This window comes from Protopterus annectens, chromosome 5.part0, assembly GCF_019279795.1.
Source record: "Protopterus annectens isolate FY-2018-M chromosome 5.part0, PAN1.0, whole genome shotgun sequence".
NCBI classification, from domain to species: Eukaryota; Metazoa; Chordata; order Ceratodontiformes; family Protopteridae; genus Protopterus; species Protopterus annectens.
Window position 1 is genome coordinate 25,983,896 of NC_056735.1, and position 144,179 is coordinate 26,128,074.

The window sequence follows — 144,179 nt, forward strand, 5'->3', positions numbered from 1 at the left end:
CAAGGTAACATCAGGTACGGGAGAGGGAGGTGTCACAGGACTTCTACATGAAGTCATGAGAGTCCTCTGATGACAGAAAGATATACAGACATATGCTGTGGGAAAGGTAATATCATTTGCAGGGATGTTACAGGACTCACAGACAAAGTCTCACAAGCGCTCCAATGACAGAAGCATATATGGATGTTCACAGAGCAAAATGTAATGTCGGTGACAGGGGTTTCACAAAACTTGTACACAACATCTTGCAAGCCTTCTCATGACAGATAAATCTGTGGATGTATACAGAAAAAAAGGTAAAGTCAAGGATGGGTGGGTTACAGGACTTATACATAAAGTCTTGATAGCCCTTGAATGACAGAAATATACTTGGACATACACAGAGGGGAAAGGAAATGTGAGGGAATGGAAGATTACAGGATTTGAAGATAAAGTCCTGTCAGCACTTTTATAACAAAGAGGTATATAGACATACACCGAGGGAAAGGTAATGTGAGGGAATGAGAGACTGCATGATTTGCAAATGAAGTCCTGTGAGCCCTATTACAACAGAGATGTATACAGACATACACAGAGGCAAAGGTAATGTGAGGGAGTGAGAGACCACAGGATTTCCAGTTGAAGTCCTGTGTGAGCCCTCATATAACAGAGAGGTATACAGACATACACAGAGGGGTAAGTAACATCAGGAATGGATAGGGTCACAGTACTTACAGATAAAGTCCTATTAGCCCCATGATAACAGAGAGATATATGGAATGTGCTGAGGGAAAGGTGATCTTTGGGATGGGGGAGTCACAGGATCTCTTGATATAGTCCTGTGATATCTCTAATGACAACCATTTATATGAACATCTATAGATATATATGTAACATTAGTGGTTGACAAGGCTTGTGGACAAAGTCCTGTGAGCCATCCAGCGACAGACAGACAGAAAAAAGAACATACAGAGAACAAAAAGTTAGCATTGGGGATATGTATGTATGCATTACTCTGTAGCAAAGCATTCAATTGTTACTTATTTCTGCTGAATACCCAGATTTAAGAATCACTGTTTTGGTCTGTTCACTGCAAGATTCATGGTTGTCTGACAAATAATTTATATTGAAGTCAAAAATAATGAGTGTCAAAATGTATGTTAACACACATCCTGTGCAACTGTCCATGTGTGTAACAGCAATATTTGAAATATGTTCCTAGTTATGGGTCATTGTACACCCATTAATTTTTGATATGTCAAGATGTCCTGCTCTAAAAGGCGGAGAAGTATGGTTTGTAACCCAAAGCAACAGTCAAACATTCTTAGATATCAGTGAACATGAGTCTATAAATTGTAAAAGGAAACAGTGCTTACATTATGTTGCATTCCAAAGAAAAACTACAGTAATACAGTAGTAGTTGTGGGTTCTAATACCACACTTCCCAAATTTAAAGCTCAGTTGATTACAATACTGTTTTAGCTTGTCATCAATAAACAATAAAGTACTATTATGTAATCATCATTATAGCATTTGAAATGCAGACCTCTAGACCTGTGACTTGAATGGCCTGCTGTCAAGTGTAATCACTGTACATGTATTCCAAGTAATAAAGAAAATTCTTAACAGTTGGTATTTTTAACAGTGGAATGTAACAGAATGGATACCATTAATTATAGAAAGCACTGTATATTATCTGTGAAGTTACTAATGTTCCTCTTTTTTTCTCCTACTCCACCCCTTCTTTTCTTTTATTTATTAATGGATTTCTTCTTCTTATTATTATTATATTTATATAATCAAATTACTTATTATTATATTATTTGGTATTATGTCTTATGCTTTGCATATTATGTATAATTTTATATTTCTTTGTCATTAAATACTTTTTCATTTTAATGATTTATCATTTTGTTCATAATTATAGTATTTGAAACTTTGTCTTCTTCTTCTTTTGGCTTTTCCCGGTTAGGGGTCACCACAGTGGAACTCCAGTCCGCTAATGATTGGCAGTAGATTTTTACAGTGCCGAGGTGCCAGCCCACCTCCCAACCTTCAATGAAGGCACGCCCATTCATGCATGTCTTTCGAACACCACTCGACCACGGGGAGGACATGCAGACTCTACAAAGAAGGTGTTCCAGCCGAGAATCGAATGGGAGAACCTCTTGCTGTGAGGTGACAACACTACCACTGCACCACTGCGGCATATAAGTATTTGAAACTTTGTATATAATTTTTGTATATAAAACTTTTTTATAATTTTGCATTTCATTTGTTTTATATTTTATAATCAAATAGTAAATAAAATAGAAAACAAATGAAATGAAAATTATAAAAAAAATTAAGAAACAATAATAATGCAGTATACAAAGTATTTGAAACTTTCCATACTGCATTATTATTGTTTCTTAATTTTTTATAATTTTCATTTCATTTGTTTTATATTTTATTTACTATTTGGTTTGAATATTATTTATGTTTTTACTACAGCACAGCAGGGTAGGCCATTTCCTCATGATCTGCCTACACTCGCTCCACTGGCTGAAGCACCATGGCCCAGCACTTCTGGGCTGCAGCCTGGCAGCAGCTCCCCTGGTGCTCCTGCCATACCTGGACCCTCAAGTAGTTCTACCCCAGTGGCCAGGCTTGTGGTCTCCTCTGAGAGAAGAGGCAGAGGGGGTGCATACATCACCCGAGTGGAGTTGCCACCTCTGGTGCATAGGATTGTGCTTTTTCAACTTTTCTATTTCTTCTAAAAGTTTTTTTTCAATAGGTTCAAATAAATTGTTCATAAGCCTCATGTAATCTGCACTTAACTTCAAGTTGAGCTGCTACCATTGCACAAGGAGCTCTGCATAAGTGTTCACATACGAGGGCATTTTCAATATTCTTAGCCCTCATGGTACTACACTCAACTCCAAATAAGCCTGAAAGCTTAACCGCTGCCATTGGAGTTGTTTGTACATTTGCACTTTTTTCTCTAAGATATCCATCATTTTCTTAAATTCCTCTGTCGTCTGGTCAGCGGTTGCCAACAAAGGTGGTGCATTAAACGCCAATTGTAACAACAGTTTATTTTGCATTTGTAGTAGTCTCTTTATGGAACCATTTGGTTCTCTCACTACAGTACTCAGAATATTAGATGAACTCATGACACTGGCTGTTTTTTTATGTACTGATGAAGGGTGGTTAATCTGAAAGCTTTGCATTAAATTTTGCCGTGTTTGTTTGTAGCTGGATTTATTTTGGACTTATTTTGCGCAGTACAGCCTGTGATTTTAATTGCTGGAGTTGGTTAGTACTGTGTACGTCAAGGTTAAGGGGAGAGTTTCAGCCAGTGTCATGAGTTCATCTAATATTCCGAGTACCTATTGAAAAGAAACTTTTAGAAGAAATAGAAAAGTTGGAAAATGGCATTCTAAATATGCCTTGCTATATAAGTTTTAGTGGATTGCATAGGATTGCACACCAGACTGTAGGCACATGCCTACACCAGATGGAGAGCCTACATTCCTGGTATGGCAGACTGGCTGTAGGTGCAGATGTCAGCCACTGCAGCTAGTGGCACAGTGATGGGACAGTGCTGACAGTTCAATGGGTGAGGACTTGAGTCACACTATTACATTGTTGATGCCCATGGGACCTCAAACCCCACACCACCACCCCAATGAAAGTGTTCATCCCCCTTTTGTGTCCTTCACTAACTCTGTCTCGTCTTGTATGTCTTGTCTGCCTGCAAATGCTTCCTCACCTTCCCAACATGCCTGCCCCAGACTTGCCTATGTCTGTTCCCCAACATTCTACTCTCTCCTTAAAAAAGGCACCTGTCCACCCAAAAAAATCTTCTCATACATAGCTCTCCATTTCACACACATGTCTACATGGCACATTTAATTTGGTCCAATTGCCTTCACAACATAATTAGGTTGTTGTCACCCTTCTCGCTGGAGGTGACAGTCCAAATTCAGCTAACAACCTGTACATGTGCTCAGTTATTACTAATGAAGAAATGGGTAGCTATGGTTCTTCCCTACACACACACACACACACACACACACATATATATATATATATATATATATATATATATATATATATAGATATATAGATATATATATATATATATATATATATATATATATATATATATATATGTGTACACATATATATGTTATATTTTACATTGCAATATTTAGGTCAACTTAAACATAACCGAAATCTCAGAACCTTTCCCTGAATAACAGCCATGTCTAATGCAGATGAAAATAAATGTATAATAACTGTTTACACACTATTGGATATTGCAACATTTGAAAATGGTGGTCGCTACTTAGTATCACTCAAACACATTGCCCATGTTTGTGCAATGGGAAACAATAAAGTGAAGTTTATTAATACAAATATTATCATATCTTTACATAACTGACAATTTTAGTGTATCAGCTCTCAGGAAAATACTTAGGATATAAAAAATGCTAGGTCAACTGTTATAATTCAGGGTGACTATAATGTGAACTGGGTCACCACTGAAACGAGACAGATGTCTGCTGTATTAGAACCCTGGACCTTATCCATGGTAGTCCTACACTCACAGCTGTTGCCTGTAGAAGGATTAAGGAATACATGTGTATGTTTGATTACATTGCTATGTAATGCAAGGACACATTAGTAAAATACAAGTTGCAATGCTTGTATTAGTACCCAGGACCATGTGAACTTCAGGCCAACACTTAACATATGCAGTTACAGGGGAGGTTACATATAAAGCTACTACATTAATATTGATCCTGACATTCACACTGTTACATGCAGTGCAGCAGCGCTTTGTGCGTTTGTGCTATGCAGACTGCATTAAGAGAATACATCTAAGGTCTATTGTTAAATGTCTGGGTCCTGTCTGCTACTTGGGTGGTCCACTTCTACAGTTTGTGCACTGCCACTGTGCATGAAAACTAGCTGTGCATAGCTGACACCATTTATGCTACATGCAGGAATGTGCAGCAGTGCACAAACAGTGGCTCTAAATATTAAGATACAAAATAGTGATAATAGACAGCATATGAAATCAATGCATCACACACACTACTAGATTATGTAACTACCCAGGAAATATCCTTACATAGTTCTGCAGTACAATTCACCATCCGATGCACATGCCAAACACAGGATGGGCGCCTTAACCCTGTGTTTCAAACATACACCATTGCAGCAATCAGCAACAGGCATCCAGCACCATACCTCTCAACCTCTTAATGTAAGGAATCTGGACAAAGGCACAATTAATGGGAGAACAAAGGCTTATAAATAAGAACACTCTTTAAATATTGCTCTGATATACTTAGGAAATAGATAGAGTAACGGGTTATACATTAGAATGCCCTTTCTGAAGGATATAAAGTCTGAAACTCAAATGTGTGCCATTACATCCTGACTTCAATCCTCAGTGATTTTCCATGAGAAACAGACCAAATACATGAGTCCAACATCCGGACATTTTGTGAAAATCTGTACAGCTGGGAAGGATGTTCAGCATACAGTCAAATCAAAAATAATGTACAGTCATAACAAAATATTACATGCTACCTGTACATCTGGTGAAATGTTTTACTTTTACAATACTGTACTTACTGATTACACACCCTGTTATGATGTTTGCTTGCAAATATAAAGTACTATTTTACATGTCTGTGTTTCTTGGTCATTCATCAGTTATCTGTCCAGTAGTCTGGGACGTACAGTGTATACACCATTCAATATCATTGCTTTTGCAATGTCAAAGGATATTAACTGGGAATAATATAATATGCAGCTGCCAACTAAACAAAGACAGGTTGGATGTCACAAGCGAGCACTGAATGTTCTCTTGGGGGAGGGAAGCAAAGATGCATGTCTCCTATGGCACTAACAAGACTGTGTTTGTCTGGTTGCCCTACATGTCTGGAATCCTGCCTGTTGTATGATTTAGTTATGGTCAATAACTGTTATTCTTAATGCATCCCTAATGGAGATGTATGGTGATCTGGAGGATGGTTTTAGCCTCCTAGGTGTTGAGTCAGTGTGCTTTGAATTATCTCATAGCCGATGCAAGGACTTACTGAGCATGGCTATGTCTGCCTACAATCACACTGCTGCTGGTTCCTCCTATGAGTCATCATTGGCCTGTGGCTGTGGTGACCTTGGCATTGTCGGTAGGATGTGATCCATGTCCCCTTAATGATCCTGCTACAGCTGTTTCCACTATGATAACTTGGATAGCATAGCACATACTATGAGCATTGAGGGACATGTCAGTGGATTGTAATGGTGCCCTTAGCCAGAGGTATGTAGGTGCTGGCACTGTGAGTGCAGTAGCTAAAACACATGCTCTATGGCCTTACTGGTGGGACTGAATGTCTCATTATGGTGTTCCTGCGTGTGTGTGTGTGTGTGTGTGTGTGTGTGTGTGTGTGTGTGTGTGTGTGTGTGTGTGTGTGCGTGCATCTACGATGGGTTTCCTCAGCCATGACTCCAGTGCACAGCATACATCCACACCTAAGTGAACCTTGGAGATATCCCCCATAGCACAATCTTGTGCAGTTGGGGAATGTGGCAGATATGCAAGTCGTGATAACTAGAAGGATTGCAGGCACACACATTTCACATAATTCCCATGACATTATACATGACTTGGCAGTTGTTTGAGTGGTAGACGTTACGATTAATGTAGACCCTCCCCTGTTCCCCAGATTTTGCTCTCTTGTGTACATGACTGAGATGTATGGCACTCATTACTGGAGAGTAGTGCAATATATGTTGCAATTGTAGCATACTTGTGATCCTGTCCTCAGAACTTGTGCTAAAATATATGTGCTTTCTGCCATGTTGCAGCATATTATGCTTGGAAGATACAGGATGTTGATACCTATGAAAACCAAGCATGTCCCCTGGTAGTCTGTTAATGGTACCTGTGACTAACAGACTAACTTCAACACATACCTTATATTCCATTGGGATGGGTTCCCTGTGTTCTGTTGTGTATGTGACTCAAGGCTGCCAGAGGTCCCAAAGTTCCTCTACTGTGTTGTTGGCCTCCAAAGTGTTCACCCTTTCTATCTATGGTTATTGGCAGCAGCAGCAGCATTACCTTCAGTCTGTAGCACACACAAATGTATGTAAATTGTAGCTGCTAAACTTTATTTTGGCTTTTCCCGGTTAGGGGCCACCACAGCGGAACTCCAGTCCGCTAATGATTGGCAGTGAATTTTTAAGGTGCCGAGTTGCCAGCTCAACGCTCAACCTTCAATGAAGGCACACCCATTCATGCACACACCTACCTGCATGCCTTTAGATGTCATTTGACCACAGGGTGGACATGCAGACTCCGCACAGAAGGTGCTCCAGCAGAGAATCGAATGGTAGAACCTCTTGCTAACAACTGCACTACCGTGGCACTATGTAAATTGCAGCTGCTACTACTAACAATCTGTCAGTGCTTAGAAAGGCTTGGAGTCCACATTGATGCCTTATATCTTGTTGAGTAGCTCCATGGAATTGACTGATTAGCATACAATGCAGCAGTGCATACTGCATTTAGCATCCCTGAGGCACAGACTAGGTCAGATGTAATCAATTAGTAATGTACACCAGTATAAAAAGGCAAATGTGTAGCTAGGCAAACCAATGTGGATGAGAGTTGTAGAGAATTCAAACTCAGTTAGACATTTAAATTGGAACAGTACATTTTGATAGAGGAGTATTGTACTCCATCAGGTACGTATCTATTTTATCTAAGTAATGCTTATGTTGGAATGTACTTAGGAATGATGTGAAGTAAATCAGTATGCATTTCTTAGAGCTGTACTCATGACAAAGCCTTTTATACCAGCCATTTGAGAGGTATAGTGGCTGTAGAGTAGGCTGATGGTCTAATGCTGTGTGATAACTAGGCACACATGTTTCATGGATCGGTCCTTTGAGAGCACTTTTGAATTTACTCAGTTGTTTGGTTAGCAGCTTTATCCCTTAGCCTGTTATCATTTTTATTTGGGGGGGGGGGTGAACTCTTCATATGACATAAACTAGAATGGACTGTTTTGTTGGGTTTGTGAGCATAAGTGACTATCTGTTACGGCACAAACAAGGATATGTTCATCATGCTACTCCTGTTACGGCACAAATAAGGATATGTTCATCATGCTACTCCTGTTACGGCACATACAAGGATATGTTCATCATGCTACTCCTGTTATGGCACAAACAAGGATATGTTTGTCATGCTACTCTTGTTACAGCACAAACAAGGATATGTTTGTCATGCTACTCCTGTTACGGCACAATCAAGGATATGTTTGTTATGCTACTCCTGTTACGGCACAAACAAGGATATGTTTGCCATACTACTCCAGTTATGGCACAAACAAGGATATGTTCATCATGCTACTCCTGTTACGGCACAAACAAGAATATCTTCATCATGCTACTCCTGTTATGGCACAATCAAGGATATGTTTGTCATGCTACTCCTGTTACGGCACAAACAAGGATATGTTCATCATGCTACTCCTGTTATGGCACAAACAAGGATATGTTCATCATGCTACTTCTGTTACGGCACAATCAAGGATATGTTTGTCATGCTACTCCAGTTACGGCACAATCAAGGATATGTTTGTCATGCTACTCCAGTTACAGCACAAACAAGGATATGTTCATCATGCTACTCCTGTTACAGCACAAACAAGGATATCTTTGTCATGCTACTCCTGTTATGGCACAATCAAGGATATGTTTGTCATGCTACTCCTGTTATGGCACAAACAAGGATATGTTCGTCATGCTACTTCTGTTACGGCACAATCAAGGATATGCTCATCATGCTACTCCTGTTACGGCACAAACAAGGATATGTTTGTCATGCTACTCCTGTTATGGCACAAACAAGGATATGTTCATCATGCTACTCCTGTTACGGCACAAACAAGGATATGTTCATCATGCTACTCCTGTTATGGCACAATCAAGGATATGTTTGTCATGCTACTCCAGTTACGGCACAATCAAGGATATGTTTGTCATGCTACTCCAGTTACGGCACAATCAAGGATATGTTCGTCATGCTACTCCTGTTACAGCACAAACAAGGATATCTTTGTCATGCTACTCCTGTTATGGCACAATCAAGGATATGTTTGTCATGCTACTCCTGTTACAGCACAAACAAGGATATGTTCATCATGCTACTCCTGTTACGGCACAGACAAGGATATGTTCATCATGCTACTCCTGTTACGGCACAGACAAGGATATGTTTGTCATGCTACTCCTGTTATGGCACAATCAAGGATATGTTTGTCATGCTACTCCTGTTACAGTACAAACAAGGATATGTTCGTCATGCTACTCCTGTTATGGCACAATCAAGGATATGTTCGTCATGCTACTCCTGTTATGGCACAAACAAGGATATGTTCATCCTGCTACTCCTGTTACAGCACAAACAAGGATATGTTCATCATGCTACTCCTGTTATGGCACAAACAAGGATATGTTCATCATGCTACTCCTGTTACGGCACAATCAAGGATATGTTCATCATGCTACTCCTGTTACAGCACAAACAAGGATATATTCATCATGCTACTCCTGTTACGACACAAACAAGGATATGTTTGTCATGCTATTCCTGTTACAGCACAAACAAGGATATGTTCATCATGCTACTCCTGTTATGGCACAAACAAGGATATGTTCGTCATGCTATTCCTGTTACGGCACAAACAAGGATATGTTCGTCATGCTACTCCTGTTACGGCACAAACAAGGATATGTTCGTCATTCTACTCTCCTTGTTTTGTAGTCTAGTGTTATTTGTTGACCACTGTGGAATCTCTAAATTGTAATCACATGATGAATACTGAGAGCCTTCCTGTACTGCCTTATATGTGCACATTTATTTGTAATTATGTGATCCTTATATGTGTTATCATTATATTGTCTTTCAGTAAGTGATATGAAACAAACACTCTCCGTGGTGTCCCTTGAAGTCTCACAAAACCAGTATGTCAATATACTGGGTCCAACAACAAATAATGAGGAAACTTCTCTGTGTGGAAGATCTAAGAGTCCCTAGGTTTCCTCAGAGTGCAGGCCCGTAATAAAAAACATACTGTGAATAAACCCACCTAAGCTGCGGTGGTGCAGCGGTAGCAGTGTTGCCTCACAGCAAGAGGTTCTCCTTTTCAATTCTCAGCTGGAGTGCCTTCTGTGTGGAGTCTGCATGTCCTCCCTGCAGTCGAGTGGCATTCGAAAGGCATGTGTAAAATGGGCGTTCCTTCATTGGAGGTTGGGAGTTGGGCTGGCAACTTGGCACCATAAAAATCTACTGCCAATAATTAGCAGACTGGAGTTGTGTTGTGGTGACCCTAACCGGGAAAAGCCAAAAAGACAAACTGTGAATATTCCACCTAATAACAGGTGGTAGAAATACATTCCTTAAAAACTTTCCAAAATAAAAGTAGGGGAAGCACAAGCTAGTTCAAGTTGAATCTTCTTTATTAAAAAGACACAAACAAGCGATCCATATAGCATTTGAAAAAACAGAATAAAGTGTGGAAGTTCACTATTCCATTTATATACCTGTTTTAAACCTGTTTAAAAGCATGGGAGTGGTTTACTAGGGTAGCTCTGTTGTAAAAGACAATTAGCATGTTTACTAGCTAAATACCCCTTCCCCCCACACCCCAGTGTGATATTCGACACAGTGCTGCCCTACTTCATGCTGTGTGATTTCAGGATATGTTAAACTAAACTAAAAGATAAAATAAAAATTACACATTAATAATTGCTAAAACGTCCTCAAAGCATTTCATTGTAATATCAAAAAAGAAGAAGTTAACACAAGTCTCCAAAATTCCTTAGAAATCTTTTTTACCAACATTCAGAAACATTTTTAACATAGATCGCTTTCATCTATTAGAACTTCTTCGGGTTTGTGTATCAAGTGGGAAAAGCAACTAAAAATTAAATATTAAATAACAATATATAACACAAAATTTTGTTGGGCTGAAAACAATACATATTATTTAAGAAAATGTAATACAAAAAAAAATCCTAAATAAAAACTTAAACACAACTCTCTCTCTCTCTCTCTCTCTCTCTCTCTCTCTCTCTCTATATATATATATATATATATATGGTTCCACTTGAAATCATCGAATTACCATTTCATCGAATTGCAAATCATCGAGACCAAATCGTCGGAAACTCATTTAATCGAAAACTCATGTCATCGAATCTCAAATCATCGAAAACTATAAAGCAACTACAAATAACATTCCACAAAGTTTTTACTACGTTTATGCAGGGGTCAAGCCCCCCACACCCACCCCCGTAAATAAATATACCAACTCCAAGGTTGCACTACAGTGGGGGAAAGAGGTTATTTTATTACGGGGGGTGAGGGGCTTGCCCCCCTGCATAAACATAGTAAACAGTGTCTGGGATGTTATTTGTAGTTGCTTTATAGTTTTCGATGATTTGAGATTCGATGATATGAGTTTTCGATGAAATGAGTTTTCGACGATTTGGTCTTGATGATTTGCAATTCGATGAAATGGTAATTCGATGATTTCAAGTGGAACCATATATATATATATATATATATATATATATATATATATATATATATATATGTACATAAATCTATTCATCTCAAATGATAAATCTATTAAAGCATTTTAAAGTAAAATACATTCAGAAATCTATAAAAAATATATATGAAAAATCTAGTGGAAAAAAAAAACTGTCACTCATGCTCACAAAAGTAATATTTGCTCAGGTCTGCAAACCCTAGAGAAAATTTATAAACAGGACCCCATTTCAAATTTAGGAATGTTATAGTATTGGAGCCAATATAAACATCTATTATATCTACCAATAATACTCAATATGTGTCTAGTTAAGCTTGAACACTGTGCATAAAAAATTACAACCTAAAAAGCTTAAACTGTTGTGAAAATCATGCATGTGCTATGAGTCTAGCTCTGCTGTTTGTTAAAAAAATAACATTAGTCTACAGTTTAAAATATTCAAAAGTTAATCTATCTGAGCTAGCTAAAATAAGTAGCATCCAACCCCTCACTAATAAGAGTGTAGTTATTAAAGCTGTCCATGTTTGCACTAAAAAGTTATAAACAAGAATTAATAAAATGTCATGACATCTGCAGAGTATGCACATACTGCTCTGATACGGTTCTACTGTAATCAAAGTCCTAGTTATTAAAAATGTGAAAACGTGTCTTATGAATGTGCCCTGATTCTAATAATAGTAGAAAATGAAGTTGTAATCAGAATAAACATTTAAATATTTAAAAATGGTTATTATAAACAGATAAATATTTGTATACAAATGTATCCACTAAACCGGAATAAATAATTAATAAGCCCCTACCATAATATTAAAGTTAAAAATTATATTTACAAAGTTAATAGTTAATACAATTTTTGTTAATTGAACATAACAAATAAGTAAATAAAGTTCACACTTTTAGTCTTGTAAATAATGTGGCAACTTTCTTAGCTCTAGTACACTTTTCAGTGAGCAACAGTAGTTTAATCCAGGCTTTTTAAAAGAGTTCAGCCTTACTTGCCACATAAGTTCTTGTTTTTCTAAAGTATTTGTGATGTCTCAGTAAATAATATGCCTTCTTAGCATCAGACCCTGTTTTCTAAGGCAGAGAATGTCCTCATGAAATATTAAGGCAACATTATATGGTCCTGATGTCCATGGGGTGGGCCAATATGTCACAACGTGTGGCCCTTTGGGACAAATTGTCCAAAATATTAATGCAACTGTGTGACAAAATTGCAGCTATGAGAAGCATTGGGGGCTGGTGACTTCAAATTAAAGGGGGGCTGCAGGAGACAGTTGAATGGGTGGGGCCAATGGGAAGAGATGTGGTCAACTAGAAAGGGGTGGAGCTATGCTCAAAAACACAACTGGAACTTTAATTAAATACTCTGCCCTGGGTACCAAACTATCATTACGAGAGTCCAATCAAGACAAAATGAAGTGCAGAAGAAAAAATGTTTTGATGCATTGGCTACATGACAGCTTACTTAATATCTAGATGGAAACAAAAAGGTTGTGAGGCATGAAAAAAAAAACTTTTTAAATACATTACTGGAATACTAGTCAAAATCAAGTATAAAAAAACAAGCTTCTCCTTGCACTGCAGTTCTAATTATAACTTATATTCATCTTTATAAAAGTACCAAGTAACATGCTGAAAGTAGAAATCTCTGTGATACCCCCACTTGTAAAAATATTTCCTATCCAAAAAAGACCTGCTGCCTGACAACAACTATCTACTTGTTTCATTGGGAAAACATGATCAAAGTAAAAAATGAACAGCAAACAAGAAATAAGCTCAAGATAAATTGCTTAAAGGATTACTGCATAGGTTATGGACCACACATGATAGATTGGCATTTTGTTTAGTTTACGGGTAAAGCCTGCAAAGATGACTTCATATCTCCAACAAATGTAATGAGCTTCTGAAAATACTGTAATCCTGTCCTTTATTACAAATACTGTCATATGTATTTCAATACCTAAGGCTTGTACATTATCTAGTTATGTAAATATTCTCTGCATGGCAACAACAAAAAGGCTTTCAGTGTTGGTAATTCTTTAACAGTATGCTTATTAAAGGTTACTTGCATCTTACAATCTCAGACAAGCTTACCTGATGATCATTAAAGCATTGCTACTTAAACACAAAGCAACAGGGCACTGCGACAGCATGCATTTTCTGAATAATAAGAAGCATAAATCAACAGAATAAAAATATGACAGAAAACCAGAACATTCTGCAAAATCAAGGACAGATGAAAATCCACTGTTGTGCTTGTGTCTACCTTGGATGGGGGAATACTCTGCACACTTACACTGCATAACTGCTCCTTGCCTTGCTTGGACACATCCAGAGTCAATACATGGGGGAATGGGGTGCAACAAGTAGGTCACAGTTTGAAATGTCTCTGGCTGATGGTGATGGCTCTGACACTCATACTCTCAACCTCAGAGCAAGAAATCTGGACAAAGCCATACATAGAAGTGGGACACAGGCCCAAAAATAAGAACCATTTTAAATATTTCTCTTATAAACTTAAAAAAGTAATAGAATAGTAGTAGGTCTTGCATTAGTATGATATTTCTGAAGGGTATGAAATCTGAAACTCATGTGTCTGCCATTATTTTCTAATTTGGGATAAAACCACAATTTTATGAAAAACAGACCAAACATGTGATGCAAAAAATTAAAATTGCCACACAATACAGCTGGGAACCTTTTAAAGAAGGGACACCTTTTTAATATTAGTACTGTTAACTTGAGCAGCTGACAAAATAAGAGCATCTACATGCATTTCTGAAATAAACATAATCTATAACTCTGATCATTACAGTTATTTATAATTGTAAACCCATCACGTTTTCTTCCAAAATTGCCATTTTGCAAAGGGGTTATTAGGGGGAGAGCAATATTTTGAGCCAAAACTGGGGATAGTTAAGAGGTTTGGATATTCCTAATTCTATAAAGCAATTTATTTGCAAGTACCTCTCAAGCTCTTAATGCAGGAAATCTGGACAAGGCCAAATAAATATATTGGGGGAACATACAAACAGCACTAAAAATTGTTCCTGTATAAACTTAAGACGTTGATAGAATAACAGGTCTTGCTTTAGCATGCATGTTTCTGAAGGTTGCAACATTTGAAACGCAATGTCTGTCATTATTTAGTGACTTCATTCCTAAATAATTTGCCAGAAAACCACAAATTTTATGAGGAACAAACCAAAAATAAGAAGCAAAAATCTATTCATTCTGCAAAAATCTGGACAGTTGAGAGGTATAGTTCAGCCGGGGCTGTCTGAGTTTGCTGCCCTTCCTCCCTCACAAAATCATGGTCGAATGGAGCCTCCCCCTGCAGCCATTTCAGTGTCCCATTCCTTGGTTATTTTGCGCCATTTACCATAAACAATGTAATGTGCATACTGCTTCACTTCTATGATGATTTGGATTTCATTTGAAAGTTTTATTTTGCATTTTACAGCACAAACCCTAATAGATATCTGCTAAACAAAGCAATGCAATCTCACAATGAAAATAGATTTAGCATTAAAACATCTCTGCCCTTGAAACTCACATTCATTGAAACAGCATTGAAACCCACATTAAAAAAATGCATTTTGCCAGTGGCAGATAAAGATTAACTTTGGGCTGTTTTCAAATCATAGGCCCCTTGAACATGAAACATACACATGGTCTTTGATAGACCTTCCTGATAGTATAATACAGTACAGTTGTTAGAGGGCATTTTAAATTTGTTTTGAACATTTTTCCAGTAAACAGTGAAACAAAATGCATGCACCAATAATGACAAAACTGCCCAATTCAGAACATTTCCATCATGTAAGTCTACTCAAACTTACATTTCCATCATAAAAGTCTACTCAAACTTCTACAGTCCACCAGTATCAGTAAATATGCACAATCTCTGAAGAAGTAAAAGTCATCTAAATTCCACATTAAAGAAATCAATTCCACATTAAAGAAATATGTAACGAATGAAGAGGTTGCTGCTAGCAAACAACTTTATATGTTATTGTTTCATCTACAAATAAAGTGCTTGTTGTCCTTGAATAAATTGCCCATGTTGCATTAAAAAAATGATAAGCTAGTAATATCACAGTAGGGAATGGATGTCAAACTGATAGGTTCATAGTTACTAGGTATCTTTGCCAAAAAGGACTGCAGCATCCACTCCATTTACAACACAGTACAGTATCAGCAATGCATCTATCTACTGTGGGAGTAGAACCCACAGCCTTCTGCAGCAAAAGCAAGTACACTACCTGTTGTGCTATTAACAATGCAAGTTGACTCATCATAAGCAGTACTAAACTTTTGTATTCTTGCAGCTCTCAGTTCCTTGTAAAATCTAAAAGCAATAAATCCTCGCACAGGAGAAGTAGCCAAATAAGGGCACAAGACTCAGTTGTAGTCCTCCTAATTTATTCACGGATACAAAAACAAAGCATAAACGCTGCAGATACACAAAGCATTTTCGTATGAACACTTCATCAGATGCTATCCCCAAAGACAGAGAGACTATCAATATAAAAAACACAAACTGTCAATCAATTAAGAGCACCAATCAAATAATTCTAAATACATTTGAATACATTTAAATTAAGTAATTACAATTAAAATTAAAGAGGCTGTAAGAACTGTGGTCTGGATAAAAAAAAAAATATGTGTGTAGCAATGTGTATAAATAGGAACAATGTGTAAAAAACTCAATATATAAAACCAATATTAAAAACATACCGTAGAAAAATAGATGATAGATAAATAGATGCAGAAAAACATAAATAGATGCATAAAAACTACCCTCTTGTGGCCACTTAACTGTATTTCAATGTGTATGCTCTAAAGTTTTGCTGCTCTAAGTTTTAAAACTGGCTTTATAGAAATAGCCTCGTTCAGACCAGGATTTTTTGTGGCTTCCAAAATTAATTGCCAGAATAACTCCCTGTATTCCAGCTTTTCCTCCCAAAGGCCACCTCTCACTTCCTTAGGAACAACTTCCAGAACAAAGAATCGAAAAGAGGCTGTGTTACAATCTAAGCTATGTTTATAAAGAGCATTTTTAATGTTAGCATTTCTAATTTCATAAATATGCTCATAAATCCTGTTTTTCAGCTTTCTTTCAGTTTTACCTACATAGAAAGACGTGCAAGTTTGACATGAAGCTAAATAAACCAAACCACTAGTGTTACAGTTAGCAAATGTATTACTATTAATATTTTTCCATCTAGCTTCAATGTAAAAAAAGTCTCCACAGTAAATATAAGGGCATTGCTGGCAACAGCCACATTTATAAGTTCCGGTCTTTTTGTTGTGATTATGGGCATCATGTGTCCCTCCATCACTTTCCAAAATGTCCTTAATATTACGATCCTTTCTATACATAACTCTAAAGGGTTTGTTAAACATTCCAACTCTGAGATTTCACTAAATCGATTCCATTCTGTCTCAACAACTTTCCTAATCCTAGTTGCATCACCAATAAAATCTGTAATAAAAGCATCTTCGAAACTGACAGTAGGACTGTGGATAGTGTTCTTATTGTTCACATCATGTCTTGAAGGGGGGGTTTCCATACAAAATGGGTGTAAACCTCACCTTTCTTCTATTCTTAACTTCATCAATAACTTCCTTAATAACATTTTCAGGGTAACCTCTCTCTGTAAACATTTTACTAATAAAATTCACTTCTTTATCAAAATCAGAATCATCAAGAGTCATGCAAATCGCCCTAACTAATTTAATTTTGACTAAATTCGTCTTTTGGTAAAAAGGATGCCCACTAGTATAGTGAAGATAGGAATTAGAAAAAGTGGGCTTCCTAAAAATCTTAGATAGGAATTTACCTGATTCTTTCCTAATATTAATGTCCATATAGTTCAGTTCATTGTAGTCAAGGTTATAAGTGAAGTCACGAAATGTGGTGGAACTTTTCAAGTACCGTAGAAAATCATAAAATCTGTCCTCCCCATCCTTCCAAAAAATTACTATATCGTCCAAGTAGCGCTTGTAAAAACACCAACATTCTGAGAATTCACAGTTTAAAACAAATTTCTTTTCCCACCAAGAGAGTATAATGTTGGCGTACGTTGGGGCACATCTCACCCCCATTGCTACACCTTTTAATTACTTAAAAAACTCCCCATCATAATATATGAAATTGTTGTGAAGAACAACTTCCATCAATGTTACACAAGTTCTAAAAACATTGTTGTTCAACCGACCAAAATCTACTAAGGCATTCTCAAACCATTGTAAACCATCTTGGTGGGGAAAGGAACCAAACAAATCCACTATGTCAATAGTAATAAATAAAATATCATGGTCAAAATCTATATTTCTCACTTGCTTCAATAAATTCCATGAATCCTTCAAAGTTGTGTGTCCCTAAAAAGAAATCTTTTTAAGGTTTTCATCAAGATATTTAGCCATGGGTGCCATGACCGAACCTTCGGAAGCAACAATTAGTTGTAATGGGGGATCTAAGGCATCCTTGTGGACCATAGGAATCCCCAATACTGAGGAGAATCATGGTTTGTTAATTAATAAAAAATTGTAGGTATCCAAATTAATAAGTCCTTCCAACAAAAGGTCATTAAGTAGCAGTCTAATTTTTTGATAGGCTATGTTAATCTCATTCAAGGATAACCTTATGTACTTGTTTTCATCATTTAGCAAGGCATTCATCTTAGATTCGTATTTAATAGCATCCATTAAGACAGTACCCCCTCCTTTGTCTGGTTTCATGATCCTAATGGATTTGTCCCTTCTTAACTGAGACAACAAATCCCTTTCTTCGTAAGTGAGGTTTGAATACACTCTATTAGGTTCTAACTCTTTCCTCACCTCTCTTTCCAAAATCTTCTCCAAATTTTTTTAGTTGTGGATGAAAGGGGGGGGGTTAAAAGTACTCTTTCGACGTAATGTGTCTTGCTCAAAATACCTGTTCTGACCATTAAAAAATAATTCAAGGTTTTTCTTTCTAATAAATAATTTGATATCTATTATGGTTTTGCTAATGTCAGCCTTCCTTTTTGGTATAAATTTAAAACCTTTTAAAAAAAAATTAAAATGTGTCTCAATAATATCAACTATACTGTAGTTAAAAATGTTGTAGTTGTCCAAAGAATAAGTGTTCCCAAGCACTTTAATTCAATTTTACATTCCTATTACTTGCTCCACCTGTTGTTTGTGTGATACCATTTCCTTTAATCCTGTTGGTAGTATACCCTTTCTTTGTTGTTGATCCTCTCTGACCTTCTGAGTGGGGGGGTACTCTAAAGGGTAATTTTGTTCTGTGTTATGTCCAACTTCATTAAACCCTTCATTAGTGGGAATATCTCTATAGTCAATTCCCTCATCAGGTCTAACTTCCCACCCCTGACCATTGTAGGCCACCCTAGGTTTAGGTAAGCACATCCTGCTTTGTAATCTTTAATGTCCCTGCCCATCTTAAATTTTTTCCTGTTACAGTTCCTCACAGAGTTTTCATCAACTTTGTGAAAAATATCATTGTATATTGCTTTATAACTATCCACTGAAGATAACAAGTCTTTAATAATTTAATTGTTAGTTAATTCCAACTGTTTTAACAAATAAGTCTTCTCTCTCTCATTATCTTTCATAAGTGTTTATCTTGTTGGCTTTTCCTGGTTAGGGGTCACCACAGCGGAAGTCCTGTCCGCTAATGATTGGCGGTAGATTTTTTATGGTGCCGAGTTGCTAGCCCGACGCCCAACCTTCAGTGAAGGCATGCCTATTCACGCATGCCTTTTGAACACCACTAGACTGTGGGAAGGACATGCAGACTCTACACAGAAGGCACTCCAGCCGAGAATTGAACAGGAGAACCTCTTGCTGTGAGGCAACAATGCTACCACTGCACCATCGCGTCTCTCTCTCATTATCTTTTATTTCCAGACCCCACTGGTTAAATACCTCTGTTAAATCATTAAAAAATTCCATGCCTTCCTGTTCCTTATTAGGGTACCTGTGTAAACGTAAACCTTTCGGTACAATTTTGTTTGTTAAACAGTCCTTAAAATATTCATTATCCACTTCCAAAGCATTGTATTTATCAAGTAAAAAATGAATACCAAAATCCAGAGCAAAGGAGAAAAGCGAACCAGTTCAGCTGTAGCTCACTTCCAAATTTATTCAAAATAAAAGATGAAAAACATATGAGATCAAGCGCTTTCACCTGGATCAGTACCAGGCTTTTTCAAGATGAGTTTGCACTCACAAAAACACTAATTTATATACTACAAGTAATAATATCACATGATCAAATGTGTTAACAGCTTAGTTGATAGGCAAATAAATTAATAGGCAAATACATTGTTAATTGGAAACCTATTGCAAACAGAACCACTGAGCCATGCTTTTAAAAAAATTGTAAGCCATGCAATGATAAAAACATTTCTGTAGAACAATAAAATGTTAAAAAACATTAAGAAACATTGATAAACATAAAAAAACATTGAAAAACATTAATACATCATTAATCAATCCTAAAAATCTTTTTTTAAAAATCTATGTTAACGTGGGTAAATGTATAAATAGAACTTATAAAATCCCAGTGTGTGTGTTCAATACACTTTGTGCAAAAAATGCCTACAAAAAGTGATGACATTTATTAGTTAATAAATAAATAAAACTATCTGTTGTATAAAATAGACTCAGCCATAAAAACTGTAGTTTTATAAATTGTAATTTTATAATTTATAATTTAGCCCTTCTTAATTTAAGGACACTAGCAATGCTGACACTGTCATTCAGGCCTGGGGGTTTTGTGGCATTCAGTTTGAGTTGCCACAACAGCTCCTTATACTCAAGCCGGGCCTCCCAGTCCTCTCCTCTACTGTCCTGCAGAACTTGCTCTAAAACCATAAATCTCAACTGCATGTTAGGACATGTGCCAAGATGTCTGTAGAAAGCATTAGTGTCCTTCTTTTTAGAAATTTCATATAAATGCTCGTAAATCTTTCTTCTAAGTGTTCTCTCGGTTTTACCCACATAGAAACTACAGCATTGTATACAAAAACCCAAATACACAACACCCTTCACCCCACAGTTATAGTAATGTTCAGCCCTAAATTTAAATCTTCTTGATGGGATGAATAATACACTATCGTTTACCACATAGGTGCACTGCTTGCATGCTCCACAACTGTAGGTCCCAGGTTTGGGGCAAATTCGCTTACCACCTACTCTAGGTTTCCATTCAAATAACCCTTTGAGATTCCTGTCCTTCCTTCTAACAAAAGAGGGGCGCTCATTGATTATTTGCATGAGCTCTTCATGCTGTTTCAGAATAGGCCAAAATCTTAAAATTGACTGTTCTACCTGGGAAGAATCCTCCGAAAAAGTGTACACAAAGCTATTGTGAGAATCAAACTTCACCAAAGATTTTGAACCAGTATTCTGTGTTGTCCCTTTCCCCAACAAAGGGGAATATACATCGTCCCTACCCACAATGACCTCCTTGGCTAACTCATCAACCAAAAGTGCTGGGTATCCTCTTTCTCCAAATAGCTGCTTTAATAGATCCACCTCTTCTAGAAAAAATTCACCCGTACTACACATTCTTGAGGCACGTATAAACTGTCCTTTGACTATTCCTTTTTTCTGATAAAAAGGATGACCACTGTCAAAGTGAAAATAGGAGTTCGAAAAGGACTCTTTTCTATAAACTTTGGACTGGAAAATACCATTGTAAATGTCCTTGGAAAGAGTAATGTCCAAATAGTTCAGGGAATCATGACTTACATTGTAGGTGAATTTCAAGAAAAAGGTGGTGGAGTTAATATAATCCATAAAATCGAGAAATTGGTCCAAAGTACCATTCCAGAGCAAACATATGTCATCCAGGTATCTTTTGTAATGACTAATGAACCTGACCCAATGTGTGGAGAAAATAAATTCACTCTCCCAATGGTGCAAAACAATATTGGCATAGCTGGAGGCACAAGCAGTCCCCATTGCTACACCCTTTTTCTGCTTAAAAAAATCGCCACTAGGAGGAGTGAAAGACTTGCCCAAAAGAACAATCAAGATGGTCCTTCAGATTTTTATTATCCCCCGGGCAGGGCAGGGGGGAGACGGACTATGTACCAACCACAGGTCTGGAACAGAACACGGAGATAAGGGGTATGAATTGTACAATAGTACAATTATTTGTACCCCTTCTAACCATTTATCTGAAACTGTTCACAGTCACCTTTATCCTTATTGTGGTTCGTGTTCTTTGGGCATGCTCCCAATGCATCCACGCTATTTTGTTCAGTTTCCTCATTGTTTACAAATGAAATATTAGGAAATCCAGAACAGTCATCACTGTCACGCCTGCAGGTATTCACTTAGAGCAGCAAAACTTTATAGAGCATACACATTGTAATACAGTTGAGTGGCCACAAGAGGGGAGTTTTTATGCATCTATTTATCTATTTTTGTATGGTATGTTTTTAATATTGGTTTTATATATTGAGTTTTTTACACATTGCTCCTATTTATACACATTGCTATACACAAATATTTTTTATCCAGACCACAGTTCTTACAGCCTCTATAATTTTAATTGTAATTACTTCATTTAAATGTATTCAAATGTATTTAGAATGATTAGATTGGTGCTCTTAATTGATTAACAGTTTGTGTTTTAATTAGATAGAGTATATATTGATAGTCTCTCTGTCTTTGGGGATAGCATCTGATGAAGTGTTCATACGAAAACACGTTGTGCATCTGCAGAGTTTATGCTTTGTTTTTGTATCCGTGAATAAATTAGGAGGACTACAACTGAGTCTCGTGCCCTTATTTGGCTACTTCTCCTGTGCGAGGATTTATTGCTTTTGGTTTGGTTTATTCACACGCATCTTCCGTTTTTGTATCCTTGTAAAATCTACTCAACACTCCGCTGTATCTTTGAACTTTGCAGCACAAGAAATTTGAAAAAAGCCAAAATTTATTGGAGGGGGACAAAAGCCCAAAAACCAGGGACACATTTTAAACATTGCTTGTATAATGTTGGAAAGTTGCTATAACAAAATGCTGTGTTACCACCATACATTTCACTGCCACGTCTTGAACCCAGGGGGGCCCCTGTGCAAAACAGTCAGAGCAACATACCACTATGCCAAATCAGCTGCTTTGTGAAAGAGAGGAAGACTGAAACTTAAATGACTACCATTTAGTGAATTCAGTTCTTACCATAGCTGTCAACCTCTTAGCACAAAGCATCTGAATAAAGCCAATAATGGGGTAATACAGCCCTCAAACATATTTGGTGAATTCAGTTTTCACCATACCTTTCAACCTCTTAGCAAAAAAACACATGGACAAAGCCAGTAATGGGGGAATACAGCCCCCAAACATATTCAATGAATTCATTTCTCACCATAGCTCTCAACCGTAGCCCAAAAAACCTGGACAAAGCCAATAATAGGTTCATAGGTTCATACTAGGCTATCTGCCCAAGGGCATTTATAAGCCTAGCCCATAGTTATGTGGCTTTCGCCACCCCTTTAGTTTGAATAAAACTATGCCTATTATTTTGCTGTGCCTCTGTCAAGCAGTGACACTGAAGTAATCCCTGGGGTATATCTGCGATCTCCCATCCATTGGTCAAGATTCCTCTTGAACAAGGCCAGCGAGGTGCTCTGCCTCACATGTACCGGGATTTTGTTCCACAGCATAGGGAGTCTCTGGGTGATGAATCTGTCCCTCCAGCACATTCTATTAATAACCGTGTCAAGGTTTAAGTCTCCTGCCCTTGTGGTTCTGAGGGATCTAGATTTTTTGAGGTGAAGCATATTCATCAAGTCTGGGTTTGACATGGCCTTATATGTCAGGCACAGGTCACCTCTGAGAAAATGGTATGAGACTGAATAGAGCTGGAGTTCTTTCAGTCGGGCAGCATAAGACATATTTTTGAGACCCTTTATCCTTTTGGTGAGGAACTTTTGGGGCCTTTCAAGCTGCAGCAGGTGTCGGGTCAGATACATTCCGAACGGGGCATTGTACTCAATCATAGGTCTAATGAGTGATGAGTACAGGGGGACGATGACCTCCCTTGATCTAGATGTGAATCCCTTCATGATCAGGTGGGCAATATAGAAGGTTTTCCTAACTACTTTAGCAACATGAGTGTCAAACGAAAGGCTACTGTCAACCTGGGTCCCCAGATCCCTGATGACTTCTTCTGTGCTCAGTGGATTGCCACCTATATGGTAGCCTTGTTTTTCCCGAAGGGTATGACTATGCATTTCTTGGCGTTTAACTTTAGGCCATGGCTCTGGCACCAGTTATCCATTTCTGTGAGGCCCTTCTGAAGGATATCTGTGTCAGATGTGTTTTCGACTATGGCGCCCAGTTTGCAGTCATCTGCAAACTTTGTCAGCCATAACCCTCCTGTGTTTGCTTGTACTTCAGAAAAGTAGATGCCGAACAAGAGTGGACCCAGGACTGAGCCCTGTGGGACACCACTTGTGACAGGCTTTGAGTCTGACATGGCTCCAGCAACTCTGACCCTGTGGGTTCTGTCACTTAGCCAGTTTGCAACCCATCTTGTGATGTATGGGTTTACATTCAAGCTGATGAGTTTTCGATGATACCTGAGTGGGATATTGTGTGAAGGCCTTTGCCAGGTCGAGGTAGGCTGTATGGACTGCCTTTCCCTCATCAATGGCCTTGGTGACTGTCTCGAAAAAGTCAACCAAGTTTAAGAGGCATGATCTGCCTTTGACAAAGCCAAACTGGGTTGGATCCAAAGTCTGCAAGTTCCCTATGTCTTTATTTATGAGTTCCATTATGATCCTCTCCATGGCTTTGCAGATAAGGCTTGTCAAGCTAATGGGGCGGTAGTTTCCAGGGTCAGTGGAGGCACCGCCCTTGTGAAGTGGGACCACAGTCGCTGTGCGCCACTCCTTGGGTACGTATCCTGAGGTGAGGCTAAGATTAAACAGCTGTCCTAACTGTGGGTTTAATTCCTCATTGAGTTCGTGGAGCACACAGCCGGGGACACCATCCGGTCCCATGGATGCTGTGTTTTTTGCCTTTGTGAGAGCAGTTCTCACCTGGGCGTTGGAGATGTTTGGGGGGGGTACAATCCTCTGGTATAGATATCTCTCCTTTTGTGGGGGGGGAGAAGTTTGCACTGAACCTGTTAGCCAGTATGTTGGCAATGTGTGTAGGTTCAGTAATCTTCACATCATTTTGAACTAATTCTGAGCATATCTGGGAGTTTCCTCTTAGGCTTCTAACATAGCTAAAGAAGGCCTTATGATTGTCTTTTGAGTCCTTGGCGATTTTTCTCTCAAAATTTGCCTTGGATGATTTTATGAGAGCTCTTAGTTTTTTACTTATAATGATCAAAGGTGTCTTACCTTTCAAGGATTTTGCTCTGTCTTGTAGTAGCTTCCTCCTTTTGTTGTAGAGCTTGTTTATGGCTGGGGTCCACCAGACTGGACGCTTGCCTTTGGTACAGAGAGTCTTAGTTTTGTTTGGGATTGCCTGATCCATGCAGTCCTGTAGGTGCTGGTAGAAGGCATTTGTAAGTGATTCAGCGGTTTGAGCAATGTTTACCACTGGCTCAGGGGCCTTAAAGGAGACCACACTATTTTTTAGAAGTGTGAAGTCGGCTTTTGAGAAGTTTTTCACCGTGGTCTTTTTTATTTCAGGTGGGGGCAGGATGAGGACCTCCAGCGAGATTAGTTTATGATCTGATCTCACCAGTGAGTGGTATACTTCTGGTGTTGAACATTTTGATCCCATGTTCGTGATGATGAGATCAAGTATGTTTTCTCCTCTTGTGGGGATGGTGACTAGTTGTTCCATGGCATTTGAGTTTATGAACTCCAGGAATCTTTGGGTTAGAGTGTTTGGGCTTGAGTAGTGTTCCCAGTCTATATTAGGGTAGTTGAAGTCACCTAGTATGATGGTGTTTGGAGATACATTTATCCCCTCCAATGTTTTCAGGAAGGCCATGTGAGGTTCCTGAGTTTGAGAGGGTGGCCTGTAACATGCTACAAATTGCAGAGCAGTCTTGCCTATGGTTAATTGCACCTGGATGGTCTCCGATGCATCGTGCGTTGCCACCAACCTTGAGGTGTGGGTGTCCTTTAAGAATATGGACACCCCCCCTCCCTTCTTGGTGTTGTCCGGATTTTGGGGCCGGAACGCATGATATGAGGTGAAACCTGATAGTGCTGGGGTGCTCTCAGGGGCCTTGAACCAGGTTTCTGTCACAGCACAGACATCGATGTTCTCCATATTGAGAAGGGCCTCGAGTGCGTGCATCTTAAGATTGAGACTTCTGGCATTGAGCAGCATTACCCTTAGTTTTTTTCCTTTTTTGTGTTCTAGGGTGGTAGGTTTAGAATTTGAGCCTTGCCTAAAAAAGGCACTATGGGGTGGCAAGAGCCTTTGCCAATATCCGGAAGCCCAGGGTGACAGGTGCAAGCCGTCCCTTGCGAAGCAAGCGTGGCTTGTCCAGCATGTCATCCCAGGCAGACAGACATTGGATCCCCTTTGAATGACACCAGAATTTAAGCCAATTATTAAAGCTGATCATCTTATCACTGTATTGTGGCATCATTCTAGGTGAAGGTAGGATACTGCTTAAGGTCAGGGTCATACCTGCCTGGGCTACATAATCAGAGAGCTCCTCAATGTCCCTTTTCATGTAGTCCAAGGAGGTATGTCTCAGGTCGTTGACACCAGCGTGGACAATGACTGAGTCGTAGTTGTACCTGCTGTTGAGAGACCTGAGTGCTTGCGTTATGTGGTGGATTCTAGCACCCGACAGGCAGCTTACTATGACCTTCTCCTTACTCAGTCTGGTGAGCGGGACGTCAGTGTGTCTGACTATGGAGTCACCAATGACGAGTGTGTCTGGCATTGTGTTTGGCCTTAAGGGCTGTGACTGTTTGACACTCTGACTGTGTGGTCTATGTGTTGCATGTGTTGGGTCGTGAGGTGGTAGTTGTTTGGGTGTCTGCTTTGGTGGCCTCTGCTGTTTTGGTAGATTTTTGATCAGAGCCTCCGAGTATGTCTTTGTGTGATTATGTGTATGATTTGAGTTTGTGATGGTACTATGTGTGACTGGGTATGTATTGTGTGTGGTTACCTTCTCCTCCTGTCTGGTCTTGCCAGTCCTATGTTGAGAGAGCTCAGCCTCCAGTTTGGCCGTATAGTTGCATCACTCGCATGTATTTGTGTTTTGTGGGAGAAGGAGAGGATTGTCTGTGTACATGAGGCAATTGTAACATTGCCTCAATATTCCCAGGTTCACCAGTTGAGCAGGAGAGGACACTAGCAACTGATCCCTCGACATACTAGAAGTAATAGATAAAAAGACTTTCAAAGGACTCCAAGGGATGTGGGTTTTAGGCTGGTGGGGTACTATCTATAATAACAGTGCTTTATCAAGGTGCAAGTACTGTAGGAGTAAGTGCTAGGCTTTACAGATAGAGAATAGTCTACTTGGGAATCAAGTAGAGATGAACTTTTCAGTTATAGGATACGCTGGTTAGATCAGCAGTACAGCTCAAGGAAGGTAGATTTAAGGGAAAATTTGAAGAGTGGAATTTAGGTGGCCCGAATAGTTTAACCTTGTTTAACCGCCGCTGCTCTTGTGTGCAACAGTGGCAACTCCGCGCTAAATCGCGGTAACGCACGTTTAGAGTGTTTTATATCAGGGGGCTGAAAAAAGCTAGGAACTGGCCCAAAACAACCAATAGACTACAATAATGGGTGAATACAGTCCCAAAAATAAGGACAAATTTCAAATATCCATGTTATAAACTTAGAAAATTGCTAGAATAAAAGGTCATGTACTTTCTAAAGAATATGAAGTCTGAAATTCCAATGCCTGTTATTTTTATTTAACATTTGTTAATCAGGAAAGTCTGACTTGGAACAAAAGCCAAATTTCAGCAGAGCAGGAAAAAACACTCCAGACACATGTCTTTGTAAGATGGGAAGACATGCAGACTCCACACAGTAAGCACCCCAGCCAAGAATCAAACCAGAAAACATGTAGCTGTCAGGCAACAATGCTACCAGTGCACCACTGCATTACTGACTTTACTAGGAACAACAAACATACAGAAACCACAGATTTTATGAGGAACAGAACAAATATGATGCATAAATCTGCAAATTTTTTACAAGTGGTGGTGGGTATGGAATTCAGGCCCTTACTACCTGCACCCAAGGTACAGGGCTCAAGCCTGAGTATTCTCTACCCACCACCATGTGTTCTCTCTAGCCACCAGTACGTAGCACTTGGGGCATTACACACACACAAACACACACACACACACACACACACACACACACACACACACACACACACACACACACACACACACACACACACACACACACACTCTCCATTCATCCATAGCACCCTACCTCCATAGCAGCAGATCAAAATCCGTTCCCGTAGCAGCCCATGCAAGCTGTTCTTGTTTCTCTGCAGCAGCCCACTCTAGACAGATCAACTTCCATAGAAGCCCACGCAAGCTGTTTCCCAGCGAGACATCATGAGAGTAGGCTGGAGACTCCAGCCTGCAGGCGATGCAGTCTGGTGTCCTTCCGGTCTGTGTGGTCATCACCGCACAGACTTCTGGGCTGGCAGGTCAGAGATCCCTTTCTTTCCTATCCAGACTGCCTAACACAGCAGTCTGGAGTTCTGAGTACCAAGCACACATGCATGCTTAGAGTTCTGAGTACCAGGACCTCCAAGCACGCATGCGTTGAATTCCAGGACTTGCAATTTTTTTTTTCTTTTTTTCTTTCTACAGGTGGGGGGACTCTTTTTAATTTTTATTCTTTTCTTTTTTCTTTGTACAGGTGGGGAGGCTGAAGTCCTGCAGTCTTATAGCACAAGCCACCCCTGATGAGAAGGTGTGACACAGAGCCACAGACATGATTCATACTGCAAGAAGGAATGCTGCTGAAATGGCACATGATCATCAGGTTACCAGTGGTGGGCCTGCAGAAGAACAACCCCTCACTGCCACCAAGGAATTCCTGGCAAACATTGCCACACAGGAAAGCTCCCAGCAGTCTATCAGACAATATGTTCTGGATGTGGGTGCCACTCTTGCGTCTCAGGAGGAGTTTCCAGGTAGGCTTTGTTAGATCATCAGTAGAATAGTGTTGCTTTCATTCTTCAATAGTGTATATAGTTTTAATGTGTGTTAAGTTGCTTTTTTGGTGGGGGTATTTAAGATAACTGCAGTTTTAAGGTCATTTAGAGGTTATCAGCCACATTCTTGTTAACATTGCAGTTACTGTGGATATAGATTATTAAAAGTATTACCTCCTGTTATACTGTTAAATGCGGTACTGATGCCATTACCTCTTCCTTTACTTTTTCAAGACTGTCAGGAATCCAGAAATCTTGGGATCCTGCAGTTGGCAAGCAGAATACATTTATGTCAGTAATGTAGAAATATTCCAACATATCTGCTAAAGTGTCATTTCAGGCCTGCTGTATGGATTGTTGTACTGTTTGCATACTTGTAAACTGTACAGATATTTCCAGAATGTCCAGATGCGTGGCTCATACCTCTGGCCAGTATTTAAGATCATAGTGATTGAGTTGCAAACTATTGACAGATCATTAAAGATTGCAGACATAAAATAATGACAGCTCTCACATTAAAAATGCACACCACTCATTAATGTCATGGTGAAGTAATACCTGCTATTCTATCACCTTTCTAGGTTTGTAAGGGCAATATGTCACAATGATACCTATTCTTGGGCCTTTGTCCACCCATTATTCATGACTCTGTCCACATTCCTTGCTGTTAAGAGGTTAATAGATATGAATGTCTGTAATAGTGACAGTTGTGTAAATTGCTTAAGATATATTGCAGCACAGTAGTGCATGTGTTAATGCATTCGTGTTTTCCTTCCTTTTATCACAGGTGAACATGGAAGTGGTTCTGTGTCCCTTACGTCACATGATGTCAGTGTCTCATCAGACTCTGATGGTGATGGTGGCCAAAGTGAGGCACAGCTGGGAGTTGCAGAGGCTGATTCTGACACAGAGGTTGACATGCAGTGACCCCCCCCCCCATTATCACTAGACACATCCAGTATGCTTATGCATACCCAGTCCACTGAGACCATAGATACTGGACAGTTGGAGGGTGAGGGCATTGGCTAGGGAAGTGTGGCTACTACTGCAGCTTCAGTGACTGTTGACACTAGCCATAGCCAAACTGTTGGCAACATGCCACACAGGCGGGTTGATAGGGGTGCTCATAGGAGGCCTATTGTCCCTCCCCAACTTGTAGCAGGTGTTTCATCATGTGTCACTCGATGTATGTTTAGGGCCATCATGAAGTCACATTCAGGAAGGAACTCCAGGAGAATGCTCAAGGTTATAGATGCAGCTAAGTCTGACATCCATGACTGCCTCCACCATGTTGTTGATTCCCTGGATTGGTTGAATGACACATAGGAATGGGAGTGCAGTGTGTCTGTCATGGGACGCACATTGTCTGTGATGGTATGTCTGCTGGAAGGGGAGAGTTGGCCTTGTCAACATAGGTAAACATCTACATCTGGTGAGACCCAACATGGCCATGCCCGATCATGCTACCAGAGTAGCAGTGCATCCACTGCTTCAGTAGGGAGTGTGCTTTTTACACCCAGATGTAGCATGCAATACTGTTCATGGTCTTAGGTGTTCTTGTGAAGGGAGCATGTCCAGCAGACATCAGTCACCTTCAAGTAGTAGCACAGCATTTGACCATGGGCATGGAAGTGCCAGTGCAACTCCTGGCAGAGCCAATTCTCATGTTCAGGGGCAGAGATGATGAACTGTCAGCTCTATCATGCAAGCCTCACAGCTGTGTGATGTACAGACATGTAGGGCTAGCACTGAGCTTGGCTGTCTTCATGCAGACACTCACACACCGATGTCACATTGAGAGCACCTACAGACACACAAGCAACATTTACATGATCCATCTTACCTGCTTCCCTTGCTTAGTGACACACACACACTTGCCATCCTTTTGTGTCAGCCTAGGCCTCCTACACCCCAACACAACACATTGTGCAATAGATGATAACTGTGTCACATCCCTATCTACTATCTTTTGGATTCAGGAATACTAAAGCTATGTGTCTGATGCACAGGGTGACTATCTGTATTAGTATCACATTATTACATCTATTTGTGCTGTTGAAATGATAATTGTACCTGTCATTTTGATTGTATGTAGCCATTTAGACAATTGCTATCATAATACTTTACCTACTTTATAGTGGATACTTTTGTAAGGGTTGTGAATTCAGACAATTAAATATCTCTCATTAATGCATCTAACTCTCTCTTTAAGGATTGTTTAGTACAAATGTATGGGTTCACATCCAAAGTCAGCCCATCAGATTCAGAGCTCAGGACTGTATGTCAGTACTGAAGACAAATCCCATCAGAATGGTAATACAGCGTAATGTTCCTGTTTGCATATACATCACCATAGGTTCCGAGGTTCATAGGATGTGACTAGGGTATTGACCTGATGGTGTTTAGAAGCATAGCCATTACATCATAATATAATATTCAATGGCAGATACACTGCATGGCCAAGTTTTGTCTAGCAAGGACCACCCATGTCCAGGAGTGAAGCAGCAGTGATCCATGGCAGATAACGTTTTCACAGCAAGCCATCTAGCCTGTCCTTCAACAGGGTAATGGAGGTGCTCTGCTTGACATGGATTTGAAGCCTACTGCAGGGCAGAGATGACGTTTTGAGAGATGTATCTGTCTCTTCAGTATGTCCTATGTATGTCATAGTGTACATTGAGGTCCCTGGAACAGGAAACTCAAATCCTGCATTACTTATGCATGTGCAGCATTCTCATCCCATTTTGGCCACAGATAGCCCTGTAAGGTGTACATAATCTGCCTCAAAGCTATCTATATGATACTGCATACAATGACAGATACGTCAGTCTGTCCACAGAAAACACACGGTGGGGACCCTTTGATGTTTTATTACTCAGACATGTCTGAGGTCTGTCAGGTTGGTGGAGGTGACTGATAATATACATTTCCAAGGGTGAATTATATTTATTAATATGGCAAATTAGGGATGAGTCTAGGGGATTGCAATCATATATTGCTTTGGATTTAATACTGTTGCTAATCAGATGTAAGATATAGAATGTCTACCTCCTCACAGTAGACCCAGGTTGCAGTTCATATGTGTTCCAGAGTTTATCAATACAGATGGGGGACTAGTGTACTCCTGGTTATTTTATAATAAACAGGAACATTTATTATTATCACAGGGTATGCTGATGCATTTCTGTGCAGTTCATGTAACACCCATTGCTTTGTCAGCAGTCATAAGTGCCACAGACTCTCTGTTTTGTTGAGGACTTCTGAGACATATATGTTAAACATGAGGTGCCACAGCACTGACACTTCTGTTACCACACAGGTGACTGCTGCTCGAGTTGAAGTCTCACACTGTGATTGAATGTTGTTGGTCTGTGATCCCATTTACAAACCAACTGACAACATAGGATTTGATGTTCACCTTGGTTAGTTTCCCACTGACAATAAATGTTTGATTGTGTTGAAGGCTTTGGCAAAGTTACGATAAGATGTATGCACATCTTTGACTTTGTGTATGTTTCTGGTCACAGTCTTGAATCACACCAGGTTTTTCAGACACAAGCTACCCTTCAGAACACCTAACTGGAACAGAGCTCGTGTTTGGAGGTCACCTATATACTTGTGTCTGTGATGCATGCAAACTATATCCATTGCCTTAAAGCAGAGGTTGCATAAAGTTATGGTTCTATAATTATACCTGTATTTTTCCATTCATCTCTTGCGTGGTTGGAAAATGGTGACTGAATTCCATTCAATGTGAACAACAGCAGTATTCAGACTGTAGTTGAATATGGTGCCTAGGGCAGTAGCTCATTGCTGAAGCACATGAAGAACACAGGCCGGAATGCCATCTGTTCCCATGGAGACTGTACTCCTAGTGTTGGAAAGGAAGGTGATAACTTTCTCATTGTAGATACCACAGCTTGGAGGTGATGTTGTACACGTGGTTTGTAGTCGGTTTGGTGGTGGCAGAGGGCACACTTTTCAGACAAACATGTCTGCTTTCAGGTTTGGAAGTTACACTGGGTCAGTGTATGTGTCACCATACACAATTGAATCCAAATACATCTGAGTTAGATATATCAGTTTGCAGATGTACATGAAGAAAGCCTTATGGTTATCCCTGGATATGTTGTTGTGTAAATTATCATCATAGTTGCTCTGTGAGGGTTTTTCAAGGTGTCTTATTTACATGTTTACATTGAGGAGAGTGGCCTTTCCATCTTGGATTCTCAAAGTTGTATTTGTAAAAACAGCTTCATTTAGTTACTGTATAATATAGTGATGACAGACATCTACCAGCATGGTTTGTATTTTCTGGAGGATCTTTGTTTGAGCCTATCAGGCATGGCTGTCTGTAGGCATTTGTCTAGATGTGTAGACATGGCATCTGGGAGTAAATTACTATAGCTGTCAATGTCCTCTGTAGTAACTGTGTCTTTGAAGTCATTTAGACCATACCTTAGGAGGGTATAGTTACCTTGGATGATGTTTGTGAACCTGACTGCCCCTCTGGGGAGTTCAGTAGCTATATCTACTTTGAAACATACCTCCTTATGGATTAACAGTGCAGGCACTACACATGTGCCATTACATTGTTCACTCATATTGTTGAGGTGCAGATCTGGAATATGAGATAACCTTGTGGGGTGTTGCACTATTTATTCCATGTCATTTCAGTTCACACAGTTTAAACTGTGAGCTTTGGCCGGTTAAGACCTGCATGATATCAATTGAACGCATAAGTGTAGCTAAGTAACTTTTATCTGCACTTTTTAAAGTAATTTGTTTGTGTTGCATTGAGCAATATCTAGCTAGAAGTTGACTGTTTTTTCAGTAGTGCATGTGGTATTTTCAGTTAAGGCTTGTTGAAAACCTGCATAGCCAGTGATAGGTAGGGGTAGTAGTTTCCTTCATTGTTATTCAGTTTCTGTCTTATACAAGTGGTACAGTGAATTATCTTCTGTTTAAACTGTGAGCTTTGGCAGGTTAAGACCTGCATGATATCAATTGAATGCATAAGTGTAGCTAAGTAACTTTTATCTGCACTTTTTAAAGTAATTTGTTTGTGTTGCATTGAGCAATATCTAGCTAGAAGTTGACTGTTTTTTCAGTAGTGCATGTGGTATTTTCAGTTAAGGCTTGTTAAAAACCTGCATAGCCAGTGATAGGTGGGGTAGTAGTTTCCTTCATTGTTATTCAGTTTCTGTCTTATACAAGTGGTACAGTGAATTATCTTCTGTTTAAACTGTGAGCTTTGGCCGGTTAAGACCTGCATGATATCAATTGAATGCATAAGTGTAGCTAAGTAACTTTTATCTGCACTTTTTAAAGTAATTTGTTTGTGTTGCATTGAGCAATATCTAGCTAGAAGTTGACTGTTTATTCAGTAGTGCATGTGATATTTTCATTTAAGGCTTGTTAAAAACCTGCATAGCCAGTGATCGGTGGGGAGGTAGTAGTTTCCTTCATTGTTATTCAGTTTCTGTCTTATACAAGTTTTACAGTGAATTATCTTCTGTTTAAACTGTGAGCTTTGGCCGGTTAAAATCTGCATGATATCAACTTCAACGCATAAGTGTAGCTAAGTAACTTTTATCTGCACTTTTTAAAGTAATTTGTTTGTGTTGCATTGAGCAATATCTAGCTGGAAGTTGACTGTTTTTTCAGTAGGTCCCCACCCATCCTCCCTGTTTTTGTCTTGGTGTTAATCTTGGTGGCTTTGAAACTGCCCGCCCCTCTTGTAAATTTGCACTTGGATAATCCTCCTGGGCCCATCTCATTTGCTCACTGAAAAAAAAAAATGTTATCTGCTTTTACTGTATTTGTGTTTTTCCTGCTTTATTTTGCTTTTGTGTCATCTTAAAAGTACTCAATTGTATTTATTACTGCTTGGTGTAACTCACTCTAAGCCTTTTAGTTTAAGTACTTGGGCTTCAGACCAGTTGTTTTACATTAAGAAGGTGTGTGCTCTGCACTGTAGTGGCAGTATAGGTAGCTTACATCCTTCTAAGTTGGGAACTGCTGATTGAGGGCTCAGTGTTTGTTTTTCTAAAAGTGTATTAATTCTGGTTTAAGAACTTGCGCTTCAGGCCAGTTATTTTACATTAAGAGGGTTCTTGGTCTGCACTTTTGTGGGAGGAGAGGCTGGACTCTGCCATTCTGAGCTGGGAATTTCTGGTTAAAGGGTTATAGTGCCTGCATATTTGTACTGCTTCTTACTAAATTGGTACACCTTGTTTGCTGTAGCATATACTAGATCCAGGCCTGCTGAATCTAGCTTTGTTTGTATAACTTGAACACTAATCCAGGCATTCTTTAAAGTATTCAATTGTATTTATTACTGCTTGGTAGTAACTTGATTAAAGTGTAGCTATCATTCAAAGTCTTTTGGATTAAGCACTTGGGCACAGACCAGTTGTTTTACATTAGGAAGGTTTGTGGCCTGCACTGTGGTGGCAGGGCAGGTAGCTTACATCCTTCTAAGTTGGGAACTGCTGATTGAGGGCTCAGTGTCTGTTATTCTAAAAATGTATTAGTTCTGGTTTAAGCACTTGGGCTTCAGGCCAGTTATTTTGCATTAAGAAGGTTCGTGGTCTGCACTCTTGTGGGAGGAGAGGCTGGACTCTGCCCTTCTGAGCTGGGAATTTCTGGTTAAAGGCTTATAGTGCCTGCATATTTGAACTGTTTCTTACTGGAATTGGTACACCTTGTTTGCTGTAGCATAGACTAGATCCAGGCCTGCTGAATCTAGCTTTGTTTGTATGCTTGTTTGCTTGTTATTTCCCTGAAATGCTAATTCCACCTAAAACGCGGCTTTTCAGTGCTTCTGTGGATCCCTAGTGACATCTGCATTGCTTATTGTACATATTTCCTTGTTTCACTTGAAAGAAAGTTACTGTTTGTCATTTTTGCATTTAAGTTACCTGTAACACATTGCATTTAAGTTACCTGGCACTTGCTCACTAAAGTAATTATATAAGTCAGCACTAAAAAATTAAAAGCACTAAACCCTCACAGACTCCCCTTGAGTACCCTGTTTCCCATTGGCCTTTTTTTTTCAGTTATAAAGGAATTCCCAATACTATTCTAGCATGTCCAAATGTCAGTTGTCAATCTCCTCTCTGGTCCGGCTGGTGAATCTGGGAATCTTGAGGCAATGTTACAACTGTCTCATGTACACAGACAACCCTCTCTTCCTCCCAACAAATTCCAACACACGTGAGAGATGCAACCATATAGCCAAACTGGAGGCTAAGCTCTCTCAACTCAGTACTGGCAAAACTTGTCAGGAGGAGAAGGAAACCACACTCACTACAATTCCAGTCTCACATAGACCTACCACGACAGCAAACCAAACACATAAACACACAAAAACATACTCGGACGCTCTAAATAAAAATCTGCCTAAGCAGCAGAGACCTCCAAAGCAGACACCCAAGCAACCGCTACCCCAAAACAAAACACGTGCAACACATAGCTCACAAAGCCAGTGTGCTGAACAGTCACAGCCCTTAAGGCTAAATAACACACCTGATACACTTGTAATAGGTGACTCTATCGTCAGGCACACTGACGTCCCGCTCACCAGGCTGAACAAGGATAAGGTCACGGTGAGCTGCCTGTCAGGCGCTAGAATCCGCCACATAACACAAGCACTCAGGTCACTCCAAGGCAAGTACAAATATGTCTCCGTCTTTGTCCATGCTGGTGTGAATGACCCGAGACGTACCTCCCTGGACTACATGAAAAGAGACATAGAGGAGCTCTCTGAGCATGTGGCCCAGGCCGGTATGACCCTGACCTTGAGTAGCATCTTACCCTCACCAAGAATTATGCCACAATATGAAGACAAGATGATCAATTTCAACAATTGGCTTAAGTATTGGTGTCATTCAAAGGGGATCCAATGCCTGTCAGCCTGGGATGACATGCTCGACAGGCCACGATGCTTCGCTATGGACGGCTTGCACCTGTCACCCCTGGGCTTTCGGATATTGGCAAAGGCTCTTGCTACCCCCATAGTGCCTTTTTTAGGCAAGGCTCAAAAGATAAACCCATCTCCATAGGTATCACAAGGGATAAGAAACTAAGAGTAATGCTACTCAACGCCAGAAGTCTAAACCTCAAGATGCATGCACTCGAAACTCTCCTTAGCATGGAGAACATCGATATCTGTGCAGTAACAGAAACCTGGTTCAAGGCTCCCGAGAGCACCCCAGCACTACCAGGTTATACCTCATACAATGCTTTTCAGCCCCAAAACTTGGACCGAACCAGAAAAGGAGGTGGAGTATCAATATTCGTCAAAGATACCCACACCTCCAGGTTGGTGGCACAGCATGAAGCATCAAAGACTATCCATGTGCAACTAACAGTGGGTAAAACTGCCTTCCAGTTTATAGCCTGCTACAGACCACCCTTCCAAACCCAGGAACCCCACTCGGCCTTCCTGAGAACACTGGAAAATATGAAGGTCTCTCCAAACACCATTATATTGGGCGACTTCAACTACCCAAACATAGACTGGGAGCATTACTCTAGCTCCAACACCCTAGCTCAAAGGTTCCTAGAATTTATAAACTCAAATGCTATGGAACAACTTGTTACCACTCCCACAAGAGGGGAAAACATACTGGACCTGATCATCACCAACATGGGGACTCTATGCAACAGACCAGAAGTGTATCCCTCACTGGTAAGATCAGACCATAAACTAATCTTACTGGATATTCACATCCCGACCCCACCCCCTGCCCAGAAAACCATAGTGAAAAACTTCTCTAAAGCAAATTTCACACTCCTCAAAACCGAGGTGGAATCCTTCAAAGCCCCCGGGCCTGTGGAAAATAAGGCCCAGACCGCAGAATCCTTTATAAACGCATTCTATGAACACCTTCAAGAATGCATGGATCATGCAATTCCAAATAAAACCAAGACCCAATCCTCCAAAGGCAGAGGTCCTGTCTGGTGGACCCCAGCCATAAACAAACTATACAATAGAAAGAGGAAGCTACTACATGATAGAGCAAAATCCCAAAAAGGGAAGGCATCTCTGATCAGTGTTAGCAAAAAACTACGGGCACTTATAAAATCGTCTAAGGCCAGCTTCGAGAGAAAAATTGCACAGGACACTAAGGATAATCACAAGGCTTTCTTTAGTTATGTTAGGAACCTGGGTGGGAATTCCCAGATATGCTCAGAATTAGTCCAAAATGACAAAAAATACACTGAACCCACAGACATTGCCAACATCCTAGCTGACAGGTTCAGCGCAACCCCCCCCCCTTCCCCACCAAAAGGGCAAATATCTATCCCAGCAGAGTGCTGCCTCCCTGACATCTCAGATGCTCAGGTAAGAGCCACCCTCTCCAAAGCAAAAAACACAGCATCAATGGGACCAGACGGTGTCCCGGGCTGCGTCCTACATGAACTCCAAGAAGAGCTAAACCCAAACATAAAACTACTGTTCAATCTCAGCCTTACCACAGGATATGTACCCAAAGAGTGGCGTACAGCAACAGTGGTCCCTCTCCATAAAGGTGGTGCCTCAATGGATCCTGGAAACTATCGCCCCATAAGCCTGACTAGCTTGGTCTGCAAAGCTGTGGAAAGGATCATCATGGACCTCATAAAAAAGATATTGGGGACCTACAGACACTGGATCCTACCCAGTTCGGCTTTGTTAAGGGCAGATCCAGCCTCTTAAACCTGGTCAATTTCTTTGAAACAGTCACCAAGGCCATTGATGAGGGGAAGGTGGTCCACACAGCCTACCTGGACCTTGCAAAAGCCTTCAATACAATACCCCACTCGGGCATTATAAATAAGCTCACCAGCTTAAATATAAACCCCTATGTCACTAGATGGGTTGCAAACTGGCTCAAGGACAGAACCCACATGGTTAGAATTGCTGGAGCCATGTCAGACTACAAACCAGTTACAAGTGGCGTCCCACAAGGCTCAGTCCTGGGACCGATCCTGTTTGATATATATTTCTCGGAGGTACAGGCCAACACGGAAGGATTGTGGCTGACCAAGTTCACAGATGACTGCAAACTGGGTGCTATAATTGACTTTCCAGCTGACACAAGCATCCTCCAAAAGGGCCTCATAGAAACAGACAACTGGTGCCGGAGCTCTGGCCTCAAGCTAAACACCAAAAAGTGTATAGTCATCCCCTTTGGCAAAAACAAAGTGCCCACAAATTACCACATAGGTGGTAATCCATTAAGTACAAAAGAAGTAATTAGGGACCTGGGGACCCAAGTTGATAACAATCTCTCATTTGACAACCACGTGGCCAAAGTGGTTAGAAAGACATTTTATATAGCCCACCTAATCATGAAGGGATTTACATCTAGATCAGGGGAGGTCATCGTGCCTCTTTACTCATCCCTCATCAGGCCCATAATTGAGTACAATGCCCCTTTTGGGATGTACCTTACCAGACACCTGCAGCAACTGGAAAGACTCCAAAAGTACCTCACCAAGAGGATCAAAGGGCTCAAACAGATGCCATATGCTGCCCAGTTAAAGAAACTCCAGCTCTACTCAGTGGCATACCGCCTGCTCAGAGGCGATCTGTGCCTGGCGTATAAAGCCATGTCCAACCCGGAATTAATGGACATACTGCACCTCAGAAAATCCAAATCCCATCAAGCTACGCTCGAGACTTGAACCTCAGCACTAAAAAATAGGACATGCTGGAGGGACAGATTCATAACCCAGAGGCTCCCTTCACTCTGGAATAAAATCCCAGTCCAGGTTAGGCAGAGTCCCTCATTGACTCTCTTCAAGAGGAATCTTGATGAGTGGATGGGGGATCGTAGGTTTACCCCGGGTATCACTTCTGTGTCACTGTTAGACAGAGGCACAGTATACTAACCTCGAAAAAGGGCATAACAAAATTAATTTAAAATGGGTGGTGAAAGCCAAACACACTCTGGCTAGGCTTATAAATGCCCTAGGGCAGATAGCCTAGTATGAACCTATGAACCTATGAACCTATGAGCAAACTCCAGGTAATATTGTGCAAGTGAGTTTGTTGTCCTATAATTATCCTGATCAATGGATGAATACTGCATAGTCACATTGCTTTGTAGTGTCATCTGAGGCTAGTAGCCTGGCAGATGAACACTGTTTAGTAGCCTAGTTGTGTAACAACAATACCCTTATTGAGCCTATTTTCTGTTTGAATTTGGAAGAGCAAACCTGTTAGCACCACTGATTGCCTCTGTCTATAAGGGAGAACACAGCATCATATATTGCAACTTGTACAGTGGTTGATATATGTGTGGAAAACTCAAGGTGACCCAGGGTTGTTGTGCTTGTTGGTGTTGTTGCTGGTGAGGAAACAAAAGGATGGTTTGTCAATATATGTACATATACTTATATTGTACCCCGAATTTGCAATGTTTCCATATGAAGTCTTAGGGAAGACATAGTGTCTGAGAATGATGGGGCACCATACCTCTCAACTGTCCAGATTTTCGCATAATGTCCAGATGTTTGACTCATATTTTTAGTCTATTTCTCACAATATTGTGATTGAGAAATGACATTAGAAAATAATGGCAGACGTCTGAATTTCACACATCATTCAGAAAATGCATCCTAATGCAATGCTTGTTAATCTATCACCTTTCTATGTTTGTAAGTACAATATTTAAAAAGTGTCCATATTTTTGGGGCTTTGCCTCCTCATTGTTTGGCTTTGTCCTGATTTCCTACTGTGTAGAATAGTGTGTGTGTGTGTGTGTTGTACCTTTAAGAAACATTTCCAAGGACAAAACGTACATATAAATAGCAAGCATGTGCAAGCTTCAAGCTTCAGTGCCATTTTGAGAGTGCAGCCATGAATGAACATGCATAAATGTGATAGCCTGTTTGTTTATTTATAAGTTTATCTAAGTTAAAAGTTACTAAGCCTCAATCCTGATGTGTTTGCACATAATAAATCTGCTTGAAAAGAACCCACGAAATGTTCATCTGTTTTTATCCTGACCAGACGAGCGACACTGCTCTAAGAGCTTGAGAGGTATGTAGGGCACTATGGATATATCATTGTGATCTGTAGTGAGAGTAGGGAACAGGTGGAGGAGACCCTGGAGAGATGGAGATATGCTCTAGAGAGAAGAGGAATGAAGGTCAGCAGGACTAAGACAGAATATATGTGTGTGAATGAGAGGGAGGATAGAGGAATGGTGAGGATGCAAGGAGTAAAGGTGGCAAAGGTGGATGAGTTTAAATACTTAGGATCAATAGTTCAGAGTAATGATGAGTGTGGAAGAGAGGTGAAGAAGAGAGTACAGGCAGGATGGAGTGGGTGGAGAAGAGTGTCAGGAATGATTTGTGAAAGACGAGTACCAGTAAGAGTGAAAGGGAAGGTCTACAAGAGGGTAATGAGACCAGCTATGTTATATTGTTTGGAAACAGTGGCATTGACAAAAAGGCAGGAGTAAGAGCTGGATGTGGCAGAGTTAAAGATGTTAAGAGTTGCACTTGGTGTGATGAGGGTGGACAGAATTAGGAATAAGTATATTAGAGGGTCAGCCCAGGTTGGAAGGTTTGGAGACAAAGCCAGAGAGGCACGATTACGTTGGTTTGGACAAGTGCTGAGGAGGGATGCTGAGTATATTGGGAAAAAGATGCTAAGGATGAAGCTACCAGCTAACAGGAAAAGAGTAAGGCCTAAGATAAGGTTTATGGATGTGGAGAGAGAGGACATGCAGGTGGTTGATGTGACAGAGCAAGATGCAGAGGGCAGGAAGAAATGAAAACAGATGATCCACTGTGGCAACCCCTAACGGGAACAGCCGAAAGAAGATGATGATATATACACACACACACACACACATATATATATATATATATATATATATATATATATGTGTGTGTGTGTGTGTGTGTGTGTGTGTGTGTGTGTATGGGTGTCATTTCATTCAACAAAATTATGTTTAAACGAACTGTAATTTCATGACACCTGTTTCCTGAAAGGGCATTTATTTGAAAATGCACTTTCATGAAAAAATGTATAACTGAAAAGGAATGGAGGCTGTTCAAATTGCGACACACTGGGGATAAGGGAATATTCCCTTTTCCCCCTGTAGTGCGATCTCTGAGTGAGAATATATAAGTAGCGGGGGTATGGGGGCTACATGGGGCATACATGTGGTCAATGATGTCATGATTTTTTTTTTGTGTTTTTGCACTTTTTGGTTATGTGGGTTTTCGTGAAAGTGCATTTTCAAATGAATGCACTTTCTGGAAAAAGGGTGACAAATTTATGGTTCGTTGAAATGTAATTTCATTGTACGAAATAAGACATATATATATATATATATATATATATATATATATATATATATATATATATATATATATATATATTTGTATATACGCACACACACACACATGCACACCCACACAGAGTGAGAGTTATAGAACGAGAAGCATTGGATTGCGCTATGGTTAACTAAGTGTACATGCATGTCCCCTTTGCCGTTTTTTACTGTTTGCACCTAGGTAAGCAAGGTGCAAACGCAAGATGTATTGCTCACATCTGAGTCTTACTATTATGTAATATATACCTGTTACTACAGCCTACTCCTATCTTCACTCCAGGCTGTGATTTTTCAATTACTAACGTCAATAATTGAATGTATCCGGTGTCTGTGGTTAATGGTCAAACATAACTCCTCTTTCACATCATGCAAATGTAGAATTAAAACAAGACAAAGTTGATAATAGTATGGGACACAGAGTGACACTCTGTAAAACACAACCTATTGCTAGTACATATCCAAAACCTCTACTTATATCAGGATTCAAACCTTCAATACCATAACATTACACCTTCATTAGACAAGATGGTTGCCTTAGTCCTTTTGGCCACAGAAGCAGCTTGCCTGAACAGGGGTCATTCATCATACAATGACCTGAATAACAATGTACACTGCTATACATGAGTTACCTAACAAATACAATGTATAATCAAATCTATTGTATTCCCTTGGAAATGTGGGGGGTAATAACTGTGACAAACACCCATATACCATGGGTTTGGGGGTACCATAGATAAGTTACTTTTATGGCAGTTACAAGGGAACACCCCTGTTTTGAAGGTGGGGGAACAAACCACATCTACTGTTAGGATACAGACAAGTCTGAAGTCAGACACTGCAATGTGTAGCCTCAGTTTCTGACTTCTGTCTTGAATGATGTACCAGTAATATGCTGCAGTAGGACTGTATGAGCCTTTCATGCATGAGGCCTACTAATTACTAATGGCACATACTAGTAAAATAATGTCAGTAGTCACATGTTACTTTAATTTCAGTACAAACACACCCCTATTTACTTGCATATTGTACCAAGTTCATAAATATAAAGGATATAACATAATACTCTACAAGACTACAGTGTAGTTTAAGGATCTACCTTGCAAATGCAGTGGTTGACACAACTGTAGTCCAGGGCTAACTCTGTCTAATGCAAGCAGTACACAGCCAATACATGCATAGGTACAGGTTGTGTGAGTTGCCTGGCATCATTTTTAATATATGTATGTGAGTAGGAGAAAGGTATTAGTCCCTAGGTCCCTAAATGGTCAGTAAATGTGCTATGTGTTGTCTATTAGCCAAAGCAAGGGCATACTGAGTATGCCCATTTCTGCCTACAGGGGCAGTGGCTGGAGGTTCCTTCTCAGAGTCCTCCTGTGAGTGTGGTGACCTAGGCATGGTGGGGGGGAATGTGTGTCCCTTCCCCTTGCTGATCCTGCTGTAGCTGTTTCTGCAGAATGAGACTGTGGAGCATAGAACATACTATGAATATTTATGTACATGTGCATAGAGTATACATCAAGCCTCCAATGGATATAGCTAAGCACTGAAACTGTGACTTCAGAAGCCCAAACACATGCTCTATGAAGTTCCTAGTTTGTGCATGTGCCTCATTGTGGCATTCTTCTGTGGGTGTGTGTGCATTTCTGATGGATGTAATCATCCACAGTTGAGTATATAGCCAGCATCCCCCAGTAAATTTGCCCTGTGAGATGTCCCCCATAGCAAACACCTGGTTCACCTGATGTGTGCCAGATATAGGAGCCATGAAAACTGCCAAGTTTGCCAGTGCACACATTCAGGATAATCCCCTGGGAATTACACATGACTTGGCAGTTGATGCAGTGGTATCTTTTGCGGTTAATGTAGATTCTACCCTGCTCTCCAGGTGGTGCCTTGATGTGTACATGATGCTACATGGTAGAACCATTGCATATTGCTGGCTCTCTCCTTAGGGGAAAGGAGAAATATGTGCTCTCTGGCATGTAAGAGTATAACATCCAGGAAATGGTGGAGTATCCTGGATGCTGATGGCTGTGACACTCCGATCATGTCCCCAGTTGGTCTTTGAAGAGTACCTGTAGCTAATATCCTAAGGGCTACACATACCTTAGTTTCCACTGGGATGGGTTCCCCTTGGTTGGCTCTGGCTCTGAGTAGAGAAGGAAGGCACCCCAGCCGGGGATCGAAACACAAAAAAAATAAAATTGAAACAAAGTTAAGAAAAGCTTCTAATTGGAAAACCCCAGGCCCAGATGCAGGACCTAACTTCTGTCTAAAAGTATTAACATCTTTACATGAAGATTTGGCCATGACTAAGAACTATTTGTATGTGCACCCTGAACAGACAACAATCTGGCTAACAACAGGAAAAACAATGCTCCTACTTAAGAGCAAACCTACAAGCTATCCTAAAAACTGTAGACCAATAACTTGTCATCCAATGATGTATAAACTATACATTGTGATTGATTTCTGACATAGTTTATAGTCTCTTTGAAGAAAACTCAGTCATGACAATAGAACTAAAGGGTAACACAAGAAAGTCACATGGAACAAAGGATCATTTGTTGGTAAATAAAGTTATAATGGAAAACTGTAAAAAGGTGAAGACTCTCAGTATGGCATGGATAGACTATAAAAAAGCATTTGACAGTATTCCCCATGTATAAATAAAAGAGTACTTAAGAATGTTTAAGATACGCCCTACACTGACTGATTACATTAGAGTGACCACAAAACAGTGGCAAACCACTTTGCAGTTAAGCCATGATAAAGAACAAATTATTATTCCAGGGATAAAAAATTAAAGGGGGATATTTCAGGGTGGTTCTTTGTCACCGCTGGTCTTTTGTCTTGGGTGTAACTGATTAAGCTGTCTACTTAACAGATTAGGTCATAGATACATTTGGCTCCCAGAAAACAAAGAAGTATAAAAACTTATCTTCTTTTTGTAGATGATTTAAAAATGGTATAGTTCATGAAATGAAGAACTGAAAGCACAACTGCAAGTGGTCAGAAGTTTTTCAGATGATATAAGAATGTAATTTGGTCTTGATAAATGTGCAAAAGCAACCTTTAAAGTAGGAAACCTGCAGCACCAAGAAAACATCAGTTTGAGACAGGAATGTGATATAAAAGAACTTGAGCAAGAGGGAGTGTATTAATATTTGGGCATTGATGAAGGATCGACAATAAAACATAAACAAATGAGAATTAAACTTAATAAGGAATATTTTAGAACACTAAAATTAATACTGAAAACAGTGTTGACATCTAGGAACAAAGTCCAAGCTATACATTAATTTGCTCTTCCTGTCCTAACTTACAGTTTTGGAGTGACTGACTGGCCCTAAAAGGTATTGAATTAGTTGGACATGATAACAAGAAGGATGCTTCATGCTCATCAAATGATTTATAAAAATCACTGTATACCAAAATTATATATTTCCCATTCTAAAGTAGGTATGGGCCTCCTCGAAATTGATTACATGTATAGATCTGCAGTCGTAGGACTGCATACATATCTGGTGACCTCACAAGACCCAAATGTAGTGAAAGTTTTAAAACTTGAGGAGAATGTCTAAAATGACTTCCATGCTTATTTTAACAGAAGCATACCGGTCTCAAGTAGGAATGAAAATCAAACCAGAAATAGGTAAAAATTAGGCAGCAATTGAATGTGCCAAATATAAAATAGTTGCAAGTACAGAAAACTGTTGGAACAACTTCATGTTGATCAGGATCGAATACAGGAATGGTTAAGGAGAGGTGAATTTAAACCAAAAGATGAAAGATTAATATTGGTGGCCCAAGATAGTGGGCTAGGTACAAAGTCCATTGAACACGTGGGAGGAACAGACAGATGCAGGTTTTGTAAAACAGAATTGGAAACAGTTGCACATCTTGTTGCTGGTTGTGATATACTAAGCATCACAGAAAATGATGAAGTTTATATCAATGGGATCATCCATTACCAACAGTTCATAAAACAGATGCAAGAAAATCAGATACAGTAGGCCATGAAAAGAAGACAAAAGTAGTATCGGTCATTGAAATTGCTGCACACAGTGACTACAGTGGCTTACATACATAACGTCTTACATACATAAAGACACAAAGTCATAAAAGGCTAGGAACTGCAGGCAGAAACAAGGGCAATGTGGAAAAAGGATACCAAGGCAGTTCCAATAATAGTAGATGCAAAGGGTCTTATAAAAAAAGTATTTACAGTCGTACTTAGATAAGTTGCCGTTGCATGTAACTCCATACGAATTGCAGAAAGGATTATTACTAGGCACATTGCAGGTGCTATGAAGAGCACTTCTGGCTAACGTCAAAGATTGAAACAATACTAATTTCATGAACTTTAATCATACTTTGACTTAGGAATGAGGTCCATTCCCATCATGGTATTAGAAACCCAAAAGACTTCAAGAAATTAAAAAAAGGGAAAGGTAACATCAGAGACATGAGATCACAGAACTTGTGATTGAAGTCATACAAAGACTCCAGTTACTGAAATATATGTAAAGACATGAGGAAAGGTGACATCAGAGACACGAGATCACAGAACTTGTGATTGAAGTCATACAAAGACTCCAGTTACTGAAATATATGTAAAGGCATGAGGAAAGGTGACATCAGAGACACGAGATCACAGAACTTGTGATTGAAGTCATACAAAGACTCCAGTTACTGAAATATATGTAAAGGCATGAGGAAAGGTGACATCAGAGACACGAGATCACAGAACTTGTGATTGAAGTCATACAAAGACTCCAGTTACTGAAATATATATATGTAAAGGCATGAGGAAAGGTGACATCAGAGACACGAGATCACAGAACTTGTGATTGAAGTCATACAAAGACTCCAGTTACTGAAATATATGTAAAGGCATGAGGAAAGGTGACATCAGAGACACGAGATCACAGAACTTGTGATTGAAGTCATACAAAGACTCCAGTTACTGAAATATATGTAAAGGCATGAGGAAAGGTGACATCAGAGACACGAGATCACAGAACTTGTGATTGAAGTCATACAAAGACTCCAGTTACTGAAATATATGTAAAGGCATGAGGAAAGGTGACATCAGAGACACGAGATCACAGAACTTGTGATTGAAGTCATACAAAGACTCCAGTTACTGAAATATATGTAAAGGCATGAGGAAAGGTGACATCAGAGACACGAGATCACAGAACTTGTGATTGAAGTCATACAAAGACTCCAGTTACTGAAATATATGTAAAGGCATGAGGAAAGGTGACATCAGAGACACGAGATCACAGAACTTGTGATTGAAGTCATACAAAGACTCCAGTTACTGAAATATATGTAAAGGCATGAGGAAAGGTGACATCAGAGACACGAGATCACAGAACTTGTGATTGAAGTCATACAAAGACTCCAGTTACTGAAATATATGTAAAGACATGAGGAAAGGTGACATCAGAGACACGAGATCACAGAACTTGTGATTGAAGTCATACAAAGACTCCAGTTACTGAAATATATGTAAAGGCATGAGGAAAGGTGACATCAGAGACATGAGATCACAGAACTTGTGATTGAAGTCACACAAAGACTCCAGTTACTGAAATATATGTAAAGGCATGAGGAAAGGTGACATCAGAGACACGAGATCACAGAACTTGTGATTGAAGTCATACAAAGACTCCAGTTACTGAAATATATGTAAAGACATGAGGAAAGGTGACATCAGAGACACGAGATCAGTAAGATAATGATTAATGAGCTACATGATAAACTCTTAGTGAAATCTATAATTATATGCAAACATACAATATTTCTATATATACACAAAAACATATGCATAAATAAACACAGAGACAGACATAAGTACACACATTAAAATAGATGAGAGTACATGAATATTGTACAATATTAACATTTTCTTCAGAAGTTAACAAATAACTGGGCACAATATTTCTAAAATAGGGTAGCCATATTTCAGCATATAACTGGTTCCCTCTACTGTCTGAACGCTGTGTATAGCGGTATGATACAGCATATGCAGGATTAGAAAACACTCATCAGTACACAAGACTTTTCAGTTCATGTTTTATGGTGCTTGATTTATAAGCAGGTTGCATAAAAATGAATCTCATCACTTTAAATATGTAGGTAAACACACTTAGGAGACATAGATCCCTGTATCCAAATTGCAAAAACAACAACTTTAAAATGCTGTAGAATTTAATGCTTTATTTTTTAACTTTCAAAAAATTTTAATACAAACTGTGCAAAACAAATAATATTGTTAAAAAATTACTTTATGGGTTATCTTACACCATGAGACATGTAACTCATATACAGTACATATAAAATTGGTATGAGTTTTCCAAGAGGCATAATTCCCCCACCCACCTCTTTTATGGTCTTCCCAGTACAAGGATGTATAAATTTACATTTAAAATCCTCTGTAGTCAAATCATTTAGACATTTGGTCTTTATCCATTTATACCCATACACCTATATACATTTGACTAGTAAACTGCTTTACTTTGGCCTTCTTAACCTTTCCAAACCCTTTTCTGTCCTTTTTTACATAACCTTCTTCCTTCCAGTTATCTTTCCTCCTCATGGTCACTCAAAAATTTGCTGAAATACTTAATTTCACCTTTTCTGCTCACTGGTCTGAGTGAAAAATCGAACACTCTTTCCATGTATATCATTCGTAAGTGAATCATTCAATACTATAGCCACAACACTCCATGATTTGATATACATACATTAACGCCTCCAATTCAACAATAGTGAAGATCAGTGATAAGAGATATTTATTAATGCTGTTGATTACAAGAAAAATTAAATCTGTACCTTCCAGTTTGCTGTGTAGTTTCAAACAGCTGCCTTGATCCAAAGCTCACTTCCAACTAAGTAAACTCTCTAGAATGTTCAGCATTGATAATACAAACCCATCACCTTCTGTGACACCTTCACATGCTAATGACATAAACATATCACCTTCTGTGATGTCACATGCTGATGACACAAACAAATCACCTTCCATAATATCTTCACAGGGTGACATCAGCCCTGCAGAAATCCACACCCACAATTATGAATGGCATTCAACTCTGATCACCTGGTACATAAGCTAATGAGATCTATCTAAAACAAGAATCCCAAGTGTACACATTCAGTTAATCAGTTCCTCTTTTCTACATGATTTTGCTTCTTGTTTCAGGGAGAGACCTCTTTTGGCTTTTCCTGGTTAGGGGTTGCCACAACTGATCACTGGTCTGCTACTGATTGTCAGTGATTTTTATGGTTTTGAGTTGCCAGCCAAGCGCCCAACCTTCACAGAAGGCACACACACTCACGCCCCTACCTGCATGTCCTTAAAGTTCACTCAATTGCAGGGAGGACATTCAGACTCCACACAGAAGGTGCTCCAGCTGAGAAATGAATCAGAGAACCTTTTGCTGTGGGATTTCACGGAGAGAACAGCATTAAGAATTTTTACATATTCCAGAATGGAAAGAGACAGAAACAACAACATTCCTATTAGTATTAAATGTTACACAAATTAGTAGTTAGGAGTACATAATATAAATTCTAAAGAAAACATCTGTGCATTTAGTTGAATAAGTTATATTAAAAAAAGGAGCACTATGCATTTAAGTTTATTTACTGTATTGATTTATTTAAGTGGATGGGTGGGCAGGCCCCAGGATACTTTTATTAGAGAATGTGCAAATCGTACATCGACGCCCTGATTGGAAAACGAACATTGTCCAGCAGGGGGTAATGCCTGCTGAAAATGAAACCAGTGCTGCACGTTTGCTGTTAGTGAGTGTAAAATTAAAGTAAATAATGAATGTGAGAGTGGGATTTATTGAGACATTATTTTATACTTTCTAAGTAGTGTTTTTGCTGTTTAGCAAGTTTAAAATGAAAGCAATTGATTATTTAAAAAATAGAAAACTGTGTGTGAGTGTGTGTGTGTGTGTGTGTGTGTGTGTGTGTGTGTGTGTGTGTGTGTGTGTGTGTGTGTGTGTGTGTGTGGATATAGATATATAGATGTGTGTGTGTGTGTGTGTGTGTGTGTGTGTGTGTGTGTGTGTGTGTGGATATAGATATATAGATGTGTGTGTGTGTGTGTGTGTGTGTGTGTGTGTGTGTGTGTGTGTGTGTGTGTGTGTGTGTGTGTGTGTGTTTGTGTGTGTGTTTAGGTTTATCCAGGATGAGCCACAGTTATGTAAGGATTCCTGGAGTTTTTTGGAGAATATGAATCATATGGAGTACAATGAACAGTATATTTTCTTAATTATAGATGTTAAAGATTTATATACTGTCATTCCCCAATATTTAGGAATTGAATGGACCAGGAATTTTATGTTATATAAAAAAGCAGATAATCCAATAATTTTCTGGTATTTAAGGGACAGTTTTTTCTCCAAAAAATAGGAATAGCCATGGGGTCCCAGTGCGGAGGCAGTTTCGCTAATAGCGTAATGGCCTATTGGGAACGTAATTTATTATTTAACAATAATATGTATTGAGCACGTAGCATGGTAGACTAGGTACCAAGATGATATGTGTTTGATATGGAAAGGACACATTGATCAGATCCCTAGGTTTATAGCCAGCATCACTGCCATGACTGATTTTCTTGAATTTACATACACCATTGGAATAGAAGAAATTAATTATCTTGATGTCAGGATAAGTAAGGACAGAGGCAATAATAGATTTAAATCCACAATATATAGGAAACCTACACATTCTAACACATTTTTGCATTACACTAGCAGCCACCCGTATCATCAGAAAAAGGCGGTGGTAAAAGGGAGTTCGTAAGGACTGCAAGGATGATTTCCAACCACCAAGATTGTATGTATGAATGCGGTATAATAAAAACTATGTTCCATAATAGAGGATACCCTGAAACACTAATAACAGATACTATCAAAGAAGTTAGTATTAAAAGGGATTCAGGGTATTTTAAGCCCCTTCTAAGTGGCAGAATCATGAATAGGGTGGATGTAGGGTCTTCTGATTCCAACAGTAATTCTAATAATGGAATTAGTCTCTTAGTCTTAATTTTCTTTTCACATATAGTATTGATCACAAAATCATTAAAGAGATTATCATCAAGAATTGGGGTATAATATTAGAAGATCAAACTTTATGTAAGATGATAGGTCTTAAACCTAGGTTTACTTATAGGAGAGGCCTCAATCTTAAAAAATCTGGTAGAGAAGAGTGCAAAAAATGCTAAAGTGGTTGACATGAGCAAATGTTGAAGATGTCCACAATGTAGATACATTCTACCAAGAGACAGAGTTAAAATTAATGGAAAGGTATACTATTTAAAAGATAAACACAATTGTGAAACTAATGCTGTGGTTTATGCAGCAATATGCGAGAGGTGTCCCTCCTTCTATATAGGTAAAACTGAAAGAAAATTAAGAAAAATAATTTATGAGCATCACTACGCTATAGGTAGGGGGGACACCACTAACGCACTGGCCAAACACACTTTCGATTTTCCAGACCACACTTTTACTTTTGTTGTTCTTCAGCAGGTTCAAAATGACGTGACGGGAGGTCCATGGCAGTTATATTTAGAGAACAAGAAGTTATATGGAAAATTAAAACATCAGCCTATGTTCCTCCAGGTTTGAATGAATATGCTACTATAAAATACAGATTGAAACTGAAAGCCTTGCATAGATAATAATAGTTATATCAATAGTATGCACCTATAAAAAAGTTGTGATTTAATTCTGAAAATGTTAGATATAGTGTTTAATATGTATGTGCATATGGTTTTTGTTTAGATAGGCATTTTGGGTTTCAGAGCAATGCTCAAGGACTTGAATTTTAGTTTTTTATTCATGCCCTTGAATTTTGGAGATGGATACGCCTTTTTATTTTATATATATTGTTCATTTTAAAATGTCTGAAAACATGTATTTTGCTTATAATGTTGACATTCTATAAATATATATATATATATATATATATATATATATATATCTATAGATATATATATATATATATATATATATATATATTTGCTTGGTACATCATTAGATTTATGTTTATTTTATTGTAATGTTATATTTTATTGTAATTTATTATTAAGTTAGTTGAAAGTTAAATATATGTAGGTTAAACATTCCACAAATCCATATATATATATATTTTTTTTTTTCTACATACTGTATATTTTAACATATAGTTATTTTAATATATAGATATCCCGTTATTTTAGTAAATCGTAATATTCTGGTGATACAATTCAAGAATATGAGATTGGTTAGGAATTTTTGATTTTTATAATAATGTTGCAGGCATTATTATTTACTATGGTGTAGGACTGTTTTGTGCTTAGGTTTTACACAATGTCGATTGAGTGGCTGTATATATGTTTTTCTGTACCCATTGGTGCTTTAAATGATGTAGAATTAAATTAATTAATATTGATTGCCAATGAGGTAAATTGATCAAGATAATTTATATAAGAAAGAAGTTTTACTGTGTTATTTTGTCTGATGAAGGTTGGGTATTGGCTCAGCCGAAAGCGCTTACAATAAACTGCTTTTGTTTTATGAAGTGGTTCGTGCTTTGTTGCAAATAGCCGTTTTTCACTTTTGTTTGTTTTCCAGTCTTTATTTTTTGTTTTTTACACTGTGTTTAGGTTTATGTCTGAATGTATGTGTGATTGGCATGTATGAAAGCTGAAGTGTGGATATATGTCTGAGAGAGAGAGAGAGAGATAGAGAGAGAGAGAGAGACAGAGTGGTAGACCAATGGCAGCAGCAGTTATGAGGCATGCATACCTCTCAACATCCTAGTTCAAGATATCTGGATAAAGCCTAAAATAATGGGGGGGGGGGTAGGGGGCTCTAAAATAGGGACAGAGTTTAAATATATATTTAGAAAGCTGCTAGAATAATGAGATTTGCTTTAGCCTGTATTTTTTGAAGGAAATGAAATCTAAAACTCAGATGTAGGCCATTATGTAGTGACTTCAGCTCCTAATGATTTTCCAGCAAACCACAATTTTTAGGAGGAGCACACCCAAAATAAAAATTAGGTAAACATCTGGACATTCCTTGAAAATCTGGACAGTTGAGAGGTATGGAGGTAAGAAACGTTTAATGCCTGACATTATTAAGTTTAATCATGTCTTTTTAAAGCCACACCATTTCTAAATGTTTGTGTGTGTGTCTGTGAGAGAGAGAGAGAGAGTGTGCTTAGACATTAAATCACCAGACTTATATTTTGGATGTAAAATACTTCCTCCAACAACATTTACATATACACACACACATATATATATATACATATATATATATATATATATATATATATATACTATGTTTAAAGCATTAGACAGAGGAACTATTTTACATCAAAAATATTAATATATACAAAATTTACAAACAGCCCATTTCTAAACAAGCAATAACGCCCGACAAGGTGTGTGTTACTATGTAAATAACAGGGGTGTTTTGAGACCCAATGCCGCATGCAGGGTGTTAATGTACAACTAATGTTGGCTTAAAAATGAGTTTGATGCTTCACAGCAGCATATCATGCTGTCATGGAGCTCGGACTGTTAGGAAGCTAACGGACACCATTATTTTATGCTCACTAAGCAGTGCTTTTCCTGTTTAGTAGTGTAAAGTTAAAAAAAAAAAGAAAATTAAAAAAATAAGAAAGTGTCTGTGTTTGTGTCTGTGTGTGAGTGTATGCTTGCATAAAAGTCAAAGTGAGAGCAGTCAAGCCATTATTTTATGCTCAATAAGTAGAGCTTTTGCTGTTTAGGGAGTGAACAATTAAAATAAATGGATAATAAAAAAAAAAGTCTGTGTGAGTGTGTTTCTGTTTCTGTCTGCGTGTGTGAGCACATGGGTGCTTGAGTGCATAAGAGCAGAAGTATATGTATGTGTGTGTGTGACAGAGAGAGGGTGAGAGAGAAAAATTGAGCAGTGGATGCAACTCAGCATTAAGAGGTATGCATACCTCTCAACCTCTTAGCTCAAAAAATCCAGATAAAGCTTAAAATAATGGGGGGACAAAAATTCAAAAATAGGGACAGACTTTAAATATTACTTTTATAAAATGAGAAAGCTGCTGTAATAATGGAATTTACATTAACGTGAATTTTCTGAAGGATATTAAGCCCCTATCTCTCAGCTGTCAGATACACCTACGATTTTGACTCAAATTTTAGAAGTGCATGCCTCAATCCTAAAGCTGGTGACTTTTGGAGAAAAGGTGGTGAAATACTCTTAATTAACAATGATAATAAATAGAGTTTTAGACATTTTTAACTTCAGAATATGCGTATTAATCCACATTCTTTTATTCTGTCAGTATCCCACATTAATAACACTAATATTTTAAAAGTGTCCCTGATTACTTCTGGATTTATTCCTGATTATATTGAGAGCTATGATAAAGTCTGAAACTCAAATGTAATGCATTATTTAGTGATGTGAACCGCAATGATTTGCCAGCATATACTACAGCAAGTTTGAAACAGAATATATATATATATATATATATATATATATATATATATATATATACACACACACACACACACACACACACATATATATATATATATATATATACATACACACACACACACACACATATATATATATATATATATATAAATATATATATATATATATATATATATATATATATATACATACATACAGAGAGAGAGAGAGTAATTAAAAAAATAATAAACGATTTAACAGATAACCTATACTATAAGCACAATAATGCCCAACCAGAGTGTGTGTTATTGTGTAAATACTCTTCCAGGGGTGTAGTGGACCTCTGCCTGCAGCATCACGCCTCAAAACACCCCTGGGTAGGTATTATTTATACAGTAACACTCACCCTGTCTGGCATTATTGCTTGCATAACTGTAACTATTGTAAATGGACATAAGAATAGTAATTAGCAGATCTATAAAGGAGAAGTTGCAATAGGGACTAGGTAAGTAAAAAACAACCACAAAGAGATCCACAACTCTGCAGAAAATATGCTTTATTCCTCTGATGTCTCGGCTGTAGCCTTCAAGGAGTAAAGAACTTAAAAAACATTAACCTTATATATACTCTCAATGACTAATTGAGTAATTAATTTATTAACAACAATCAAAAGTAAAATCATAAAATTAAATTAGTACCCTCCAGTTCAAATCTTCATTTAAACCCTGAGGGTACAAAGTACCAAACTTTAAAATATAAGTGGCTTCTTTGGATAATAAATGTTGTTTAATATTGAGAGCATCAAAACAAGACACATTTATTTTTTCCAAAACTGTGCCTTGAAGCCCCTCATTTTTACCATCATGAAATTTTTTAAAATGCATGGCCACAGAACTTTCTTCTTTGTTGTTAATAATATCTCAGGCATGTTCCATTAATCTAACTTTAAATGCCCTTTTGGTTTCACCAATATAGAATTTATTACATGGCATTTGAGTGCATAAATAATGCCTTCAGAATTACAAGTAAAAAAATTACATGTATTAAAAACAACATTATTTATATAAGAAAAACTTCTAACTATAAAATTCCATGCCTTACATTTGCCACACTTAAAAGTTCCACTAAACAGTATGCTCTGTTCTAAACTCACAGAAGGCAAAAAGAATTTACTTTTCACAAGAAAAATTTGGATATTCTTAACTCTTTTATAAGAAAACCCTTACCTCACATCTAACCACAAAGACACATTACTAAGGGAAACAAAATATTTGCAATAATATTTAACGAATCTCACAATTTCAGCAATAAAACATCCATAAGTAGCAACAAAGTACAAAATGTCACATTGATTATTAATTTCAAAAGTGGACGCAATAGTGCATATTTTATGTCTATTATTTCTTATCTTCCTGCAGCTATTATAAAAACACTTTTTATAACTTCTTTCAACCAATTCATTACTATACCCCCCTCTGTTTAAACATCCCCACAGTTGTGTCCAGTTCTCTCTTAAAGGCACACTCATTATTGCATAATCTGGAAATCCTCAGTATTTCACCAAAGGGCAAAGCCCCTAGTGTATGAGGAGGATGGCAACTATTAACATATACATATTGTGTGCCTTCATTAAATTTTCTGTTAACTGATGTTTCCAAACTATTACCATCTTTAATATTCAATACAATATCCAAAAAGGAAATAGTTGTACCCATTCTAAAACCATAAAATTCTAGTGAAAATCTATTTCTATGTAATTCTGAAATAAAATTTTCAACTAATGCCTCACCATCCTGTATCAAAAAAATTAAATCATCTATAAACCTATAATATCTAATAACATGTTTAGGAAAAAAGTAATTTCTATACAAATACTCAGACTCAAAAAGGCCCATAGCCAAATTTGCATACATGGGGGCAAAAGCTGCCCCCATGGCTATCCCTTGTTTTTGTCTGTATAGACTGTTATTAAATTCAAAGAAATTATGTGTTAAGCAAAAATGAATATGTTCTGTAATATATTCAGTAACTGGGTAATCACCCAGAAAAAAATTTAACAGCCTCCATACCGAAGTTATGGCTGATGTTCGTATAGAGGCTCTTGACATCAAGAGTCACCCAGTACATACGATCATTCCACCTAACATTCTTAATTTTATCTACAAAGTCAAAAACATCACAGATATAGGAAGGCAAGGTTTTAACTGTAGGTAACAAAAAACTATGTATAAAAAGACCTATATCATGTAAAAAATAGTTACACCCTGAGACAATTGGTCTCCCAGGGGGTTTTGTTAAATTTTTATGCATCTTTGGAAGGCAGTAGAATAGAGCCATTCTACAACCTTCTATGCTAAATTACTTCTTAATGTCTGTTGCTGAGAAATAGCCTAGCCTTTCACCCTTCTTTAGTAATTCAGTACATTCACAAACTGAGTCATTGTACACAGTAAATTCTGTCTTTTCATAAACATTATGATCATTTAGATGGTCTTCACACATTTTGAGATACTGTGAATAGTGCATAACAACGAGTTATTTCCTTTATCTGATGGTTTAAATACAATTTCCCTCATTTTGCTTAATGACTGTAGAGCTTTCCGTTCTTCTGAGATAAATTATAACGGACATCAGATTTACACTTCATGAACTCAGTAAATGCATGTTCTGTAGAAAAATTCAACAAGTTTGACAAATGTACAACATCATTATTTAAAACTGGTGGCATGAAATGACTATTTTGTCTAACGCATTCAGTATCCAACTTGTAATATGCATTAAATATATTATCCGAATTACATGTATGAAAACTGTCTACAGATGAATCAAGGCTATCCATAGGTGAAACTACATTCATATTGTCATTCATATTACAAAAAAAAAACGTTTTAAATGGAGTTTCTTACAGAACCTGAAAACATCACATTTCATATCATGTAAACGTGAAATAACTGTCGGAATAAATTTAAGTCCACGATTGAGAACTGAAAGTTCAATATCAGTAAATGAATGTCCAGATAAATTGATAAAATAATTCTGCACAGAGGGTAAAGAAGAATAGTCACCATTTACCTCTTTTATAACCCCCTTGTGGATATTGTTCTTTCTGCACTGGTCCCTGAGCTTCTTGTTGACGTTTCCTCCCCTGTTGGCCTGCTCTGGAGTTAATGGTTTCACAACTAAAAGTCTGTTGAAGCCGGTTTGGATGTTGTGCTACTGGCAATGTAGGAAATTCAAGATTTAAGTCCCCCTCCTCTTCATAAGAGGTATTACCACCTTCTGATGCCGTGAAGGAAGAGTTATAATTACGCATATCCCTATTCTCTTTCTGAAAGCGAACGTGATTACGTGGCTTCTTTCTATTAGCTCTCGAAAAGAAAGCCTTACCATTCTCATAGTCATGTAAATCTCTGAGTAATTTACCCTTCTTTCTTTCCAACAATAAGTTTTTTAAGTTCTTTACTCATTGAAGGCTATGGCCGAGACATCAGAGGAATAAAGCGCATTTTCTGCAGACCTGTGGATATCTTTGTGGTTGTTTTTTACTTTTCCTCATTTGGTGCTTGTCGTTGCATTTGGTTCCATGGTCAGTGATCCACAACTCCATCTGCCGCGTGTTTTTTTGAGAAACTGTGGATGGTATTCAAATGTCTTTAGATAATTTCCTAGCCAACTCTTCGGAATGCACAGAATGTGGCTCCATACAGAGAAATGTGGTTGGGAACATGTTTCCAGCTTGGGAGAGATGGGAGGATGACAGAAATAAATGTCACCCTAATCCCTTTAATAATGTGGGTCAGAAGTTACCTGTGTCTCTTAACTCAGAAAGTAAGTCTATATTTGATGAATTAGAAAAATGTATGTGGAAAGAGACTGCTATGTTCTTCAATCTTTCTGGTCTACAGAAGTATGTTAATCTAGATATAACACCTTGGGGGTTGAGGGTATATAAGGATCCGACTACCCCGTTTGATTTAGAAAAAGACACTGACATTGCTTTCCGCAAATGTTTGGTAGCAGCTGCACACAAATGTGCGTCTGAATGGGTGCACATACTTATTGAATGGGACAGAGTTAAACAAAAAGGACTGGGTATTGAAATAAAGAAACTCTGGGAAAATTTATTAATGTGTACTTCTGCCCCTATAGTGGATGATTTCTTGAGCAATATCAATACCATATTAAGGGAGTATGAAACCTTATTGTTGGAAAGAAAGAAGGGTAAATTACTCAGAGATTTACGTGACTATGTGAACGGTAAGGCTTTCTTTTCAAGAGCCAATAGAAAGAAGCCACGTAATCACGTTCGCTTTCAGAAAGAGAATAGGGATATGCATAATTATAACTCTTCCTTCATGGCATCAGAAGGTGGTAATACCTCTTATGAAGAGGAGGGGGACTTAAATCTTGAATTTCCTGCATTGCCAGTAGCACAACATCCAAACCGGCTTCAAGAGACTTTTCGTTGTGAAACCATTAACTCCAGAGCAGGCCAACAGGGGAGAAAACGTCAGCGAGAAGCTCAGGGACCAGTGCAGAAAGAATAATATCCACAAGGGGGTTATAAAAGAGGTAAATGGTGACTATTCTCATTTACCCTCTGTGCAGAATGATGTTATCAATTTATCTCGATATTCATTTACTGATATTGAACTTTCAGTTCTCAATCGTGGACTTAAATTTATTCCGACAGTTATTTCACATTTACATGATATGAAATGTGATGTTTTCAGGTTCTGTAAGAAACTCCATTTAAAACGTTTTTTTTGTAATATGAATGACAATATGAATGTGGTTTCACCTATGGATAGCCTTGATTCATCTGTAGACAGTTTTCATACATGTAATTTGGATAATATATTTAATGCATATTACAAGTTGGATACTGAATGCGTTAGACAAAATAGTCATTTCATGCCACCAGTTTTAAATAATGATGTTGTACATTTGTCAAACTTGTTGAATTTTTCTACTGAACATGCATATACTGAGTTCATGAAGTGTAAATCTGATGTTCGTTATAATTTATCTCAGAAGAACGGAAAGCTCTACAGTCGTTAAGCAAAATGAGGGAAATTGTATTTAAACCATCAGATAAAGGAAATAAGCTCATTGTTATGCACTATTCACAGTATCTCAAAATGTGTGAAGACCATCTAAATGATCATAATGTTTATGAAAAGACAGAATTTACTGTGTACAATGACTCAGTTTGTGAATATACTGAATTACTAAAGAAGGGTGAAAGGCTAGGCTATTTCTCAGCAACGGACATTAAGAAGTAATTTAGCATAGAAGGTTGTAGAATGGCTCTATTCTACTGCCTTCCAAAGATACATAAAAAATTAACACAACCCCCTGGGAGACCAATTGTCTCAGGGTGTAACTATTTTTTACATGATATAGGTCTTTTTCTACATAGTTTTTTGTTACCTACAGTTAAAACCTTGCCTTCCTATATCTGTGATGTTTTTGACTTTGAAGATAAAATTAAGAATGTTAGGTGGAATGATCGTATGTACTGGGTGACTCTTGATGTCAAGAGCCTCTATACGAACATCAGCCATAAGTTCGGTATGGAGGCTGTTAAATTTTTCTGGGTGATTACCCAGTTACTGAATATGTTACAGAACATATTCATTTTTGCTTAACACATAATTTCTTTGAATTTAATAACAGTCTATACAGACAAAAACAAGGGACAGCCATGGGGGCAGCTTTTGCCCCCATGTATGCAAATTTGGCTATGGGCCTTTTTAAGTCTGAGTATTTGTGCAGAAATTACTTTTTTCGTAAACATGTAATTAGATATTATAGGTTTATAGATGATTTAAATTTTTTAATACAGGATGGTGAGGCATTAGTTGAGAATTTTATTTCAGAATTACATAGAAATAGATTTTCACTAGAATTTGATGGTTTTAGAATTTGTACAACTATTTCCTTTTTGGATATTGTATTGAATATTAAAGATGGTAATAGTTTGGAAACATCAGTTAACAGAAAATTTGATGAAGGCACACAATATGTATATGGTGATAGTTGCCATCCTCCTCATATACTAGAGGCTTTGCCCTTTGGTGAAATACTGAGGATTTCCAGATTATGCAATAATGAGTGTGCCTTTAAGAGAGAACTGGATACAACTGTGGGGATGTTTAAACAGAGGGGGTATAGTAATGAATTGGTTGAAAGAAATTATAAAAAGTTTTTTGGTAATAGCTGCAGGAAGATAAGAAATAATAGACATAAAATATGCACTATTGTGTCCATTTTTGAAATTAATTGGCAATGTGACATTTTGTACTTTGCCACTACTTATGGATGTTTTAGTACTGAAATTGTGAGATTGGTTAAATATTATTGCAAATATTTTGTTTCCCTTGGTAATGCGTATTTGTGGTTAGATGTGAGGTTAGGGTTTTCTTATAAAAGAGGTAAGAATATCCAAAATTGTCTGGTGAAAAGTAAATTCTTTTTGCCTTCTGTGAGTTTAGAACAGAGCATATTGTTTAGTGGAACTTTTAAGTGTGGCAAATGTAAGGCATGGAATTTTATAGTTAGAAGTTTTTCTTATATAAATAATGTTGTTTTTAATACATGTAATTTTTTTACTTGTAATTCTGAAGGCGTTATTTATGCACTCAAATGCCATGTAATAAATTCTATATTGGTGAAACCAAAAGGGCATTTAAAGTTAGATTAATGGAACATGCCAGAGATATTATTAACAACAAAGAAGAAAGTTCTGTGGCCATGCATTTTAAAAAAATTTCATGATGGTAAAAATGAGGGGCTTCAAGGCACAGTTTTGGATAAAATAAATGTGTCTTGTTTTGATGCTCTCAATATTAAACAACATTTATTATCCAAAGAAGCCACTTATATTTTAAAGTTTGGTACTTTGTACCCTCAGGGTTTAAATGAAGATTTGAACTGGAGGGTACTAATTTAATTTTATGATTTTACTTTTGATTGTTGTTAATTAATTAATTACTCAATTAGTCATTGAGAGTATATATAAGGTTAATGTTTTTTAAGTTCTTTACTCCTTGAAGGCTACGGCCGAGACGTCAGAGGAATAAAGATTATTTTCTGCAGAGTTGTGGAGCTCTTTGTGGTTGTTTTTTACTTTTCCTCGTTTGGTGCTTGTCGTTGCATTAGGGACTAGGTAAGTGTTTGTCTTTTATGTGCATTAATGTTCTCAAGAAAGTACATTGTGTGATTAATGTACCATAACATTAGATGCTCCAATGATAACTACTGCATAAGCAATATCGGTTATATCCTGCATAGGATATAACAGGCAGTCAACTTGCAATGTTACAAGGTAACTTCCATCTTCTCAAACCATTCGCTTGAGCTGAGCTAACTAAAAAGACAAGTTGCCAAGCCCTACAGAGACTTCATACCATTTAAGTGGAGGAGACCAAGCCCTGACAGGATATTGCTAGGAACAATAAAAAAATTGTCCACACCCTGGTATAAAAACACACCAAAAAACAACAGGGATAGAGGGAGTAGCTACTGCAGCAGTGACCATTCGAACATCAACTGTTATGGTAAGTTTACTTGCACAACTGTACTATGTACTTCATATTTATCACTAGTGCTGTCGCCTAAGCTATATGGGTACATTACCATAGCTGAAAATAGCTAAAAGGTGGAAGAAGAATCCAGGAGCCCATGGAGAATGGTTGTAGTAAAACCTACCTTGACCTGGAGAAAAAAATCTAGCTTGTAGTTCTTTGAAAATGTGGGTACAGAGGTCCAAGTTGCTGTTCTACTTCTAGACTACAACCCTTTCGAAAAAGCCGTAGGTGAAGCAAAGGGCCTGATAGAATGTGCTTTAACCTTGAATGGAATAGATTTGTTGTGGTGAGAATTACAAAAGATTACAGCCCAAGATGACCATTTGGAAACAGTCTGCTCTGACACAGACTGACTCTTGTTCTTATCTTCACAAGAAATGAACAACTAATTAGAAGTTCTGAAAAAAATTATTCTGTCAAGATAGTACCCGAGTTGTCTGTGGACATCCAAGGCATGAAACATCCTTTCTTCATCATTTTGGGGTTCAGGGGAGAACACAGGAAGCTGTATAGTTTGGAGTAAACTAAACTCTGATACCATTTTAGGCATAAAGGAAGGATTAGTTCTTAAGGAAACCCCATATCTTTGGAAAATCTTAGACAGCATAGGAGCTTGCAACTCTTCTTGCGGAGGTCATAACAACCAGAAAAACTGTTTTCCATGTAATGAGCCTCAAAATCAAACAGATGAGCAGGTTCAAATGGTGCATGTATTAGCTTCTCTAAAACAAAATTAAGATCCCAAGCAGGAATGGATGTCTCTTACACATTACCTCTTTCAAAAACATTTTGACATAAGAATGTCTTGAAAGAGGGGTATCTGTGGGCAGACTGCTGAAATCACTGATAAACCTTGATAGAGGAGTAAAACAGGCAATAGAAAAGTAGCTCACACAATTATTGTAAAGCCATAGAAGCACTAGCCCTGACTGGGTGCTGGTTATGTTGTTGGCACCAACTAGAAAACCTTTTTTTATTTGCTAATCTGCATGTCCTCAGTAAATGGTGCCTAAAATGTATTAAGATCCTATCATCCAGGCAGTCAGTTAAAGTTGTTTGGGATCAAAATGTATCAAACACCCCTGTTGTCATGTGGGTCTGAGGAAGCTTGTGGTAATTGTTCCTAGCCAATTCCAAAAGAAGAGAGAACCACTGTTGCCTGGGCCTGAACACAGTCACCGCAATGATTTTGGTGGATTCCTTCTGAATTTTCATATATACCTGGATTTCAGTGGAAAGGTTGGAAAACCATAGATAAACATTCCTTATCTAAAGAAAGAAAAGACATCTGTGTTCCAGACCATCTTGCATGGAGCAGAATTTCAATTGCTGATTGTTCAGAGAGGAGGCAAAAAGGTCGTCTTGAGGAACTCTCCACAGACAGATCAATTCTTGGAAGACCCCATGATCAAGCTTCCATTTGTGAGGGTCTGGCTTTGTCCTACTCTGCTACTTTGCCACACAGTTTTGCTGTGATGGAATATATGAAGCCTGTAGAGTGAGATCACGCTGTAGAGCTATATCCCATGATAACATGTTTAGTATGTATAAGGGATAAGACCTGGTTCACCCTTGCTTGTTTATGTACCACATCACTGTGGTATTGTCTGTAACAAATAGAAGTTGCATGGTGACCAAAGGTGATTTACAGAGTTGAGTGTCTTGATAAGGGCAAGTATCTCTTTTATATTTATGTGCTTGTGCCTGTTGTTGCACCAGATACCTTGCACTTTTATCCCCCTCGACAATGTTACCCAAGTAAAGTCTGAGGTGTTAGTGATGACTGACTGGTTTGGAGCAAGAGGGGAGAAGGGGAGACCTGTATTCATGGGTATTTGATGTCTCCGCCAAGTGGTTTCTCTTTTCACAAATTCCGGAACTGGAATTTGAAAAAAATAATGGGCATTAATGCCACTGTATCCTTGTCATTGGGAGTCTTGCAGAAGTATCATGAGAATCATAGATGTCATGAGCCTCAGAATCCTGACATATTCCTTTGCAGACACCGTAATATATGTGGAAAATCCCTGGAATAGATATAAATATAAATCTATTTTTTTTTCTGTGGAAGAAAATCTCTTTGTACTGAAGCAGTGGCAAGTCCAGGAATTTGCAAAAGTGGGGGTGCAGTCTGGTTAATTGAGTACCAGAGTGGGAGTGTGAAAGTGGGACAGTGGGTTTGGTGGTTGTGGAAAGAAGCACTGACATTATGTGTGGAAAAACAGCAATATACATTCAGTTGCACATGGCATCACTGTGGATGTAGTAGTAGAAACAGGTAATTCCTGTGCAGTACACAGCACATGTACAAATAGTACAAGCTTTTTCAACACATGCCTGGAGGAGATGACTTGTTGCCCATGCCAAGTCACAGTCTCCTTCCATGGCACAGTGGGAATATGCAGTTATAAATTTGGAAAGAGCCCCACTGAAGGTGAAAATAGCCACAATATATGTGAACCTAATATTTCATTGACCTACACACACACTCACACTCGTCACACAAACACCAAGTATGTGGCTATCCACACATTTTTTTTATGAGAAACAAAGCACTTATAAAGCATGTAAGATACAGTATAATCTTAAACTTTATCTAACTTGTAGCCATTATAATAGCTCTAGGTCTAATCCAAACGCAAAATTTAAATCTGTCTAAATGTAAGCTCTACATAATTCCTAAAACATATCCTTACTTGACCTTAACACTTCATCTATTTGCTTGTTTATTTTTTTTTATTTGTTTGTTTATTTATTGCTACTTGTTAACTAGGTTTCTGGACAGGTCAATCCACCCTTTTCAGCCATAGTCCAAGCAAATACAGTACAAAGTCACAAAGCATTTCAGTATAAATGTACAGTTTTTTACAGTACTTCAGTGTAGAGAGAAATGCTTGCATAGATATTAATGTTCACCATAAAGCTATCAATTCTTAAAAGCAGTAATGTTCAGAACAGTTTTTTACAAGTTTGAATGCCTGAGAAGCATCAAAGGGTTATTAGAAATATGTTTATACATAGAAATATGCATTGGTCCAACAAACAACACATATTTTTAGACAGCAGAAAAACCAAGCATAAAGCAGGACCTACACAAAAGCAGATGGTAATACTACGATGGTAGAGGCAGCTCACCCTATTCCCAAACCTGAGCATAAAACTAAACCTAAAGTTAAACCTAACCCTAACCTTCAATCCACTGCTGCTAGGTCACTTTAGACTTCTCTGGCAACACTATGGGTAGCTATCACCATCCATATAGTCTACAGGACAAGTAATGAAAGGAAGTGGATTGTTTTGTCTGTCTTCTGTATCACACATACATGTAACACTTGCACCCTCACCACATGCATACCTCTGTGCAATTTAGAGTCACCAGTCCACCTACAGGATGATGAAGGAGACTGAAATATAGAGAAATTCTGCATGAACAGAGGGAAGACATGCATACTCAACACAAAAGGCACCATGGCCAAAAAGCAAATCAGAGACTGTCTTGCTCTGTAGTGACAGCTTTAACCTAACCATAACTTCAGTACCTTTCCAGATATTACAACAGACAGATTTATCCAATTTCATTTCCTTTCACGTAAGCTGCATTTAATTGAGCAGTGGCACTCACACAAATCAAATTCAAGTCAAAAGGACTCATGTCACATGTAGACAAGTAGGCTGATCTCACTGCCATATACTATAGGCAAATAATTGACTGAATATGTTTTAACAATTTTGCTATCCCCTGTAAAACTGCTGGGCCTCTTACAGGCTGCAGTAAATGTCCAGTTCCTTTCACAATCCTCAGATACCCAACAGATCAGTTGTATCAGTGCGTCACTGAAACCAAAATAAGTGTTCTGTTAATGTATTGTTCTTACTGATGACATACAGGTAAAATTTGCCAAGTTTACATGAATGTTGCTACTGTTTACATGTCATAATTGTTTTCTTTGTAACAAAAATAATTTTTAGTTATAAAAAATGAACTTAAAATGCAACCATAATATCAATAAGCTTTATAATACAAGAAAAAAGAATTTTAACTACAAGTAAGAAGAGTAATTCCCAGAATGTTAGAGCCTTTGTCAAAGAAGTAAAATAACTCAGGATCTTAATAAAACCCATTAAAGCTAAGTTTGTGGCTAACGTAGCTACCCAAGCCAAAAACAATCATAAGGCCCTTTTTGGTTATGTTCGTAATCTGAAAAGCACAACTCAGCAATGCTCTGAGCTCATTGTGAACGATGTTGCCTATACTGCGGCTGGAGATATAATGAACCTGCTGATCAATAAATTTAGTTCAGACTTTACCCCTCATCTTCTGTCCCTCAAGATAAACTGAAACTGGCTTAGTTCCAGCTATCACACAAGGCCAAGTCCTAAAAGTGTATCAAAAGCTAAAAATACTGCATCAATGGGGCCTGAAAATATTCATGTATACATCTTAAATAGCATTTTAAAACAAAGAGTTTGAAGGTCACACTGAAAAAACAATCAGTAAAAACTAAATGAAAACTCCAGCCAAGCTAGAAATTCCAATGAGTGACCTCCCAAACCTCCTGTAACAGAGGCACATGGGATATATGCAAATGACCTTTATGGACATCAGGTGTTTCAGCTATATGGTGATTCTGATTGCCCATGACTTTTACATGTGAAGTCATTTTAATGAATAATTTCAGGCCAATAAAGTCAAACCCCACTAGCTATGGATATGCATATTTCGGCCTTGTTATGACCTCATCAGCATAGCATAAGCAGAATGTTTGAATAAGTATAAGAAACACAGGGTTGTTATACCCAGCTGATGTCCATTATCATTAGGGTGACTGCAAAATATCACAACTAACAAATTAAAACAAAGAGTTAGAAGGTCACAGTGAAAAAACATCCCAAATAACAAATTAAAACAAAGAGTTAGAAGGTCACAGGGAAAACACAATTGGTAAAAACTAAATGAAAACTCCAGCCAAGCGAGAAATTCCAATGAGTGACCTCCCAAACCTCCTGTAACAGAGGCACATGGGATATATGCAAATGACCCTTATGAACATCAGGTGTTTCAGCTATATGGCGATTCTGATTGCCCATGACTTTTACATTTGAAGTCGTTTTAATGGACAATTTCAGGCCAATAAAGCCATACCCCACTAGCTATGGATATGCATATTTTGGCCTTGTTATGACCTCGTCAGCATAGCATACACAGAGTGTTTGACTAAGCATAAGAAACACAGGGTTGTTATACCCAGCTGATGACCTTTATCATTAGGATGACTGCAAAATATCCCAACTAACAAAAATTTGAAACATTTTCATCAAGGGTAGGTCATGCTTACTCAATCTGATGGAATTTTTGAAAAGGTCACCAAAGTAATGGATGAAGGCAAAAAGGTACAGACCATATACTTTGACCTGGCCAAAGCATTTGATACAATCCCCACTCAGGGTAAAACAAACTAAATAAACTGGGAATAACTCCCTGTGTTACCTGCTGAATTGCCAACTGGGTCACAGATAAGATAAAATAAATCAAAATAGGGGAAGTTACCTCCACAAAGAGAACATATTGACATCTATTTTCTGTAGTAAAAGCCTATATGAAAGGGCTCTGGATGACTAAGATTGCAGCTGACTACAAGCTAGAAGTCATTGAATCCCCAAATTACTTAGCTATCCTGCAAGGAGGTTTGTCCCAAATAAATAACTGGTGCCAATATCATGGACTGAAACTAAATGCCAAAAAATGCATTAGTATATCCTTTGGGATGTTATCTACCCCAGGGAGCTACCACACTGACAATATGTCCTTAAGAGTTGATCCAATTGTTTGGGATTTATGAACTTATGTGGACAGTTACCTAACTTTTGACCAACATATGTCCATTGTTGTAAGAAAGTCTGTCTATACCGCACAGCTTATAAGCAAAGGGAATGTGTTTAGATAATTGTCCCCAATTACTCAACCTTCATTAGGCCAGTCATTGAATATAATGCTCCATTTGGCATGTATCTGTCCAGACACATGCAACAACTGGAATGCCCACAGAGACACTTTACTAAAAGGATACAAGGCCTAAACAACATGTCCTATATAAACTGACTCAAAGCCTTGTGGCTATACTTGGTATCCTACAGACTGCTAAGATGCAACCTCTGTCTGGCATACAAGGCATCCTCTAACCCATTAGTGATGGATTTACTGCACATCAGAAATTCACATGACCTCAGAAATACTCAGTCTAGGGATCTAAACCTTTTCTGCGACATCAACAGAGCAGTTTGGAGAGACAAGGTAGATCTCACAAAGGACACTGCTGCTCTGGAACAGCCTCCCTATCCACATAATACAAAGTTAACTCTTGTCCATATTCAAGACCAACTTGGATCTGTTAGAAAAAAATGCATCCCTCATGATTATTCTACACAAAATGCATATTAACTTTCAAATATGTTTGATGAATTATTTAATATTTGTTCATGTTAAAAATTATATGCAGTATAGATGCATAGTTATGCCAACCACACATACTTATTGTAGTTCTGAGTGTTTCACAACTGCATTCTAATATCAAGCTGCAAGTGTATTAACAGATGACTGAAGGTAAAGAAAGTGCTGAAGGGGTTAAGGGATGTTATAAAGACTGGTTTCTGAATGCAAGAAAGAACACACTGTATGCAAGCTCTGACCTTCCCAGGCTGGGATGGGTAGTTACAAGGAATGTTGGGGAGTTAGAATGTTACTGGCACTGTAATATAACAGGTTGGAAAACAAGACTGATTAACAAGCCAGATGGCTTGTGTTTTTTCTAAAACATTATTGTTACTAAAAACATGATTGTTGAGTGTTCACATGCAGTGCTAAGCGAGAAGTATAAGAGTCTTTAGAAATCCTATTTGCCAACATCGGTATTCTGCATGCATGATACGGATAAGAAAATAAAATAAATCTTGTGTATTTTTACTGCTTGGTGAGGCTGATTTTTAATCTGTGAAAATAGTCTTCCAGCACTGACATATGTGGATTTAAATAAAAAGAAAATTTCTCATACCTCTGCATTTTTGAACACATGTTCAGCGTGGTACTGTTATAAACAAACTTATTTCTCTTGTTCGCCTCTTATCTTTAGAATAGGCATCTGCAGTCAAAAAGGTTTTTCTTTCTTTTTCCTATGATTCTCAACAAGCTTTTACCTTTCCAACAGGAGCACTAGTATTTGACATTCTCACAATTGCGCACATGATAGGGTAGGACAAGAAGAGGCTATTGCCTCTGCAGAAGATTTTTTGGCACCTTTAAAAAAATGGGTGGGGCTAATGCTAATTTGCACATTATGTCTAAATGTTTTCTAACTGAAAAAAAAATCCATGAAGGTTTAAGGGGGGATTTAGAAAAAACTATTATACCCCTACTTTGACAGATTTAAACCAGCTGCTTTGGGAAGTTACTTCAAATGAAACAAGAACTCAGTTACTAGAAAAGGCTAAAATAACACATTTTACTCCCACAGGAAATGCACTTATAGATAAAAGGATAGCATTGTAAAATTACAAAAGTGTGCCAGGCATGTAGGCAAAATAAAGAGAAAACTCATGCAGATTATTTGAGTCATCTTAAAGCAGTGTTTGCTAGACATTCAGAAATACCAGACCCAAATGAACAAGCTAAACTAGATATGGCAGCTGCCTTTGTGCAGGGTTTGCAAGCTCTGTACAAAATCAAATAAGGCAAGTGCTGATAGACTGGCAGGAAAAAGACTTAAAGTCCTTATTAAGTGTTGCAAATCACCGTACTAATTACCCTATGTTAAAGTAGAAATAAATTCAAAGCAAATTCTATTCCTGGTGAAACTGGCAACACTAGGTCAGTATTACAAGTTACTTCTGACAGTCAAACACCAGTATAGAAACAAAGTAAAGGCAGTTGGTGTAACAAATCCTACTGTTACATATCATGTTTTAAAACCTATACCCATTTTGTTTAGGTCTGATTGACAAGAAAGGCATTCTTTTCTTTGAGTACAACTGCGCCAGCAAATCTTCTGTGTGAGCTGGGTGGTACCATTTATTGCACACCAGAACGGGTGTATCTAGATGTTCCAACAGAATCATAGGGGAAGTATTACAATTCATAGCAAAAGCTAAGAAAAGCCTTTTGTAGGCATACAAACAACTGAAAACTGCTGCAGCAGGTACCTGCTAACTTATGGGATAAACATGCTAATGAAGAAGGTATATTAAAATCTGCAAAACCTGTAAAAATAAAATTTAATCCATAAAACCCCCTCCCTAAAATTCCATAGTATCCACTGAAATCAGAAGCACAATAGGAAATCAAACCTGTAATTCAGTCTTTGATACAACAAGAAATAAATAGCACCAGCTAAAAGTCTTTGTAATACTCCTATTCCCCCTGTACAAAAAAAAAAATAAATAAATAAAATACTTATAGGTTTGTGCCATATCTGAGGGCTGTAAACAAGCTCTGACCTTCCCAGGCTGGGATGGGTAGTTACAAGGAATGTTGGGGAGTTAGAATGTTACTGGCACAACTGGCAGGTTGGAAAACAAGACTGATTAACAAGCCAGATGGCTTGTGTTTTTCTAAAACATTATTGTTACTAAAAACATGATTGTTGAGTGTTTACATGCAGCACTAAGTGAGAAGTACGAGAGTCTGCAGAAATCCTATTTGTCAATGTCGGTACTCTGCATGCATGATACTGATAAGAAAATAAATTAAAACCTGTGTATTTTTACTGCTTGGTGAGACTGATTTTTAATCTGTGAAGCTAGCCTCCCAGAGCTGACATATGTGGATTTAAATAAAAAGAAAGTGTTTTGCACATCCTGAAGAGTTATTCTCGATTCAGACTAAGAGGTAATTAATGTTATTTATGTATATTTTAAACTGCACTTTAACAGATCTATGGATGGGAAACAGAAAATTTACCCCAGGACTGCCCCTGAACTACTAATGGACAGAGGCAGCTCCTAAACGCTTTATCTCATGTATACGTCCCTTCAAATTATTTATGGTATGATCCCAATTATTCTTATTAGAGGTAATATATAATTATTGACCATGCGATGGGTAAGGCCAATCTAACACCAAATGGGATAGGTTTAAGCACAAAAAGGGAAATTAGCTAGGCTTAAAATGGTCAGCAAGGGCAGCAAGCCTAGTACTTACCTAGGAATCTATGAACCTGATCATTGGTAGTCGTGATAAGGACAGTGTTTCCAGTATTACACACACCCACACACACACACACACACACACACACACACACACACACACACACACACACACCCACAGACACACACAGATACACAGACACACACACAGGCACACACTCACACACACACGCACGCACATACGCACACACACACACACACACACACACACACACACACACACACACACACACACGCACACACGCACACACGCACACAGGCACACACACACACACACACACACACACACACACACACACACACACACACACACACACACACACACACACACACACACACACACACACACACACACACACACACACACACACACACACACACACACACACACACACACACAAACCCACACACAAACACAGACACACACTTACATGCTGTAAGAAGATAGCTGAATTTGTTACACAGACTAAGTGAACATTCTAGATATTAGCACTGGTAATAGTCCTAATTCCAGTTGCCAAGAAGAGGAATTCCCTTCTTTATCATGCTGTCGCTCCATTACCTGTTGGGCCTCCTTGATATGCAACCCTTTGAACTAGAATATGAGATTTTTTGTAAATGCTCTCCTCACAAGCATCAGGCTTAATAATGACTAACCCAGTGAGCTCCAAGCTTTGACTGTATAAGTTTTCAATTGCTGAAAAGCCCCCATTCCTACCTCATATTTCTTATCATGTACAAAGACCTTCTTTTTCATGCCCTGTTAACACATCCTTCTCTCTGTCTTCATTCTTCATTTAAATTTTCTCTTTCTTTTCATAAACCCAGTATGGTCAGCAATACCTGTTATGTTTGGTTGTCACAGAGGATAGTCTTTGACATGGAGGAATGACAAAATATGAATACTCTGATATGATCTGTCGTGTCATCCTCAAATGAAAAGAAACCATGTATGCCTATCACCATACATATGGATCAAAATGATAACATTTGGCTGGATACAAGTTGACTTTCCAAATCATAAAGCAGTAGCTGTTATCAAATACAATGATGGCATGAGCTTGACTAAACATGACTTATCTGATGCTCATAAACTTTAAATGTTTCTGAGTGATAAAGAGGTCATGATTTCTGTATATTAGATGCACATACCTCTCAACCTCTTAATGTAAGAAATCTGGACAAAGCCAAAAATAATGGGGGAAGAAAGGCCCAAAAATAGGAACATATTTTAAATATTGCCCTTATAAACTTAGAAAGCTGCTAGAATAAAAGGATGTGTGTATTTTCTGAAGGATATTAAGTCTGAAACTCAAATATATGTCATTATTTGGTCATTGTTTAGTGACTTCAATCATCTGTGATTTGAGAGAAAACCATGGATTTTTATGAGGAAAAGACCAAATACTTGAGGCAAAAATCTGGATGTTCTGCGAAAATCTGTACAGTTGAGAGGTAAAGATGCATGTATATTCAAGCAATTGCTGGTATACAAAATAAATATAAGTACAGCCTAAATCTGGCTAATCAGATACAAGGAAGGAACTACCATGAATACAGATGACTACACACTAAAACTTCATCTTTTAGAGAGAAATTCCCCATCAGGTCTTCCTTACTGGCTATGAAAGAAAAACTCTCAAAATAAAAAAGAAAAGAAAAAATGTGGGTTTTATTAGCGAGAACCTCATACATTTTAGATGTAGCTGAAACAAAAAGTGGAGTACATATGGTACTATACTGTAAAACAGAACTGTGACTGGACTTGCTTTATATTGTACCACACCTGACAAGTACAGGAGTCCTCCTCTGCTGAATAAATAAGGGAATGAATACACTGAAACACACACACACACACACACACACACACACACACACACACACACACACACACACACACACACACACACACACACACTCATTTATACATGTGTATGTGTGTATGCACTCATGTCTGTTTGTGAAGAGAAAGGGATAGGAAAATATAATTTTTTCACAAATACTGTGAATGACCACAGCTCGAAGTGAAACAAGGATTCAGAATAGAAGACTACAGGATGGGAAACAAATTTAAAAAAAGGTAATTTCATAATAGCTATTATGAAATGATTGCCTTTTTTAATTTGCTCCCCCTCCTGTAGTTTTCTACTCAATCCTTGTTTCACTGTTAGGTAACTTTCCTTACAGCAATGCTGAGAAAACTGTTGCCCTTTCACCAGTGAACAAAAGTGATACTGCTTTGGTGCCTTCAAACTAGTATTTCAGTAAAAAAAGAATGAATACCTTAGGGCAGAATAACTCACTCACACTCAAATACTAGCCCTACTGAATCAGAGTTACTCTGCAAAGTCGTTTGTCAATCTCTGATTACTTTAAAATCTAATTTAAAGGTTAAAATTGTTTACACAAAGAATTCTATATTGAAGCTCTCACCAATGTGCCTGACTCAACTACAATGGTGATGCAGCTGGAGGAGCAAGGTAGTATCGTTATAAAAAAAAAAATCACATGACTACAGCCTCCAATCACATCTCTGGTGTATTAGGCACATTTGGTGACAGTCTGGGATTCATTCAGAGAAAATAATGCACCTTACTCTGAAGTTGAAAACGAAAAATGTACTGTTTGGTGGTACATTTTTCCATTTTCAACATAACGTGTTTTCTGTCTTTTTCAAAGTCCGGTGAAAGAAGTTTCACTGAAACACTTTAAAAAAGTGTAAGGTGAAACCAGAAAATGACCCATTTTTGTGGTACATTTTTCTGATTTTAAAACAAATAAATAAATAAATAAATAAATAACATGGGTTTAAAAAGGAGCAGTGGGTGCCCTTGCCCCCATACCTAAATCTACCACTGTGAAGTGTCTAGCAGACACCCCAGGAACACATTTCGCTGTGATGGAGTCTAAAAAGACTTTTCATGTTCTCTTGGAAGCCCAGCTTGCATAGGAGATCTCCCACCCAAGTGAGAGATTACTGACACTTTGAAAAAGACTCTGCAAAGATACACAAATCTTCTAAATATAATGAACTATAGCTGGAGTTGACACTTAGTTAGCAGTCTTACAGCAGTGAAAAACCCAATGGTTAAGGCAGAGAACTGTTAATGTGATCCAGATATATAAAACCTTAAGAAACAATTGAAGTCTGGGTGGATAGGTATTTGATGACAAAGAAACTTTTAAATTTAAGGTTATCAAAAAACAACAATGAGGAAGAAGGGGTAAGTGGTTGTGTGGTGAATATATTTTGAAACTGGGCACTATCGCAAAATTACTTAGGAAAGAAAGGACCACAACTGGTCTCCAGGAATCTTCTCTCTTTCACACCAGAAACACTTATGAATAAAAAATCTCTTCCCAGCTGGGAAGGATGAACTGTTTCTTATTATCCACTGGAAAAGCATATGCTGTAGAATGGGTGTGAACAGAAGGGCTTAGTCTGGTGGATGTAGAGTAATTCCCTGGAAAGGAGGAATTTCATACCACTGCCATCTGTAACCCAGCTGAATCAGTCTTAGAAACAATATGTCTGAAACAATCTGTTGATACAGTTATAAATGGAGAGTCAAGCATTCTGGATGGCATAAGAGAATGGTAAGGATGCTGGGGGGGGGGTCCCTTACATTGTTATTTTGACTTATTTGATTGTCATTTTTTCTGGGGGGGGGTCCTGCTTTCTTTTTGGAACCTCCCTGCCATTGTGTCTTTTTACCAACATTTTGCTGAGACTATTTGTTTTGCTTCTTGCCAAAATTACTATTTCATTTTATTTATTTATTTAGTTAATGTTTGTTGATCGGGAAAGTCCAACTGGGCATAAGCCTTTTTTCAGTGGAAGCTCAGGAGGAAAAGCCCCAAACAGAATAAAGATTGTTACAAATGAATTACACAATACATAAGCTCAAACAGCAGTAGTACATAGAAGGATCTTCTTCTTCTTCTTTCGGCTTTTCCCAGTTAGAGGTCGCCACAGCGGATCATCTGTCCGCTCATGATTGGCAGTGGAGTTTTACGGTGGCAAGTTGCCAGCCCGGCACCCAACCTTCCACAGAAGGCACACACATGCACACACTCACACCTAGGGCTAATTTAGAGTGTCCAATCCACCTACTGCATGTCTTTAGGATGTGGAAGGAAACCGGAGCACCCGGAGGAAACCCACGTGACAGTGGTACATAGAAGGATAACAAGGTTTAAAGATGTCAGGAAGAAGGGGAACGAATCACCCAGGAGCAGAGACAAAAATTAGATATGTGAGATGTGAGGAGAAATTTGAACTGTAGGTGATTTGGTGTGGTAAGTATGTCTTGGGGGATTGAGTTCCATGTTCTGTCAAGGTGGTTAGAGTAAAGAGAATCACCAGAAAAGTTGTTAGCTTTTGTGACTTGTGAGAGGCATTTGCCAGAATATCTAAGTAGTCTTTTAATAGACTGGAGTAAAAATAGGTTGTGGATTGCAGGACACTTGTCTGGGAGGTAAATTATTCTGTGGATCATAGTGAGTTGGGTGTATGTGAGGTAACTGGGGAGCACAAGCCAGTTTAGTTGGCGTAGGGTAGTACATTAATGAGAGCTATAAGGAGAGTTGGTGGTGGATCTGACAATTTTGTTGTTGCAGTCATCTAGTTTTGCCAGGTCTGTTTTGTGCAGATTACTGAGTTTAAGTGAGGCATAAAGAAGAGTAGAGATTAGGCATTTTCTGGCAATAGGTGGTCTTGTGGAGTTGGTGAGGAAGGGTTTGTCTCTGTAGAGAGAGCCTAATTTATAGTTAGGATAATGTGTTTGTCAAAACTCAACTTATTATCGATTGTAACACCAAGAAGCTTAGTGTGAGAAACAAGTTAATTTTTTTTGTATTATTAGAAGAATGTATACTTAAGAGGAACAGGAAGTCTGAAGATTTGTTGTGTGATAAAATCATAAGTTTAGTTTTATTGAGACTGAGTATTAACTGAGCATCAGAAAGCCAATATTCTACCTCTGTAAAGGATCTTTTGGTTATTTTTGGAGCTTAGAAAGACAGGGAGCTGCGCATATGAGTATGGAGTTGTGAGTGTATTGTGTGGCAGTGGCCTGATGGGTGGCAGTGCAAAGCTTGTTGTTGAAGATGAAAAATAGGAGAGGAACTAGAATGGATCCTTGTTGGATGCCTAATGAGACAAGGAGTAGGCAAGAGAGTTTATGTTGCCATCTTACAGACTGCTGATGGTCAGCTAATTAATTGTGGAAACATGTAAGGGCAGAATGGCTTAGTTTAAGGGATGAAAGTTCATTGAGGAGTTTCTGATAGAAGATGGCATCAAAAATGTTGGACATATGAAAGAAAATAGAGGAGATTAGATGGCTATTATTTCTGAAATGTTTGATAGAGTTTGTGAAGCTTAAAAGAGCTATAGTGGTACTGTGGTTGAGTCTAAAGCTGTGTTGGTAATTAGTTAGAAGGTTATTGGAAATTAAGTAAGGCATGAGGGAATGGATTCATTTCTCTAGAATTTTGGATAGTGGAGATAAAGTGGCAACAGGCCTATAATTGGAGAAGTCAGTAGATGTACCACCTTTATGTAATAGAGTGATGTAGGAAATTTTCCAGATCTTGGGAATGTACTCTTCCGTTATGGAGTAATTGATTAAGATAGAGATTGTGATTATATCAGCAGCTAACTTGAGGTATTCAGAAAGGAGATTATCAGCAACAAGAGGAGCAGGCCTAAGTTTATTGAGCATTTTTTTTATAATGCTGGTTTTTACAGTTTTCAGGGGAAAAGTATGGAAAGTATTGCCAGGAACTGTGGGAATGCTTAGAGGAGTATTGCTGGCTTGATCTAGGTTTAGTATAGAGTTTGTAAACTAGGTATTAAATTGTGTGGCTCTAATGTCTGAAGAATTTGTATGGTTAGGTACTGGGTTTTGGGTTGTCCTGGGTTTAACAGCTGAACAGAAGCCCAGATTTTTTTTAGGATACTTTTGGTATTTTTCTTGGGTTAAAATATAGTACGATTATTTTAGGATTTTTGAACTGTTTATTGGCTTTGTCTCTTAGATGATGAGACAAATCGAGGGAGATCTGGGTTTTGTTGGTCTGATATTGAGCCCAGGCTTTGTCTCTGGCTTTGTCTGGTTGGAAAAGGGACCAGAAAAGCACTTAGAAAATTTAGAGAAAGAGGACTGAAAAACATTAGAGATTTTTTTTTGTATCAGCTTACCACTCTTGTCGCATTTTTTATAACCTCTGCAGTAGATGGTCCAAAAACCTAAATCTCTATCCATAGGTGAATTTAAAATCTGGGAGGTTCTGTGAATGCACCCAGGCAAACCTCCTCAGCATAGTTTCAGTGTCACCAGCCCTAGGTGCAGTATCACCAGAGTGATAAACATGAGCAGTGACCTGAGAAATGGAGGAAAGTAAACCATACAAAGCAGTTTTTTTTACTCACAAGAACTTTCACAACTACAATTAACTTCAACATATCAGTGTGACAACTGAAAATTCTAAAAATTAAAGTTGAAGAAATATATACTTTTTCTCAGACTTATCAAAAGTTTTACCATCCTTGTCAGAAGGGGAAGGACTGAAATTAACAAAATTCTTGGCAGCAGCTGGATTGACTAAAGCTATAGTTGCTGTGTCAGGTCTGGGATGACTGTATAAACATAGGAAAGGCCAAGAAACTTTGTACATTCTATCTGCAGTTTTAAGATTATCAGGCTGTCTTGTCAGGAAAACCACAGACTCTGACAAACATATCCATCAATGCTGACAGGACTGTGGGATTGGTGAAGGTTCTGGGAATTCCAGTTGTAACAGCTCATAGCATTTTCTGAGGAAGTGCGAAATCGCAGTCTTCTTCCACTGAAAACACTGACACATTCTGAAAATAGTTTTAGAAAAAGAAAATCCTTGACATGTAAATTCAGATAACATACGCTACTCAAGAGTCTGAATCGGAATTCTGAGGAGAAAAATCTGTATCTCTCCCATCAATTTCTTACATCTATTCAGGAAAAGAGGAATCCATTTATCTCTTACCAGAAACCACCTGATAAGAAGGACCAAAAGCCTGTATAAGACCCTGAGCCAAACTAGCCCTGCCCAGTGAAACAGGAGCATGGGAAGACATAGGGTTAGTTTTTTTGTTTCTTTTTGAAATGAAAATTCAGACAGTTTTTTTAATGGTAGAAACAGGTTCCCAGGAAAGGGCATAACATTCTGGTAAAGCACAGGCACATTCCCTGCCCCTTCTTGTTACACCAACAAAAGTGACTCTTCATTGCCCCCTGAGAGGATTTCAACAACTGCAGAGGACATGCTAATCCCCAGTCCATAGTGGTTATATGGACAACACCAGATGGCTCCAGGGAAAAAGATGAGTGGTCTGTGGAAACAGATTTGGCCACAACAGAGTCACCCATCTGCAGCTAAGTAATTTGCTAGCCAGAGGTAGTGGCAAAAGCTGTTTAGTTAACTTTTTTGTGACTGAAAGAAGAACCAAAAATGGGACTGGTAATTTGTTTCTTGGTTAAGCCAAAAACTGTGCCTCTTTCATGTGGAAACAAAGTAGCACAAGCCAATACAATTTCAAAAGTAGTATAACGTCATGTTTCCCAATAAATACCCAGTAAAACTCACTCTAATACATTTTACCAGCACCCAAAAATTAATTTAAATGCAGATTTTTCCACTAACAAAAATTGGTTTTGGAATGTTTAAACCAATTCTGAAACTGTCAATGAACAAACTGCACTCCAGTTTAAAACTACAGCAAAGTCATGTGACAGTCGATAAAAACACACATTCTAAACTTAAAACATACTTTTTCAAACAGGAAGGTAAATTTAAACATTAAAAATAATATGTGGAAGGTTTTTCCCCAAAGTGAACTTATCTGCCCAACACTGGAACAGCACAAGTCAACAGCTGATCCTTGAAAACCATCACAGGAGCATGGTGCCCAAACCTGTCTTTTAGTAAAAGCTCATTTTGAGCTAACAGTTTGGGTGCATGGAAGGTGGCCTGAAGCTTTGGAGGCTGGCCAGCTGTTAAATCCTATGCATGATATAATCCCTATAGCTTAGGCTACTGCAGCAGTGATCATTATGAAGTACATCATGAGAAACAGGAGGGGGGTTACAGTACTTGCAATGTCCTGTGAGTCATCTGATAACTGAGACATTTATTGGCATACACAGAAAGAAAGGTCATTTTAGGGACATGGTGGGTGTTTCTTGATATGTAACTGAAGTCCTGTGAGTCCTCTTATAAAAGAGAGGTATCAGACATACACAGGCAGGAAAGTAAGTTATGGACAGGAGGGTCACAGTACTTGCAAATGAAGTCCTGCAAGCTTTCTGATGACAGAGAGATATACAGACATGCACAGATATAAAGGTAATGTTATGGATGGGGAAGGGCACAGGACTTGCAGACAAAGTCATGCAAGCCTTTATATGAGAGAGATATACATGTATTTACACTGAGGGAAAGGTTATGTCAAGGATGGAGGTATCACAGGACATGGATATGGAGTCATATGAACCAAACAATGGCACAGAGGTATACTGACATACAAAGCAAGAAAAGAAAGAAAGGTAATGTCAGGGATGTTGGGGAGTCACAGGTCTTTCATAAGAAGTCATGTGAGCCTGTGATGCTACAGAAATATACATTCATACACAGAGGGAAAGTTAACATGAGGGACCAGGGAGATCACAGAACTCACAACGTCTTGTGAGACATCCATTTTCAGTGAGGCATAAGACCATACACAAAGGAAAAGGTCACATCCAGGATGGGGGGTGGGGGTCAAAGGACTTGTAGACAAAGGCCTGTGAGTACTCCCATAACAGAAGCTTATACAGAAATACACAGATTGAAAGCTATCATTGTAGGGAGGTCACAAGCATTGAAGAAGAAGTCCTGTGATCCCTCCTCTGTAGAAGATAGATATTGATATATACAGAGGGAAAGGTGATGTCAGAGTCAGGGGGTCAAAAGACTTGCAGATGATGACCTGCAACCCTCTGATGACAGAGATATATGGATATAAACAGGGGGAAAAGTAATGTGAGGGATGGGGGATCATTGTCTTGGCAGATGAAGTCCTGTGAACCCTCTAATGACTACGGGATATATGGAAATAGAGAGAGGGAAAGGCAACATGAGAGACAGAGTTGGTTACAGGACATGCAAAGTCCTACAACTCCTCTGATACAGAGATATATACAGACATACACAGAGGGAAAGATGAGGTCATGAAAAGGGTGGGGTCACAGGACTTGCAGACAAAGTTCTACAAGCCATCTGGTGTCAGAGTGATATGTACACATATACAGAAGGAAAAGGTAATTTTAAAGATGGAGATCAGAGAGAACTTGAATACACAGGGAGATTTTTGGATATACACAGAGAGAAATGTAAAAGGGGGAACAGGGTTTTTATAGGACTTATAGACAATGTCTGATGAGCCCTCTGATGACAGGAAGATATATGGATGTACACAGAGGGAAAGGTAACATCAGAAAAAGGGTGGTCATAGCACTTGGAGACAAAGGTTCTGCAAGCCCCCATGACAGAGAAAATATATGGACACCGAGGGACATGCAATGTTAAAGATGGAGGGGGGGGGGTCACAGGACTGCCTATGAAGTCCCATGAGCCATCTGTTGGCAGAGAGAGAGATATTTGAACACACGCACACACACATACATATATACACACACACACACACACACACACACACATATATATATATATATATATATATATAAACACACACACACACACACACACACACACACACACACACACACACACACACACACACACACACACACACACACAAAGCTGATCTGGGGGGAGGGGGCCATAAGACACATAGATCAAGTTCTGTGACCCCTCCAATGACAGAGGGTTATAGATATCTGCACAGAGGGAAAGGAAACATCAGGGATGGGGGTCAGAGAACTTGCAGACAAATTCTTGTGAACCTTTCAATGACAGAGAGGTAGAATGACATACAAAGAGGAAAAAGTAATGTCAGAGGTGAATGGGTCAAAGGCCTTTCAGATGAAGCCTGCAAGCCCTCTGATGATAGAGATGTATACATACTTACAGAAATGGAAAAGTAACGAGAGGGAAAAGGTGTCACTGGACTTGAAGTTAAAATCTTGAGAGCCCTCCGCTAATAGAGGTAATACAGATATACTTATGGGAAAGGGTTATATCAGGGTGAGGGGGGAGTCAAAGGATTTGCAGACAAAGTCCTTTGTGCCCTTGAAAGAGAGAGGAGGACATACAGATGTACACAGATTAAAAATTAACACTGGGTGGGTCACAGGGTTGTAGATAAAGTTCTATGATCTGTCTGATAACAGTGAGTGATGTATAGATGTACACAAAGGGAAAGATAATAATCTGGGGGGTCCCATGACTTAAGAGACAAAGTCCTACAAGCCTTCCAAGGAAAGAGACATACAGACATACACTGGGGGAAGGGAAACATTCAGGTTTAGGGGGAGTGTCACATGATTCTGGGTCAAGTCCTGCAAGTCCTCCAATGATAGAGAGATAAACACATGTACACTGAGGGAAAGGTATTTTATTTACTTATTTATTGACATTTGGTGACTGAGAAAGTCTGACTGGGTCAGAAACCCATTTTCAGCATTGACCCAGGGAGAAAAGCTCCACAATACAGAGTTAGAACAGTAAACATTTTAAACAGTATTGACATTAATATTTGCATACTTTTTTAAACATAGATATACAAACAAAATTTGCAAAGCGAAATATGTGTTCAAGACATTTGCATCTTCTAAAAAAGATGAACCTTTAACATTATTAATTCTATAGGTTGTCAAATACAGTTTAAAGAGATGACTTAATGACTAAGCTGTCAATTAAGTTTTGAAAATAGAAGTTTTAACTTTTAAGTAGTAGGGGTTAAGGAATAGTAGAAAGACTAAGTTAAAGAATTAACTAAGTAAAAGGTTAGGGGATGAGTTTAAGATTAAGAGTAGATAGTGTAAAACTTGATTTGGTCTATATTGAGGGAATTATTGTAAGGTTAGGGCAAAAATAGTTATGTTAGTGGCTATGTGCAAGTGAAGCGATAGCTGATCAGGATGAAGTGAAAAGAAGTGAGTATGGAGGGGGTGAATGGAGGTGCTACTTGTAAGCTTAAAGATAAAAGTTAGGTAGATGGTGAGGTATTGTAAAAAAAGAGGACGCATACAATACCTCAAAACTGTACAGATTTTCAGAAAATGGCCAGATTTTTCCCTCAAATTTTTTTGGTCTGTTCCTCATACAAATAGTGTTCTTCTGGCAAATCACTGAAGATTCAAGTCACTAAAGAATAATAAATAATGATAACCATTTGAGTTTCAGACTTCATATCCTTCACAAAATACATAATACAAAACCTGTTATTCTAGCTGCCATCTAAGTTTATTGGAGCAATATTTAAAATTCATCCCTACTTTTGGGCATTTGTCCCCCATTATTTTTGGCTTTGTCCAGATTTCTTGGTCTGAGAGGTTGAGAGATATGCTGGAATACACCTCTACAAAGCATTTAGTCACCAGCAGTGCCCCTCAGGCATCAGTCCTGCAACCACTCCTTTTTGGCATCTTCTTCTCTGAAGTCAAGGCCAACATCAGAGGCCTCTGGCTGATCAAAATTGCAGATTATTTAAATTAGAGGCAGTCATAAAATCCCCCACTAATACTAATATTTGCCAGGAAGGGCTGGCAGTGACAAATAATTGGTGTTGAGCCATGGACTAAAACTAATTGGCAAGAAATGCATAATAACATATACTTTGGGAAATCTGCCACCTCTGGTAACTATCATATTGATAACACACTGCTAAGAGTCGACCCAGTAGTCAGGGACTTGGGAACACACATAAACAGTAATCTAGCCTTTGACCATCATGAGTCTATGGTAATGAGTAAATAATTTTATGTTGTGCAACTTATAAACAAAGGTATGGCATCTAGGCTCAAGGAAGTCATTGTTCTACTGTATTCAGAATTCACTGAGTACAATTCCCCCTTTAGTATGTAACTAACCAGGAACATTCAAGAATTGGAGCACTCACAGAGGTTCCTCACTAAAAGAATACAGGCTATAAACAACATATCCTATACAGACTGCCTTAAAGCCCTTTCCCTGTATTCTGTTTCCTACAAGCTGTTTAGGGGAGATCTATGCCAGGCATACAAGGCATTGTCAGACCCCACCCTGATGGACCTCCTGCATACAGGTGCGGCCTTAGGTCAACTGGTGCCCTAGGCAAAAGGGCTCCATGATGCTCCCCGCCACACCACCTGGTGCCCCCATCCTAGTCTACCTACACCAAAGAAATACTGGAAAAGCGCCCCTACTACAGTGGCCACCTAATTGGCCTATGCCTAAGGCCGGCTATTCCTGCATATCTGCAAAACAAACAGCACAAAAATAATCTGTTCTAAAGACTTAAACATTGCCTATATAAATAGGATCCACTGAAGAGACAGAGACAAGTATGTAACCTACAAAATACCCCTTCTATGGAACAGGCTCCCCATTATTGTGAAGCAGAGTTTTCCCTAACTAAATTCAAGTGCAGCTTGGATGATTGGGTGGGGGATAGGAAATTCATTCCTAGTTTGGCAACTATGTCTCTAATGGTCACAGGGGGCATGTAGATGGTTCACCTCCCAGGCCCCTGCTTAAAAATGTTTCATCTCCCAAAGCCTTCCTTACACATACCAGGGTACCAGAACTTGTCAGTGATTTAGAATGCTTAACTAGGCTTAAAAAGGCTCTAGTGGGCATTAGCCTAGTGTATACCTATGAAACTATGAATAAAACAAATACCTTTCCTCAACTAAAGCCTAAAACAGACTGAAGTAGAAATCATACTACAGTTTTATTAAATTTGCCAGTTCATTAAATTTCATCAGTGCTTCAAAAATATGAATATATGTTCAGCACAATTTACAACAAAATGATTTATGCCTATATTTCAATGAAACAAAGCACTGAGCGACAGTTTGCTAATCAAAAATAAATAAATAAAATAAATAAATAAATAAATAAATACATACATACATATATACATACATATGTATATAAACAAATAAAAAAATAAAATAAAGCACCTTTTTTTTTCAGGAAGAAAAGGCCCCCACTCCCTGATAATTATATATATTAAATCCAAGATTGCATTAAATTGAGTAAAGGGAAAATCCCCCAGTCCCTATTGTACTATAATCGTGTGGTCCTCTACACACTTAAAAAGCTGGTGCATGTGATCAGATGATTTTATATCACACATACCATTGTTTTTATTTCTTTGACAATCTGAACATTTAAATAATGGTATGTATACCTAATGAACACAGAATATCTTTATTTTTATTAAATAAACTAAAAGAACATACTCTTTCAGGCCACAACTAACATTTATCCTTACAACTCGCAAGACATAACCAAGTTGTAAACAACACAAATAATTTCCATTGTACCAGGTAAAGTAAATGTCAGTCCAAACCTTCTTATTTGTACTTTCAACACTGGTTCACATGTTCTTTGGTACTATACTAGGCTATTGATCCATGAGGATCTTTAGAAGCGTAGCCATGACATTTTTAGTCTTTCTATTTTAAGTATGAATATCCCAGAGATGAGCAGAAGATTTACATGTTGCACTTATCAATGAGGGAGAAGGCTGCTAAACCAGTCGTGTGTCTGCTTAGAGTAATGACTTCATTGTCTGAAAAATATAGCCTTTCTGGCCACAGGAATGACCGTTTTGACTGGCATGCAGTCAGAATACCAAATGCAGTCCAGGCTCACCACATATAAAATGAGCCTCCATTTCCTTATTTTTCACCGCAGATTGTGTATCTGCAGAATAACCTTATTTGAATGATTTCTCCCCTTATCCCAGTTCTCTTATTTCCACACTCAGACTCCAAAGTGATGTTATGTCAGAGTGACTTACTCCCCATTCCTCCCTCTAGAAAGAAAAGTTGGCCACAGATGCTCAACCTCTCTTCCCAAACAGCTCTGCTGCTAAATGGGTTTATCACATATGCAATTGCAAAAAACAAAAAGCAGAATTTATGTGGGGGAGCTTTACTCACCCATACCTTCCTGATGTGGGGGCTCTGCAACGCAGCACCAGAAATTAAATATTCTAACTCCAACAAAAACACAAAGAAAAGGGAAAACCCCAAGATGTATGTTAACAGTTGATATAGTGAACGCTGACTGTTACAAAATTTGACCAGCTGTACCTGTGATGAAAAACACTATAATTTCATCATACAATAAAATGTATGCATCGATATATATATATATATATATATATATATATATATATATGTATATATGTATATATATATATATATGTGTGTGTGTGTGTGTGTGTGTGTGTGCTGAGCATATTGGGATCATAGGAGAATATTATGCTAATGACCCTAAAGAGCCTTTTAAAGCCTAGCCATGCTTCCGAGAAATATTAGAACGGTATTGGTCCCTTAGGTTTTGTGGGGTGATATATAAAAGTGGACATGAGCGGTCAATTATTTACAAGCGTCCTCTTACTTATAGAATCATAGGTTCCAAACCAGGGTAAATTTGCAATTCTCTATCCACTGATCCAAGTTTTCTTGAATAAATGCAGAGAGGAACTTTACTTCATATGGATGGAAAGCTTGTTCCAGAGAAGAGTTAGCCTCTGAGATACATACCTGCCCCTCCAGCATGTCCTAGTTATATTGCAGACTAGGTTTATGGCCCTGGATTGGGTGCTGCTGGTGCTATTTGTTTTGTGGATGTACAATGGGTCCATTAAGGCTTATACAGAGGATGCTTGTAGGCCAGACATAGGTCACCTTTCAGCAACCTATAGGAAACCAGGTGTAAAGACTTGTTTTCTATACCATGTATTCTTTTTGTGATTAACCTTTGTGGTCACTCCCGTTGTTGCATATGCCTAGTCAGGTACATGTACAAGGGTGTGTTGTACTAGATGATTAATCTTATGAGAGCAGAGTACCACTGAACAATGACATCTTTGGGCCTGGATGCCATATCATTGATTATAAGTCATGCAACATTGAATGCTTTTCTTACAACTGGTATTAGTGGTGCAGCAGTTTGAATTGTCGTCTCACAGTAAGAGGTTCTCTGGTTTGATTCTGTGCTGGGGTGCCTTCTGTGTGGAATCTGTATGTCCTCTGTGGGTTTGCTCCAGTTTCCTCCCACGTTACATGTTTCTAGAGTGTTTCTCGGTCAGCCTCCACTGAAAATTGGCTTGTTTCAAGTCAGACTTTCCTGGTAAACAAATAATAAATTAATAACTACTTGTATAGAAATGACGGTCAAGGGTCAAGTCAGTGTCTATATATGTTCCCACATCCCTGACTACTGGCTCTACTCTTAGGGATGTATTTTTAATGCAGCAACTTGCAGCAGTAGATGGCTTACTGAAGGATACCGTTATACACTTCTTAGCACTGAGTTTAAGACTGTTACTACTCTATGTCAAGCTCTCTTGGAGGATATTTGTATCTTGCAGAGATTCAGTGACTGCACCTAACTTGCAATTGTCTGTGAATTTGGCCAGCTAGAGGCCTTCAAATAAGTAAATACCAAAAAAGAAAGGTCTCAGTACCAGTCCCTGAGGGACTCTGCTTGTGAATCGCCACTTTGTAGAGGTGGACTTCCCAGTTCTAACTTCCTGAGTTCCATCTTTGAGCCAGCTGGCTATCCACCAGGAAACATTAGGGTTTACATCTAATTCAGTAAGCTTTTCTACATTTCCCAAGCAGAGTTGGATTATGATCAAAAGGGACCCTAGGCATGATAATGGGTCAGGCCCGCCACCTAATATGCAGCGCCCCTCCCCCTGCAGCTATTCCAGTGTCCCATTACTTGGCTATTTTTTCCCTGTTACCATAAACACTGTTCAAAGCTTTCAGTCTGCATACTGTTTTTTGCTTTACTTCTACAATTACAGATATTTGGATTTAATTTAAAACTTTTGTTTCAAATTTTATAACACAAACACTGATAGACATTTGCTACACAAAGCAATACACTCTCACAATGAAAACAGACATCATTAAAACTTCTCTGCATAGAAACTGCATTTGACCAGTGGTGGCTGAAGTTTACCTTTGGACTTTTTTCAAATCGTAAGCCCCTTGCACATATATTTAAGAACATACATACATGCATGTGTTCTTTGATTCACCTTCCTGATTCTTGTAAATTATATTCCTTGTATAATACATCACCACTCATTAGAGCATGTTTTAAATTTGTAGTTTTGAAACTTTTTCCAGTAAGCAATGAAACAAAATGCATGAACTAATAATGACTAAACTGTCCAATTCACAACATTTCAACCATAAAAGTCCATGCAAACTTCTGTCATTACAATCCAGAAATGTCAGTCAATATGTATAATCTCTGCAGAAGTAAATGTCAATTGAATAATTCTACATTAAATAGATCTGTAACTAATGAAGAGGCTGCAGCTAGCAAACGACTTCAGAGTCCCATCCATAAATTCAATTTGTGCTGCCCTTGAAGAATAAATGATCTATGTTACATTTTAAAAAAAATGGTAAGCCAGTAATATAGGAGTAGGGAATAGATGGCAAACTGACAACAGGTTCATACTTACGAAGCATCTCATCCAAAGGAGGACTTACTCAGGACTGCAGCACCCCACCACTTAAAGTATAATCTTCATGTTGTAGGAATAGAATGTACAGCCTTCTGTTTTTAAAAGAAGTATGTTACTTGTTGTTCTACTAACACTTAAATTCTACAGCATAATAGTGATACCATTTGCTAAACAAACAGTTACACATTCTAAACAGACAGCATGAACAGCAGTAAACTTCTTACCCCTTGCATCTCACAATTCCTTGAATATCCATTTGAAACTCATTTCCTTGAAAATGAACTTGAAACTCAGTTCCTTGAAACTCATTTTTTAACAGCTGGGTAGTTGGAGTAAAGATTCAGTCTCTTGTTTCCTGTAAGTAAGGTTCAGGGTTCGAGCCTGAGCAAATTAATCACATGCTATCCGTAACTATGGCATTTCACACACACACATGCACATGTGCACATGTGCGCACACACACACACACACACACACACACACACACACACACACACACACACACACACACACACATCTTACTTTCTCCTCTGTAAAATAATCAAGGTCTGAGCAAGTCAACATTCTGTGAAAGCAAGCAACAGTACTGCAATGTCTTCTTGTATTTAAATTTCACCATGGAATGGTTAACATGGGAAAGCCAGCAGTCTTGATGAGTTATTGAATATGAAATGACAGAGACCAGATATTCCTTTACCTAGCAATATCAATGTCATCTGTCTGAGAGTTCATTTCCTAAAACAAATAAAAGAAAGCCATAGTTGTCACAAATTGTAAATGGAAGGGATCTAAGAATACAATAGATCCCTACAGATCATTTAGTCTATTGTGCAGTCATATCAGATGTCTGGAAGTAGAGAAGCGGGTTCATGATAGGATTGTGGAGTGGCTTCAAAATACTAGAAAATAGGATATTTTCATTTATTCATTTAGGAGAGAACTGTCCATTATAAATAATCTGATGCATTTTTAAGACCAGATTTCTAAAATATTAATCAAGAATTGCATGTTCATGTAATCTTTATTGAAATTAGCAAAGACCATCTGGTAGGTTGCATACATGCATGGTTACAAAACAAACAGTGTTTAAGACTGGGGTTAAATTGTAGCCTCCTTCATATGTACCTCTTTCATTTACCCTGCATGTCAGTAACCTCAAGTTGTCAGACTCCTTTTATTTGTAATCATGCATATAACTTCAAGTTGGCTAAATTAACTCAGGGTGGATCAGACTACCCTTCAAAAGAGCTCTGGATCAATGAAGAACTTGGCTCATGGATGTTCATATGGTTGTCAGTACCTCACAATCAGCTGTCATGACCATCAGAAATAAGAAATTCAACTGATGTTTCTTTGTGTCTGGGGTTGCATTAGACAATGTTGAAACTTATAATAAAAAAGATGCCATAAACAATTTACTATGTATATAAAACATATCCTAAACACCCTCTATAAACTAGCCCTCGTTGGATACATCCATCTAAACCCTGGTCCTCCCAAATCCAACCCAACCACAAACCCTAGTCCAAGCAACACCCCCCGCAACTCAACTCCTAACCAACAAAAAAACAACAGTCCTACTTATAATGTCCCTAAACATCAGAAGCATATGCAATAAAATCCAAGAACTACATGCCAGCATAAGCATATATTCCCCAGATATTCTCTTTCTAACTGAAACCTGGCTCAAACCTCACGTCAAAAGTGAGGAAATACTTCTACCTGAATACAACATCCTTCGCATAGACAGACTGTCCAAAAAAGGAGGTGGTGTAGCATTGATATTTAAACACCACCTCAATATTCAGCTCCTGAACACATTTGCCCCTCACCACAACAATGAAGAAATCCAGTATGCCAATCTCAGACTAAACCCAAATGAAACAATCAATATCATAGGATGCTCTTTTCCACCAGGGCAAAATGTTACACCCCTAGAAAATCTCTTGAGCTGGGCTACTCTATCTCTACCCCAGGAAACCATAAGTCTCGGCAACTTCAATATCATCTGACTATCCTGTAATAACAATCTCCCAACCATTCACCTTAATCTCCATGGGTTCATTCAACTCATCCAATCCCTTACCCGAATCAACAAAAACTCTAACAATCATAACTTACTTGACTGGATCCTAGTCAACAAAGCCCCTCACTCTTATAGCAGGCTGCTTACCTGACAGTCTTAGTGACCACTCCCCCACTTTCCTAATTCGTCATCACACAAACAGTCTCAAGCACATTATCCACAGGCAAATACGGACCATGTCCAACTTCAACCCCAACTCCTTCATCTCCTCTCTGCAAAAAATGAACTGGTCACCACTAAAATATCTCAACCTAGATGAGGTTGTCCATTTCTACAACAGTACCTTCCTCTTCATCCTAAACACCCATGCTCCTGTAAGAAATGCCAAAGTCAGATTCAGGCATGCCCCATGGTTACAAAAGGCCACCAAAACCCTAATGAAATCCAGAGATAAGGCCTGGGAGCACTGGAAACTAGTAAAAAATAACTCAGATATGCAATAATTTCTTGAACTGTGCAATAAAGCCAAAAAACAAATAAAATTAGACAAATCCCTCTACTATAAATCTACCCTAAACTCTACCAACCACAATCCTAAGCAATTCTGGTCCACTATTAACACTATCCTCAACCTAGGGAAGGCTGATACCCCCCAGTCGTCCATTCCCCCCTCCGCCAGCAGTATTGCTGAATCCTTCAACAAACACTTCACTGAAACTATAACATCTCTAAACAAACAACACTTCCCTACAACAACCCCCCAACTCTTAACCCTAAACCCCCCACTCCTCTTTTCTTCTTCACCTCAGTACCCACCTCCAACATAAAAAGACTATTGTCAAAACTTAAACCCATCAAACTCACAGCTGACAACCTCCCCTCTGAATACTTGAAAATTGCAGCTGATACACTAGCCTACACAATTTCAATTCTAATCAACCGTTCCATAACAGAAGGCTATGTTCCATTGATAGGGAAAATATCCCACATCATTCCCCTCCACAAAGGCACCCCCTCCACCAACCTCTCCAATTACCACCCCATTGTTATCCTCTCCCCTCTCTCCAAGATACTTAAAAAATATATCAACACCCAGGTCTCCAACTACCTCCTAGCTAATAATCTCCTCTCCAAAACCTAACATTGTTTCAGGCCATATCACAGCACTACCTCTGCTGTGCTCTCCTTCACCAACACTATACTTCATCACAAAAACAATGGCCTCTTCTCTACTGCCATATTTCTAGATCTCTCAAAGGCCTTTGCCATGGTATCTCATGATATCTCATGAGCTACTACTGTCTACTCTCCCTAACCTCTCCTTCCCGCAATCAGCCTGCAACTGGTTCCAAAGCTATCTACACGCACGCCAGCAATCAGTAATCTGGGATGATAACCTATCACCTCACCTTCCAGTTACACTCAGAGTTCCCCAAGGGTCTATCCTTGGCCCTCTGCTATTCTCACTTTTCACTAACAACCTACATACTGCCACCACACAAACATCTCTTATACAGTACGCAGATGACAATTCTCTCATCTTCTCTGCTCCCACTCTACCAGAACTAAAACAAATCACATAGGAATCATTCTCTTCAGTAGAAAGCTGGCTATCCAATGCTCAGCTCCTACTCAACCCAAGTAAGACAAAACTTCTCCTTTTCCAATCTTCCAAAGCCACCCAAAACACCCCCCACTTCAACATTCTCACCAAAGACAATACCATCATCTCTCCAGCAGAACACACAAAATTACTTGGTGTGGAAATAAACAACAAACTTAGATTTGACACCCACATATCTCTCACAATAAAAAAAGTTCACAAGAAACTTGGTGCATTATATCGAAGCTGCCAATTCCTAACCAGGGCGGCTAGAATCTCCATAGCCAATTCCCAGCTAATCTCTAACCTAGTCTATGCATCCCCCATACTTACCAAGCTTAGATAGACAGAGCTACACAAGCTGGATGCTTGTTATAACAAAATTGCTAAATTTGCCACAGGAACCTCCTACCGCAGCCATCATTGTATCTCCCTTAAAGAAATAAACTGGCTAGAACTCCCACAACTCCTTCACTTTAATCAACTCACCCTCGCTCATAAACTTATTAACCACCCCCATAACATCCCTTCCTTTCAAACCCTTCTCCAACCTTATCACTCTACTAGGCCCCTAAGATCAAGCAACAAAAATCAACTCACTATCAAACCCAAAGACTCAGCAGAAGAAGACATATTTTCATGTATCATATCTAAACTTTGGAACAGTCTTCCGCCCTTTATAACTACTCTACCTTCCAGCAGCCTTTTTAAGAATGCACTCAAATTCCACTTAAATTTGCACTGGCTTTGTCCTTGTTCTAATCCAGACTAACACCCCCACCCTTACCCCCGCCCCACCTAGACTCTTAACCCAACTATACTACTGCCACTACTAACCACAGTCAGAATTAGCTAGTTGTCTTTACATACTTTAAAATCTTGTCTGACAACTTTGTTACTAATATTATAAACAAGAAGCTATCTTAACTTGCAACATTTACTGTATATACAGTTGATAATCAATATCTTGCTATTGTATTAAAGCCAACAACCTGTAATGTTGTTTACTGTTGCTGCAACTTTGTATCTCTATTTATCATGTACATGATGTGGAGATTTTCTCCCCGGGCAACCCCTGAAAAAGGACCTGCCTCCAGTTGATATTTCCCAGTAAACAAATGTAAATAAATAAATAAAATAACAATTTGGAAATATTAATGGAAAATACCTTATCCTTCAAAGCTTATATAAAACAATTGTGTGTGAAATCTAATAAACTAGTAGGTCTATCCTATTAGCAGTCGAACAGTCCACCTTTCTGATCCCATTGCTTATATTGGGTCTATATTACAAGATCAAAACTTCAGGTAGTCGAATACCTAAAGCTCGATCTATAAATATCGAAAGCTGAAAACCACCAAGGGCCACTTCCGCAGATTTTTCATCAGGGAAAACATTTGCTTGGTTATTATGCAGAATTTGCCCTTTTCTCCAATGTAGAGTAATCTCAGAGTTGGTATATTTAGTTGGGGGGGGGGGGGTGCCAGGGGATGTGTGGCAGAAGCCCTACATTTGGTTTGGGTTTAAAAGTTTTTTTGTTTTTTTTTAATACGGCCAAGTGAATTCTTTCCCTTGTGTGGAAGTGGCCGTTGGCGGTCTTTAGCTCTTGATATTTACAGATTGAGCTTTAGGTATTCGACTACCTGAAGTTTCGATCTTGTAATATAGACCCACTTATATCATGTAATAGACCCCCTACTTGAATTTTCAAGGTCTTTGCTGACTACTTATAAAGTATTTATTTATTTATTTTATTTATCTGACATTTGTTGACTGGGTTGGTCCAGCTGGGACAGAGCCCTTTTTCAGCGGAGACCCAGGGAGAAAAACTCCACAGTTAATACATACATTTAAGTTGACTTAGTACAAAAATAATAATGAAAATCAGAAAGATAATAATACAAAATCACAGGATATATATATATATATATATATATATATATATATATATATATATATATATATATATATATATAAAAAGCAAGTTTACATGAATGACAATTAGTCTCAACATATCAGCATGTATTAGGGTAGAGTGCAGAGTAATTTACAAGGCAAAGAATAGTGGTTACACTGAGGTAAAACGTATTTAGGTAAGTGTTTCTAAGCTTAGTCTATCAACTGTTGAAAGATATACATCAGTACAGATCAAACTGGCTGTGAGAGGGAAAAGAGGAGGTAGCATGAAAGATCTTTTTAAGAGTGTAGGTTAGAGGCAGAGTGTTGGGAAAGATGTTTTGTAATGTTGAGGTGAAGAGTGATGTGGGGAATGCTAGGGTTACACTGAAGTAGAAGTAGGGTCAGATACTAGGTGGGCTATAGGGAAGGGTCAATCGAGGGGAGATAGCATGGGCATAGTTATTTTTGCTTAACATATTTTTTACTGCCTTTTTGAATTGTAATTTGGGTCTAAGATGTCAGATGTCAAGCGGTAGTTTATTCCAGTTGTCAGCTGGGTGACAGCTATAAAGGTTTTTTCCTATGTTGATCTAGGGTTTGTGAATGGACAGGAGATGGTCAGAGCTCCGGAGTGTTCTTGCTGGGGTGTCTGAGGAGATGATAGATGTGATGCTAGGGCAGAAAGTGGGCTAAATGAGTTATCTGAAGCTGAGAGAGGAGAAGGTTATGGGGCATTCTAACCAGTTCAGTTTACAGAGTGCTAAGCAGTGATGGCAGGTGTATGGTAGTTCTGCTACTTATTTGGCTACTTTGTTGTATGTGGATTCTAGTTTAGTAATGAGAGAAGTCTGTAAATTGGTGAAAATTTGAGAGCTGTAGAGAAGGGTTGGGAGCAGATAGGCATGAGGTGGAGCTATTTTAGCTTGACTTAAGAGAAAGTTTTTGTTTCTGTAAAGGAGACCACATTTTTGATGGGTTTTCTTAATGTTGCTTAGAATATGCAGGTCAAGTTTTAGCTGGTCATCAATAATTACAGAAAGGAGTCCTGAGTTGAAGTATGGTGCTCGGGAAGGGTATCAGCAATGGTGATGACTGTGGAGTCATCTGCATACTGCACTTGTGATGAGTGTGGGGTAGAGGTAGATAATTGATTAGTAAAAATGTTAAACAGCAGTGGTCCTAGGATTGACCCTTGGAGTACTCCCATCTGTATAGGGAGTTTGGGCAAGATGGCAGAGCTCCATTTGACAGACTGGGAATGGTTGCTGAGGTAACTAGAGACCCAGGAGATAGTGGTGGAGGATAAGTTTAAATGACAGAGCTTGTCTAAGAGGAGTAGGTGGGAGACAGTGTCAAATGCTTTCAAGAGATCAAGAAAGAGACAGGAGACTAGTTTATTCTGATCCCTGGCTTGTGAGGTGATGTTTATGAAGGAGATAAGAGCAGTAGAGGTATTATGACCAGGGTGAAAGCCATGTTGGGTGAGGGTGATTAGGTTCTCTTGAGTGAGGTATTGTAGAATTTGTTTGTACACACATTTTTCCAAGATCTTAGAGAGAAGTGATAGAATTGCTATGTGCCTATAGTTAGATAGTTTGACGGAATCACCTCCTTTATGGATGGGGAGAGTGTAGAACATTTTCCCAATGGCTGTGACTTTAGCTTCAGTAATAGATCAGTTGATAAGAATAGAGATGGGTAGGGCTATGGAGTTGGCAGCTAGCTGGAGAAAGAGTGAAGAGAGACCATCTATTGAGAAAGAGCAAGGTTTGAGCTTTTGGAGTAGAGATTGTATGTATTGGGTGGATAAAGTTTTTAAGCAGAAGGCAAGGGAGATGTTAGAGGGAGTTGAAGGGGTGGTGGGTGGGGTGGGGTTAGTGTTTGGATGGCTGATACGTATACTGACGGAATCTATAAAGTACGAGTTAAATTTAGTAGCAGTTTGGAGGGGAATGTTAGTGGTGTTTGGGTGAGGAGTGGAAGGGTTACCAGGATGAAGGATTTGTTTAATTGTATGCCAGAATTTCTTTGGGTTATGTAGGTCGGTCTGAGGGGGGATGGAGTAGTAATTTCTTTTGTCATTGTTAATTGCTTTCTTAGTAAGTTTACAATGTTGTCTATACTGTTGGAGATGAATGGGTAGTTTGGTTTTGGTCCAGAGTTTCCAATTTGTGTCCCTTTGGCCCTTTAAGGAATGAGTGGAGGGGGTTAGCCAAGGGGATATTGCTGATTTTATTCTGACATTGCGAATTGGGGCAAGGGAGTCGAGTATGTTAAGGAATGTGTTATTAAATTCCATGACAGCTATGTCCAGGGGATAGCAGAGAGTTGACTGTTTAGTTTGTTTGAGTCAAAGTTTTTTTTGTTTCTGGCATGCTTTGATTTTGTGGGGTTTAAGTATGTGAGGAGTAAATGGAGGACTTTGTTTGGGCAGTGGTTGCTGAGGGTGTCAGGTAGAGTTTCAGGGAAGTGATATTTATGGGGATATGGTATAAGGATCCAGTCAAGTAAAGCTGAGTAGGTAGTGGATTTAGTGGTATAGGTAGGTGTAGTGAGTAGTTGGGTAAAACCATGTAAGTTAATAGAGGTGGAAGGGGATATAGTGGTGAGTGTTATCCAGTTGATGTTGACACCCCCCCATAATTATGGTCTAATTTCTGGTTAATCATATTCTGAGGGTTGAAAGATTGTATGTAAGACACTGAAGAAGGATAGTTTTATCTGAAAGCTTTGTAGTTTTATTAAAAGTTTTGATGGTGTGGAGTAGTATTTTTTCTTGCTTGAGGCATATCCAAGGTGCCAGGAATGTTTTTAATTTGAATAAGTATTGGTTTGCTTTCTTACTGCATTTGCCTCAATATACTTAATTTACTAGATTTTTTCTGGTAATCCTGTAAAATGTTACAAGTTCTTCAGGATCAAGAAATGGTACAACACAGCACTTGTGTCTCTGTAAGACACATTATGGAAATTGCTGCCTTGCAACAGCTCAAAAAAGGGGGATTTTATCAGGGAAGGACAAAATGATTCAGATAATGACCTCGCCAAAAAGACGTCTCCACCACTAGGTTAGATGATGATCATACTCACCTTCAAGACTCAGAATTCAGTGCAATCATGTATTTATATATTTTAGAAAGTAGGCATCCAAGGTTTGAAAGTGACAACATGAAACCTCAAAACACAAAAAAATGAACATACAAAAATGGAAGGCCCTCCCCAGAGCACTACTCCCAGAAACCTTGGTACTATATATACCAACTTCAAGATCACAATACATTGGTTTATGGAAAAACTTTTTATTTCCAGAACTGCCGCAAGTAGGGACTTAAGCAGGGAGGGAGGGAAGGGGCATTCATGCAAGAAATGTCTTGTCTACAACCGACTCACATCTCTAAAAGGGATCAAATGGGCTTATACAGGATTCTTGCCTTAAGCATGGAATGAATGAGTCACAGGACTCTTGTTCTGTCTGGGAAATGAATATGCTAGCTCCTGCCCTGGGGAGGGGAGGAATAGATCAGTAGTATGCTGGGTTGGATAGGCGTGAAACCAATAATACTGACAGACTGAAAAATACACACAAACTACACAATATCCTGTTCAGCAGAAACATAGTTGATTAATTGATTAATTTGAAATTAAAGGGAAATGGTATTCTAACTAAAAATAAAAAATCCACAGAAAAGCAGATAGCCGGAAATATGTTGTGATATGGTTTGCGTGACACATGAAGAACATTGTACTGCAGGATTAGGGAATTTGTTTTGTTACTCATACTGGGACTCATTTCCTAATCCAGCCGAATGAAACATTTTATGCATTATAAAACAGACCACTATGCATTGCATACTTATGCATGCATATATGTGTGTGTGTGTGTGTGTGTGTGTGTGTGCGGGGGATGTTTGTGTGTCTGTATTTGGACATATTTATGTATGTGTATGTATACATATACATATTGTATAGGTTTCATTTTGATATGATCAGGTGTATATATATATATATATATATATATATATATATATATATATATATATATATATGGTTCCCTATCAGAAGCCTGAAACACTATAAGCCTGAAAATCAAAATCCTGAAAACTATAGACTGAAAGACCAAAATCCTGAAACTCAAAATCCTGAAAACACAAATAATGCTAATATGTCACTATAAAGACACTAATATCTACCAACTGACCCTGACCCTAACCCTAACCCTAAGGTCCGTCACTATCGCACACTCACCTGACCCGCGCCCTAACCCAAACTCACTTAAACCACCCCTAACCCCAATATTTGTCACTATTGCATACATGCCTAACCTGCGCCCTAACCCTAACTCACTTAAACCGCCCCTAACCCTAACATAAAACCAACTGCACACTTACCTGAACCCAACGCATGACCCAACACCACAGGGCTAACAATAGCAAAGCCACAATGACGTCAGTATGTCCATTTTGTATTTTCAGGATTTTGAATTTCAGGATTTTGGTCTTTCAGGATTTTGGTCTTTCAGTCTATAGCTTTCAGGATTTTGATTTTCAGGCTTATAGTGTTTCAGGCTTCTGATAGGGAACCATATATATACAGATATATATATGTATGTATATATACACACACACACACACACACACACACACACACCATTGCTCATGTATGACAATAGCAACTTTAATGGCTTTTCATACTGTCATTCATACTGAACATGTGACATATAATGTAAAGTAGTAACCAGGAGATTATATGTATTTTTTATTTTAACAGAAATAAGCAAGAAGATCATGTTCAAAAGTTTATATTATATTCCATCCATCCATCCATCCATCCATCCATCCCCCCCTTTTTTCATTTCTGCACATGGGTTTGGGGTGTTACATCAACAGTGACCATTGTCTAGAGCCAACATTCACACCATGAGGTGGCTAGCCCTGCCATGGTTGTTCTTCCATACCACACACATGCACTTGCATCTACAGACAATTTAGAGTATCCAATCCACCTTCTACATGGGTGGAAACTTATGCACCCAGGAAAAAAAGTCCATGTGAAGAAAGACAGGGTATGCAGACAGCACACAGCTGGCAACCCAAGTGAGAATCGAATTAAACATCATCTTGCGATGAGGTGGCAATGGCACTCACTTTGCCACTGTGCTACTCTTTATAAATATGTTTATATTATGTTTTGGATTATAAATTGTAATTTGTCCTTTACTACTCAGTCACAAATTTAAAACACTAGCTTTATACATGAAAATAAAAGGAAAGAAGTGGTCTGTCTGAACCAATCAAATAGTAATGCAGTACTATTACAGTCTGTATATAATGCACCATCGTTAATGTGGTTACTTTAGATTTCTGATCTGTTGTACAGGAAAGATCACGTTCTAAATAAAGGCAAATATGAGTTTGGTCAGGAGCTTCCTCTTCCAAATATCTGAGAGCTAATCTGTAACCAACAAGGATGTGGTGGGGACAGTAATGCATTTCTGCTAGTTGTCCTTTGCTACAGCAAGTCAAACAGTTAACTTGGGCTCTACAGGAATCTTAAAATCACACTTACAGCTACTCCATAATTAAAGGAGATATATGCAGGCAGGAATAAGAAAGTTAGAAATGAAGCTTGACAGGAGTGTATGTTTTCTCATTATGATGGCTACTTTGTCAGTTTCACAAAAAGGTACATTTTTGTTTTATTTTCTCATGCAGCAAAGCAAGAGAGCGCTATAAACCAAATATATTATGAAAGTCTCTGATGTAATGCACCAGACCCTCTTATCCCCAAGCAAATGTGGTGTAAGCAGTTTGTATTTCTTTGGTTTATCTTGAATCTCTACCTGTTAACTTTGAGTTCCTGACTTCTAAGTGACAGCAATTCTTTTCACTAGAGTAAAGACATAATATATAGAGTAAGATTACTGTTTGACGGTTTCTTTGGGGTGTATTTTCCCTTACTCTCTCTATCATTCTCTGTCTAAAGAAACACAAGGCAAACTTTAATTTTGATATTCAGCAAGTCAAGATGCCTGTACCAGGATTTGTTCAATTGTATGTGATAGTTATTCCTTCTATGTTTCATTATAAATAATACTTATTCTCATTTCTTTTCATAAACATTTTAATTGTAGTTTTTTTTCAGTGCATATTTCCTCTTCAAGCAGAACATTGGTTTAAAATGAGTCTTATTAATTTTATTACCTCTCTTAAACCTAATTAATTGCTTATCATGAAAAATGACATCCTACTCAGAGTTGATATTTTAAGAATTAATAAGGTTTTACTGCCTTTTCTGTACAATTACAGTACATTCTACCAGACAATATAAAAACAAAACTTGGCAATGACCACTGTTTTAGATACTGTAGAAATAGTGAAGATAGTTCTTTTCCATGCATACCTGTCAATCTCTTAGCACAACAAATCTGGACAAAGCCAGAAGTAATGGGGAAACAAAGATCCAGAAACTATGGACAGATTTAAACTATTGCTCTTATAGACTTATAAAGTTGTTAGACTAAAAAGTTATGCATTTTCTGAAGGCTATGAAGTCTGAAACTCAGGAGTTCTGTTGGTTTGGTTGATGGGGAGTTTGGTCAACATTTGTTTAATCAACTGCATTTGGTTGATATACAGATATTCAACAGATGTGCAAGATCAACAATCCTGGGTAGGGGTATATTCCCTTTCCCCAGGGATCGTGCAATCTTGGAGTTACTATAAATAGTATAGGGGAGCAGCCCCTTACATGGGGGGATGTTGTTTATATATTTATTTATTTTCTTAAGTAATATTTGCATGTGCCAAGAAACAGCCTCGGTGCATATGTTCAAGGAAGCCGTTTTAGAAATAGAAAGATTTACCTTCAGGGCCACCTGAATGTAAATTGGAACTCAAATGTCTGTTTTTATTAAGTGACACCAGTTCTGTATGATTTGTCAGGAAATCACAGATTTTATGAGGAACAGACAAAAACAATATGAGGCAAACAATCTGTATATTTTGCAAAACTCTAGACGGTTCAGAGAAATGTTTCCATGGCATGATGAATGATAAGTTGTCCTAAGTCATTTTGTTAAGTGTAATTTGTTACAAGTGCTTTCAGAAAATAGGTTTCCAAAAAATTCTTGCTCTCATGGAGTACAACACTGTAATGTGCTTCTTTAGAGATTTGTTAAGTCAGTATGATGGTTTATTCTGAGGATTGAATGAGAAGCTATTTTAGGCTAATGTTTAAGGACAGCAGTAGTATCCTTTCCTTATTTGCAAATTTTTCAGAACTTATTACTTCAGGAAAACAAATGTGAAAATAGTTTTTAACTGAAATATGTACCTACACATTCAAATATTATAAATACATATATCTAGTTTTTCCAAATATTACTAGAGCAGTAGAAAAGGTACCTGCCAAAACTAGGCATGGTGTTTATGGAATATAACTAAACAAATACATTTCCAATAAAACCCTCACATCACACCATCACTATAACACCCTTTGTACACTTAGATGGTTTTGTACATGAAGACAATAAGAGTGTCACAGAAAGCCTTGTATTGCATGTTCTGTGGGAGTTGAAAATGGGGTAATCTGATATACATCAGCAACAGAAATAAAGTGAGCAAAAGGATTTCAATTAACTATATCCAGAAGTCATAACAGACATGGCGATACAACTTTCAGCTACCCGATCCCTGTTATTTTATATCATTTGACTTAGCTGGCCTTCATATCACTAAAGCATAATCATCCACTTCCATCTCTGTGGACTTTGAAACAGTGACTTACCTCCTCAAAGATATACCGTTCTCTCAATAAATGCAGACGTAAAAGTCGACTTAAGAAAGATCAGCTAAAATAAGAATCAGTTTCATTCAAATTACTCACTGTACTTATTTCTATATTTTTGATTAAATGGACTTTTGCTTGAGTTGGGGTCATGCAAGCATTCTCTAAATTGCTCTTATAATGTAAACATCGTTCCCCAATTTCAGCTACTTATCTAGCTATTTTAACCTCCTTTACCCTTACAAATATATTCTTTTACATCTGGTAAATAAAGATCTAATGTCATGATCCTAGTTTGTATAGGATATATAAACTTTGAAGTGGTGGAAAATATTATTGTAGCACACAAATGAATGTTTCAGGTGACTTAAAAATTAACTGGCTGTTAAGGTAAATTATGCAAAATGCATGGTTAACCTCAGATACAGCCTGTGGCCTCACCACATGTATTCTTTAGGAAGGAAACATAAATGTTAACATTGTTATTTTCTTTTCTAAGTGCACAGGGATGACATGCAAAATGCAGAGACATTTGAAAACGTCTAGAAACCTTATTTTAGATACTAATCCATCAAAAACAGGCTTACATGTAAGAACCATATATCCTCGGCCTAGTTCCAGATTCATGTAAATAAAATTATTTCTATTTTATCTGATGTATGACAGATTTCTTTCCATTTTTCTGGGCTGCAAATGTTCTGAAGACTAAGATATGTATAAAACTAAAAACTGCAAGCAGTATGCTAAATAGAGATACAGCATGAACATTAACAAGACAACTACTACCACAATTACAACAAAGAAAAAATAATTTATTCAGAGAAATATTGATTTTTGCAATAAAATAGGTGCAAATGCTTCACTTACATGACATGATGAAAGATTTTTTTCCCTAGAAACAAATGGCTTTTCTTCTGTTTCTCACTCACTGTACATAAATGATAGTATAATTGCAATATTACATGGTCTTAGTGGGAGAATAATGCAGGAATTTATTTACATCTGCTTTTCTTTGCCAAACAAAGCTGCAACTAAATTCTTACATAATCTATGTTTAGATAAACTACTACTTGCCATAACAAAATGAAGTATCTTAGAAGTAATAAAGTGTATGTACTTTTAGAAGAACAGCTGTAACAGATAATCATTTTCTCTACACTGTAAAAACTGACATTTGCGTGTTAGTAAATTTGTTTAGGCCCACTACGCATGTCAGACTGCATCACCAGTTTTTGATTAAGCTTTTCTCCCTGAGTATCCATATAAATGGAGCTCTGCCTAGAGGCACTATAGGGTACTCTGCCTATATAAACCCTACTTATGATTTTTCTAATGGTAAGTTGTGGATATTTTGCTTAACACTTTTGCAGGTATATGCCGTTTTTCAAGACTATGATATTTCTGTCTATTAGATGGTAATTAATGCTTAAAATATACAGAGGTTTCTTTAAACTTGCTGGTTAATTAGATTTACTAAATTGTCCCTAAATATGTTATCTATACTCCTGCTTTTGTGGCCAAGATTATGGCTAAAAAAAGCCCAAGACGGCCTATTTCACTTACCTGCTAAGCCAACAAGCAAAAAAAACAAGACTTTCTAGCTAAAATCTGGTTCTGTTCGTGCTTAAAACCAGGATAAACTATATCCCTAAATTTGAACAAGTACCTTTAATTTCTTTCACCTCCTTACTCCCCCTTCTTCACTTCCTTGCTTACTGCTCTTTAATCTTTTCTGTGACTTTCTCTCTAAATATATTATAAATTTGTTTTCCCTCACTTCATACTGCATTTCCTATTTGTATTAGACTAACTTACCTTTCATTTCTCTACACTTTAAATTTCTCTAAACATTAAACGATTATCATACACATTGTATTTATTCTTAACCTTTGTTTTTATATTATGTCTAATTTGTTATAATTAATTAAATTGCAGATGTTTTTGTTTTATTTTTGTAGATTGTAAATTATTGTTCTTAAAATGTTTAATAATAATTTCGAGCTTTTCTCTCCAGGCCTTTCCTAAAAATGAATGGGTACCTACCTATTTGGACTTTCCCAGTAATCAAATGTCAATAAATAAATAAATAAATAAACAAAAGATTAGTGCACGGAATGGCACACAGGCTGGGATTCAAAAAGCTTTTAATGCACAGAATGGCAAACAGGCTAGGATTCATAAACCTTAGCTGCGTTGTGGTAAGTGATTTTGCATTAGGTGTGACCACAAACAGAATGTGTGCGATTCAGGGGCACTTATACTGCCAGCAGGGAATAACAAGCACATTGCTGGCCATGGTATATGTTAATAGCCATAAAATCAGATGGTAATGAGCAATGATACTACAATGAGAGGTGCTTTGTATGTTAATGAGGCAAATCAAGATGGCAGAGCAATTCATAAACATATAAATGGTGACACAGAGCTGCAACACTAAATCGCCATGTTTATGCAAAAGAATCGCCCAACATGTTTGGGGTTAGCTCAGAATTAGTTAATGTCCATCTGAAATAAGCTCTTATTGCCACTATGAGCCACATTGGTGCACATGGTCCAGTCACTGCAATAGGTGGCATGTCATGTCATCCAACCACTCGCAACTTTTTATACATGCTACAACACTTACATTATGGACTAGTACTGCATGGATATTGACACCATACAAGGCATAGTGGACATGTGTTGGCCTTGTCTGTAACCTCGTGGGAGTCAAGGAGTAAGTATTCCTGTGAATACCAAATGTGTGGATTTATGTATACTAGACACATGGATCTTTCAGCAACCTAATGAGGATGCAGTGAAGGCATCTCAAGCATCTACCTCAAGAATAATCCAGAAAGTATTTTTATACCATGCTTCAGCACATGGAGGGAGCATATATGGGTCTCATATAAGACACACAGGTTCATAGGATCATAGGTAAGTAGTTGGTTAGCTCCCTTTGTGGACCATTTAAAGCCTTAACAATTTCCCCTCAAAGGTGAGAATTGATCATCGCACCTTGTGTCTGTGAGAAAAGCATCTTAACCATTATGGCAATCCCTAACCCCTTTATGCCATACACCATCCATAAACTGCATGTAGATTGAAATAAATATCCCACTTAGGAAACTAGAAAGGATGTATGTGAACTGCAAAGGATATCACTGCATCAACTGACAGATGGTCTATAATGTACAGGGTAGCATCTTCAATGTATCTGCAGGTCATTTAGACAGTTATCATGACTCCCACATATGGTGTACCTGTGACCTGTATCAACATTTTGCAAGGAGTTACTTCCACTAAGGGCATCTTATCTTTTGGAGTAACACCACTTTGTCTTTTCTGATTTCAGAATAGAAAAGGTCTGGTTTCACTAGCCTCTGGTCATGTTTTTCTTCTTCAACCCAAAAATCTTTCTAGTAGTTTCCTCTGAAATCTTTCAAGGAGCCATTTTCTTGTATGGCTTTCAGATTTGCACTTAGTACTTAGGGCGTAGACTGGGAATTATGTCAAGTTACCAAAGGTAGCTTTGGTGATGGTAAAAAGTTCCAAAACATCTCACTGAAACTACTTTCAGCAAACATAGGGAAACTTTTTTTTTTTTTTTTTGCTGGGACAAGCCCCCTGCATTCCATATGTGGGGGGAAACCTCCACCCCGAACTTATACTCCACATCTAAGGTCATACAACAATAGAGAAAAAGGCAAACTCCACTGTCAGTGAAGTTAGTTTCAGTGAACAATATTCAAACATTTTACATTTGCTGAAATTAACTTCACTAATTTGACATTATACCCTTTAGTATGTACCTCTCCAGGCATGTGCAGCAACTAGAGTGACCTCAAGAGTTTCCGTAAAAAAGAATGCAAGTCATAACAAACCTGCCTTTTGCAGAGTCTTAAAGCCCTTTCCCCCTACTCAGTCTCCTATAGATTACAAGGCATCTACAAACCCCTCACATATCCATAACAAACAGTACCAGAAATGCAAGGTGTAGGGACCTGCATTTTGTCTGTGACTTAAAAATAAAATGCTGAAGAGACAGATATGTAACACAGAGACTGCCTCTCCCATGGAGCAGGCTTTCCAGCCATGTGAAGCTGGGTTTGAGTATTATCCAATTTAACCACAACCTAGACCAGCGAATGGGGAACAGAAAACTTACACCTAGCTTGGCACCCATGTCCCTTAAGGACAGAAACAGCTTCTAAATGCGTAGCCCTCAATGTCCTGTTTGGATGCAGGATGTCATTATTCTTTCAGGAAAACTTGGCCAGGCTTTTAGAAAGCCCCCCCCCCCCCCCCCAGTCATTAGCTTAGAAATAATTAATGAAGCTATGTTTCCCTAGTCTGAATAAGGCCCTATAGATCCCTAGGGGTCTAGGGAAGTAAATACTGTGGGAAGAAATAGCCAGGGAATTGTTATGGCTAGGCTTGTATAGGCCCTAAGGCCGCTAGCCTAATACCAACCTATGAACCTATGAACCTATGAACCTATGCAGTGTTATCTGTTTGCTACTGGAATGTAGCCCCCTGAGGATATACACCTGTTTGCTGCCCCCACTACCCTGTCACTCTGCTCTTACATTCATAGGCTAATACTAGGCAATTAGTCTACAGACTATTACATTCCTAGCCAATAACCAGACAGTAAGCAAAGGTGAGAACCAAATCATTTACCTTATGTCTGCAAGGTAAACACCTTAACAGTTATGCAAACTCCCCATGATCCAGTCCAGATGTGGTCAGTACCCCCATATCCTTTTCCTGCTCTACTGCCATCAGTTTTGCATCTGATAGATGATGCATCACACCAGGGTTATTGTGGCTAGAGTACGGAACTTTTAATTTATTTTCATTGAACCTCAATTGTCACTTTTCTGCCCACATGGTCATCCTTTCCAAATTCTTTTCTAGAGTCTTCTCATCATCTCTAATGTGGTACCTATCTTTGTGTCACTGGCAACAGGTAGTTCCTGTTCAATATTCCCTCATATATGCTTGAGAAAAATAGAGTGAAGAGTATGGGACCCAGGACAGATTCTCTATAGTACTCCATAAGTTCCTTCTCTAAACGCTGACATCTATCCTCTTACCACAACCCTCTGTATTTTGCCATTCATACCAGGTAGCTGCCCATCTCCTCAGCCTCAGTCCTAATCCAGCCCCTCCACTTTTTCTATCACCCTCTTGTGTGCAACAGAATGAAAGACCTTGATGAAGTCTTATTACTTCCCTGCTAAGCTCACATGTAACCCACTCATTAAAACTGGATCAGGTTTGACAGATAGCTTCTTCTGGATATGAGACAATGTTAGTTATATATTGGTGACTGCTGTGGTTTAGTGATGTCACAAGCCTTTTCCTCAAGATTTTTTCCATTCTCCATGATATTTGCTGCCGTTGTTATTATTCCTTTTACAGGGGTATCACAACTGCTGTCTTCTAGTTCTCTTGCACTTTTGCAGAAGCCAGTGATCTGGTGAAAACCTGTGCCCCAAGGTCTGTCTGGATTCTGGAGAGATTACTGAAGACTCTGGTAGGCAATCCATCAAGTCCTTATGTTTTAGCTTCCCTAAAAACAGCAGAATCTCTCGAACTTCTCCCATTCTTTTCCAAAGTCTGTCCACTGTTCTCATTATACCATTTCTCCCTCCTACATTTCTACCATATCTTACCTTCCAACCTTCCATTGCAAGAACTGAACCAAGGTATTCATTCTGTATGTCTCCCTTTTGCCTGTCTTCAGTGATTTACCTCCTTTCTTTACTCAGAAGTGTCAGTTCTGTCCCTGTCTTTCTTCATTCTGCTGTTTTCTTAAAAAGTCCTTGTTTCCTTACATGATTCCACCTGCTACCTTCCTCAAGCCTTAGACATTGCTCTTATCATCTCTGTTTACTTTTTCATAGCATCCTTGAACTGTGCCTCTTCCATTTCCAAGTTTCTTCCTTTCTAGGTTCTGTGTTTTGTCCTAATTGTTAGCCTCACATTCCTATGAAGACACACTGTCCTTCTCTTTTTCCTGTTTGCCACTTGTTCATAGTCTTTTGTGCAACCTTCAGAAATCCATTCCTGACCCACTTCCATAACTTGTTTACTCCCCAGGTTTGCTTCTGGCCTTCTAAACTATCCTTGAACACCTCTAACACAGCATCATTTATTCTTCTAAAATCACCGTCTTTGTCATTTGACGTCTACCATTTACTCCACCACTAAACCACACAATGGTATGATCATTGTTATCTAACAGTGATTAATACTGATATCCATGACTCCCTCTGCAATAGTCAGTATCACATCCAGAACTCTATATTTTCAATTTTGAAATGAATATGTTTGCTTTTTTTAGGAATATGTGAACTATGCAGCTACTTGAAAATGTCACTATTATCACAACAATAGAACAAAACATGATTATAAAGCAAGACAGAGACTAATAAAATGTAAAATGTAATATAAATTATAATACAGCATTATTCCTGACCTGGGACAATGCACAAAATAAAGCTAATGCTTTAAATGCTTTAACATATGTAGACTAGAGTTTGAGATGCAGTAACAGGAAGTCTGAGAATACTTGGTGTTATGAGAAATAGTGATAACTTGGTGTTATGAGAAATAGTGATAAATAGTGATAAATAGTGATAAAGAACAACTAGGGTCAGGCATGGCCAGAAATCAAAAAGAAAAAAAAATATTTCTCAATATTACCGTTGCTGCTGCTTTTTTCTGTGAGTGTTATGAATTTTCTTTTATCCTTTATTTGTATCAGATTTGCATAGTGGAATATCATGATTTTATTTTTCAGCCAAGGTATTTTCCTTTTCTTAAATATGCTCTGCTTCCCAGTGTAATATGTTATGTTGCGTTTTTATTTCTTTAATTGCCCTGATTCTACTAACACAAAATGGTGATGCCTTAAATTAGTATTTTTTGTCAGTAATTTGTTTTTTGATGATTGTTCTTAATTTTTATTAGTTGCAAAGTTACACACATACAGATATATATATATATATAGAAAGATATATATACCTCCCAAGCATAAGGTCTACAGTTTGATCCTGACCTCCATTCCATGCCTTTAAGGAGCTTGCATATTCTCTCTGTGTCACTGTGGGGTTCCTCCCAAAAATATCCTGATTGTTTCCACCTCCCGCGAATGGTTGGAGGGGTGTATTTTCCCCTGTTGGCCAGTGTGTGCATGCTATAAAGCCCAGCAGCACTTGGTCAATAAGTATCAACAATTAGACCACAACATAAACCACTGGTTGCCACAATCAGCTGCAAGCAGTGGTCAGAGAAGTCACTTCAGTCAACAGAGGCCAGGCTGAAGACCTGGAAGTTGATTGGAGAAAAAGCACTTACTCAGGCTGTAGCATCTCAGAATGAGGAGGAAATGGGAGGAGCTGAAGAAAAATGGCAGCACCTCAAAACAGCATTTGTAAGGGCTATAAAACAGATATGTGGACGAGTCAGGTATGGAAACAAAGTAGATAAGGAAAGCTGGTGGCGGAATGCAGAAGTTCAGGAAGTCATCAAAAGAAAGAAAGAAAGAGTGCAGGAAAATGTGGGAGACAGAAAAGACGGAACAGGCTAAGAAGGAATACAAGGTGGCTAACAAAGAGGTTAAGAGAGGAGATGCAATAGCAAAGAACAAGGCATCACAGGCGCTTTACAGCTTCTGGAAAGTGACTCGGTAGATGGCACAAAGAAACTCTTTCAGGTTGAAAAGCAAATATCGAAGATAAAAAAGATAGCCAGACACTTTTCTTAAGGGGTGCAAGCAACAATTTGTTCATCAGCCCACAGGACATTAAAGGCAAATGGAAAGAGTATATCTAGCAGTTTCTGAATGAAGAATACTCCACTGAAGCTGTACTGTCCCCGACACAGCCTACAAAGAAAGAGGAGGAGGAACCCACCCTAGAAGAAGTAAGAAAAGCACTAAGGAAAATGAAGTCAGGGAAAGCAAGACTCATATGAGGTCCCAGCAGATATGATCAAGATGCTGGGTGAGATCAGGGAAACATTGTTCCTAAAGGTACACAAAGCAGTAAAGAGAGAAAGATGCATCCCAGATGACTGGAGCATAAGCATGTTTGGGCCAATATATAACAACAAAGGGGACATTCACAATTATGGGCAATGGTATGGAGGTATCATTCTCCTGTCCCACTTCATGAAAGTTCTGGAGAGAGTGCTGATAAAATGAATATGCAGAGGAGTAGAATGCAAGATGGGAGATGAGCATTTCTGACTCAGATCAGGATGCAGAACAACTGACCCAATGTTTGTAGTGAAACAGATGATTGCGAAGAAGCTACAGATGAGGACAGGTCCAACTAGACATTCTTAGATATGGAGAAAGCATATGACAAGGCCCCAAGAAAACTGATTTGGGGAGTCCTGTGGTGGTTTGAAGTCCCAAATACATTGGTGGAATTAGTGCAGGCTATGTACAAGGACCCAGTGACTCAAGTGCAAGCATTGTTTGGCCTCACAGACAGGTTTCCAGTGGGAGTGGGTATGTATTAGGGTTCAGCTCTGAGCCCACTACTGTTCATACTTGTGACGGACTATATAAGCAAACAGATTAGAGGGGACAGATCGGCAAAACTGCTGTATGCAGCTGATGTGGCATTACAGGCACACTCTGAGCAAGACAATCAGAAAAAGATAGGGAAATGGAATGGAATGTAAAACTGCTAGCACATGTGTTGAAACTGGTACAAAAAAGACAGTTGTAATGGCAATAAATAGAAGAAATTAGAAGAAACTGAAAACTGAGATAGAAGAGAAAATAGTGGAATAGGTTAACAGCTTCAAGTATCTGGGAAATTTGGTTGAGGAGAAGGAAAGTCTGAACGTGGACATCAAAGCTAGAAGTAGATGGGCTGCAGTCAACTAGCACAGAGTGTCAGGTGTATGTATGACAGAAAAATGCCAAAGAAGCTGAACAGTAAGGTGTACAAAGCGGTGGTGTAAGCAGTACTACTGTATGGTACAGAAGCCTGGGCTGTAATGGCAGAGCAGTTGAGGAAGCTAGAGGTGATGGAGATGAAGTGCCTGAGACAGGTGGTAGGATGCACACTGTGGGACAAATGAAGAAATGAGAATATCAAGGCAGAAGCCAAAGTAGCTCTAATTGCAGAGAAGGTCAAAGAGAACAGATTATGGTGGTTTGGACACGTGCAGAAAAGTAGAAGACAATCTGGTGAAGAAGATTTTGGAAAAACAGATAGAAGGCAAGCAGAAAGGAGGGCATCCAGCAAAGAGATGGATAGATTGCATGAAAGAACTGCAACAGTGAGACATGACTGTAGAAGAAGATAGAGAGTGGTGTTGAATCAACAGAGGTGATGATAGTTGGTATGACAACCTGACCCCATGACCCCATGTAGAAAATGGGAAAAAGGGGGTTGATGATGATGATATATATTTATACACACACACACACACACACACACACACACACACACACACACACACACACACACACACCTATATATATATATATATATATATATATATATATATATATATATATATATACACGGTTTACTATTGTTTGTGCAAACGACATTCTATTGGTTGCAATGTGCTGAAAAACAGAATGTTGAACGCACAAGCACTTTTGCACCAGATAGTCGACTCCACTTATGCGAATGCACAACTGCATTCGCATAAGTGAAAATTGACTATCTGCACAGAGATCGCGGTACAGTGGGGAGTGAAAATTCATCCACATCCCCAAGTGGGGGGTGCAGGGGGGCTTGCCCCCCTGCAAAAACATGATAGCTGTATAGGAGTTTGATTTACATCAGCTACTATATGGCTATCGTGGTGGTTTTGACAACAATGTTGAGTCAAATGCGTTGAGCATTTGGTTCGACATTGTGAAAGGTATTTTTTTTTACTTTTGGTTTTACCATTTGTTTATTTGAATGGAAAATGTTTTTCCGTTCAAATAAACAATAGTAAACCTATGTATACATAGAAAGAGATCTAGACAGAGCTGCAATACATTCATAATTTTGTACAGTCAAATTTTCAAACACTGTCAAACTAAACAAAAGAATGAATCATGGAAAGTAGAATCCATTTACTACAGGCTTTTGTAGAAGAAATGTTGTACAAATTCACATTACAGTGGGGAGTGGGTTTTTGCCCTTTCCCCACTGTAGAGTGATATCAGAGTTTGTACATGAAAGTTGCAGGTGGTGTGGGGTTGCAGCCCCTCTGCACATGGAAGTTCAGATGAGCTTGCCCCCTGCATATAACTTATTTGTAGTTTGTATAACATTCGTAATTTCAGCTGCTCAATATAATTAATGTGTTCCATATATACATATATATTTAGAGAGAGAAAGAGAGAGCTGTGTATATCTATCTGTCTATAGATATAGATATAGACAGATAGATATATGGGAGCCTGTAATGTGGTCAAATGTCTCTAAGGCTAACATCTGTTTGTTAACCCAGTTTGCTTGATAGAGCAGCTGATTAACAATTGCATGAGATCTCAGCATTACCGGACTGGGGATTATTCCCTTTCTCCATTATTGTGTGATCTTGGAGTTGGAATATATAATTAAGAGAGGGTATGGGAGTGTACAAGGTTATTTCTTGGTGCATAAGCACTGCCTTGTTGACCATTTTATTTTCAGTTTTTTTTTTTGTTGACATTATGGAGATAGACATTTGGGTGGTTTGTTTTTATTTAGTACATCCATAATTAGATAAGAAATAGATAGAGATACAGACATAGATATTTTATATATGATTTTTCTCAACCTTAATGAGCAAACATTGGTCCCTCACCCACACTCTCATTCACTGTCTTACCCATAATTATCAGTTTCTTTTTTTCATTTTCATCTTTGTGACTCTTGCTTAATAACAATGCATAAGAATAAAGCTGCTGTCTTCACCACATGATGCATTAAACCTTTGGCAAATGTCAAATGGAAATAGGATAGTACTTCAAGAAAAGCCAACATTGTGAGCAGTGAAACTCTAGAGTTAGATGTAGATAAGAAATGGAGTCAGAATTATTTAAATCATATTGTCCTTGAATGGGTTGCATTAAGAGACAGATCAAAAGGTACTAATTATCCAGTTTGTTGAAGAAAACTTGATATCTGCTTTTGTTTTCATTTAATGGTAATGAGGCAGAATTCTAGAGAGTAATTCACATAGTGAGGGAAAAGAAAAGATACTGACAAATAAATATATTTTAAGACAAATTCAGAGGGGGGAGAAAATTCCTTTAGGAGTAGTGGAATAAAAATATTGACTTTTGGTGAACTAATTGTTCAGGTCTCATAAATTAATAATTTCTGACTATAAATACTAAAATCATGCTGATCACTGTTTTCATTTTTTTTTCTTTTATTATTTTTTATTTTAATTGTAAATTAGATGCCTCAGTGAGACTGAAGCTGGCCTGTAATGTTGGGTATAGCTTTTGTTTGCTTCATTCAGGAGAATGCAAGTCTAGCCATTGTATTAAGGCTAAATGCAGGTTAACCTTGTTATAATAAACCTGGGCTACAATGAACAGTCATTCTCTTCAATTTTGCCACTTGTAGGACTTTTGTAACAAGAGGGTTAACCTCAGAATAAGACCTTTCCAAAACTATAACCATGTTATGATATACTTTTTATTTCATCCAGGCAAACCTTTCATGCCCCTGTACTGCTGGGTAACTATGGGATAATTTTCAGCAAGTGTAAAACTTCTTCTAAATTCTTTTGTAATATCAAGCACAGACAGCCCCATTCTTTGGCTGGTATAAGTATTAATGCAGTGGTAACGGCAATTAGCTACCCTTTTTCAGATTAATTTCTGCCCATAAACACACAAGCTAACACATAAGACAAAATAGACTGCTGTATTGCATCTTCTAAATTACTACATTGTAATCCTTATTCACACACACACACACACACACACACACACACACACACACACACACACACACACGCACGCACGCACACACACACACACACACACACACACACACACACACACACACACAACCACACACACACACACACACACCACAAGCAAGAGACACAGCTGCACTGTTTTTGCTGAGGATCGCCATTTGGCCTAACCATGCTGGATATACAGGAGACTGCTACACTGTATCCACTAATAGCAATCAGAATGGTTTTATTTCTGTTAAAAGCAAAGGCCACTGCAGCTATTTTTCCAAATTAGGTGTTTATAATGATTTCTGGTTGCAGGATTGCTGTATTTTTCAGCATAGTTCATGGTTTCAGTGGTACAGATTTTCTAACTTATCCTGGGGATATCCAACATTGGCATCTGTTACACTAGTTAAACCAGTGCAGATGGATGCTTGCTCCTCAAATCATGCTGAGTAGTAACTTTGAATCCATTTCATAGATAAGGCTTGCTCAATCAAGCTGCACTGAATATCCTAGCTATTATATAGCCATATTCATTCATACATTCTGAACAGTGGACACCAAGAAAGATGAACTTGCAGTGCATTTGGGGGCTATAATAACGTCTACCTTTATATTCCATTAAGTCACCAGCTTATTAATAAATAAGTATAATAATGACTGACTACTGAAAAAAGTCTAACCTGCACCTTAAGTTTTACCTTTAAATGCTAAAGGTTGATGTCATTCTTCATTTATTCACTTCATTGAATTGTTTATAAAAAATGTATTTGGTGTAGGAGACAGAGAAGCATAAGACTTCTTTATTGTAATCTTTGTGCTACAGTAGTGCTGGAGCAGAAGTACGAAGCACCTTTTTCCTCGTGATTGTTTGACACTCTTTACAACTAATACACGTATACAAATCTTAGACTAAATTTTGATTGGTTAGCTAAAGCTGATTATGAATTTTTGTATAATCGTTTCAAAAAAGGGGTGGTACTAGGCATATCTTGCATAAATCATCTTCATAAATTAGTTTAATTTTTTTCAATCACCATATGAAACATTCAGAAATAAAGACTTTTTTATAGAGTTGAGTGTTTTTACTTTTTTTATTTTAATTGTTTGATGCACTTCTGCTACCACATGCTGCTTGTTTCTTTCCCATAGTTCCAACCTCCTCCAGGTACCAACTAATGGGAAAGAAGGGGGCTGGGATATCCATGGAGATCACCAGTATTACTCCAGTTGATACCACAGTTGGTATTTCAGGAAGGAGGCACACAGTAGAGCAGAAGTGGTGATAACACATATGTCAACTAAAATACCAAAGATTTTCTCTAGTCATTTCCATTCTATGTTGAGACTGTCCTGATAGCTTGGATAAACCATGAGGCATGGTTTGACAGTATGTCTGTCCCAGGCCTAGAGTGAAGTTGGGAGGGTGGCTTAATGACTAAGGTGTTTGCTTTACAAACCCAAGGTGCAGGGTTTGAGTCTCACAAGGGATAATTGTCTAGGCTTAAAATGGCTCACAAGAGCAGTTAGCTTAGTAATAAACTATGAACCTATGAACTCCTCAGGCATCCTGCACTGCCAACCTCATTACTTTTCTGAGCTCTGGCTTCTAGCATGGGGCATTGAAGATTTGTTCCATCAGCAGGTCTCACCCCCCAAGGATGGACATGCAGATCTTCTCCATTATACATTTACGTAATTAATAGATTTCAGATCTTCTGGACAATAGTTAGGACTTTATTCTTCATCCTTCTATTCCACAAGGCTGCATTGTTGAGTATTTATGATCAAAGATACAACATTTTGTAATTATTCTTCAAATGAAGGTATTTGGTTGGTTAAAAAGGGTTGTTTTAGCAGTAGTAAATTTGAAAGCAAAAAAAAAAAAAAAACATCTGTTTAGAAGAATGCTCGGTATCTTCAGAACTTGTGGCCATTACGGCATTGTTGGCTAATTTGTTAAAATAAATGCAAGGGAAAATCCCCTGGGGAAACAACCAAACCCAGGAAATAAATCAGGATATGTCTTAAAAATGTCATTACAGTTACTTACTTTCTGACCAAATTGCTTTGTGTATGGAAGGAAAGGCCATTCAACCCTACAAAATGTTTTAGCAGGAACTCAAACAAATTATTGTGTTTTTGGATGATTTAAAGGAAATGGCAGTGGATTCTACTTAACATGCTATTCAGATCCTGTAGAAATATAGGCAATAATGGAACTAAATGAGGGAAAGGAAAATGGAATAATGAAACACATTGGCCTTTTTTTAGGTAACAATTTATGAAAAATAGTTAAGAATCAGTAATGAAACAGTTATGTTAATATGAGGGTCTGATATGATAACAATGGTAGATAAGTTTTAAAAAAATATTGATATGAGTGTACTTCAGTACAAAAAGGTATTGATTAAAAAGCAGAATAAGGGATATCAGGAACTTATAGATCAGTTTAATGAGGCAATGCAAAAAGATGATGAACAAGTAGATAAAATAATGTAATGTTTACAACGTAAGAAGGAAATGAAGATTTGGAAATGAATGTAAAAATGTATCATCCAAAGATTGGATGAAGTTTCAACTTTGTTTATTTGATACTCAAAAGGGAGGAAGATGCCACGAAATAGATAGAAATAATAAAAAAAAACAAAAAAGAACAAGAGATGGGATATCAAAGATGTAAAAGATTATGTAGTGAATATCCATAAATGCAGATAAGTTACAAGTGATACAGCTACATCCATAATTCTACTGGCTGTGTATATGCTAAATTTATATTTCAAGGAGTACTATCAAGGAGTTAAAGGTGTACTGCCGAAGAGGCAGTTGTTTATTTTTATCAGGTTTTTATGATAAAGTAAATTTTTAAGTCCAGTAAATGATACCAATATGTTTGTGAAAAGTTACCAGCGTTAGTTTCTAGGGGGAGCAAGCAAATGTGATATGTGAAATTAAGCGGAGAATATTTAAGGAGAGTGACACTGTCCCTTGTAAAGATAGGATGCATTATATATTTTTTTCAAAAAAATTGCAGGGATTTGTGTAGCTCTGTTAAGTATTAAATACATGGTTGCATGTGACTCTTTAATAACAGTCATTTGGTGACCAGGTCTATTACATATCACAGGTGATACTTTTTTTCCTGACAATTTTGCAACACGAAATGAGGAAAATGACTGATCAGCATTAGAAGACAAGGTATATAAATTACCAGGGAACAATTTTAGCGTTATTGTTAATATTACTGAATTAGTGAATGCTATAAAAAAGAGGATGCGATGGTAGGGTGCTGAGTTATGATGTGACAAGAACATTTGATTTTGTTGAGCAGGATCAGTTATAGAAAATTTTAAAAGAATCATATTGTGGTTAGAATTTTACTAGTAATTTTGAGTCAGCTTATGATGAATATTCTGTTGTCACTTTAATGATGGATTATCCAAAAAGTTAAACTGAATAGATGGGATGAAACAAGAATGCCCCATGAACAGTTTATTGCTTGTTTTGTTATTGAATGTTGTGATAATGTTAGTTATAAGTGACTTAAAAGGCTAAGTTAAGAAATAGTTTATGGAGTAAGGATTCTTGTAATATGCAACTATGCAAGCTGCATGATTTTAGCTTAAAATTCCAGACTGGCTAAAAGAACTGATTAAATATGTGGAGTGGGGGTAGTCAATAAGGCAGGGCAGAATTTAAATGAGGACAACAGCATAGGATTTGGAGATTGTTAAGAATTGGTGGGCTATATCTTAATGAAAATAAATTATACACTTAGGTGTTTGTTTTTGACAGGAAAAGGTGATTCTCAAGTAATTAGTTCATTTATTAAATAACATTAAGGAATGGTTAAATGTGAAAGGTATTTGTAAAGTGTCTTGAGAAAAAATGTAATGCAATCTGTTCAAAATTTGGGGGGAATTTAAGTTATGTGGGAGGGGTGCATTCATTCCAGGACATAAAAGAAACAGAAATGTTTGGCATAATGTGTCTTATATGTGGCTTTCAGAGCATAACCCTATTAAAAGTGACATATTATATACTGAAAAAGTTAAAGGAAGACTAAGGCTTTTGAACTATGTGATGTTGCAAGTTTCATCACATTTGTTATATATTTATAGTTTTAAGTATTAAAAAATAAATATTGTTATTTAAAATTTTATGGAGAGTGGGATGTGATGTGTTACAACTGTAAGGTAATACAGCTTGATAAGACAAGTATCGTGTTTGAATATGACAAGAGATATAACTACAGAAATTAGACATCAGAAATACTGAGACAGAAAAAAGTGGTATGATAGGGTTAATCATGAATTTTATACTACTAATCAATGGGAAGGGATGCAGAATGAAATAAAGCAATCAACTACACTATAGAATACAAGTAATAGGAGGGAATAAGTAAGGCAGTGAAAATAATTTTTAGGTGCCTATTAGGTAAAATGATTTTAGAAATGAAATATACCCAATTACAACATATAATGTACCACTAAGATATAACAGAGGGTTGCAGAATAGATAAAGTGTGAAACATTTTTAGACTGCAGCCGAGAAGAGGGGTTTAGGGACAAAGCAGAGACATGGCTAAGTTAGACAAACATTATAGGAAATACTATAGAGTGCTAATTTTACTGTAAAATAAAGAGGCAGAACCAAAGCTAGATAAAATAATGATTGTATGCATAATGGAAATGTGTAATGGGAGGGGTGGCATCAGGAGGTTAAAAAAATATAAATGGGAAGTGAATGCAGTGACAGAGAAAATCAAAACTTGGTTCAGGATGACAGGGTGATATGAATGAGGGAATCGAGGGCTTTAAAAATTACTTTTCTTTTATAAAAAAATCAAAAATAGTTCTTGACCATAACATTTAATAAAAAAGAGACGCTTTCATGTAGAAATATTTTTTAAAGTAAAATTAAAAACTACACATACAAACATATATATATATATATATATATATATATATATATATATATATATCAATGATGTAATCCCCTTAGTTTCAAAACTGGTTTAAAGGGATGGTATTCATATATACCCAGTTCTTTAATTAATTTAATTTAATTTAATTTAATCATTTAATCTAGTAAGTCATTCATATTCATGCATCTCAGTCATAAGCCAGTTTTCCTTAATAATAATAATAATAATAATAATAATAATAACAGATTTAATATTATTTGAATAAGTCATAACATAAAGGAAGGAAAACATAATCATTGGCCACTGATTCCATTGGAAATACACCATGAGTCCAGTACGGAAACATAGTATCAGTACAGTGCTGTTTAACAGCACAGAGTATGTTATAGATTTCTTTTATTATAGTCTTGTTCTAAAAATTTCTTAACATCGATTCAGCTTCAGTTTCAAAAACAGAATCCTCCAATGTTAGCCTAGATAGTCTGCAGAACTATCCTTTCAAAATGTTCTTAAAAATATAGTTTCCGGGATCCAGAGTGGCTTCACCTTTTTGATGTGGCATCACGACTGATATGCACCAAACCTTGAGGACAAAGCCAGTGGCTAACTTCAAATTGAATAACTGTGGGGGTGGGTCCACCAGTGCATCCTTAGTGTTGTTCACCAGGCAGCTGAGTATGTTATCAGGTCCTATGGAGGAGTTTTTTTTTTTGTTTTGTTTTAGAAAGTACATTTAGCAAGAGTTATTTTATGGCGATAGTGGATTTGACCTCCTTTGGAATATGTAAGTTTTGTATAGTTGTCTTGGAGTAAAGCTTGGAGTGTATTTGTTAGCTAATATAGCTGTAATATCTACTGCATCTGAGTAGGTGGTGACATTTTAAATAAGTTAGAAGCAATGTTGGGTGAAAATGTTTAATTTCCTGATGTAAGTAAAGACGAATTTGTAATTATCTTTAGTTTCAAATGTTAGTCAAAATTCATGGGATGCCTTTGATTTACTGATGGCATTTTTCAATACATTTATTTTAACATTTGTTGACTGTGAAAGTCCAACTAGTACACAGCCTATTTTCAGTAGAGGCCTGAGGAGAAACGCTCCAGATGCATGTCTCTGGAATAAGATTCTAATTTAGTTGTAATTAAATGCAATTTGATATATTTTTGATGTCAAGATAGATTTGTGGGTCTTTAGTTTTGCTGCATATTCTAAGAAGAGTTTATCTTTTATTGTATTGTTTATTTATGCATATGGACCACCAGACTGGTTTACTCTTGATCTTCTCATTCTGTTTAGTTCTGATATGAACCATCAGGTTAATACATTTATCTAGATGTGTAACATTTCTCAGCAAAATTACTAGCCATGTCAACATGTTAAGTGATACAGTTATACTAGAACTTTAAGACTTCATCACAGAATTGCAGGAGGTTGGAGCATTTGAAGCTTTGAATACTGTGATATTTACATCTGATGATTTGGATAATTTGAAGATTACTGCTCTGTGGTTAGACTTAACTAAGGACAAAAAGACCATTGGGATGGTTCATAAGGATACAATATTTTCAAGGACCAAGTCAAGAATATTTTGTCCTCTGCTGACTTCTTTAACCATTTGGTTCAGAAAGTTCTTGTTTATGAAATCAAGGAATTTTTTTGCCATAACCTACATATGAGGTATAGGTATCCCAGTTTATTGAATGGTAATTCACATCTCAGAGGATGATGGCGTTCCTCTGTATTTGAAGTTCATCCAATATAGTTAGGAATCAAACGTGTTTTTCAGGAGCATTGAGAGTGTTGTTTAACATGCTATGATTTGACAATTAGTTTATTTAGTGCGATTATTTTTATTTACTATGATAGGTCTGTACTTACAATTTCATGTGCTTCTACTACAGATAACTGATTATTAGGCTTAGATTGCTGCAGTGTTTTAGTTCATGACTATTTCCTATTTTTGTTTCTGTATAGACATTAGAGAATTAAATGTGGAAGCTGCTAATATCTGTAATCCTATTATAAGTTTACTTGTCCTTCCATTATAAATAGATTTGATTACGATAACATGCTCTGAACTTCTCATTGAATAGAAATATAATGAAATATTTTTCAAGTTCTTCTGGTCTCTTTTTGTCACTTACATTTTGTATGCAAGTATTAAGAGACTTAATGAAGTCTTTATTATGTCTAACAGCGTTCCTTAAATACATTTGATGTGCCTTACCCTTGATTTATTGGAGGATTGGTCTGTGCATAAAATTGCATGTGAAATATCATATTTCAGAAATCCTACTGAGTCTGTGAACTTTACTGATGCAGTGAATGAATGGTAACTATTTAAAATGTTGTGTTATGCAATGCAGAGTTTGAAACTGGTTGTCCCTGTGAAATAAGTTTAAAGAGAAGAGTGATGATGGATATTTGTTCTTGTCCTGTATTTTTTTCAGTGTTTCAGGACTCTACACTGTGAGACATGACATTTCAACACACTGAGCTGAATTAATTGCACTTAGGCCTTTATTTGTTTTTCTAAGCAGATTAAAATTTTTTGTATGTGTAAAAATCTTGAGAACAGGCATGAGTTTGTCAGTAATTTTATATCAGTTGATACAAGAGGTCCAGGGAAGGAGAAGAAGAAAGTTCTCTACCTGGTTGCAATATAAATTATTTAATAAAGAATTGATTACAATTGCTATGAGTATCATATGATGCTGAGTAATGACAACAACAGAATATTTTTTGATATTGTCCTATACTATATACCTTACTTACCAAGTGACCATGCTTGTAGTACAGAGGACACTTGCAGAGATTAGCCCAAATTCTCATCTGACCCCAAGCATTGTCTGGTTAAATGACGTGTTCATGGTCACACAGCAGATAAATGAGGGCTGTAGCAATCAAATACTGTACCACAAGAACTAAAGCTCACAGCCTCAACCCCCGCCAACTGCCAGACAAAGCTTTCTTCCCTCTGCATGGCACAGAATGATTATGATCCATCGACCTCTGGGTTATGGGCACAGTATGCTTCTACTGTGCCACTCTGCTGTCTCTGAAATTTAAGATTAAAACCTATATGGTAAGTTGTTTTGCATTATCTGATAAACTAGGTTACTTAAATGCACTATGAATGTTAGGATTTGAAATATAATTAATTTCTGTCCTTTGAATATAATATAGGAGCTCTACAAAAGGTAAAAAAATCTTAAGGTACTGTGCACTTCTTAGAATGATAATGACAGAAAATGATACCATAGACATGCAAGCAGTAACTAAAAACTAAACTGTAATACAAGATACCACAAAAATTATATAAATGCAAGAAAAAAAAGAAAAAAAGAAAACATAAAATATCTCTGTGACATCTAAATATACAGCCAACAGATTAAAAAGTCCACAACAGCAGCACAGCTGCAACTAGTAATGAATGCAAAGAAGAAACACATTACAGATACATAGAAAATTCACAGTAAGCATCAACATTTTTTTTTCTATTTTCCCTTCATGCCTACTGGCCATCATCAGCAAGGGTGAAGGGGAAGTACCACATGGAGGGGCCATCATCCACGTATCCATGAGGGGTACCTAGTGTCGTGGCTGTCAAAGATCTAGTAAGCATATTTACAGCTACACTTCATCAACAGATTATCCAGACTAGTAGCCCAAGGGTCCAACATTGGAAGGCCGAGCATCTCCAAACATCAAGCCCGTTTGCTATTACTATTCTGAGCATTTGAAAGCCTCCCTGAAGTATAGGAGCTGTGGCAAACACACATAAATACACACACACACTCACAGACACACACACACACACGCACACACGCACACACGCACACACACACACACACACAAACACATTCTGCCGTCTCAGGAATGGCATACTAAGCCCACCCCCACCAGTTTGTGCAAGCAGGAACAAACTCTCCTTCTCTCCTAGATTTGTAAGTCGGTATATACTACTCATTCCCAGCTCCTCACCTGGTTCTTCCAGTATCTACGACACTAACTCAAACTAGGCTAATCTGTATTGTAGTCAGGGCTTTAGCCATGTATATAGGGTGACACAGTGGTGCAGTTGATAGTGTTGTTGCCTCACAGCAAGAGGTTCCCCGGCTTGATTCTTGGCTGGAGTGCTTTCAGTGTGGAGTCTGTATGTCCTTGTTGTATTTGTGTGGGCTTCCTCCAGATGATCTGGTTTCCTCCCACATTTCAAAGACATGCATTAGGTGGCTTGGACACTCTAAACTGGCCAAAGGTGTGAGTGTGTGGTGTGGAAGAACTATTGTGGCAGGATAGCTACCCAGCAGTGTAAACGTTGACGCTAGATGATTTTCACTATTGAAGTGACACCCTGACCCAATGGGCAAAAAGGATAAAAAGGGGTTGTGGATGGATAGGATGGATTTAGGCATTATGAATATCCTTAAAAATAGATTCAGTGTTAAGAAAATACACATGGTAGACAAAAATGTAATGTTGCTTATACAAAATGACAACAGATTCATATACAAAATAAGAAAAAGAATCAAGAAAACAAATTAAGATGGCAATTACTCAAAAAAAAGATGCAATAAAAATGTTGAACAAACAATATAAAATGATTCAAAATTACTAAAAATGAATACAAGTCGGCATATGTCAATATAAGTAAAAGATCATAAGAAGCAGAAAAAACAAATGCAGATATATAAAACCAATTCAATTCAATTCAATTCAACTTTGTCATATGTACTAGAGACAGCGTCACAAAGTACAATTAAATTCTTATTCTGCAAATTCTCCAGCAACATATAAAAACAATGACAATTAACAAGAAGAAGTAATCTAAGACAACAAATAGGCAATAATATATATATATACCAATATCAGTAAATATATATAACTGTGCAAAAGTGGGCATTTGTGCAAAAAAAGCTCATTTCCCCCAAAATGTAAACCAACCTACAATAGTAGAGGGAGAGGTAGTATGTGAGTTTTATTTAACAATGTCATATCTTGAGGTCCATGGTAATGTTTTGAGCCCTCCTATGAACTCTTTTGGTGTAGATGTCTTCTAATGCAGGGAGTATTCCTCCAATGATGTTTTCTGCAGTTTTTATTACTCACTGCAGAGCCTTGTGATTCTGTATTGTACTATTCCCAAACCATACTATAATAGAATGGAAGAGAATGCTCTCAGTTGTACATCTGTAGAAGTTGCTGAGGATGGTGTTGGACATGCCAGACTTCCTCAGCCTTCTCAGAAAATACAGTGCTGCTGGCTTTTTCCTACCAGGTCTGTGATGTTATGAGTTCAGGTAAGGTCCTCAAAGATGTTAATATCAAGGAATTTGAATGTTGCCACTCTTTCCACCTCAGACTTACCAATATACAATGGTAAGTGCTGCCCTCTATTTCTCCATGTATCAATGATCATCTCTTTTGTTTTGCTGGTATTAAGATAGTTATTACTATTACAACAGCACTTCACAAGGTTTTCCACTTCCCTCCTATATGCTGACCATCATCCCCGGAGATCAGAGCAATGACTGTTGTATCATTTGCAGATATGACAATACTGGTGTCATGTTCAGAAGCAACTCAAACATAAGTGAAGAGGGGGTACAGCATTGGACCCAGCAGACAGCCTTGTGGAGTTCCTGTATTTATTATTATTATTTTAGAGATGTTATTCCCCAGCATGACTGACTGTGGTTTTCCTGTTAAAAAATCCAAGACCAAAATTGCAAAGAGTTAGTGGCACACCCAGTGTGGACAGCTCATTAAAGAGCATTGTTGCTATCACCATATTAAAGGCCAAACTATAATCAATTATTCTCCAAATGAGTAAGAATTGTAAGCAGTGTTATACTGACTGCATCCTCTGTAGACCTGTTTGATCTCTATGCAAACTGTAGGGGATCCATTGTATAAGGTCTAACTAACTAAACTTGACTCATAATGATTCTCTCAAAGAATGATCTATACTACAAAATGCAGAAATCAAAACACATGTTCAGATTATGACAAACAGAAACAGAACAAACTGATAAGAGAAGTAGAAGTAGAAGATATATGCCCCCATTTTTCTTATGTCCCATTTTTCCTTCTTTGTCTTTTTTTTTATCCACACTCCTGTTTCCCCTTCATTTCTGTTTCCAAGGCTTTAACTGTGTTACAGTTAGGTCTATGCAAATGCCACTAACTAGATGTTTGTAAAACATGACCTCTGAAAGGCAGCTTAACACATACTTACTTTTTTTCACATCAAAAGAGTGTGGCTAAGACAGTAGCTGCCATAAAATGTAAATTTCCAGCCTTGCATTACTTTCTCTGGCTTCACTGATTGTTTCTTTGGTCTCTTTCTTCTCCTCTCTTTCCCTGCCGGTGTAGCCCCACTCTGTTTGCCCTCCCTCCACTTGGACTCACTTTGCTCCTCTACCCTACCCCCATTCCCACCCACCCCACATCAGTTATATTTATACACAACCACTCTTGACCACTCCCCCTTAACCTCACCCCCACTTTCTAGCTATCTCTCCAATCATTACTGCACTTTAATCTTACACGCCCACCCCCTTTAATTAACCAACTATCCAACCACCTCCCTCTACACCAATCACCTACTATCAACCATCCTCCTATTTCCCTCGACCCAAGCTAAATTCCCATGCTTACTTATATTTCTTTCTTACTACCCTAACACTAACTCCTCCCCCATATATTTTACCAACTTACATTATGCTCCTCTTACTCCTATCTACTATACTACTTACTATCCTCACACTGTCCACATCCTACCACAATTCACACCCCACCTTTTACCTAATCCCACCATTCCACTCCCACAATCTAATGACAATATACCTTTCTCCATCCCTATAACACCCTCCCTTTTCACACATCACTTTACATACCTATTCAAACTTAAACCCTCCTATCACTACTCTTTCCCCCCAAAGTTCAAAACCAAATCTTTTCCTACCCTATCCTCTTAGAGCTACTCCATCTACCTCTATTCTAACCCTTCTTCTCACAGGAGACATTCATCCCAACCCTGGTCCAGCTAACAACTCTACCCCTCCCTAACCCTCACCTCTTCTTCTTTCTCTGCAACTTCCTCCTTATCTCAAAGCACATCTGTCAGAAACATAAAGCTCATTGCCTTAAATATCCATAGCACCTTAAGTAAACTCCCTGAACTACACTTGTGGATAGCATTACAATCCCCTGGCATAATCTCCATCTCTGAAACCTGGCTAAAACCTCATGTATCAAACAAAGAAATCCTACTCCCAGGTTACAATATCTTCCACCAAGACAGACCAACAAAAAAGGTGGAGATGTTGCTATCCTATTCTCTGAACATCTCTCTGTCTATCCCCTACCCTACTTCCCCCCATGCTTTCACCCTGCTGAGATTCTTATAGTTAACTGCAACTTAGACAACAGAAAAAAGATTGCCATTGCTGCTATATACATACCACCTGGCAATAACATCCCTACACTTGTACTCTTTCTTGCCTGGATCTCCCAAGCTATCAACTATGAAACCATTATACTAGGGGGAGTTAATATCGACTGGAATACTCTCTCCTCCAACAATCCTAATGCTAATATTAATGTATATGGCTTCTCCCAACTTATTAGCTCCCCTACTCACACTAATCAAAAATCTAACTCCTCTTCCACTCTAGACTGGATACTTATCTCCATCCCTAACCACTACCATAACCCCATCGCTCTCCCAGACTCACTCAATGATTATCACCTTACCTCTATCCAACGCCTCTTGTCCCAACCACCTAAATCCCATATCTACAAGGATTGTCGTAATCTAATTTTAACCCAGAGACATTTAATCTAACATTTGCATCATTAAACTGGTTATTCCTTTGGCAACCCCCCCCCTAGAGGAAGCTATTCGTAAATTTAATACCATCTTCCTTAGCACTCTAAACTCCATGGTCCCTATCAGACATATTCGAGTAAAAAATAACTTTGCCCCCTGGATCAGAAAAAATACTCTATCCCTTATGCAGAGGAGGGATACTGTCTGGGGAACCTGGAATAAACTCAACACCCCTTCCAGCCTCCAGCAATATAGGGAACTTTTTAATGCCACAAAAATACAGCTCACCTAGGACAAAAACATTTCTATCTAAACCCTCAGAGTAACCCCCACTGAAACCCCCCAAATTTCTGGGGTACCATTAACAAGCTCTTATATCCAGGAAAGCCAACCTCTCCCAGCCCCTACCCCAATAGCTTACCTCTAGAGACCTGCACTTTTCTAAACTCCTTCTTCATAGACTCCATACAAAAGCTAATCAAACCACAAAAACAATCTGACCATGATTCCACTCCACCACTCACAAATAGCACTCCTTTCTCACTCAAACCTATCCCATCTACTATTAGATTCCTACTCCATAAACTTAAACCCTGTTCCCCCTCAGCAGATGATCTTCCCACTCACTACCTCAAGCTTGCTGCTCCCTCTATTGCCTATCCAGTCTCCATACTCATTAATCAGTCAATACAGGAAAATCATGTCCCTGATATCTGGAACAAGTGCTTCATTATACCATTACATAAAGGAGGTAACTCCAGTGATGCCTCAAATTTCAGGCCAATAGCTATCCTATCTCCCCTCTGTAAAATCGTATAATGTATGTATGTATGTATAAATCTCGAAAAATGTATACACAAACAACTCATGTCACATCTTATTAAAAAAAAAACTTCTTACCCCTACACAACATGGTTTCCATCCTCATCATATCACAACCACTGCTCTATTATCTTTCACCCACTCTATTGTTTCAGTTCTCAACAACAACCACACTATGTTCTGCCTTTTCCTTGATCAATTTAAGGCTTTTGACACTATATCTCACAATCTCCTACTCTCTAAACTTGCTTCTTTAAATCTTTTCCACCTCTACTCTCTGCTGGTTCACCTCATACCTACTGAATAGAAGCCAAGCTGTTAAGTGGCTCTATGCCACATCTCTTTTCCTTCCCATTCTAGCTGGGGTACCACAAGGCACCATTTTGGGCCCACTACTGTTCAATATCTTCACCAATAACCTCTCTTGTTCCTGTTCCCACTCCACTCTTATACAATATGTAGATGACTCTACCATCATCACTACATCTGACAGCTTAGCCCACCTGCACTCCCTCACTCAAGACACCTTCCACTCTGTTGAATCATGGCTCGCATCTAACCAACTCCTACTTAACCCCAACAAAACAATTCTTCCCCAAATCTCTCCATCATCTCAAGTCTTCTTTCTCCATATACTCTCTAAATAACACAATTATTAATGTCGATACTCAAACTAAACTTCTAGGGGTCTACATAGATGATGAACTTAAATTTGACATACATATAAATAACTGCATTAAAAAGATTCACCAAAAGCTAGGATTGCTTTACAGACATAAAAACTTCCTAACACATGAATCCAAAATGCTCCTAGCTCTAGCTTTCCTATTACCAACACTACTATATGCCTCCCCCATCCTTACAAACCTCCAAAAGACCTGTCATCCAACTTGAACTAACCTATAACAAAATAGCAAGATTTGCCACTAACCTCCCCTATTGCTCTCATCACTGCCTCTCCTTGAAAAACATAACTGGCTTGAATTCCATAATCAGTTCATTCTGCCTCAGCTTTGTCTAGCTGATTCCATCCTCCACCAACCCCTTGCTCATCCTGCTCTAACTAGACTTATCTCCCCTTATGTCCCTAACCATGAACTGTGCAGCTCTGACCAACATCCCCTTTTAATCTCCAAACCATCAGGTCCATAGGGAAAAGTCTCTATAGGCACTCTGTTGCCACCTCCTGGAGCAACCTCCCTCACTGCATCAGGTCTATTCAAAATCCCAGCAACTTCAAACTTGCTTTAAAAGAATATCTGCTCAGTACCAGGATTTGTTCTTGCCAAGACCCAACTTAAATCTTTTTCGTCTTCTACCTTTCCCTATACTTTCCTCTATCGTCACTTCCCCACCTATGACCTTACCTTAGTTTCCAAATTGAAAGCCCCTGGGCCAGAGGATAATACAGCCCAATCCACAGAATCCTTTACAAATGCATTCTATGAGCACCTGCAGGAATGCATGGATCATGCTATCTCAAATAAAACCAAGACTCACTCCTCCAAAAACAGGAGACCAGTCTGGTGGAACCCGGCCATAAATAAGCTATACAACAGAAGGAGGAAGCTACTACATGACAGAGCAAAATCCCAAAAAAGGGAAGGCATCTCTGATCAGTATTAGCAAGAAACTTTGATCCCTCATAAAATCATCAAAGGTCAGTTTCGAAAGAAAAATTGCCCTAGACACTAAAGATAATCACAAGGCCTTCTTTAGTTATGTCAGAAACATGGGTGGAAACTCCCAGATATGCTCTGAATTGTTGCATAACGGTACAAAATATACCGAACCTACAGACATAGCCAACATCCTGGCAGACAGATTCAGCGCAAACTTCTCCCCCCTTCCCCAAAGGAGCAAACGCCTATCCCAACTGAATGTAACCTCCCTGACATCACAGATGCACAGGTGAAAGCTGACCTCTCCAAAGCAAAAAACACAGCATCTATGGGACCGGACGGTGTTCCAGGCTGTGTCTTACACGAGCTCCAAGAAGAACTGAACCCTCACATTAAGTCACTGTTCAAACTTAGCCTTACTACAGGATAGACACCCAAAGAATGGCGTACAGCTACAGTGGTCCCACTCCACAAAGGTGGTGCCACAACAGACCCCAGAAACTATCGCCCCATAAGCCTGACTAGTCTGGTCTGTAAAGCTATGGAGCGTATTATCATGGAACTCATAAACAAAGACATTGGGAGCCTCCAGACACTGGACCCTACCCAATTTGGCTTTGTTAAGGGCAGATCTTGCCTCTTAAACCTAGTTGATTTCTTTGAAACCGTTACCAAAGCCATAGATGAGGGCAAGGTAGTCCACACAGCCTACCTGGACCTCGCAAAAGCCTTCGACACAATACCCCACTCGGGCATCATAAATAAGCTTACCAGCTTAAATATCAACCCCTATATTACAAGATGGGTTGCAAACTGGCTCAGAGATAGAACCCACATGGTCAAAATCGCAGGTGCCATGTCCGAATCCAAACCAGTTACAAGTGGCATCCCACAGGGCTCAGTTCTGGGACCTCTCTTGTTCGGTATATACTTCTCTGAGGTTCAGGCTAACATGGGGGGATTATGGCTGACAAAGTTCGCAGATGACTGCAAACTGGGGGCCATAATTGAATCTCCAGCTGACACAAGCATACTCCAAAAGGGTCTCACAGAGACAGATGCTTGGTGCCAGAGCCATGGCCTCAAGCTAAATGCTAAAAAGTGCATAGTCATCCCCTTTGGGAAAAACAAGGTGCCCACAAATTACCACATAGGTTGTAATCCATTAAGTACGGAAGAAGTAATTAGAGATTTGGGGACCAACGTAGATAGTAATCTCACCTTTGATAATCACGTTGCCAAAGTGGTTATAAAGACCTTCTATATAGCCCACCTTATCATGAAAGGGTTTGCATCTAGATCAAGAGAGGTCATTGTGCCCCTCTACTCGTCACTCATCAGGCCCATAATTGAATACAATGCCCCTTTTGGGATGTACCTTACCCGACACCTGCAGCAACTGGAGAACCCCAAAAGTACCTCACCAAGAGGATCATGGGCTACAAACAGATGTCCTATGCAGCTCGACTAAAGAAACTCCAGCTCTACTCAATTGCTTACCACCTACTCAGAGGTGATCTATGCCTGACGTACAAAGCCATGTCAAACCCAGAATTAATGGACATGCTCCACCTCAAAAAATCCAAGTCTCTTAGAGCTACATGCTCCAGGGACCTAAACCTCAGCACAAAAATAAATAGGACATGCTGGAGGGACAAATTCATTTCCCAGAGGCTCCCCTTACTCTGGAATAGAATCCCAATTCATATTAGACATAGCCCCTCGCTGACCCTCTTCAAGTGAAATTTGGACGCGTGGATGGGAAATCGCAAATTCACCCCTGGGATCTCTCCTGTGTCCCTGCTAGACAGAGGCACAGTAAACTAATCTTAAAAGTGTACCTTCTGTGACCTACTTTACAGAGGCACAGTAGGCTAATCTAATAGGGAGGTGGAAGTCAAATATACTCTGGCTAGGGTTATAAATGCCCTAGGACAGATAGCCTAGTATCTACCTATGAACCTATGAACCTATGACCTTATTCTTCAATTTTTCTTTAGTGAGGTACCCTTCCTGCATCTCCCTTCTATTGATCTATCTTCCCTATGCTCTGCTACTGACCTTCACAGTACACCTACTGTAATTCTGTATCTACCACTTAGTATAACTTAATATTTTTGACTATATATTTCTGTAACCAAGACTGTTTTGCCTTCAAACCATGTATTAGCAAGACTTTATTTTTCTTTTATGTGTAATACTGTACATTTTTTAAGCTCTGTCTTGATTAACTTTGTATTTTACTGTTATGTTTTATTGTTATTGGAGCTTTTCTCCTCGGGTCTCTGCTACAAAAAGGGCCATTGGCCCAGCCAGACTAACCCAGTTAACAAAAGGCAAATACATAATTAAATAAATAAATAAAAATATCACAAGAAAGGAAAAAATACACACAAACCAGAAAATCAATATGGGGAATGAATGTCTACCATATTAGTATGAATTATAAAAGCTCTAAACACAAAAGCTTGTATATGTATTCATAAAAGCATTCTCCTGAGTGTATATAACTTCTTAGCATATTCTCAAGCTGTATGGTAAAGTTGTGCAAACAAGTAAAAGTAAAATAAAGGAATTTTACAGAAGGGGGGCTCACAAACACACACACGCACACACACACACACACACACACACACACACACACACACACACACACACACACACACACACTCAAAGAAAAGCCCCCTTCTACCACCTTACTTATATATTCTCATTGTGAGGTTATTCCAGACAAAGAATAATTATTCTTGCAGCATGAAACAAATGATTGTTGTTTCTTTACATCCTAGTAACAGCTGATTAGTATTAAATATCCGAGTCTTTATGCACTGTTATAAACATCATGAGTAAAAACTTAAGCAGTGAGTCCCAAAGCAACTGCAAATCAAATTAGTAGAATCTAAGCAATTAAGATATGCCAGAAAAGATGAGGAAGGTAAGTATAGCTCCAAAGGATGCTTACCGTTTGCTATGATTTTTCAAGATGCATGCCTTTTCCCAGAATTTAAATGCTGAGCAGGACTTCCACTTTTCAGTTTTCCCATGTAATGTGGTGAGTGTACCCAGGGTATTTTCGAAGATCTTAGTTACCATGTAAGATGGTGTCAGTCTTACAGATATGCACATTTATTTCTGTTTGAAAGATTGTTGCATCCATGCAGAGCCTCAGGAGCAACTGTGCAAATTGTGTCATCCCCTTGTTGGACTGTCCTTGTATGTAAATTTTTAAGTTATCAAGAACTTTCACAGACGAGAGTTCAGCATACATGAGAGACTAAAAAATCGAAGTCCTAGCTCCATGATCAACATACATTTTTTTTATACCTTTTCTCATTAAAAGCAGCATTATTGTGACAATCTTAGAACAACCTTCTTCTTTTCCCGGTTAGGGGTTGCCACGGCAGAACTCCGGTAAACTAATGATTAGTAATAGATTTTTATGGTGCGATGTGCCAGCTCGATGCTTAACCTTCAATGAAGGCACGCCCATTCATACATGTCTTTTGAACACCACTTAACCTTGGGGAGGACATGCAAACTCCACACAGAAGGTACTTCAGCCGAGAATCGAACAGGAGAACCTCTTGCTGTGAGGCGACAACGCTACCGCTGCACCACCGCAGCAATTAACAATCTTAGATCAACGACTGACCAATTAAAACTGAACACTACAGCATTCATTTTGCTAATTAAGCTTAGTTTATAACTTTCTATATTATGCATGAGTTCCAAATTTCATAATAGAACTTTCTACAAAGAACAGAACTATTTACATTTCTGCCATTCTGACAGTTTCTAATAATCTGACAGGAAGTAAATCATCCGCTGCATACTGACAAACACTCAGGAATGCATGCTGGAATGCAAGCATATTAAAATGTAATGCACACACTAACAAATTTTCCTCTCTGTATGCCTCATCCTCCCCTTTCCTTCTTTGTACACCTGTGTACACCTGTGTACACCTGTGAACATCACTGGCTGTCATTATTGGATGCAATGATGTCCCTGTTTTTTCATCTGGTTCTGCTTGTTCTGCTGGTTAATGTGAAATGACATCAATAGTATCTCAGCTGTACTCATCACAAGGAGAGGAGGTCTTCTTGACATGCAACAAAAGGATCCAGGCAGGGAGGACCTCACAATGGATGTCTTTTGTAGTTGTGAGCAAAACCAAGAATGGTCCAGTCATCTGGGGTAAGTGAGCTTCTTCAGTGGTCCTGCTCAGTGGGTTGCTGGTCTGCGTGCAAAATGTTTTTGTGGTCATTTTTCAAAACAGTGAAAAGAGATTTGCAATACAAAAGTATGGACTAGTCAACATCTCATAATTCTAAATTCTTGGGAAAGAATGTAATGGGCATTCTCATGGGTGTATCCATTAGGATTTCATGAGGGGGGAATTTTCGAGTGGTACTAATTGCAGTTATCATACTAAATAACACAAAGGGAAAAGCGTCTGGCCACTTCAGACCAGTTTCTTCACAAAGGTTAGCTAGTAGTGTCTTAGTGGATTGATTATCTCTTTCCACTATCCCTGTGGGTTGCAGTCTATAGGGACAATAGAACTTCAATTTCACATTCTAAGTTTTACAAATATGATGCATTACTTGACTAAGAAATTAAGTACCCTGATCTGACTAAATGCAAGAAGGAACACCAAACCTAGGAATTAATTCAGTTAAGAGTTTTTTGGCTACTGTCCTGGCATCTCACAGGGATATGCCTCTACCCATCCAGAAAAAAATATCAACAATGACTAATGCATATCTAAATTTCTGCACTTGGGGAAGCTCAATAAAATCTGACTGCAAATAGCAAAAGGGTCTGCAAGGCTTTTAAACAATTGAATATGTGCAGGTACTGATTTAGACACAGTATGCTCTCAACAAACTACGCAAGTATTTACTTCTGAAAGATGAGAGACATACTGATCACTGGAAATGTGTTTTATTAATGCATTTTTGCCCAGGTGAAAAGGTGAATGGTAGGCTTTTACCAATTGATTTATGAAATTTTGTGAGGCTACCAGTCGTCCAAACATGTGGTGCCACAAAAGGTCTGGAGATCGACTGCTGCCGTTGCTTATGCACCTTGTTCTTTTAGAATCCTCTGTCTGATTCTGCAAAGATAACAATTCCTGTAAAGAAAAAACATTATTTGTTTCATTCAGTTGCTGCAAAAAATATAGCCTGAATAGAATTAGGTAATGCAGCTTGTCTTGCTGCCATACCTGCAAAGGCATTACCCTTAAGGAATTCCCTGTTTTATGTGCAGTGCACTTTACCACTGCAACTTCCATTGGTAATAATAAAGCATCTAACAAATCATGAACAAAAACTGAATTTTTAATAACAGTCTCCTCTGATGTTAAATAAAGCACAGTCGTGTAAACTTACCATAAATGTAGATGCTCGAGTGTATTCACTGTTGCAGTCATCACATCTGGGTTATCTGCTTGCAGTAGCCCTCAATCGGCCTGATTGTCAAAGTCTTGGGTCCTGCGTCAGTTGCTGTCTTATCTTCTGTGACATCAGGTAGTCAGGGGTATAAAGCATGCAGCCGTACATCAGTTTTTCTTGCCCCAGATGTCAGGTGCCCCCCTAAAGGGAAGCAATTATATATATATATATATATATATATATATATATATATATATATATACACACACTCACAATGGTATACCTCCAACAAAAAAGCAAATACACCAAAAAGCTTTTAAGCATAGTAAAGGAGAGTAGAGGTGTATCCAAAAGAAGTCAGGGGGCTGGAGGGAGGGTAACCAGGACTGCAACAGTGAATACACTCGAGCATCTACATTTATGGTAAGTGTACACAACTGCACTATGTTTTTCATGTTTCACTGTTGCAGTCATCACATTTGGGTAGATTCCCAAAGCTAAGGATGGGAGGAGGAAATTATATAGCCTTAGGACCAGCAATAAGGTCCTCCAAGACTGCAGTGGCAAAGCCAGCTCTGGATTTAGAGAAAATAGGCAAATGGTAATGCTTGGTGAAAGTATGTACAGAACTTCAGGTAGCAGCTTCTAGGATGTCCGTACGAGGAACACCTCTGAGAAAGGCTGTGGAGGTAGATGCAGCCCTGGTTGAATGGGGTCTACTACCCTGTAGGATATGTTTTCCATGGTGCTTATAGCAGAAATGAATGCAATGGCCTATCCATTTAGAAATGGTTTGCTTTGAAACAGCCTTCCCCTCTGCCCCTGCAGCAAAAGCCACCAGCAGTTGTTCAGATTTCCTTTGAGGTTTAGTCCTGTCCAAGTAAAATCTAAGTTGTCTGTGCACACCTAAGGAGTGCAGTATGCATTCCCCTTTGTTCTGTGGATTAGAAAAGAAGGTTGGCAAATGAATGGATTAATTAAGAGCCACACTGGAAACCACCCTAGGCATGAAGGAGGGATTGGTCCTGAGGGACACTCGGTCTGATTGAAAGATGATGAAATGCTCCACTGCCATAAGGGTCTGTACTTCAGATATCCTTCTTGCTGAAGTGATTGCTAAAAGTAAGGCTGTTTTCCAAGAAAGGAATTTCAACTCTATACTTGCAGCCGTCTCAAAAGGGGGAAGAGTAAGTTTTTCCAATACAAAGTTAAGGTCCCAGGCTGGAGTAGGGGCTCTCCTGAGTGGTCTTAAGTTTTTGGCCCCTCTGAGGAACTGCTTGAGCAGTGGATGAGAGTAGAGGGGTGGGTCTGTGTTGTAATGAGCTGAAATGGCTAAGGTGTGAATTTGGATGGAGGAAAAAGAAAGGCCCTTGTGAAACCCATCTCAGTTAAGTATTGAAGAATCTGAGGTAAGTTGGGTGCTGCTGTGGCCATCCTTTGAGTTTGGTTCCAGGCATAGAATCTTTTTCATTTTTCAGCATAAGATTTTCTAGTACAAGGCCTCCTTGCCACCAAGATGACATCCAACACTTGTTTACTGTGGGATGGTAATGGAGAAATTAGATAATTAGCCAGGCTGCCAGGTTCAGGGTTTGAAGCTGAGGGTGCAGAATCTGGCTGTCCTGCTGAGACAGCAGGGTAGGGGTCTAAGGCAGGTGCCAAGGAGCCAGCAGTGACACACTGCACAAGAGGGGTACCAGTGTTGGAGTGGCCAGTCTGGTGCAATCAGTAATGTCCTTGGTTTGTCCTGTTTGATCTTTAGTAGTACTTTGGAGAGGAGAGGCAGAGGGGGAAAGGCATAAACTGATAGATTTTTCCAGCTGAAGGACAGAGCATCCACTTTCCAAGCTAGTTTGTGGGGAGTCCTTGTGCAGATTCTGTCCAACTGGTAGTTCTGGGGAGAGGCAAACAGGTCTATATCTGGGCTCCCCCATTCCTTTATCAACATGTTGAAAGTCTTTGGTTCCAGTTTCCACTCGAGTGGGTCCATGAGATTTCTGCTTAGTTCATCTGCCAGTGTATTTAGTTTTCCTGGCAGGAACTGAGCTTGTGGATGCACTTGGAAACTCAAGGCTGTGTTCCAAAGAGCCATGGCTTGTCTGCAGACGGGGTAAGAATGGGTACCTCCCTGCTTGTTTATGTACCACATAACAGTGGCATTGTCCATCTTTACCATTAATTGTCCTGGAAGAATGCGGTCCTTGAAGGCTGTCAGTGTTCTGTACAGCTAACATTTCTTTTTGATTGATATGCAAGTGCATTTGACTTGGGCTCCATTTGCCCTGAATGCACTTCCCTGCCAGGTGAGCCCCCCATGAATAGTCAGATGCATCTGTTGTTAGGGTTTGGGCAACAGTGGGTAGAGTGAATGGTAGTCCCTTGTTTATGTGGCAGGCCTCTGCCCACCAAAAGAATTCTAGCTGTAGGCAAGGTATGATAGGAATCATTGCTTCTAGATCCTGAGAATGTTGACACCATAGGCTCTTTAGATACCACTGTAGTTTCCTCATATGCAGTCTTACATATGGAATTAGTAGAATGCAGGAGGCCATGAACCCTAAGGCTTGTAGTATTTGCCTTGCAGATAGCAGGTTCTTTGTGGCCACTAGTTTAAAGTAAGTTGGCAAATGAATTTGTTTCTCTGGCATGAGGAAAGCCATCTGGGAAGTTGTGTTCAAGCTTGCTCCCAGGAATACAATTTGTTGACAGGGTACCAGATGTGACTTCTTTTCATTTATGGTGTACCCCAGACAAGTTAGCACCTTTTGTACAAATGCCAGATGATTCAAAAGTATGTTCTGGCTTTCTGCCTGAATTAGACAATCGTCCAGGTATGGGTATATTTGAATTTTTCTTTGCCTGCAAAATGCAGTGACTGGAGCTAGGCACTTTGTGAATACCCTGGGCACAGTAGATAAGCCAAAGGGCAGTGCAGAGAACTGAAAGTGCATGTAGCCTGCTTTGAAGTTTAGGTATCTTCTGCAAGATTCCCTGGTTGGGATGTGCAGGTAGGCTTCCTTTAAATCCACTGTTGCCAACCAGGCATGTTTGCCTAGCATAGGAAGCAACTGGTGAAGAGTTAGCATCTTGAATTTTGGAATCACCAAAAAAGGGTTTAAGGTAGAGAGGTCCAGGATAGGACACCATGAATTGTCTTTTCTGGGCACCAGGAAAAGTCTTGAGTAGAAACCTTGTCCCTTTTCCTCTTCTGGTACAGTTTGAATAGCCTTTATGCTTAAGAGAGAAAGTACTTACTTTTGAGCCTCTGTCCATTGATTTGGGGGTAGATCTGGCCATCAATTTGGGGTTGGTAATGTGTGGAATTGAAATCTGTATCCTTGGGAAACTATATTTAAAACCGGTTTGTCCTGAGCAATGCGTTCTCAGTTTTTGGCCTGCAGAGCAATCTTTCCCCCTAAAGGAGCAGTCAGTTAGGGCGGCCATGGTGGTGCAGCAGTTAGCATTGTTACCTCACAGCAAGAGGTTATCTGGTTCGATCCTCATCTGGGGTGCCTTCTGTGCGGAATCTGCATGTCCTCCCTGTGGTCACGTGGGTTTCCTCCAGGTGCTCCGGTTTCCTCCCACATCCCAAAGACATGCTGTAGGTGGATTGGACATTCTAAAATTGACCCTAGGTGTGAGTGTGTGCGTGTGTGTGCCTTCTGTGGAAGATTGGGCGCTGGGCTGGCAACTCGACACTGTAAAACTCCACTGCCAATCATGAGCGGACAGGTGATCCGCTGTGGCGACCCCTAACCGGGAAAAGCTGAAAGAAGAAGAAGAAAGGAGCAGTCAGTTGAGATGTACTTGGAAGTTTTAAAATCAAGTCATTGAGAGAGCTTACTATAGGGGGGAGTCTTACTACTACCTGATTTGGAAGCGGAAGCCCCCCACTGCTTAGCCCTGTGTGTAACCTGGGACTGAAACCTGGGGCTTCTGCTGGTTCTGGGTTTGGATTGAGAGGGACTGGAAGAGGCAGGAAAGGACCAATTCTTAGAGGGCCAATGCCTACTAAATCTTGGGGGCTGAACTTGTAGGAAATCCTTAACAGTTTGCATAGATTTAGCTTTTTCCTCCATCTTTTTAAGAATTTCTTCTGCTTTGTTGCCAAACAGGCAGTCCTGATTTAAGGGAGCATCCAACAATTTAGCTTTAACGTAATCTGGCAAAGATTGCTCCTTAAGCCAAGCATGCCTTCTAAGTACAGACCCAGTGACAGCAGCCCTGCAAGAGGCCTCTAATGAATCAAACCCACATTGCAAAGTATGTTTTCCAACCTGTTCAGCAGAATGCATTAAATCCTGTAAATCTTTATTTTCAGCACAATCAGGAATCAACATCATTTTCTGTTTAAGCAATCCAATAATATGTTGCTGATACTTTAACATATGAAACTGACAGTTTAAGGCCCTAATGGCCAAGGTTGCAGAAGTGTATACCTTCTTACCCCATCTATCCAGCGCCCTGGAGTCTCTATCAGAAGGGGTAGTATTTTTGGCAGCAGTAACCTTAATGCCCTTGGGTCCCTGTGAAATGGTCTCAGGATCCGCAGTAGGATTTTTAAAAAGGAACTTGTGAGAATTAGGAACCCTGTAATATCTATCAAGTTTTCTGTGAGCAGGAGCTAAAGAATCAGGGGCCAAACTAGATTCCGAAAAGGCATCATCAACAATGTCTAGTACAGGAGGGATAGCTAAAGGCCTGTGTTGAGGCAAGTGTAAGAAATCCCTAAGTCTCTTTTTTGAATCAGAGAAATACTGGCTTTCCAAATGGAAATGCTCCTTAAGAGTATGCAAGGTTTCACTAAAAGAGAAATCCTCTGGAGGGGAAGCAAAGGGAATAGAGTCCTCTGCATCAGAATCCTCATAAGTAGATAAGGGAAAATCCAGGTCATCAGAAGAAACAGAAATTTCATAATCCTAGTCAGAAGAATCATAAGCAAATTCAGTCCTAGGTCTCTTAGAAGGGGATAGTTGGTTTCCCCTGATTAAAGTAATAAGTTCTTCAGCCATTCTTATCATTTGTTTTTTAGGCATAGAGGCCTGAGCATGCAGTCTGGGCATCGGTTTTCTAGGCATGGTTCAAGTTTAAGGCCTTAAAGAAGAAGGTGGTGTCAGTTTTAATATGCAAGTCCCTAGGCCTGAATACACCCTCAGAGGCCGGTGCCTGCACAGCGGCTCCAGACCCATCCAAGGTAGAGACATCCGCAGGTTCCACAGTTGAAGCATCTCACGGCATACCCTCTGTATGGGTCTCAGTACAGGCCTGTGAATCTGAAGTAGCGGGTATCAGGGGCTGTGAAAGCACCTCACTGAGTACCAGCAAACTGGTGGCTGGCTTAGGAGAAGCATCGTCGGCAGCTTTGGACCTAGGCAGCCTGTCACTGTCTTTATCTTTGCATTTTTTCGGAATGTCGGTAGTCGGATGGCTTACCAAAGACACATCTGCATAATTGAACTGAGAACCAAAATATTTAGAAGCATAAATATACCAATGACAGAGAGTTTGTTGGTTAAATAAGGCACAAAACTGACAGTGAGGTACGTCGTGGTCAGGGCTTAGGCAAGGAATACAGTGCGAATGGAAATCTTTATGAGGTATTTGCTTTCCACAAGAAATGCAATTATTAACTTTTACTGACATCGGGAAAGGGCAAGAAAAAGTTTCCCCAATATGGTACTTAGCATTATTTGAAGACTTTGGTTCTGAAACTCGAAAACAAACATTTCAGGAATCGGCCGACCGGCACTTGCGAACTGCTTCTGCTTCAGGGACCACACGGCAAGAAAGACTGACGGAATGGCATTGGCTGCATGCTTTATACCCTGGACTACCTGACGTCATAGAAGATGAGACAGCAACCAACACAGGACCCAAGACTTTGATAATCAAGCCGACCGAGGGCTACTGCAAGCAGATAACACAAATGTGATGACTGCAACAGTGAAACATGAAGAACATCCTCACTCATTCCAATGTGTCCCCAAAATCATGAACTACTCCATAAGCATAATAATTTGTAAAAATTGTTACTGACTGATCTTTGCCAGTCACAGACTTTTCAGTAACAGCTACAAGCTCAGCTACTTGAATAGACGTATTTCCATTTAATTGTCCGATTAACAAAATTCTGTCTTGTGTACAAATGCAAAAGGCTGCTATGAGTTCACCTCTTCTCTTCAAAGAAAGGAGACATCTACAAAAAGAATTAGATCTGGATTCTACAAAGAAACCTTTCAAATCTAACCTAAGAGGAAGCATTGTGTTAGTAACAACTACACAGTCATGAGGTTCTCCATTATGCACAATAGGTATTAAAGAAGCAGGGTTAATTGGGTGGACACCAAACAATCTGTAAAGATGGATTGTGAAATAAAGGCAGTTCATATTTAGATAATTATGCTGCAGATAGATAATGATTTATAGCCTTCAGTAACAAAGCCTCTACAGAATGTAGACGTGCTACATATGTTTCATGCCAAAGAGTTAAAGCGGCCACCATTTTCATTAAGTGCACACCATAGCCACTGCCCTAAGGCAGTGGGGGAAGGCTTCAGCCACAGGATCAACATTCATACCGAAATAAGCAATATGTTTATAACCATCACTTCTACATTGTGTTAATAATCCTAATGCTGTTTTCTTTCACAACAAAACAAGAAAACAAATCTTAGAATAATCTGGAAACGCAAGTGCAAGAGGGTATAACAGCAGTGTTTTCAGTTATACAAAAGCTGATTCTTGACAATCCTGCAAGGGTAAAGGTTCAGGGGTATCTTTCTTTAGCAATTCAAATAGAGGGTTCATTACTTTTGCATAGGCAGAAATCTATTGTTGACAGTAACGTGTTAGTCCCGAGAAAGTTCACAATTATTTTAATGTAGTGGTGTGTGTATGTGGTGCAGTTTGTATTGTAGCAGTACTCAAAGAAAAAATCTGTCTGGCAGTTTTTGAAATAAGATGTCCCAAGTACTAAACCTGTGACTTCCATAACTGCAATTTTTCTTTGTTAACCTTGAATGCTAATTCTACTTTATTAACCTTGAATTCTAGTTCTCCTAACTAAGCCAAAAGAAAAACAGTGTCCTGTTTATGGTCATTTGAAGCTTTTGAAGCTAGAAGAAAGTCATCTACATATTGAATTACAATAGACTCACAAGGAAATTAAATCTTTTTTAGCTGTTTTTTTCATTTCCCTGGAGAAAAGGTTGAGACTATACATACCCCTGCAGTAATCTAGTCCAGGTATACTGCTGCTTTCAAACTGTAAATGCAAGCAGATATTAGCTATCTGGGTGAATAAGGATAGAAAAGAAAGCAAATGAAATATCTGTCACTGAGAAAGTTGTAGCATCTGATGGAATAGAACTCAGTATTGTTGCAGGATTTGAGATGACTGAAATATTGGTACTACTAATGCATTTACTCATGTAAATCTTGCACACACCTATATACATTTTTTCCTGCTTTCTTGACTAGTAAAATAAGGGATGTGAGTTGGGACAATGATATCTTGTTGTAATAATGCAAAAATAACAAGTTCAATTCTTTTTTCTTCTTTTACTGTCAAAGGATACTGAGCTACCATAGACAGGCGCTCACAATTTTAATGTTATATGCACAGGCACTGCATCTTTTATGAGCCCTACTTAATTTTCAAGGGTAGTCCAGAAGTACACAAGGATCAGTTTTAATTCCTCCAAATCAGTGTTTTTTACATTTTGCTCTGATGTTAAAATAGTGAAACGGCATCTTTATCTGTACAAACAGTGTTTAATATAATCCAAAGGGTTAATTAGGAATATCTAGAAATACACCATCTGGTGTTCAATAAACAGTACATCACAATTTACACAATAAACATTTACTTAGATTTAAAAGGGCAGCATTTCCTGCAATAAAAGCATGCTCTTCTTTTAGTGGACCAATTTGAATAAGATCAGGTTACGTTTCTGAATAGGCTAAAGGAACTCCAGACACACCCACACCCCAAACTGTGTGTTCACAAAGTGGAAGTTGTTCAGCATTTGCTGATGCAATCATAAATCTAGTAGCTACTGCAACAACGAGTAATGGGATAGATGAATTTTATATTGCAACATTGACAAATGGACCATCCTGGTCAATAGGTACTAAAGGAAATAACTGTGATTCCTGTACATAGCTGTCCTAATGGTTTTGTTACAAAGCTGGTACTTTATTTTGCTTTTAGTGCCTGTTCTTAAAAGTATTCAATTGCATTTATTCTGATGCATTTATTACTGCTTGTTAGCAGCCTGATTAAATTGAAACTGTTATTCTTAGCCTTTTGGTTTAAGCACTTGGGCTTCAGGCCAATTGTTTTACATTAGGAAGGTTTCTGGTCTACACTTTTGTGGCAGGAGAGGGAGCTTACATCCTTCTAAGTTGGGAATTATTGGCTGAAGGCTTAGTGTGTCTATTATTCTAAAACTATCTTAGTTCTGGTTTAAGCACTTGGGTTTCAGGCCAGTTATTTTACATTCAAAATGTTTCTGGTCTACACTCTTGTGGGAGGAGAATGTAGATTCTGCCCTTCTGAGCTGAGAATTGCTGGTTGAAGGCTTATTGTGCCTGCTTATTTGAACTGTTTCTTCCTGAAATTGGTGCATCTTATTTGCTGTAGCATAGACTAGATTCAGACCTGCTGGATCTAGCTCTGTTTGTATAACATGAGCACTAATCCAGGCCATCTTTTATTTGGAGAGGGTTTTCCCACAACCTAGTGCAGGAGTGTGCAGTTAGAACTCGTCTGATTAAAGGTTGCTGAAACAGGGTTCAGTTTTGAGTTTTTTTATTGATTAATTGGTTAATTTGTTTAAATCAGTTTGCTCGTGTTTACTACTGTTATATTTAAGTGTGTAACTGTTCTCCTGTGTTAAATCGACCTAAACAGAGTTCAAATATCTTTACCATTGTCTGGTTACAGGTTTTGCTATATCCAGATCTGTTTGTGTGATTCCTATGTTTCCTGCTATGCCATCTTGTGTTGGCAGGGGCGTGCCTGCACTTAGTGGTAGTAAGAGAACTGATTGGAACTGGTCTGGCATAGGATGCTTAGCTAAGAGCTCAGGGACAAGGGTTGATTGGTTAATTCCAGTGTTTCTATTCTACTTTCTTTTTTGTGGTATTTAAACCCATTATTTGTGCAGGTTTGCGCATGTTGTACACCACCCCTGCACTGTTTTAACCCTTTGTGAGGTATCTTAGCTGCATATTTTTCCCTTACCAGCATTCCTGTGTAAGTGAAGCCCTCACATGCAGCTACTGTATTGATTTTATCCAGCCCTACTCACACCTATAGGTACTGTCCTCAGATAGTACCTACTCTACTATCCCTGCCCTCTCTTCCACAGATTCTGACAACCATGGATGGACAATTTCCTATGGTTTCTGTTGCTAGTCTGGTTGATATGGGCATCCTGAGACAGGCTAGCAACTGCCTTATGTACACGGACAACCCTCTACTACTACCACCTGGGAACACAATATGTGAGAGATGCAATTACATTAAGAACCTAGAATCCTTGCTGTCTCAATCACAAGCCAGTACATCTGGCACAGAAAAGGCTGTCTGTGCAAACACTACAAACACCACACCTCTAACACCACCCACACCTGTACAACACACTCCTATATATGTGGAGGTTCTCAGCAAAAACATACCTAAACAAAAAAGACCTCTGAAGCAAAAACATACATGCAGATCACAATCCACAGCAGCAATCGCCACAAATAGTACACACACATGTGTCTCACAGCCTCTATGGCCCAGCCACAAACCCAACATACTAGTCATAGGGGACTCTATTGTGAGGCACACTGATGTGCTCCTCACCAGGCTAGACAAGGAAAAAGCTATGGTAAGTTGCTTGTCAGGTGCCAGAATCTGCCATATCATGCACGCACTCAAGTCTCTTAACAACAGGTACTTTTATGACTCTATCATAGTCCATGTTGGTGTGAATGATTTGAGACATACTTCTCTGGACTGTATGAAGAGAGACATGATTGAGCTTGCTGAATATGTGTGACAGGCAGGTATGTCCCCAGCCTTAAGCAGCATCCTATGGTGACCCAGAATGATGCTTCAATACAACAGAAAATGATTTACTTTAACAATTGGCTTAGTCTCTGGTGTCATTCCAAGGGGATCCAGTACCGGACAGCCTGGGAAGACATGATTGACAGACCATGATGCTTTGACAGAGATGGCCTTCTTCTGTTTTATCTG